This window comes from Salvelinus alpinus, chromosome 2 (assembly GCF_045679555.1).
Source record: "Salvelinus alpinus chromosome 2, SLU_Salpinus.1, whole genome shotgun sequence".
In the NCBI taxonomy this organism is placed as follows: domain Eukaryota; kingdom Metazoa; phylum Chordata; class Actinopteri; order Salmoniformes; family Salmonidae; genus Salvelinus; species Salvelinus alpinus.
Window position 1 is genome coordinate 62,294,419 of NC_092087.1, and position 144,179 is coordinate 62,438,597.

Below are 144,179 nucleotides of genomic sequence, written 5' to 3' on the forward strand. Positions count from 1 at the left end.
GCACTCAAAAGGGGAATCAGCCTCCGTTCTTCCCAAAACAAGAGCAGGAAGTCAACATACCCTCGGCCCAGTTGTTCGTCCACCACTGGCGTACCTGAAGAAGAGCTCGGGATGCGCTTCTTAAGAACAACTCCAGGTATCGTCGACAAGTGGACCGCCGCCGGACTCCGGCTCCTCGCTATCGCATTGGACAGAGGGTATGGCTATCCACATGGGACCTGCCCCTTCAGGTGGACTGCCTTAAACTTTCCCACCGTTTCATTGGTCCTTTCCCCATCTCTAGAGTCCTTAGTTCCAGTGCTGTTCGTCTTTTGTTAGCCCCGTACCCTCCGTATTCATCCTACATTCCATGTGTCTAGGATTAAGCCCGTGTCTCACAGCCCTTTGTCTTCTGTTTCCAGGCCCACCCCTCCTACCCATGTCATCGATGGTCATCCAGCATACACGGTGAGACACCTCCGGAGTGTTCGACCACGGGTCAGGGGTTTCCAGTACCTGGTTGACTGGGAGAGTTATGGCCCGAGGAGAGGTGCTGGGTCCCTGCTAGAGACATCCTGGACCCAGCCCTCATCGCCGACTTCCACCGCCGACACTCCGGTCAACCAAGTATGCACCAAGGTAGAATGCCAGGTAGCGGCCCTAGGGGGGGTACTGTCACACCCTGATCTGTTTCACCTGTCCTTGTGCTTGTCTCCACCCCCCTCCAGGTGTCGCTCATCTTCCCCATTATCCCTTGTGTATTTATACTTTTGTTCTGTTTCTTGCCAGTTCGTCTTGTTGATAAGTCATTGTCTCAACGAAAGCCTTAATGCTGTGAAAGGATCCAGGAATGCAAATGATTTGGGTGGATCCCATCCTCCTTATCATACAAGCTTTGTTCACAGAAGGTACCAAAATTGTCAATAAATGTTACACCCACAGAGCTGCAATAGTCTCGTAGCCAGTTATGGAGGGCTAAAAGTCTGCTGAACCGGTCAATGCCACGATTTAGGGAGGGCAGAGGGACAGATATTATGGGGAGTTTCCCACATGAACCATGACAGTATCAGCCCCCGGTGACTGATGCACAGCCCTGGGAAGCAACCTGGTGATATCCTGAACTTTTGCCCCAGGAAAACACAGGAAGGTCCCATTATGATCCTGTTGGATGTTTTGATAGGGAACATTTAAAGATGCCAATAGTTTCATGAAATCCTTATTCAGTTCAAGGCGCTTGGTCAAATTGTTTATTTCTTCATGAAGAGTAATAATCCTTTCTTTACCTGCATCAAGTTCAATACATTTTTAACAAATGAAGGTATCCATTGGACCTTTCCTTGTGACAACTACAAACATGTCGCAGATTATACACTTAATAGCACGCAAGGCCCCAGCATTTTCAAAGGAGATTTCACTGCTGAACACCAACAGTCCAAGGGAACAAACATTTCCCGGTGCAGCCAGGAACTTAGATGCTCCCTCCATGGCCACGGACGCCGCTACCAGCGCCTCGCACGACTTTGTTGTTGTCTGTCTCTCATTGAATGTGAAGAGAGAGAGAGAAGCGCAGGGGGGTGGGTGATGGCTGGGTCAGTTGTCAGTGGCAGGTCGCTGGCTATTCCTTGCTACGCACTGGCCCGGCTGCGTGTTAACGTTTGGTATAGCCTCTCAGAGCTGTGTTGGGCGTGTCCCCAGTGTCGGGCATATCTTATTCATGGGGGATACAAAACATACAGTTACAGCATGTACTGGCCAACAATTGGAGTCACTGTTAGGCGGAGCAGCACAGGGGAACCCAAGAGCAGACTCAGCACAGGGGAACCCAAGAGCAGACTCAGACCAGGAAATAGGGATGAATGAACCAAGATATTTTTTGCAACACAGGGAGAGAGGAGTGCAGGCCAGACTAAGCTTGGGTGGGTTGTAGGAAACAGCTGTAGAGGCTGAGGTTGGAGTGAGCTGGGTAGAGACAGGGTGAAAAAGTTGAATGAAAAAAGTTGAGCGAGGAAAAAACTAAGACGTTGGTAAATGCAGAGTTTTGATTAAACGGTTATTAAAAGTAAAAACGAAAGGTTTGGCAGGTAGCTTAGTCACAACAAACAGCACAGCACAGCAGCACGACAATGCGGAAGTGTGATGTTTTCCCACGTGAGATAAGAAGGAGGAGCATTGGCCAATGTTCCTGAGTGGCCTAGTTACAGTTTTGACTTAAATCGGCACAAAAATCTATGGCAAGTCTTGAAAATGGCTATCTAGCAATGATCAACAACCATCTTGACAGCGCTTGAAGAATTTAAAAAAGAATAATGTGCAAATATAGTACAGTCCAGGTGTGCAAAGCTCTTAGAGACTTACCCAGAAAGACTCACAGCTGTAATCGCTGCCAAAGGTGATTCTAAAATGTATTGACTTAAGGGGTTGAAAACTTATCTAATCAAGATATATTCCTGTTTTCATTTTCATATTTTTTTTTTTACAAATGTTAGAATTTTTCTCTGACTTTGACAGTACAGAGTATTTTGTTTAGATCGTCGACAAAAAATGACAATTAAATCCATTTTAAACTCACTTCATAACACAACAAAATGTGGATAAAGTCAAGGAGTGTGAATATTTTCTGAAGGTGCTGTAAAAGCCAATTTATGCTTGATCTGAAAATGTGGTCCGAGGCTTCATTTGGAGGGTGTGACACAATTGCAGAGCCTCCGGATGCATGCATAGGCCAAAGCAAGCTCCGTACCGCATCACCGTGCGCATCTAAAATTTTGTAACAATGCAGAGGGCTCCGCATTGACATGATTGGTTGACAGTAGGTGGGGGCGGCACGTCCTGTATAAACACAAATTCACTTTCTTGACAACTTCCTTCACAATAGCTTTCCTCTGAAAAACGTAAGAAGTATGAAAGCCCTGAAGTCTGCAGAAGCTTCATCGTAGTACGGCCACTTCAGACGTCAGATTTACCATGCAGAGCCTTTTAGGCATTGAAGTGGTAAACACAATGGCATAAAAAAGGCAAAAAGCATTAAAAATGAGAAAATACATTTACAATGGTTATCTCTTTATTAGTATTACCCATATCAGCCCATTAAAACACGAAGCTGGAGCAGAGAGGACTTAGAGCATGTGACTTTGAAAGACGCAAGTGTTTCATCTCCACACTGGGATGATTTTAACAGTGCGACGCCACACAGGCCTCATGCCGCTCAGGTAGGAGCGTACCAGAAATGTATTTATAAAAACACAAAAATAATGAAAGAGCACACAGGGCCATAGCACTTCAGGAGCACACAGACACCAAAAATATCCCTGGCATCAATATATTCAACTGGCTCGGCTCGCTATTACAGCACCACCAATTTCCATTTATTAAAGGAGGATAAAATTCCTATTGAGAGGGGTGGCTGGAAACAACTGATGAATCTTCCAAAGTCTGCCAAAAGCTCCAGCACTGTTGGTAAAGTTAAAATCAGGAGATACCGTATTTGTTTGAGCTCCTCTGGAAAAATCTGTTACAGAGTCTAGACTTGTGTAGTGTGGTATTGTCATTGACTCCCTTGTGAAAAGGAAGAATATGAGCACCATGATCATGGTGAAGTAGAGGATGGTAGTGGCCGACGGCCACGCTGATGATCTGCAGCTTGGAGAAGAAGTAGTGCACTTCGTAGACAAACAGGTAGACTACCATGAAGAAACTGGTCAGGAAGGAGTACCAACAACAGTGAGTCCTGTACAAAACACAACACACTTTTTAGGTTCGGAGCAATACAATTTTTGGACACTGTAGTGAGGTCTAGGTGCTTGGATCAATGAGCAGAGATACATTGAGTGATATGAGAAAGAAACATTTGCATAATTTAGAATGTTTTCATAAAACTAAAATATATTTAGTGTTGACATGAAGACTTCACACAAACTGGAAATATTGGAAATCCATTAAAAACATATTACACAATGCTTACATACAAAGAGAAAGAGCACAGTATGCCATTATTGTGATAACCAGATCCATATGACTCCATCCACATCTGCACACAAGTGGAAGTAGCACAGCAGGATGGTGGCCTTGGAGGAGGTGATGAGGAAAATGATGAATACCAGGAACAGATACTCAACAATCAATCAAATTCAGTCTCCTTGCTTAGAGGCTGAGTTGACCTTGGTTCAAAGAAATTATTAGGTATTTACTTATTAGTTAGATTGTAAATGTGTATCACACATAGCTGGATGAAGATGCCCCCATGACGAGGCCGGGCACTGGCTTGGTGAAAAAGGAACGTTCATGGATCTGCCGAGTGATCTTGTTGGTTCGCACTAGTTGCTCAATTGCCTGGAGCACAGAGAGTAGCATAGAAACTCATCAAGACATTGTTAGACCCTTGTTAGTGTGCAAATTGTTATGCCAGTGTGAGAGAGCAAACACACCATTGGGTGCACACTGCCTGCCCTACAGGACACCTACAACACCAGGTGTCACAGGAAGGCAAAGTAGATCATCAGGGTCTCCAACCACCCAAGCCATGCCCTGTTCTCCCCGTTTCAAACACTCAGACGCGGGCAGTACAGGAGCATCATGGCAAAAACTGAAAGACTTGCCAAAAGTTTCTACCCTCAGACCAGACCATCGGGCTGCTGAAAAGCCACCCCCTTTCCCCTGCTACTCCCCTTATGGATCCCCTCCCACCCCACCACCGCCCTGCTACTTGTTGTTAATATGTACTGTATATTATAGATTTTTTTAAAGATAAAAACAAAAATGCTTCTTGTTTTTATTTCACTCAATAGTCATGCTGCTGCTCCCCCTATGGTCAATCCACCATACCCCCTCAGCAATCTGTACTCTGCTTCTACCCCAATGGACATTTATTTATTAATCACTGCCACAGCTGTTATTATGTATACAGTGCATTCTGAAAGTATTCAGACCCCTTGAACTTTCCACATTTTGTTAAGTTACAGCCTTATTTACCCACAATACCCCATAATGACAAAGCAAATCTAATAAACATAAAAACGGAAATATCACATATACATAAGTATTCAGAACCTTAACTCAGTACTTTGTTGAAGCACCTTTGGTAGCGATTACAGCCTCGAGTCTTGGGTATGACGGTACAAGCTTGGCACACCTGTATTTGGGGAGTTTCTCCTATTCTTCTCTACAGATTCTCTTAAGTTCCGTCAGGTTGGATGGGGAGAGTCGCTGCACAGCTATTGTCATGTCTCTCCAGAGATGTTAGATCGGGTTCAAGTCCGGGCTCTGGCTGGGCCACTCAGACATTCAGAGACTTGTCCCGAAGCCACTCCTACGTTGTCTTGGCTGTGTGCTTAGGGTCGTTGTCCTGTTGGAAGGTGAACCTTCTCCCCAGTCTGAGGTCCTGAGCGCTCTGAAGCAGGTTTTCATCAAGGAACTCTCTGTACTTTGCTTCGTTCATCTTTGCTTCGATCCTGACTAGTCTCCCAGACCCTGCCGCTGAAAAACATCTCCATAGCATGATGGTGCCACCCCCATGCCTCACCGTAGGGATGGTGCCAGGTTTCCTCCAGACGTGATGGCCAAAGAGTTCAATCTTGATTTCATCAGACGAGAAAATCTTATTTCTTATGGTCCGAGTGTCACGATCGTCAAAGGGAGAGAGAGATGACCAAGGCGCAGCGTGTGCAAAATACATATTCTTTTATTAGAAGATAGGAAAAACACGAAAACGAACACTATACACAAAACAAACCATACAACAAACGACCGTGAAGCTAAATGACGTAAGTGCATGGACAAGCAACAAACGTTCAACATAGACAATTACCCACAAATACATGATGCCTATGGCTGCCTTAAATATGGCTCCCAATCAGAGACAAATGAAAAACATCTGTCTCTGATTGAGAACCACTCAGGCAACCATAGACATACCTAGACACATTCACTCAACCATAGACATACCTAGACACATTCACTCAACACAAACCCATACACTACACCCAACACCCCCTTTACCATATAACCACCCAAACTAGACAAAACACAAACATTCCCCATGTCACACCCTGACCTAACTAAACTAATCAAGAAAATATATCTAACAAAGGCCAGGGTGTGACACCGAGAGCCCTTTAGGTGCCTTTCGGCAAACTCCAAGCAGGCTGTCATGTGCCTTTTACTGAGGACTGGCTTCTGTCTGGCAGCTCTACCATAAAGGCCTGATTGGTGGAGTGCTGCAGAGATGGTTGTCCTTCTGGAAGGTTCTCCCATCTCCACAGAGGAACTCTGGAGCTCTGTCACAGTGATTATCAGGTTCTTGACCAAGGCCCCGATTGCTCAGTTTGGCAGGGTGGCCAGCTCTAGGAAGAGTTTTGGTGGTTCCAAACTTCTTCCATTTAAGAGTGATGGAGGCCACTGTGTTCTTGGGGACCTTCAATGCGGCAGAATGTTTTTGCCACCCTTCCCTAGATCTTTGCCTCGACACAATCCCGGCTCACCGGACAATTCCTTCGACCTCATGGCTTGGTGTTTGCTCTGACATCCACTGTCAACTGTGGGACCTTATATACACCGGTGTGTGCCTTTCCAAATCATGTCCAATCAATTGAATGTACCACAGGTGGACTCCAATCAAGTTGTAGAAACATCTCACGGATGATCAATGAAAACAGGATGCACCTGAGCTCAATTTTGAGTCTCATAGCAAGGTCTGAATACAGTATTTCTGTTTTTTTATTTGTACATTTGCAAAAATCTCTAAAAACCTGTTTTTCGCTTAGTCATTATGGGGTATTATGTGTAGATTTATGAGGGGGAAAAAGTATTTAATCAATTTTAGAACAAGGCTGTAATGTAACAAAATGTGGAATAAGTAAAGGGGTCTGAATAATTTCCAAAGGCGCTGTATAGTGCTATTTCTATTGTTGTTTATAATTACAATTTTCATTATTTTATTTCACTTAGTCCTGCATGTTGTAGCTCGAAGCCAGATGTTCACTGTACCCTGCAATCATACCTGGAACCCTGTGCATTTGACTATTAAACACTCTGAATCTCTGAAAAAGAGCAAAATCAATAACCTCTGCATAATCAAAACAGTTGCTTTGTGATAAGGTGTTAAACTTCAAAGTTAGCCATTGTTACGTAAATAACAGCTGAAAAGTACCAGTGGCCTGGCTTTGGCCCCAAGTGAATGCAGGTCTGAGACAGGGGTTTGGGAGACACTGTGGCCCTGTCCAATGTCACTCCTGGACAGGGACAGACAGGAAGGAGCTTACCCAACCACTCTGAGGCAGTGGATGTGTGGCTAATTAGACAGAGGTGTGCTTACAGATCTGAAAGATAGGCACAGCATTATTTGAATCAGAAGTCAGTTCACTTGATAATTCAGCAGAATTCAGTATTCTTCATACTAATGATTTGTACAACTTGAGACATATAGCAATACAGTACAAATATATTAAAACATAATATGTAATGTAACACATATAGGTGATGTGCATGTGGTGGTTTCAAATAATAATGTTACTACAGATAGCTAGCTCTACCCATGTGTCTATCTGATATTATAGCTAGCTAGTTGATGTTGTTCTAGCTAGCTCACCCAAGGCAGGCTTTTCTCCTCCTCGCTGGTCTGCAGATACATGACTACATGATCATGATATTGTGGATGAAACATTTAACAGACACTAGAACAACAACAACTAGCTAGCTATATCAGTTAGACATTTACAGGAAAAGCAGCTCATATAGCAAGCCAATAAAATGAATATAATTGCATTGGTTCGACATTGACATCAAGCTAGCTAATCAAGATAGCTCTCACCTTTTATCTCTGTAGCAGTTAGCTCTCATCTCGTCTGGGCACTGCATCAACCAGACGATGCAACTGCACATCTAATCTTCCTCCCCATCCCCTCTTGTCCTGATTCTACAGGGAGCTAGCATGTTCTCCTCAAAACATTATTAGCCAGCTAGCTAACGTTAGCCAACATAGACAGAGATCTCAGCTTGCTAACTATAACTAGCAAAGCCAACCAACTACACACCACATATACACGGAGCAAACAATTATTTTCTAAACTAATGTTAGTCTCAACCAAATGACAAGTACATAGCTAGACCTATTGCTCTGTTACACAATGTAATTAAGTAATAATGCCCTCGAAGCTGGTGTTTGGAGGATATATAGGCACGGTTGTTGTTAGGCCCGAGACAAAGTATATATATCCTCCAAACACCGGCTTCGAGGGCATGATCACTTTTATACAATGGGTTGCCAACATATTCAAATAACGATTTTCATAAAAAAACATATTTTGATGAATTTATTTATACTATTTCATCCTTCCACAAGATATAGTCCCGACATGTTCATTTTTTATAGCTGTTTTCTAGAGACTTATTTGGTGACATCCACAACAATGAGCTAATGAGCTAATGAGGCGCGATTTCGCCTGGCATAGAAAATGTGCTCACTTGTCAGGACACTGTTGTTCAGAGGAGCTAGCCAACAACACAGCATACACAATCACTTCAAACTGAAGTTGGAAAGACTGCAAACTAGCTGCACTTCGTTTCGTTTGACCTTTTTTCAATTGACATTTCTTTGTATATATTCATAAAAATGATGCCAGCTGATTCATGATTTCGACTGGTTGAGAAAGGCTGCCTGCCTGTCTCTGTCTCGTCCTGACTGCTGACACGTTCTTTAATATGGGAGAGCTGGAGATCAAATTTGAATACTGAAACAATGTTGCAAATGTCGGAGAGACAGACAGCAAGGTTAATACAAATATCCGCTGTTGAAAACTAAATGTTAGTCTAAAAGAAATGTGAGATAATGTCTAGATGCTTTTTATAGTGGAAATGAAGTTTATAAATTGCTTGGTTGGGCTGATGAGACAGTGGATTGAGCAGTCAGATGGAATAGAGTAAATAGCATATTAACGTCATATTAACGTCATATTAACGTCATAGATTTAGCCGGTGGTAACTTATGGAATAGACATTGGCTGGAATGCGGTTTCAATCAATCAGTATTCAGGATTAGACCCACCCGTTGTATAAGAACCACTAGATACAGGCTAGCAAGAAGGCTCTAATGCTAGCTAGCTAGCAACCAGCCATGTAATTTCAATAAAAAAAGAGGCTAGCTATCATCAGCTTTGTAGCAGTTATGCTATGTGGAAACACTAGTTATAATTCTTTCCATCATTTTCCTCACCAACGCCTTGCTGCAGCTTGGCATGTCCAGCCCATCCAATCATGGCTAGCGGGAAGGTTCCTGGCTTTTTCCGTGGCTAAACCATCTAGGCTCGTAATTTTTCTATTTTATTCCTATTTACTGATGGCATACAACTGTGTTATTACGGCAAATGAAAGTTCATATATTCCAGAAGGCATTTCTGCCCAAAAATGTATGTTCATGTTCAAATGCCTCTCCTGTGAAGTAGTGACGTGCGACATAAGCCTAGATTGCTGAAACGAGTCACAATTAGTGACAAAAATCAGAACTGATTATACAGGTGCAACTCATATTTTACATGTGCAAATCATACTTTACATGCTTATGTCTCTATTTTACCTCTATACAATCCACACAGGTCCACTAGGTCCACAACAATTTGCAATAGTTATTTTTCTTCAGAAACTGTCAGATATGGCAAATGTCACTGTAAAAGTTTAAAACATTCTGCCAACACCTCAAGAGACATTTGATCAAGTTCCCCATTGTTATTTCCTGTTGAAACGGCTTTGGCCTTATTCCAATAGGTCCAAAGTATACAGCAAGGGTGTTATTGTCACCATAAAAGGTGATTCCACTGAATATACCACCTGGTTTTACAGCTGTTACAAATGGACTGTTTCATCATTCATAGGCTTCTAGCCAAGCACAGAGAATACAGCTTAATAGATGTGAGGACGGTGGTCAAAGTCTATAAGAGCACCCAACTGAGCACCAGTATCCAAAATCTCGGTTTAAATTGAGCTTCAAATCAAATTGAATCAAATGTTATTTGTCACATGCGCCGAATACAACAGGTATTACCATGAAATGCTTACTTACAAGCCCTTAACCAACAATGCAGTTCAAGAACTAGAGTTAAGAAAATATTTCCGAAACAAACTAAAGTAAAAAATAAATTAAAAAATAACACAATATATTTACATAACAATAACGAGGCTATATACAGGGGGCACCGGTACCGAGTCAATGTGCGGGGGGGTCAATTGTGCGTTAGTCGAGGTCAAGTGACTATGCATAGATAATAAACAGCGAGTAGCAGCAGTGTAAGAACAAGGGGGGGGGGGGTCAATGTAAATAGTCAGGGTGGCCATTTGATTAATTGTTCAGCAGTCTTATGGCTTGGGGGTAGAAGCTGTTAACTTCTCTAGGGTAGGGGGCAGCATTCGGAATTTTGGATGAAATGCATGCCCAAATTAAACGGCCTGTTTCTCGGGCCCAGAAGACATGATATGCATATAACTGGTAGATATGGATAGAAAACACTCTAAAGTTTCCAAAACTGTTAAAATAGTGTCTGTGAGTTTAACAGAACTGATTTGGCAGGCAAAAACCTGAGAAAAATCCATTCAGGAAGTAGTTTTTTTTTTGGTTTGTAGTTTTCTATTCAATGCCATTTACATATCCCTTGACTTTCTATGCCTTCCACTAGATGTCAACAGTCTTTAGAAAGTGTTTCAGTCTTGTATTCTGAAAAATGAGGAAGTAAGAGCAGTCTGAATGAGTGGACCCTAAAGTTTCAGGGAGCTTTTTCTTGCGCACAACCGAGAGAGTGCGTTTCTTGTTTACATTTTATATTGACAACGTTATTGTACGGTTGAAATAGTATCGATTATTTAGGCTAAAAACAACCTGAGGTTTGAATATAAACATCGTTTGACATGTTTCTATGAACTTTACGGATACAATTTGGATTTTTTTTGTCTTCCTGTTTTGACTGCCTTTGAGCCTGTGGATTACTGAAGAAAACGCGTTTTTTGCGTATAAAGAGACTTTATCGAACAAGAGGAACATTTATTGAGTAAATGAATGTCTGCTGAGTGCAACCATATGAATATCATCAAAGGTAAGGGATTCATTTTATCTCTATTTCTAAATTGTGTAACTGTTCTATCTGGCTGGCTACTGTTTGTAATGATTTGTCTTGTGGGCTATGTTCTCATAATCATAATGTATGCTTTCGCCGTAAAGCATTTATTAAATCTGACACCGTGGTTGGATTCACAAGAAGTTAATCTTTAAACCTATGTAAAATATGTTTTGTTTTCTGAATTTTTACAATGAGTATTTCTGTATTTGAAATTGGCGCCCAGCAATTTCATTGGCTGTTGAAGAGGTGGGACGCTACCGTCTCACGTGCCCAAGAGAGGTTAACGTCCCACCGGACAATAGCCAGGGAAAATACAGCGCGCCATATTCAAATAACATGATATAAAAATCAAACTTTCATTAAATCACACATATAAGATACCAAATTAAAGCTACACTCGTTGTGAATCCAGCCAACATGTCAGATTTCAAAAAAGCTTTTCGGGGGAAAGGATAAGATGCTATTATCTGATGATAGCACAAAAGTAAACAAAGAGAGAAGCATATTTCATCACTGCAAGCACGACGCAAAACACAGAAATAAAATATAAATCATGCCTTACCTTTGACGAAATTATTTTGTTGGCACTCCAATATGTCCCATAAACATCACAAATGGTCCTTTTGTTCGATTAATTCCGTCGATATATATCCAAAATGTAAATTTATTTGGACCGTTTCATCCAGAAAAACACAGCTTCCAACTTTCGCCAAGTCACTACATAATATATCAAAAGTTACATGTAAACTTTACCAAAACATTTCAAACTACTTTGGTAATACAACGTTAGGTATTTTAAAACGTTAATAATCGATCAATTTAAAGACGGGATGATCTGTGTTCAATACAAAAAGAAAGCAATCTGACGCAACTTTTTTCGTAACGTGACTCTCTCAAAATATTTACTTCATGTGACCCTCATTTACGATAGCCCTACTTCTTCACTACACAAAGGAATAACCTCAACCGATTTCCAAGGACTGGTGACATCCAGTGGAAGCGGTAGAAACTGCAAGCAAGTCCATTAGAAATCTGGTGTCTTTAAAAAATTAATTGAAAAGACAGTAACATAAAAAATAAAAAAATCTGAAAGGTTTGTCCTCAGGGTTTTGCCTGCTACATAAGTTCTGTTATTCTCACAGACATGATTCAAACAGTTTTAGAAACTTCAGAGTGTTTTCTATCCAAATCTACTAATAATATGCATATCTTATATTCTGGGGATGAGTAGCAAGCAGTTGAATTCTGGCATGCTATTTTTCCCGAAAGTGAAAATGCTGCCCCCTGCCCTCAAGAAGTTAAGGAACCTTTTGGTCCTAGACTTGGCGCTCCGGTACCGTTTGCAGTGCAGTAGCAGAGAGAACAGCCTATGACTTGGGTGACTGGAGGCTTTGACAATTATTTGGGCCTTCCTCTGAGGCCTAATATATAGTGGTGATGTGGACACCAAGGAACTTGAAACTCTCGACCCACTCCACTTCAGCCCTGTCGATGTTAATGGGGGCCTGTTCGGCCCTCCTTTTCCTATAGTCCACGATCAGCTCCTTTGTTTTGCTCACATTGAGTGAGAGGTTGTTGTCCTGGCACCACACTGCAGGTATCTGACCTCCACCCTACAGGCTGTCTCATCGTTGTTGGTGATCAGACCTACCACTGTTGTGTTGTCAGCAAACTTAACAATGGTTTTGGAGTCATGCTTGGCCACGCAGTCGTGGTTGAACAGGGAGTACAGGAGGTGGCTAAGCACACACCCCTGAGAGGCCAAAGTGTTGAGGATCAGCGTGGCAGATGTGTTGTTGCCTTCCCCTACCACATAGGGTCCGGTCTGTCAGGAAGTCCAGGATCCAGTTGCAGAGGGAGGTGTTTAGTCCCAGGGTTCTTAGCTTAGTGATGAGCTTTGTGGGCACTATGGTGTTCAATGCTGAGCTGTAGTCAATGAACAGCATTCTCACATAGTTGTTCTTTTTGTCCAGATGGGAAAGGGCAGTGTGGAGTACAATTGAGATTGCGTCCACTGTGGATCTGTTGGGGCGGTATTCGAATTGGAGTGGATCTAGGATTTCCGGCATGATGGTGTTGATGTGAACATGACCATCCTTTCAAAGCACTTCATGGCTACTGAGGTGAGTGCTACGAGGCACTAATCAATTAGGCATGTTACCTTCGCTTTCTTGGGCACAGGGACTATGGTGGTCTGCTTGAAACATGTAGGTTTTACAGACTCGGTCAAGGAGAGGTTGAAAATGTCAGTGAAGACACTTGCCAGTTAGTCCGCTTTTCCTGATTCTAGTGAAAGACATGGATACAATTGCTTACAGTGTGTCCTGAAGTAGCTAACACCCTTGAGAAACCTTTGATCTGACAGAATCATTATGAAACCAATGCTGGAATTCTTTCAGTGAGACCTGGCAAATGGAGCATTTAGAAAATCTGAACCATATTTTATGATAAACAACTTATATATGTCCTCTACCATTAGCAAATGTAATTGCATTTTGTAGGGTAAATTAGTTTAAATTAAATAGACAGAGAACAGAACTACCGCAACGTTACTTTTGTACTTAGGGGCCGGGCGGGAGTAACACAGCCTTGGAAGAGAAGTAACAGCTGGTGAGAAGTGCACAATATCTGTCTTATCTTTATGTTTCTGGTTTGTAATGCTCAGTGTATTTGTTGAAAGTAATATCAGCCATTTCATGTTTATGTTGATGTGAATAATTAATGCTATAGGTTCAAAATTTATGAAAATGAACGATGTGTCAACATTGCAATGTTGCGCAACCACAATAATCAGACTAAAATGGATCACTAATGGCTTTATTAACCATCATTTTCTCATCTCACTTAAATGGGAATGTAGTAGGATATGTTTCTCACCATTTTCAATGACTATTCATGCTTGAAATACCAATTAGGTGTGCTCTTCACAAACTGCAAACTATTTAAAAACTTGAATAACTTTTCTCCGGACTTTTGTGCTTCATCAATGTCATTCAGTATAACAAAGGTAAACATCTATTTTAAAGCATATCACATGATGGTAATCATGTGACAGTATGCGATATCACAAAGAAGACCCTCTATCAATGTGATGAGGTGAGTAAATCTCTCTGAAATATTTGATGATTTCAGCTTTTCACCTTCTTGTAACCTTTGTAACAAAATGCATGTCCTTCAGTACAACACAGAAAACATACTTTTCATGTTATTATTTTATAAAAAGCTATATTAAATATGAAAAGTAAGGATAATCTTTATAGGTCAATGTCATTATTTTATATAGGTGGCCAAGGAACTGCCTGTTAAATATGTTTATGTATGAGATCCGTCCTTCAGTATCACGCTTTTGTCCATCAGCACAACAAAGGTTTCATGTTATACCACAATGTCACCCATTATGCTGAATGACAGTAGCTTTGTTATCCCATGTTTTCACTAGTTTACAACATTTAATCATGCAATTCATATTTACTTGTTGTATGAATACTGAATATTATCATTTTAAACTATCTTATGGCATTTTAAGGTATTTCAAGGCACATTATCTTTATACTGTAGATGTCGTTGTCTCATAAGGAGAGGGCTGCTCAGCACATACAAAAGATTAACACAGATCCAGTTGCTAGGGAGGATAGACAAGCCAGAAGAAAAGCAAAGTATTGTTTTCATGGTTTCATGCTACTGTCAGCAACAGAATAGGATATAATAGGATATAAAGCTGAGTGGATAACACTTAACATCAAGTTGCACTATTGCACTGTAGTTAATGTTTAATTGCACTGCAGTTAAGGTATAATTGATAGATTATATTAGTTAATGTAATATTACACTTACACACACACATTTTTTTATGTTTATGGAATGTTTTTGATGAATGCTTTGTTTGAAATGTTCAATGCTGATTTAATCTTACGTGAATTAAATTGAACCTCGTGTCAGTTAAACTATGTTGCATAGTAAAACCCATGTTCTTTATGTGTGTGGCGTATGGGTCATTTCTCACTCTAGTATGGAAGGTATCTAAGTTCAGCTAGTCTACACATTTTAAACATCTTATCCTGTTTTTTACACAGTTTTATAACTTAAAAAATAGCTAAAAGAAAAATACTATTGCTGCTACTGGTGCACTTCACAAAATAGTGTGCATCATGAGGATGGAAAAGTACATTGAATCAACATCTCAAGACATCAGAAGTTAAAGCTTGGTCGCAAATGGGTCTTCCAAATGGATAATGACCCCAAGCATACTTCCAAAGTTGTGGCAAAATGGCTTAAGGCAACAAAGTCAAGGTATTGGAGTGGCCATCACAAAACCCTGACCTCAATTCTATAGAACATGTATGGCCAGAACTGAAAAAGCGTGTGCGAGCAAGGAGACCTGACTCAGTTACACCAGCTCTGTCAGGAGGAATGGGCCAAAATGCACCGAACTTATTGTGGGAAGCTTGTGGAAGGCTACCCGAAACGTTTGACCCAAGTTAAACAATTTAAAGGCAGTGCTACCAAATACTAATTGAGTGTATGTAAAATTCTGACCCACTGGGAATGTGATGAAAGAAATAAAAGCTGAAATAAATCATTCTCTCTACTATTATTCTGAAATTTCACATTCTTAAAATAAAGTGGTGATCCTAACTGACCTAAAACAGGGAATTTTTGATGGGATTAAATGTCAGGAATTGTTAAAAACTGAGTTTAAATGTATTTGGCTAAGGTGTATGTAAACTTCTGACTTCAACTGTATATACGTATGTCCTTAATATACACTGCTCAAAAAAATAAAGGGAACACTAAAATAACACATCCTAGATCTGAATGAATGAAATATTCTTATTAAATACTTTTTTCTTTACATAGTTGAATGTGCTGACAACCAAATCACATTTATGGAAATCAAATTTATCAACCCATGGAGGTCTGGATTTGGAGTCACACTCAAAATTAAAGTGGAAAACCACACTACAGACTGATCCAACTTTGATGTAATGTCCTTAAAACAAGTCAAAATGAGGCTCAGTAGTGTGTGTGGCCTCCACGTGCCTGTATGACCTCCCTACAACGCCTGGGCATGCTCCTGATGAGGTGGCGGATGGTCTCCTGAGGGATCTCCTCCCAGACCTGGACTAAAGCATCCGCCAACTCCTGGACAGTCTGTGGTGCAACGTGGCGTTGGTGGATGGAGCGAGACATGATGTCCCAGATGTGCTCAATTGGATTCAGGTCTGGGGAACGGGCGGGCCCGTCCATAGCATCAATGCCTTCCTCTTGCAGGAACTGCTGACACACTCCAGCCACATGAGGTCTAGCATTGTCTTGCATTAGGAGGAACCCAGGGCCAACCGCACCAGCATATGGTCTCACAAGGGGTCTGAGGATCTCATCTCGGTACCTAATGGCAGTCAGGCTACCTCTGGCGAGCAAATGGAGGGCTGTGCGGCCCCCCAAAGAAATGCCACCCCAAACCATGACTGACCCACCGCCAAACCGGTCATGATGTAGGATGTTGCAGGCAGCAGAACGTTCTCCACGGCGTCTCCAGACTCTGTCACGTCTGTCACATGTGCTCAGTGTGAACCTGCTTTCATCTGTGAAGAGCACAGGGCGCCAGTGGCAAATTTGCCAATCTTGGTGTTCTCTGGCAAATGTCAAACGTCCTGCACGGTGTTGGGCTGTAAGCACAACCCCCACCTGTGGACGTCGGGCCCTCATACCACCCTCATGGAGTCTGTTTCTGACCGTTTGAGCAGACACATGCACATTTGTGGCCTGCTGGAGGTCATTTTGCAGGGCTCTGGCAGTGCTCCTCCTGCTCCTCCTTGCACAACATCGGAGGTAGCGGTCCTGCTGCTGGGTTGTTGCCCTCCTACGGCCTCCTCCATGTCTCCTGATGTACTGGCCTGTCTCCTGGTAGCGCCTCCATGCTCTGGACACTACGCTGACAGACACAGCAAACCTTCTTGCCACAGCTCGCATTGATGTGCCATCCTGGATGGCACTAGCTGCACTACCTGAGCCACTTGTGTTGGTTGTAGACTCCATCTCATGCTACCACTAGAGTGAAAGCACCGCCAGCATTCAAAAGTGACCAAAACATCAGCCAGGAAGCATAGGAACTGAGAAGTGGTCTGTGGTCACCACCTGCAGAACCACTCCTTTATTGGGGGTGTCTTGCTAATTGCCTATAATTTCCACCTGTTGTCTATTCCATTTGCACAACAGCATGTGAAATTTATTGTCAATCAGTGTTGCTTCCTAAGTGGACAGTTTGATTTCACAGAAGTGTGATTGACTTGGAGTTACATTGTGTTGTTTAAGTGTTCCCTTTATTTTTTTGAGCAGTGTACATATTTTTCAGGTAATACGTTCAGTCCAGTACTAGCCTTATATTTAGCTAATGGATGATGGGTTATGCATAACTTATAGCCTTTGTCTCTTGCGCAATATGCACACACCTGTGCTCCGCTGGAATCTCTCCTTAAAAAAAGATCCTTAGCTCTTGGCGTCCCTCTTGGCGTCCCGTCCCAAGCTAGACTAGAGCCTCTTAAGGATCGGACCCTTTTTTCAATTTCCGCCTAAAATTACATACTCAAATCTAACTGCCTGTAGCTCAGGACCTGAAGCAAGGATGTGCATATTATTGATACCATTTGAAAGGAAAATCTTTGAAGTTTGTGGAAATGTTAAATCAATCTAGGAGAATATAACACCATTTTTTTTCATCATCTTTGAAATGCAACTGAAAGGCCATACATTGAGATAGGATTCTAGGTGTAATTTAGATGTTGTCCACAACATGGTAGCAGTGTGTGTGCAAAGTTTCAGACTGATCCAGTGAAGAATTATATCACTACACAAAATGTTGTATCAAGTCAGCCAGGAGTTTGCCCAAATGTGCCAAATTGGTCAATTTATACATTTTCAAGTACATACCTATAGAGAACATACAAAAATGCTATGGTAATATTTTTTTGTTTGTTTACACACTCCCAGGAATGGCATACATGATGGATCATTACTAACCTTCACACATCTAGATGGCCGGGTGGGGTGGTTGTGGAGCCAGATACAGCAGTTGGGTCAAACTTTAGAACCCAGTTCCTACATTTGAATATAAAATGGATTTTATCAAACAAAACTATGCTACATTTTTATCTCTGGGACCCTCAGGATGACATATCAGAGCAAGATTACTGAATGGAAGGACATTATTTACCTTCAGAGGTGAATGTATTAAACCAGCTGCTGTGATAAAAGTGTTTTGTTATTGTGCACTATCCTCAAACAATAGCATAGTATATTTTTGCTGTAATAGCTCCTGTAAATTGGAAACTGCAGTTACATGAACAAGAATTTAAGCATTCTACCCATATAAGACATGTCTATGTCTAGGAAAGTTGGCTGCTGTTTACAACATCATTCTAGTCACATTTTCGCATATTGAGCAACCACTGTCCTGGTTTAGGGACACTGATCCCGTAGAGGCTAGAATAGCTTGCTGGAATATTTTTTGTTGTTGTTGCATTTATTATACTGATACACTATTCGAAGAGGGATAGAAGCCCTTGTTTTCTGAATGTTAAATACATCAGACTATTGAACTCACGGGTAGATTGAAAGAAGAGCGAACGCGCTATGGTTCAGTTATTTATTTTGATTCAGAGGGGCTGGGTTAAACGCAGAAGACACATTTCAGTTGAATGCATTGTTGTACAACTGACTAGGTATCCCCCTTTCCCTTTCCCTTATTCAGACTCATAACCATTCAATCTTCGTGAATAGAAGTGAAAGCCGTCTGCATCTAATTCTAGTCCTATATTATTCAAACATATCATTAGAATGATGAAGATAACGACAACAAAACATATTTAATTTAACTGTTGAAAGCAAGGGAGGAATGAAGCAACAATAGAGAGCAAAAGAGGAGGTAGGCTAATAACATTAGGGGAAATATTATGAAAGGTATACAGTGCATTCGGAAAGTTTTCAGACCCCTTGACTTTTTCCACATTTTGTTACGTTACAGCCTTATTCTAAAATGGATTAAGTACATATTGTTCCTAATCAATCCACACCCAATACCCTATAATGACAAAGCAAAAAAGTTTTTTTTAATGTGTGCAAATGTATGAAATAAAAAAAAACAGAAATACCTTATTTACATAAGTATTCAGAACCTTTGCTTTGAGACTCGAAATGGAGCTCATCCTGTTTCCATTGATCATCCTTGAGATGTCTCTTCAACTTGACTATAGTCCACCTGTGGTCCCACAGTTGACAATGCATGTCAGAGCAAAAACCAAGCCATGAGGTTGAAGGAATTGTTTGTAGAGCTCCAAGACAGGATTGACTCGAGGCACAGATCTGGGAAAGGGTACCACAACATTTCTGCAGCATTGAAGGTCCCCAAGATCACAGTGGCCTCCATCATTCTTAAATGGAAGAAGTTTGGAACCACCAAGACTCTTCCTAGAGTTGGCCCGCCTGGCCAAACTAAGCAATCTGGGGAAAAGGGCCTTGGTCAGGGAGGTAACCAAAAACCCGATGGTCACTCTGACAGAGCTCCAGAGTTCCTCTGTGGAGATGGGAGAACCTTCCAGAAGGTCAACCATCTCTGCAGCACTCCACCAATCAGGCCTTTATGGTAGACCGGCCAGATGGAAGCCCCTCAGATGGAAGCCCCTCCTCAGTCTGATGAAACCAAGATCGAACTCTTTGGCCTGAATGCCAATCGTCACGTCTGGAGGAAACCTGGCACCATCCCTACGGTGAAGAATGGTGGCGGCAGCATCATGCTGTGGGGATATTTTTCAGCGGCAGGGACTGGGAGACTAGTCAGGATCGAGGGAAAGATGAACGGAACAAAGTACAGAGAGATCCTTGATGAAAACCTGCTCCAGAGCACTCAGGACCTCAGACTGGGGCGAAGGTTCACCTTCCAACAGAACAACGACCCTAAGCACACAACCAAGACATCGCAGGAGTGGATTTGGGACAAATCTCTGAACGTCCTTAAGTGGCTCAGCCAGAGCCCGGACTTGAACCCGATTGAACATCCCTGGAGAGACCTGAAAATAGCTGTGCAGTGACGCTCCCCATCCAACCTGACAGAGCTTGAGAGGATCTGCAGAGAAGAATGGGAGAAACTCCCCAAATACAGGTTTGCCAAGTTTGTAGATTCATACCCAAGGCTGTAATCGCTGCCAAAGGTGCTTCAACAAAGTACTGAGTAAATGGTCTGAATACTTATGTAAATGTGATATTTCAGTTGTTTATTCTTAACAAAAAAAATGTTTATAAACCTGTTTTTGTTTTGTCATTATGGGATATTGTTTGTAGTTTGATGAGGGGAAAAAACAATTTAATACATTTTTATGTAAATGTAGAAAAAGTCATGGGGTCTGAATACTTTCCGAAAGCACTGTATATGCCATTTACGTAGCAGACGCTTTAATCCAAAGCAAGTTCATACATTTTTGTGTGTGATCCCAGTGGTAATTGAACCTAGTACCATGCTCTTACCGTCTGAGCCACTAAAATACATAAGTACAATACTGTAGCATTTTGTGAGTCAACACATTTTCGATGTGACCCCAGTGGTAATTGAACCAAGAACTCTGGTGTTGCTAGTGCCATGCTCTTACCAACTGATCCACACAGGACCACTACAATACATAAGTACAATGGAATACTGTAAAATTCAATACGGCCTGGTTCAGAACCAAGTTAAGCGCGCATAAATGGAACATCATAATTAGCTTTTTTATGGACTTTTCTCTCAATGCGTATTCTGACCATGAACTTAAGCATGAGTATCGCGTGCTCTTCACTTGCTATTCGTTTTGGCTGGAGATCGAATTTTTTATTTATTTTATTTTACCTTTATTTAACTAGGCAAGTCAGTTAATAAGAACAAATTCTTATTTTCAATGACGGCCTAGGAACAGTGGGTTAACTGCCTGTTCAGGGGCAGAACGACAGATTTGTACCTTGTCAGCTCGGGGATTTGAACTTGCAACCTTTCGGTTACTAGTCCAACGCTCTAACCACTAGGCTACCCTGGAGTTGTCTACAGATACGCCTTAGTCTGACCTTGACTTAATTCCCTAATAATTATTCCACCTTTACGGGCAATGAAACTATGATTTAAGGCCTAGTGAATAAGGTCTACCAAACGGAGAAAGCATTTACACTTTTTTTCTGATAGAAATAACACCATTCTCCATGCACTGTAATTTACAACATGATAAGAGCTATTAATAATAGCTATTTAAATGAGTAATCCATTTGGATAAGGGAATTGTAAATATAAATGACACATGTTTTATATATACTTTACCTTATAATTGCTGGAGACAAATGTGAAACCAGTCAAATGGCAGGAAACTGAAGCGTATCAACTTTTCCAAATTAAAGTTTATGAAATGTGTGCCATTATGCAGAATTTAAATTGCAGGGATGGTCACTCTCGAATGTCTTAATTATAGGCTACCCTGACTTTTTCTGTTTTTTATTTCTATCATGTTAAATATTACCCACTAATAGTGTTGACCATCAGTAGTCCTAATAACAGGCCTTTATATCCTACCAATGGGACATAAAAAATATCTTGTAATATCTTATGTTTCAATGAGTCGTGGGTGAACGACGACATTAATAACATACAGCTAGCGGGTTATACAGTCTATCGGCAGGATAGAACACCCGTCTCTGGTAAGACATGGGGCGGCGTTCTATGTATATTTGTAAACAACAGCTTGTGTACGTTATCTAAGGAAGTCTTGAGGTTTTGCTAGCCTGAGCTAGAGTATCTCATGACAAGCTGTAGACCACACTATTTACCTAGAGCGTTTTCATCTGTATTTTTCGTAGCTGTCTACGTACCACCACAGACCAATGCTGGCATTAAAACCACACTCAATGAGCTGTATACCGCCATAAGCAAACAGGAAAACGGTCATCCAGAGGCGGCACTCCTAGTGGCCGAGGACTTTAATGCAGGGAAACTTAAATCAGTTTGACCTAATTTCTCTAGACCACCTTTACTCCACACACAGAGACACGTACAAAGCTCTCCCTCGCCCTCCATTTGGCAAATCTGACCATAATTCTATCCTCCTGATTCCTGCTTAGTAGCAAAAATTAAAGCAGGAAGCACCAGTGACTAGGTTTATAAAAAAGTGGTCAGATGAAGCAGATGCTAAACTACAGGACTGTTCCACTAGCACAGACTGGAATATGTTTGCATTGAGGAGTACACCACATCAGTCACTGACTTCATCAATAAGTGCATCGATGATGCCATCCCCACAGTGACTGTCCGTACATACCCCAACCAGAAGAATGGATTACAGGCAACATTCACACTGAGCTAAAGGGTAGATCTTCTCTAACCCAGAAGCTTATGAGAAATCCTGCTATGCCCAAGTGTCTTCACTGACATTTTTAACCTCTCCCTGTCTGAGTCTGTAATACCAACATGTTTCAAGCAGACCACCATAGTCCCTGTGCCCAAGAACACTAAGGTAACCTGCCTAAATGACTACTGACCGGTAGCACTCACGTATGTAGCTATGGAATGCTTTGAAAGGCTGGTCATGGCTCACATCATTACCATTAACCCAGAAACCCTAGACCTACTCCAATTTGAATACCGCCCCAACAGATGATGCAATCTCTATTGCACTCCACACTGCCCTTTCACACCTGGACAAAAGGAACACCTATGTGAGAATGCTATTCATTGACTACAGCTCAGCGTTCAACACCATAGTGCCCTCAAAGCTCATCACTAAGCTAAGGACCCTGGGACTAAACACCTCCCTCTGCAACTGGATCCTGGACTTCCTTACGGGCCGCCCCCAGGTGGTAAGGGTAGGTAACAACACATCCGCCATGCTGATCCTCAACACGGGGGTCCCTCAGGGGTGCGTGCTCAGTCCCCTCCAGTACTCCCTCTTCATTCATGACTGCACGGCCAGGCATGACTCCAACACCATCATTAAGTTTGCCGATGACACAACAGTGGTAGGCCTGATCACCGACAACGATGAGACAGCCTATAGGGAGGAGGTCAGAGACCTGACCGTGTGGTGCAAGGACAAAAAACCTCTCCCTCAACGTAATCAAGATGGACTACAGGGTAAGGAGCACAGAGCACACCCCCGTTCTCATCGACGGGGCTGTAGTGGCGCAGGTTGAGAGCTTCTAGTTCCTTGGCGTCCACATCACCAACAAACTAACATGGTCCAAGCACACCAAGACAGTCGTGAAGAGGGCACGATAAAACGTATTCCCCCTCAGGAGACTGAAAAGATTTGGCATGGGTCCTCAGATCCTCAAAAGGTTTTACAGCTGCACCATCGAGAGTATCCTGACAGGTTGCATCACTGCCTGGTATGGCAACTGCTCGGCATCCGACCGCAAGGCACTACAGAGGGTAGTGCGTACGGCCCAGTATATCACCGGGTCCATCCAGGACGTCTATACCAGGCGGTGTCAGAGGAAGGCCCTAAAAATTGTCAAAGACTCCAGCCACCCTAGTCATAAACTGTTCTCTCTGCTACAGCATGGCAAGCGGTACTAGAGCGCCAAGTCTAGGTCCAAGAGCTTCTACCCCCAAGCCATAAGACTCCTGAACATCTAATTAAATAGCTACCCAGACCATTTGCATTGCCCCCCCTCTTCTACGCTGCTGCTACTCTCTGTTATTATCTATGCATAGTCACTTTAATAACTCAACCTACATGTACATATTACCTCAATTACCTAAACACCGGTGCCCCCACACATTGACTATGTACCGGTACCCCCTGTATATATTGTTATTTTACTGCTGCTTCTTAATTATTTGTTATTTTTATCTCTTACTTTTTTTTTGTTGGTATTTTCTTAAAACTGCATTGTTTGTTGATTTGATTTGAAAGTCTACACCCATTCTTGATTTATTTTTGTGTTTTTTGTTCATTTCAATTATTTGTGTACTTGTTTGACATTTTACTGCATTGTAGAACTAGTAAAATACGAATTTCTCTGCACCCACTATAACATCTGGTAGCTGTGTACGCAACCAATAAACTTTTATTTTATTTTATTTGGAAAGTGTATGTTGCCCTTTGTGTGTTGTAGTTCTCCTGTATAAATGTGCCAAATCAGTGATGTTGATATGAAAACATAATCTTGCTTTTGCATTCAACCATACACTTAACCCTTTTAAACACTTGCATTCTCCATGCTCAATAAATTGTATTTGTATAGTTTTCTAAAATATCAGGTTGAGCTTGATTTTACAGCTATACATTAGAAGCTATACAATATTTTGTTTTGTTCAGTCAGTTAGAGGTCTAAAGAATATGCATTTAAACCCTAATGGTTTTACTCTTGACTCACAGTATCTTTGCAATTTAAATTACAGATGGATGACTATACACATTCAAAATATTTAGGCCTAATAAACCTTAGAGGTGTAAAGACTTCAGATCCCCTATGCTAAAAACCGTTACAGCAAGTGCTAAAAAGAACCCTCATGTGCGTGCGTTGTGAATGACTCATCACTCAGCAATGCGCAAGATTAAGAGTTTGAAAGGGATTATAAAAACAAAACCGGACAGAACATAACTGGAACAGATTTGTACAGTGTGAATAGTGTTGCTCAAACCCATGCAGTGTGGCTCTGTCACACTCTACAACTGTCTGCAAACTGCGAGACAGTTAAACCACATGCCCGCAGACTGAAACTATAACTAATCATTACTTATTGCCACTTTGAAGATGTTCCGTTTAAAAAACACACACAACAATGATGTATATTCCTATTTCATTGTCAACAGAATCAAGATGTTCCTTTAAACAGTCGTAGCCTACTGAACCCTGTGTATTACACAAACAAAACCATGATTAGCCCAAGCCTCCACAGCTCAGACAAAGTCACCCAAATCCAGATTAGAATTGCCAGGGCTGTTCTGGGGAGTACAATGCAACAGGTTTCTGTGCATAGAGGAGAAAATAGAAAAGTAACGATCCAGGAAATTCCCCACCTGCATCCTTAAGATAACAGGTCCACTATTATCTAACCCGCAATTTAAGTTGTGAACTCTTAATGAATGACGGTCAGATCTGAGACATGACCGGTAGAGATAGAGTTACCCTATAAAGGGCCACTGAACCACTGGTCAATGGTTTCATATCCCACCCAAAAGTAGAGTAATTGCCTGACAGGTAGTGACGGGGTAAGTACTGGATGGGTCGCCAGTTGGTAGGGGCTGTTGAAAATTATGCAAAGGGATGCCAACACAAGCAAATTCCTGGGTAACAAGGACATATACTGTATTATATGTCAGGGCACACAGCTTGGTTAATTGTATTTCTGGCTCATGTCAATGCAGCATCAGAGGGTACCCTATCCAACTCCTAGGCCATTGTGGATGTACAGTGGGTATCATAAGTATTCACCCCCTTGGATTTTTCCACATTTTGTTGCTTGACAAAGTGGGATTGAAATGAAATGGTTCTTGTTCTATGTTTAGTTGCCTGTCTGCACTACTCATATTAGCTTCACGGTTTGTTTTGTTATTTTGTTTGTTTGTTCAGTGTTCATTCTTATAATAAAGAATGTACGCTTACCATGCTGCGCCTTGGTCTCCTCCTTACAACGGCCGTGACAGACTGATTAAATATTTTATTAATCAAATGTTTTTTTTGTGTGTAAAAAATGTAATGTTATTAACACATTATCACATTACACATTTAGTAATGACAGCATTTGCTTTCCAAACTGGACGTTTCTCGCACGATTGTATTTTGAAATTTGCGAAAGGCAAACTGACAGACGCACCCAACCATAGACATATAATCCATAGGCAGTTCCCATTCAAGTCAAGACTGGCAGCCATTTAACAGTTAAATTGCCAGGGTCAGAGGTTCCAAAATCCTTCAATGGATTATATGTATATGGCCACCACGCAACAAGCTGTTCCACAGATAGAAGAAGAAACGATAGGAGTGGGGAAAAAGGTGCATTGATAAGCACACCAAAGATGGCATTAACAACAAGTAATTACATAAAAAAGCCTATTTCACACCATAGCCTGCTGAATTTGCAAAATAACGTTTCTTTCAATTTGATTTCGGCACTAATGAAAATGTGGCATGACTCGCCCATGGATTGATGTTTCAGCATTCAGCCTCAATGAAGAGTTTGGCATTCGACATGCAGTTACAAGCCTGTTAGAGTTAGTGGCAGGTGGAGGAGCAATATCCACCGCCATATTACGGATGAAGCCTGGCCTGGAATGTGAAGCTAACTGAAGATGGCTATCTTTATAAAAGCCTGAGTAGATCTAGCTTGCTTTGTAGTATACCACTCAGGGAGATTTTCGAAAGCCTCATAAATAAGTGATTGGTAGATAGGTAACAATAACAAATCAGACATTGAATATCTCTTCAAGCATGGTCATAATTATGCTGTGTGGCCAGGCCTTATATAATTTCGTTGCTCACTTCACGGCTGAATCCGGATACCTTTATACTTATAAAACTGCCGAATTACACTAATAGCTCTCCCAAGACAATAACCTCGGAAATATTTCAAAGTAAGAGAAATAAACATTTAGTTAGTTTCCAGTTTGCTAAATCCCAATCAGTCCAAACAATTCAAAATCGAAATTCTCACTTGCCAATTAACTTCCTTTAACGTTGTTACCTTCACTAGTCTACATCTCCGTTTCCTTAAACTCAGAAAGCCCTCTACAATCTCTACTATACTCTAACTCTGTCTTTCCACCTAACGTTACTTTACCAGGTGAACAATTTCTATTTGAATTATAGTCAAAACAAACACAACTTCTACTTCTCACAGGGAGGCTTCTTTAATTACCACGTTATCTCGTTTCGCTGGTTGTACTCCCCCGTATGGTTGTACTCCCCCGTACTCCCCCATAGGGGCGGCAGGTAGCCTAGTGGTTAGAGTGTTGGACCAGTATCCGAAAGATTGCTAGATCGAATCCCTGAGCTGACAAGGTAAAAATCTGCCGTTCTGCCCCTGAACAAGGCAGTTAACCCACTGTTCCTAGGCTGTCATTGTAAATAAGAATTTGCCAGGTTAAATAAAAATAATAAATAAAATATGATGCCTTGTCAATGGCTTTGTCACTGTCACCCATTGTAAGATTTTGAAAATAAAATAAACCAAACCATGATAATTACTTCCTTACTAACCTTATCAATGGTGAGAAATTCACGGTGCAATGTAACCCAGTGTGTGACGCAAAACTGTCTCCCTGTTTCCAACAACTACAATCAATTATACTGTAGGTCCCATGCATAGTACCAATCACATGTAATCCCCAATTCACAGAGAATATCTCTTCTAGGACAATATGCACTAAATGAATTGATGTTTTATGCATGTTTTATCCATTTTAACAGTTAGGGCATCGTGAGCAACTCATTCATTGTCACTCCACATTGCTGGCTAATTCACTAGACACGGGAGGCCTGGACATGGATTTAAAATTTATGACAGACATTGCAGCGCCACTATTAGCTAGAAAATGTATTGACTCACCATTGACAAAGAGACAAACCATCGGCTCCTCACGGGGGTTCGAAAAAAATCTTTAAATGCAGTTCAAGGCCGTCAACTGTCTTTACCTCGCATCAGTCAATATGTGGGTTGTAAAGGGTTATTTTAAGTGGAGGACCAGTTTTCCAATTTCCCCCGGCTGTCATCTGTTTGGTAGGTTAGTTTCGACAGGCTCTGGCAAAATGTCCAGTTCTTACCGCAGTTGTAACAAGCCTTGTTCCTACCCTGAAGTGATTGTTGTCCAGCCCGTCCGTCAGGAACTGGCTCGCCGTGCCTTTCCTCTTCCTCTTCCCTTTTGTCCATTGTTTGGAGGAGCTCCCTGAGCCTGCCACTGCTGGCCCCGTCCTTGATAAAAAAAAATTGGCGGTGTACGGAACGGATTTCAACTGGTCATGGGCCTCCTCCTAGCGTTCTGCTGGTACGTAAGTTGTATCAGGTCTTGTTGGGGTAGAGCTGAGGCGGCTGAGCGAGCCGCTGCCGGACAAACAGGGCGGGTGCTAGTGAAGTGGATACAGGGGTATAATAGGGGGGGGGGGGGGGGGGGGGGGGTGGAAGGTTATGTCATCATCATCCCTGTTTCTCCTTCTTTTCTCATCTTCCTCCATCTGTTTCTTCTCGTTACTTTCTTTCACCATTGTTCCTTTAACTTTCCTGTCGGACTGTCTATCAGCTTCCCTCTCCCACTTCTAAACTTACCCCAATCTATTCGACATGTCTTGCCTTTCCTGGTCTCCTCAAACTTCTCTGACTTGTTTCTACATTCCGCTAATAAAATTTAACTCGATGTGCCTTTAAATGGAAAATCTGCTACTTTCGTGTGAGAGCGGTATCTGTTCCAAAATATCCCTTCCCCATTTATCTGCCACTATCTTCACTGGTCCAACAGATTGGGCAGGAAAAATGATTCCTTACTGCTTTTGACTCACATTGTGAAAATCTACTATATTAATTTTATTTTACAAAGTATTATTATTTTAGATTTTCTAAAAACTTTATAACCTGCAGGAATATTTTCTATATTTCTTCTCCTCTTTTAGGCCTTAACTAGTCCTCACAAGGTCTAGTTATACATCCGGTACACATAGATTTGGATGTCATCCGCCCCCCAGGGTTCTTGCTATACATCCGGTACACATAGATTTGGATGCTCACGTTCTAAATCGTTCCCACAGGTGCTTGGATGCTAATGTTAATTGGTCTTAACTAGTTCATCCTAGTCGCCATCCGATACACACAGATTAGGATGTTTATGTCAGATGGCAGCTCCCTCGGAACTCCATTGTATTTCCATTTTTTTCTATCTATTTTTTTACAGTTGTTCCAAGAAATGTCAGTCTCACCCTATTTCTCTGTCTCTGTTCAGTACACCGTGACCACCTGCATGACACCCTCCTTCAGATCTTAGGCAGGTCCCTGGCTTCTCCTTCAGTGGAGTGCGGGTTCCCTTAAGCCCTAGTGGCCCTGTGCACCGTTAAAAACCCAGGCCCTCAGGAGCCGTCAGCAGATGGAGTTTGGGATCCCCAAGTTTTTGAACTCACCACTATCGAATACACAGTGGGATATGGGTTATTTTTCACTTCCTAAGGCTTCCACTAGATGTCAACCGTCTTTAGAATGTGGTTTCAGGTTGCTCATGTGAAGGGGGCCGGATGGGAGCTGTTTTACTAAGGGGTCTGCCAACAGCCTCGTTCTCAGTCATGCGCTTTCACTTGAGAGGTTGCTCTCGTTCCAGTGCATTTCTACAGACAATGGAATTCTCCGGTTGGAACAGTATTGAACTTTTATGATAAAAACATCCTAAAGATTGATTCTATACTTAGTTTGACAAGTTTCTTCGACCTGTAATATAACTTTTTGAACGTTTCGTCCGAATGGACCAGATCGCGCTTTTGGATTGTTTACCAAACGCCCTAACAAAAGAAGCTATTGGACATAAATGGACATAAATGGACATTATCGAACAAAACAAGCATTTATTGTGGAACTGCGATTCCTGGGAGTGCATTCTGATGAAGATCATCAAAGGTAAGTGAATATTTATATATGAATAATATGAATAATGTTGACTACCCAACATGGCGGATATTTGTCTGGCTGGTTTGGGCTCTGAGCGCCGTTCTCAGATTATGCTTTTCCGTAAAGTTTTTTTGAAATCTGACACAGCGGTTGCATTAACCTTTCACGAGCCTCTACCCCGGGTCCGGGATCACCCCCCACCCCCCCCACACACTGATTAGCATAGCTAGCATAGCTTCACAAGTAGATAGTAGCATCTAAATATCATTAAATCACAAGTCCAAGACACCAGATGAAAGATACAGATCTTGTGAATAAAGCCACCATTTCAGATTTTTAAAATGTTTTACAGGGAAGACAAAATATGTAAATCTATTAGCTAAACACGTTAGCAAAATACACAATTTCTTTGTCCACCATTTTTTCTCTCCACCAGTAGCTATCACCAATTCGGCTAAACTAAGATATTGATAGCCAATAACCTATAAAAAACCTCATCAGATGACAGTCTGATAACATATTTATGGTATAGGATAGGTTTTGTTAGAAAAAAGTGCATATTTCAGGTAGAAATCACAGTTTACAATTGCACCGACCATCACAACACGACTAGAATTACTATAGAGAGCAACGTGTATGACCAATTTACTCTTAATAAAACATTTCATAAGAATAGACAAAGCATAGCAATGGAAAGACCCAGATCTTGTGATTCCAGACAATATTTCAGATTTTCTAAGCGTTTTACAGCGAAAACACAATAAATCGATAAGTTAGCATACCACATGTGAAAATGTTACCAGAGCATCGATTCAAGCCAAAGAGAGCTATAACGTAATCATCGCCAAAATATATTAATTTTTTCACTAACCTTCTCAGAATTCTTCCGATGACACTCCTGTAACATCATTTTACAACATACATATACAGTTTGTTCGAAAATGTGCATATTTAGCCATACAAAACCGTGGTTACACAATGAAAATACTAGGAAATCAAGCCTCAAAATGTCGGACGTCATCTTTCAGAGTGATCTAGTTTAATTGAAAGCTAATCATATACTTGACTAAAAAATACAGGGTTGACAGGAATCGAAAGACAAATTAGTTCTTAATGCAATCGCTGATTTACATTTCTAAAATTATCCTTACTTTCTTATACAGCGTTCGCCAAGAGAAGCTATAACAAACAAAATGGCGTAATATGCGTTTAAAATATTTCGACAGAACAACGATTTATCATATAAAATATTCCTTACTATGAGGTGATTTTCCATCAGATTCTTGGGCAATGTATCCTTTCTTGGGTCTAATCTTCTTTTGGTCGATAGATGTCCTCTGTCCTTCGAAATATCCACTAACGATCGAACGGGACCCCGAAACGTGCCCAAAGTTTCAGAGTGCACGACAAAGAAATTCCTCAAAATCGCACTAAACGGATATAAATTGCTATAAAACGGTTCAAATTAACTACATTATGATGTTTTTAACAACTATAACGACTAAAAACATGACCGGAGAAATATCACTGTCTAAACAACCATTTGGAAAGAGGCAAGTCCGATGTTCATCTTGCGTAAAACGCGCGAAGGGAAAGAACGGTACTTCCACGTTTTGTTGTTTTATAGTGGCTCTGATTGCGCAATCGACTCCATTCAAAACGTCATGACGTACTGACACCCAGAGGAAGACGTAGGCAGTGTCGGTTTCTCCATAGCATCTACTGGCACCTTAAAACCGATCCCAGATCAGGGGTAAAAATTTCTGAAATCTGACTCCCTGTCAGGAAAAGTGCTGTAGAAGTAGTTCTCTCAGAGACAAAATTCCAACGGCTATAGAAACTAGAAAGTGTTTTCTATCCAATAATAACAATAATATGCATATTGTACGATCAAGAATTGAGCACGAGGCAGTTTAATTTGGAGACCAAAAAATGCTAATGCGGAACAGCACCCCCTATAGTTGCAAGAAGTTAAAGGAGAAGTGGATCTAAAGTTTCATGTATAATAGCTGTATTTTCATCAACATTTATTATGAGTATTTCTGTGAATTCATGTGGCTCTCTGCAATATCACTGCATGTTTTGGAACTACTGAATCTAACACGCCAATGTAAAATAAGATTTTTGGATATAAATATGAACTTTACCGAACAAAACATACATGTATTGTGTAACATGAAGTCCTATGAGTGTCATCTGATGAAGATCATCAAAGCTTAGTGATTAATTTTATCTCTATTTGTGCTTTTTGTGACTCCTCTCTTTGGCGGGAAAAATGGCTGGGTTTATCTGTGACTTGGTGGTGACCTAACATAATCGTTTGTGGAGCTTTCGCTGTAACGTATTTTTGAAATCAGACACTGTGGCTGGATTAATGAGAATTTTATCTTTAAAATGGTGCCTAATACTTGTATGTTTGAGAAATTTGATTTATGAGATTTCTGTTGATTGTATTTGGCGCCCTGCAATTTTTTGCGGAATTCTTAGCGGAACCCCAGTCCTAGACAGGTTAACATCAGTATTCAAAACACTCTTCCTTAATCACGTCTCAGTAATGACCAACACATCTGGATTGGAGCTCTGAACCCACATTTTCAATTGATCCATTTTAGGTAACAAGCTTCTAGTGTTAACATGCAGAAAATCCAGGCTTTTACAAGAGCAGAAATCAGTGAAGCAGATACCATCTACTGTATGTAGTAATACAAACAAGGCACGGCAGAGGACAGGGAGAGCTTTGCAGTGCTGTTTTGTTATAACACTTGGGATACAGTCAGCAAAGATGAGCAGTTGAGCTGGATAGTGCCTTATAACTCAAATTCTCACCTGATGACCTGTTCGTCCTTTCGCTACCTTTCGCTACCTACCTTTCGCTACTCTCTCACTCTCAATCTCTCTATTGCCTGTCTTTGACCCTTGCCATAATCACATGACCAAATACCATTATCATGTGACAGAAATGGCTGGCCTTAACAACGATGGGGTTAGCTTATTAACATGAATTAGATTCTGCTTTTATTAGCTAAGTTATTTATTTACTGGCTGGCAATATAGCTAGCTAGCTGACTACATATTATGACATGTAGAGTGTAGTAAGCTAGCTAGCTATGTAGCCATTCATTCATTTACTTATAGTCCTCTGCACTCTCAAACACAGTAAAATATTATGTCCTCCTGTACTTTTCTCCTCTTTGCCGTTGGCACCTCCATAAAGGGCACTAGCTACTTTTTCAACTAGGAAGTAGGAAAACCTGCAAAATCGTCAGTGTATCAAATACTTGTTCTCCCCACTGTATATATGCTTCTACAGATTGTAAATGAAATATACATTTCTTTGCTAAAATAATTATTATGTTATTGATTGATTGTCTATGGCTTTTCAAATCACCCAGTATTGCTATCTGCAGCATCAGTTCTAGGCAAATGTTGCAATTCTTCAGCCATTCCTGGACCTGTGACCAAAAACAAGCTACATATGGACAATACCAAAATAAATTATATAATGACTCTGCCTCCTCACAGAAAAATCTGCAGAGCTGTGAAGATTTTATCCCCCATATATATAACATTCTATTGGTTGCAAGAATTTTCTATAGTAATTTAAATTGAAAAATTCTAAGTTTTGAATCTGACGTTGTTTTGCGTGTCAATTCATAAACCATGTGCCATGGAATGGGTACATCGGAAATCTCTTCCCAAATATTTTGCAAAATAGTTTATATGGCACAGCTGTCAATTTTTTTGTCCTTAAATGAAATTGGTATATGTTTTAATTTATCACACTTTTCTTTAACCTTTTATGTTCTTTAATGCAGGGCCGACATACAAGTTCCGACATAGTGCGTGCTGCTTAACTGTTACAGTTTATTTCCACATAACACGATATTTGGATAACCTCATTAGCTTCACCTTCAGAAAGCTAGCAAGCAGGCTAGGTGGTGCTAGGTCTCAACAGCCAATCCAGTAGGGGCTGGAAGATATAGTGAGCTTTGATTGGTCAAAAGTGTTGCGATATTGTGGAGTATTTGCATATTTCAATTGATTGATTTCCTTCTATGAACTGTAACTCAGTAAAATCGCTGAAATGGTTGCGTTTATATTTTAGTTCAGTATATTTTACTGTGATTCTAGTGTTTTACTGTTGAAATTGTAGAAAAGTCTTACAGTGTGCTGTAAAACACATTTACTCTATTTTACTGTGCATTCTAAAGTGTCGAACTTACAGAAATGTCTTACAGTGTAGATAGCGGGCTAAACTTTCTAGCAATCTAAAGAAATTTAGCTGTCATGGGCTAATTGAGTGACTAAGAAGAAAACTGCTGATTCTCTACCAAATTTCGAAATTGCACCTTGAGTATACTACTAATTTGACTCTCAACAGTAAGTTGAGACCCGACAGAGCTCCGAAAATTTTTTATGAATAAAACTAGGCATCCGCTTATGTCACATACTGCTTTAATGTCTACATACAAATGCTAAAAAGGTATCACTAAAACCCAGTGTAGACAGGCTAAATTAGGCACATGCTGTACACCGGGTCAGCCATAGTAGTACAGCACCCCTGGAGCAAATTAGGGTTAAGTGCCTTGCTCAAGGGCACATCGATAGATTGTTCACCTTGTGTCACGCCCTGGCCATAGAGAGGCTTTTATTCTCTATTTTGGTTAGGCCAGGGTGTGACTAGGGCATTTTAGTTTCTTTATTTCTATGTTTTCTATTTCTTTGTGTTTGGCCGGGTGTGGTTTTCAATCAGAGGCAGCTGTCTATCGTTGTCTCTGATTGAGAACCATACTTAGGTATCCCTTTTTTCCACCTGTCTTTTTGGGAAGTTTACTTTGTTTAGGGCACATAGCCTTTGAGCTTCTCAGTTTGTTTTTGTAGTGTTTATTGTTTTGTTCGGCGTCATTTTGATTAAATAAACGGAAATGTACGCTCACCACGCTGCACCTTGGTCCTCTCCTTTCAACAACCGTGACACCTTGGCGTAAAAGCACTTCCACAGTTGGTATTCTTTAACTTAAACTTGCTGTACACCTGCTTGGACTTCATCTTGTTGTAGTGGTTGACCTGGTCCAGTTTGCTGTGGCCTAAGGTCATGCCTTTCTGGTCTTGTCGGTTTATCATGGGGGGTGAAGGTAGGGGAATGTACTTGGTCTCCGGGTCTGTCTGGGAACGGTCTGGCACCCCAAAGACTGTGCTGTGTGGAGGAGACCTCTTGAAGATGTAGGTGTCCTTCTCGGTTGGGGGGAGGTAGTCCTTCTTGGTTGGGGGGAGGACGAGGTCAGTGAGCTTATTGAGGAGGGGGTTGGAGGGAGTCCTCTGCTTGGCAGAGAGTTTGTTATCCAGCACTGGAGACTGGGTCTTGGGACTACTGATGAATAGGCTCGACTTGTGGTCGTACAAACCTAGAGCCGGAAACTTGGATGTGGTTCCGCCAATGTTTGGTTGGAGGAACTCCGTGGGGCTGGACTTGGACCACTCTATCCCGACCAAATGGCCGATCCCAGAGGAAGGGTGCTCTGAAACGAGACTGTGATTGGTCTCGTTGGGGGAGCCTCTCATGCCATGGGTGGTCTGATTCTGAGGGGTGGGAGTTAGTGACCCTCCTCTCCTCTCAGGGCTCAGGTGAAAGTAGTAAAATGGTGCCGACAGAGATGGTCAACTCACTTCAGGTCCTATGCAGTAATTAGATTTGTTATGTATTATTTCTTACATTGTTAGCCCAGAAAATCTCAAGTGTTATTACATACAGCCGGGAAGAACTATTGGATATAAAAGCGATGTCAACATACCAACATTATGACCAGGAATACGCCTTTCACGAAGTGGATCCTTTGTTTCCGACCTCCACCCTGAACATGGGATCTTATCCCAGAGGCCAACCCAAAACAACGTGGTCGCTGCAGGAGAGGCAGACGGAGCGGCCTACTGGTCAGACTCAGAAGGCGAGCACACCATCCACCGCTTCCAAGCATATTACTCGCCAATGTCCAATCTCTAGATAACTGATAAGGGAATTTATATGTTTAAAGTAATGACTAAAGGATTCCACCCTGAAATCATATAATTGTATGAAATGTGTTAGTAGTCATAATTCCATAATATGTGTGACTAGACCATTGTGTTGCTGTGTAGTGGTGTGAGAGTTGAGAGAACAAAGGACAACAGGAAAGAGGCTCCTTCCAAGGTCCCTTTTATCTGGGGAGGGAAAGAACGGCGAGAAACTGCCAAGGCTGTTAGAAAAGTGATAAAACTGTGTGTGTGTGTGTGTGTGTGTGTGTGTGTGTGTGTGTGTGTGTGTGTGTGTGTGTGTGTGTGTGTGTGTGTGTGTGTGTGTGTGTGTGTGTGTGTGTGTGTGTGTGTGTGTGTGTGTGTGTGTGTGTGTGTGTGTGTGTGTGTGTGTGTGCGCGCGGCGTAGAGGGGGTTATAAAGACTGGTTGACTTTAGAACGTTCTCGTGAATAAAGAACCAACCTTTTGCAGAAGCTGAGTCGTTGCCTAATTATTATTAAACCCAGGGTCTTACAAACCTCGGGGATTGGTCAAAGCTTAAATAATTGTTTAGTTATCATTTGTGATTTAAAATTATCATGACAACTTGGTCCTTCGAGCTGGATCTCAATACCTGTTTTACCTGTCTTCCCATGTGAGTGCCGAAAACTGTGCACGGGCGGATCAGAGATCCGTAGATTAACTTCTACTTGCACAGCATCCCGGATCCGGGAGCACCCCCCACAGTAAAAAAGCTGACTAGCATAGCCTAGCATAGCGTCACAAGTAAATACTAGCATCTAAATATCATTAAATCACAAGTCCAAGACACCAGATGAAAGATACACATCTTGTGAATCCAGCCATCATTTCTGATTTTTAAAATGTTTTACAGGGAAGACACAATATGTAAATCTATTAGCTAACCACGATAGCAAAAGACACAACTTTTTTTCCCCACCATTTTTTTCCTGCATGGGTAGCTATCACAATTTCGACCAAATAAAGATATATATAGCCACTAACCAAGAAACAACTTCATAAGATGACAGTCTGATAACATATTTATTGTATAGCATATGTTTTTTTAGAAAAATGTGCATATTTCAGGTATAAATCACAGTTCTACATTGCAGCTGCAATCTGAAATAGTGCCGAAGCTGCCAGAATAATTACAGAGACCAACGTCAAATACCTAATTACTCATCTTAAAACATTTCTGAAAAATACACAGCGTACAGCAAATGAAAGCCCAACATCTTGTGAATCCAGCCAATGTCAGATTTTTTAAGTGTTTTACAGCGAAAACACAATATAGCATTATATTAGCTTACCACAATAGCCAGAAACACAAGCAATTTACCAGCAGCACAGGTTAGCGATCGTAACAATACAGCAAAAGATATATAATTTTTGACTAACCTTGATATACTTCGTCAGATGACAGTCCTGTAACATCATATTACACAATGCATATAGGTTTTGTTCGAAAATGTGCATATTTAGCAGCACAAATCGTGGTTATACAATGTGATCAGTGGCAACAGGTCATGCATTCTGGCCGGCGCCATCTTGGAAAGGCACCTAATCTAATCGATAAATAATCGTAAACTTGACTAAAAAATACAGGTTGGACAGCAAATGAAAGATGCATTAGTTATTAATGCAACCGCTGAGTTAGATTCTAAAAATTAACGTTACTAGACATACAGTGTGCGTTACAGCCAGACTAGTGCCGCAATAATGGCGGACAAATCCGTTTACATTTTTCCACATAAATACGGAATAACATCATAAATAGCTCTTACTTTCGGACGAGCTTCCATCAGAATCTTGGGCAAGGTGTCCTTTGTCCAAAAGAATCGTTGCTTGGTTGTAAAACGTCGTCTTCAACTTCGGAATTAGCAGCTAACAATAGCTGTGTGGCCACAACATGCCCAAATCCTCAAAACGCAATACTAAGGAAATTCCGAAAATAGCAATATACTCGCATAAACTGATATAACTCGGTTTAAAATAACTTCGTTATGATGTTTCTGACACCTATATCGAATTAAATTACAGACGGATATATCTAAGGCCGATAACTGAGCGTTTCAAAATGCCATCCTGAGGTCTTGCTTTGCCTAATGACGAATGTCGAAAAGAGAGCTCCCTTCGTTCCTTGGCCTTTTATAATGTCTGAGAACTACGTAGAAACTCCATTCCACTTCTCATTGGTTACTGACATCCAGGGGAAGGCGGGTGCAGTTCATGTCGACCCATAGGATACATACAGAGCTTTAAACTGATCTGAGAACAGAGCCTCGTTTTCAGACCTTCGCAGTTCCTGTCATGGATTTCGCTGCAGAAAGAGTTCTGGTTCACCCACAGACATAATTCAAACGGTTTTAGAAACTAGAGATTGTTTTCTATCCAATAGAAAACAATAGAAATCCAATAGAAATTACTATCCAATAGTAATAATAATATGCATATTGTACGAGCAAGAATTGAGTATGAGGCAGTTTAATTTGGAGACGATATTTTCCAAAGTGGAAACAGCACCCCCTAGATTGAGAAAAGGTTAAAGACCTGGCCCCATTCTGAGGGTTCTTTACAGGCCGGTGGCGAACTGGTACACGACAGAAACGGTGACGAGGTCCAAGCAAATTGAATCTCAGCTGCAAGGATAAGGTCAGTAATCTTTATTCAGTAGTTTGGCGTTAAATTCTAAACTTACTAAAATTGACTTCATTGTTCAAGATAAATGTGAGGGAGGATTTTAGCTGTAAAACTAACAGTATTGATTTGTATCGTCCATATAATTTAATGTAGAGAAAGTTTAAATACAAAAGTATCTATGTTAGTGTTGGTGACACTGGGTAACAGATCGGGGAAACAAGGGGACGGGTCCAAAATGATTTGTGGTAGTTAACCTGTCTAGGAACCCCTCGCCAACAGCCAGTGAAAGTGCAGGGCGCCAAATTCAATCAACAGAAATCTCAAAATTCAAATTTCTCAAACATACAAGTATTAGACACCATTTTAAAGATAAAATTATCGTTAATCCAACCACAGTGTCCGATTTCAAAAAGGCTTTACGGCGAAAGCAGAACATATGATAATGTTAGGTCAGCAACTAGTCACAGAAAAACACAGCCATTTTTCCAGCAAAAGAGAGGAGTCACAAAAAGCAGAAATAGAGATAAGATTAATCACTAACCTTTGATGATCTTCATCAGATGACACTCATAGGACTTCGTGTTACACAATACATGTATGTTTTGTTCGATAAAGTTCATATTTATATCCAAAAATCTTAGTTTACATTGGCGCGTTATGTTCAGTAATGTTTTGCCTCCAAAACATCCGGTGATTTTGCAGAGAGCCACATCAATTTACAGAAATACTCATAATAAACATTGATAAAAGATGCAAGTGTTATACATGGAACTTTAGAAAAAACTTCTCCTTAATGCAACTGCTGTGTCAGATTTCAAGAAAACTTTACGGGAAAAGCACACCATGCAATAATCTGAGTACGGCGCTCAGACACAAAAACAAGCCATACAGGCACCCACCATGTTGTGGAGTCAACAGAAGTCATAAATAGCATTATAAATATTCACTTACCTTTGATGATCTTCATCAGAATGCACTCCCAGGAATCCCAGTTCCACAATAAATGCTTGTTTTGTTCGATAAAGTCCATAATTTATGTCCAAATACCTCCTTTTTGTTCGTGCGTTTAGTTCAAAAATCCAAATTCATGACGCACAGGCCAGACGAAAAGTAAAAAAATTCCATTACAGTTCGTAGCAACATTTCAAACGATGTATAGAATCAATCTTTAGGATGTTTTTAACATAAATCTTCAATAATGTTTCAACCGGAGAATTCCTTAGAATTCTTTAGAAATGCAATGTCTTTAGAAATGCAATGGAATGCAGCTACCTCTCACGGGAGCACGCCTGAATGAGCTCATGGCCTTCTGGCAGACCCCTTACTCAATCATTCTCTCCTCCTTTACAGTAGAAGACTGAAACAAGGTTCCAAAGACTGTTGACATCTAGTGGAAGCCTTAGGAAGTGCAATCGGACCAAATTTCCACTGTATCTTGGATAGGCAAAGAGTTGAAAAACTACAAACCTCAGATTTCCCACTTCCTCAGGTTTTTGCCTGCCATATGAGTTCTGTTATACTCTCAGACATCATTCAAACAGTTTTAGAAACTTCGGAGTGTTTTCTATCCAAATATATTAATAATATGCATATTCTAGCTTTTAGGACTGAGTAACAGGCAATTTACTCTGGGCACCTTATTCATCCAAGCTACTCAATACTGCCCCCCAGCCATAAGAAGTTAAATGCTTCTCAAAGATGCCATCTGGTGGTCAAACTTGCACTAACTAGCATTAATGGCAACAATTAAATAACGTGCCATAGAATTCTGCTGCAGCCCTCAAGGTGTGCTGCAGTATGACGCAACTTTTACAGGAAGAACCACTGTAGGCCACTAGCTTTGGGATACATTTAATCTGGATCAAAGATAGAGCGATAAATGCAGTGGTTATTCAGCTGTTATAACGGTTAAATAGTGAAAATTACAAAATTTCCCCCGATGCTATCATGATAACGTTTTCCTTATTAACCATTTATCAGTAAAAACTGCTTACAGACAACCATCAAAGTCTGCTCTCTATTTAATGGGATCATAGCTACCCAGCCTTGCCTGACACAACAAACACTTGCAGTACAAGGTGACCTTCATCCTAGAGGACCTGTCCCATCCACTCTCCAAAGAGTTCGACCTATTGGCTTCTGGAAGCCGGTACAAGGTACCAAGGCTCAAGTTTGGGACAGCACAAAGCACTTAGTAATGGGATGTTTACCTAATGACTAAAATTCAAATTGTGTTTGCCTGAGTCACCGTACTAAGAAATTCAGAGTGTCACCCAATGTTGGTGGATAGACAATGTCCAGAGCAGGGCTAGCATTTAGCAGAAGCAGCAATATATTAATTCTCAGTTCCAGCTTATCTTTTGTATTTTATTAGGATCACCATTAGCTGTTGCTGAAGCAGCAGCTATTCTTCCTGGGATCCACAAAATTGCTTTACATTTACTGGTCATGAACAGATAAATAAATGGTATGTATTTTCCCAAGACACAAGGGTACAGTCCTTACCTGTATGACCCAGCAATGACTTCCTCACAGCCTATAATCATAAACTTTTCCTGGTCCTGCCCGGTGAACTTTTTCACACTTTCAGTGCAATACGTATCTCCACACACTCTGCGTATTCTCATGTTCTGAAAAGGCAATGAAAACGAACGATTTAGTGGTGTCACGCCCTGACCATAGTTTGCTTTGTATGTTACTATGTTTTGTTTGGTCAGGGTGTGATCTGAGTGGCCATTCTATGTTGTTTGTCTAGTTTGTCTATTTCTATGTGTTTGGTCTGATATGGTTCTCAATCAGAGGGAGATGTTAGTCGTTGTCTCTGATTGGGAACCATATTTAGGTAGCCTGTTTTGTATTGTGGGTTGTGGGTGATTGTTCCTGTTTCTTTTTGTATGTCACCATACGGGACTGTTGCGTTTTCGTTCGTTTGTCCGTTTATTGTTTTGTAAGTTTATTCAGTGTTATTCGTTAATTAAAAGTAACTATGTATTCCCATCACGCTGCGCATTGGTCCTCCGATCCTTCTTACTACTCCTCCTCCTCGTGGAAATAATAACACCAATAAGATTAACAACATCTTATTGGTGTAACAAAGTCTGTCTATATGAAATTATGTAAATGTTGCAAACATTCATTTTCATCTTTAAGTCTATCATGTTTTTAAGTCTATTATGATGTCCTGTCTCTTATAGTTGTCTCAGTTTTCACACAGTTTCCATACTGCACATTTTATATTGAATGCATGCACATGCACATGCACACACACACAAACACAATGAAAGATAAAGAGAGACAGACATACAGATACAAGTCCTGTTTATACCTTGTGCTGATATGGGTCCTTTGTCCTGATCTTGTCTACATTCTGATTGGGCCCACTTTCCAGAAATGTGTCTACACGGTTTTAAAATGTGGATGTTATCCATCAACTTTGTCTGCATTGTGACCAGATTTCCTGATCCCTTCCTCTATGCAAATAATTTCAAAGCTATTCTTTCAAAATAATATTGATTAAGACACATATTGATGAAATCAGTCAATAGTGCCACCTGCCAGTGATTTTAGAGGGCGGAATAATGATGATTCAAATGGTTTCTCTGTCCAGATCTGTCTACACTTGTAAGATATGCAGACACAATGCGTATCTGACTACCTCCGGAGGTGGGCAGGATGATCAGATCACAATGTGTCTTTTGATGTCTAAACCTGTTTAAAAATATGGGATCAATCAGAATTTTGACAAGATCAGGACAAGTTCGAACCAGGTATAAATGGGGCTAGAGAGAGAAGGAGAGCGTGAGTGGGTGAGAGTGAGGGGGAGAGAGTGAGAGAGTGAGAGAGAGAGACAGAGACAGAGACAGAGAGACAGAGAGAGAAATACACAGTACATTCTATTCAGAAAACCATCCATCAACACCATCAGGAAAATGTATGTACAGTGTAAAACATTTCCTGTAAAATGTACAGTAACTTACTGGCAGCAAATTGGCCAGTAAATTACTGTAATTCATTTTACAGTACAGCTACTGTAATCTATTTGACATTACCAAGTCAGAAACTGTAATCAAATGCACAGTACTAATTACTGCATTATGACTTCAATTACCCAGTGATATCCTACCCAGTGTTCTTTACTCATTTAGTGGGCGCTCTTGTCCTTAGCAACTTACAGTCAGTGCGTTCAACCAAGGTTGATTAAAAAAAAACACATATCACAGTCATTGCAAGTAAAAGGTTTCTGTAACTGTTAGTGAAAATATAATTGTAGTTAAGTTGGTCTTCAAAATAATTGTAATTACAACAAGATATATTATGATATATCTATAATTATCTCTGGATAGTGCCAATACATTTCAGAGATGTTCATGGTAACTTAATGACAGTTTACTGTAAATAACGATAATGTCAAAGCAATTAAACACAGTCCAATACTGTAAAACTGACGAATAAACTGTAAGAAAATTATATTTTACAGTAATAATAAGGGATTGGAGCAAGAAGGTTGGCTGTATATATAGGATTCCTACAGTTTTTTTTGTATATTACAGCTTATAATGAATACTATATGTTTTATATCACTTGCACTTTTAGAGGCCTAAAGAAAGGCTTCCAAACATGGACTCAGTTAAATATTCAACCATTAAAAGGTTTAAGACCTGCGGCCAATCTGATATGTCCCCTATATATATTTAATTAGGGCGGCAGGTAGCTTAGTGGTTAGAGCGTTGGGCCAGTAACCAAAAGGTTGCTGGATCGAATCCTGAGCTGACACGGTAAAAATCTGTTGTTCTGCCCCTGAACAAGGCAGTTAACCCACTGTTCCTAGGCCGTCATTAAAAATAAGAATTTGTTCTTAACTGACTTGCATAGTAAACATTTTTTTTTTATTCTGATCTGTCCCCTACATAAATTCAATTGTTAAGGAACCACTTCCACATATCAGTTAAATTCATACAGCATTCTTATTAACAGGTGCAATAAATAGAGCATCTTAAAATACACACCTCAAAACATGTTAATGAGTCAGAAACAACAATATTTCAAAATATTTTTGGTGCTCTGAATTACAGTAAATTACTGGCAGCAATTGGCCAGTAAATTACTGTATAATTACAGTACAAGGTTTGTAGGATTCCTAAAATACAGTATATGCTGTGGGGGTACAGCATTCTAACTCACGGGTGCAACAAATATAGCCTTTTACAAGGCATGTTTTAAAATATGTAAATGAGCCAGAGACTCTTTCCCCACAAACAACATTTTCCCAAACACATTTACTGTGGTTTACTGTGCATTCTTACAGTGTGCGCCACACGTGTCAAACTCATTCCACGGAGGGCCAAGTGTCTGTGGGTTTTCGCTCCTCCCTTGTACTTGATTGATTAATTAAGGTCACTAATTAGTAAGGCACTCCCCACACCTGGTTGTCTAGGGTTTAACTGAAAAGAAAAACCAAAAACCTGCAGACACTAGGCCCTCCATGGCGTTTGACACCCTTGGTGTAAGCCAACCAGCTGAACCCATGCACCCACCAACATGACTTACACCCAGGTGAGAGTTCAGGATGTCCAGGGCTGCACACGTGTCAACAAAGTAGTTGAGATTCTTCTCGTCCAGGAGAATGTACACAGGGACCTTGCGTTTGTTCGAGGCCTCCATCAAGTCACATAGCAGATCAACATCTGTGAAGAGGTCCATGACCAATGCTATGACCTGCACGCACAAGGAAAAGTTGACAGCAGGGTGCGATGCTGTTATTTTCAGTTTGTTCACTTTATTTATATCCCTATAATAATTGTTGTTCATCACATATGTATTTTGTATGTTTATATGTACCAGCCAGGTATGAACAATAAATACAAATCATTATCACCTTTATTCACTAAGTACATTTATATTTACTTTGTAAAATGGTGCTATAAAATGGTGCTAAGATCATCAAGAGCACCATTTTGGCTAGGATCAATAGCACCATTTTCAATAGCTCATTGGGAAATTTTGACAGCTAGGTGTAATAGTGCTCTTGTGCAGGAGAATAGGAATATGCACCCCCCCTTTTTAGCCTATTGAAAGAAAGAGTAATTTGTCCCTTGATGAGCACAATATAATGCTCTCCTAATGAGCTTAACATTTAGGGCATTACAACACTTTGCTTCATAAGGCATTATAGTCATAGATGATTAAGAGCCGTTTATAGCACCTATGTTGTGCATTATAATGCATTATGCAGAGTGGGCTCATTAGGCGTTATAAATGTGCTTATAATGCATTATGAAGAGGGTATTCATAGAAAATGTTAACAATCGTATCTAACACAGGCCTGTATGGCTTTTTGCCAAGGCAAACATGAGCTGCAGTCCTGTGTGCCTCTGTAAAGACTGTTGTAAAACTTCTTGCTATGTCACTAGGCTACCTTTTCTCACAAGGCTACACATAAAACAGGCTTCAATGAATGTATGAAACTTAGAGGACCTTAAGAAACAAACAAAATAATAGCCTAGGCGTATTGGCTACTGTCCGTATGGTGATGCCTCTTGCTCCAAAACAAAATGTGTATGCCCCCCCCATTTCCTTTCAATTAATGTGACTAGTGACTACACACTGATTTTCCAGATAAGATTGTAAAACATGCATACATGGGCATGTTTAGACATGACGTCAAATAGTTCAACTGTTGGTCAGCAAAATAGGCCATAACTCTAACAATGCCACAGGAGTGGATAGAGGTCGGAAAATAACCCGTGCCTTTTAGGGACCATATTAGTCATTGGCCGTTTAAATGATGGGTCAATTTTTTAAATATATTTAATTCAATGACTTTATTTATTAATGACCGTATGAGGTCTTTCACGTTGTGAGTCTTGTCCCTTCGGAAATAGATCTGTGTTTCTGAGGGTCCGTATCGTTGGGAGTTTTCTAGCCATCCTAGTTCCAGAATAAGTGGCTCCTCGTCGTAGACACTGTGGCTGGATTAACAAGAATTTTATTTTTTAAAATGGTGTAAAATACTTGTATGCTTGAGGAATTTTAATTATGAGATTTTTGTTGTTTTGAATTTGGCGCCCTGCACTTTCACTGGCTGTTGGCGAGGTGGGACGCTACTGTCCCACATATCCCAGAGAGGTTTTAAAAGGGTGGGGGACCTGAAGTCAGAGATTGCTGAGTTTTTGCAAATGAAAGGAAAATATGTGGATTTCCCTCTGCTGCAAGATAAAGAACGGTTGGCTGATTTTGCCTTCACCGTGGACATCATGGCCCTCATGAATTGACTGAATTCCAAACTACAAGGGAAGGCCCTTTTTGCACATCAGATGTACAGCCTTGTCAAAGCCTTCAAGGGAAAATTACTCCTCCTGATCCGCCAAGTAGAAGCCAACAATCTCAACCACCTTCCGACACTACTGGTCTGTTCCCTATCACTGCTGCGTGCTTTGAACGTGACTTTTCTCATTGTTTTGAGGATTTCAAAGTGTTGGAAAATGACATGCTGTTGGTTTCCTCTCCTTTCACCTTCAATGTGGATAACGCTCTCACTGACCTGCATCTTGAGCTTATCGATCTTCAGTCTGATGCAGTGATTGGAGAACTATTCAAAACAATGTCACTGATGAAGTTCCATGCATCTCTCAATGAACAAAACTTTCCAAAGATTAGGAGTCATGCTCAGAAGATGTTTGTACTGTTTGGTTCAACCTATGTATGTGAACAAACATTTTCAGTGATGAAATATAACAAGTCAAGGTACAGATTATCTCTTACTGACTCTCAGCAATCCTGCGCATAGCGACGTCAGAAACTATACCCGACTTCACTGCTCTAGTCAATGCCCATCAGACTTCACTCCTCACACTGATTGAGTAGTTTAAATGTAATGCTGAGCTCTCTTTCGTGTGTTTTTGTGCATACCCTTTACCTTGAGTTCTGTCCGTGGTGCTGAATGCACAGTGTACTTTACCCTGCGTCTAGTTCATTGCATGTTTAATAAAAGGAGAACATGGATGTGGTTTATTTCTGTGCAGGTTAAAAAGTAAAATGAGTAGCATATCTGGATGTGATTTACAGTAGATATCTGTCAATACAGTAATACACATGTATAATCCTGTAATATAATTCTCAAAAATATATTCTAATGTGGCCCCTCCATGGAAAATAATTGCCCAGGTCTGATCTAGAAGGTGGAGACAGTTTAGATGCATCAAACCTGGGACCGAGAAACTGAAAAACAGCTTTATTTCCAGGCCATCAGCCTGTTAGTCACCACTAGCTGGCCTCCGCCCAGTATCCTACCCTGAATTTAGTTACTGTTACTAGCCGGCTACCACCCGGTATTCTACCCTAAACCTTAGAGACTGCTGTCCTATGTACATAGTCATTGAACACTGGTCACTTTAATAATGTTTACATTCTGTTTTACCCACGTCATACTGTACGCATATACTGTATTCTAGCCAAGGCTCATCCTATATAACTTCTGCTGTAAACATCTTTTCTATTCATATACTGTCAATAATGTCTATAACCACCATCATACAGTATACTGTACATACACTGACTATATAAAACACTAGGACACTTTCCTAAAATTTAGTTGCACCCCCTTTTGCCCTCAGAATAGTCTCAATTCATCGGGGCAGGGATTTTGCAAGATGTCGAAAGGATTCCACGGGGATTCTGGCCCATGTTGACTCCAATGCTTCCCACAGTTGGCTGGATGTCCTTTGGGTGGTGGACCATTCTTGATACAGTACACACTGGAAACTGTGGAGCGTGAAAAACCCAGCAGTGTTGCAGTTGACACTCCTGGCACCTACTAATATACCCCATTCAAAGGCACTTAAATCTTTAGTCTTTTGCCCATTCACCCTCTGAATGGCACATATACACAATCCATGTCTCAATTGTTTCAAGGCTTAAAAATCCTTCTTTAACCTTACTCCTACCCTTCACCTGAACTGTTTGAAGTGGATTTAACAGGTGACATCATTAAGTATTCATAGCTTTCACCTGGATTCACCTGTTATGTCTATGTCTTGGAAAGAGCAGGTGTTGATAAAGTTTTGTACACTCAGTGTATATATTTATATTCCATACTCTGACATTACTTGTTCTGATATTTCTTAATTATTTTAGTTTTCTGTTTGGATTTGTGTGTATTGTTTTGCATTGTTAGGTATTACTGCACTTTTGGAGCTAAAAACATAAGCATTTCGCTGCACCTGCGATAACATCTGCAAAATATGTGTACGCAACCAATAACATTTGATTTGACCTCAACTTTTTTTTTTGGCTGATCACTTAAAAATCACAATCAATGATACACAGCAGGATAACCTTGCTGAGTTTGAGTGGGCATAATATATTCTCAGAACTACAAAATCTGACTTTACTAAATTGGTCATATGGAAAACATAATAATAAATGGTCTCCATATTCTTCTTGCCAGCCTTATTTATTAAGGTGTACATAAATATCTCACCAAGACTAATATGCCCCCACCCATTATTCTAGTGAAAAAAAACACTGGAAGTTGGAGAACTGCCATAGTGTTGTTGATCTACCCAGAGAAATCTGACACCTTTGTAACCTTCTCAGGTTTTGGAACCTCTCAGGTATTATGAAGAGCATGTGACCCGATTTGAGCTAGTTCCAGCAAACGCTCAGCTAAAGTGATATAAGTCAAGGATGCCCCACATAGCATAAGGCCAATACCTTCCATCAAGTTTATCTGTATTCAGAGGACACTTAAGTATGCCATTGCCCCACCTGTTGACCAAGCTACAGTTGAAGTCGCAATTTTACATACACTTAGGATGGAGTCATTAAAAGTCGTTTTTCAACCACTCCACAAATTTCTTGTTAACAAACTATAGTTTTGGCAAGTCGGTTAGGACATCTACTTTGTGCACGACACAAGTAAATCTTCCAACAATTGTTTATAATTCACTGTATCACAATTCCAGTGGGTCAGAAGTTTACATACACAAAGTTGACTGTGCATTTAAACAGCTTGGAAAATTCCAGAAAATGATGTCATGGCTTTAGAAGCTTCTGATAGGCTAATTGACATAATTTGAGTCAATTGGAGGTGTACCTGTGGATGTATTTTAAGGCCTACGTTCAAACTCAGTGCCTCTTTGCTTGAAATCATGGGAAAATCAAGTCAGCCAAGACCTCAGAAAAAAATTGTATACCTCCACAAGTCTGGTTCATCCTTGGGAGCAATTTCCAAACGCCTGAAGGGACCACGTTCATCTGTACAAACAATGGTACATAAGTATAAACAGCATGGAACCACGCAGCCGTCATACCGCTCAGGAAGGAGACGCATTCTGTCTCCTAGAGATGAACGTATTTTGGTGCAAAAAGTGCAAATCAATCCCAGAACAACAGCAAAGGACCTTGTGAAGATGCTGGAGGAAACAGGTACAAAAGTATCTATATCCACAGTAAAACGAGTTCTATATCGACATAACCTGAAAGGCCGCTGAGCAAGGAAGAAGCCACTGCTCCAAAACCGCCATAAAAAGCCAGACTATGGTTTGCACATGGGGACAAAGATTGTACGTTTTGGAGAAATGTCCTCTGGTCTGATGAAACAGAAATAGAACTGTTTGGCCATAATAACCATCGTTATGATTGGAGGAAAAAGGGGGAGGTTTGCAAGCCAAAGAACACCATCCCAACCGTGAAGCACGGGGGTGGCAGCATCATCTTGTGGTGCACTTCACCAAATAGATGGCAACATGAGGATGGAAAATTATGTGGATATATTGAAGCAACATCTCAAGACATCAGTCAGGAAGTTAAAGCTTGGTCGCAAATGGGTCTTCAAAATGGACAATGACCCCAAGCCTACTTCCAAAGTTGTGGCAAAATGGCTTAAGGACAACAAAGTCAAGGTATTGGAGTGGCCATCACAAAGCCCTGACCTCAATCCTATAGAGAAATTGTGTGCAGAACTGAAAAAGCGTGTGCGAGCAAGGAGGCCTACAAACCTGACTCAGTTACACCAGCTCTGTCAGGAGGAATGGGCAAAAATTCACCCAACTTATTGTGGGAAGCTTGTGGAAGGCTACCTGAAACATTTGATCAAAGTTCAACAATTTAAAGGCAATGCTACCAAATACTAATTGAGTGTATGTAAACTTCTGACCCACTGGGAATGTGATGAAAAAACATTAAAGCTGAAGAAAATCATTCTCTCCTTTTATTCTGTCATTTCACATTCTTAAAATAAAGTGGTGATCCTAACTGACCTAAGACAGGGAATTTTTACTAGGATTAAATGTCAGGAATTGTGAAAAACTGAGTTTAAATGTATTTGGCAAAGGTGTATGTAAACTTACGACTTCATCAGTATTTATATTGTATTTATTTATTTAAATCGTAGGCCCCCGTCCCCGCAGGAGGCCTTTTGCCTTTTGGTAAGCCGTCATTGTAAATACGAATTTGTTCTTAACTAACTTGCCTAGTTAAATTAAGGTTAAATCAAATCAAAATATTATCCAGATACTGACTGTTAGTTGATTCAGCTGCGGGATCGGGGCACCACCAGTATAGACCTTGCTCAGGAATGGCAATAGGCAGGTGTGAGTGCATCTGCACCTACAGTGAGGCGAAGACTTTTGGAGGATGGCCTGGTGTCAAGAAGGGCAGCAAAGACGCCACTTCTCTCCAGGAAAAACATCAGGGACAGACTGATATTCTGCAAAGGGTACAGGGATTGGACTGCTGAGGACTGGGGTAAAGTGATTTTCTCTGATGAATCCCCTTTCCGATTGTTTGGGGCATCCAGAAAAAAGCTTGTCCGGAGAAGACAAGGTGAGCGCTACCATCAGTCCTGGGTCATGCCAAAAGTAAAGCATCCCGAGACCATTCATGTGTGGGGTTGCTTCTCAGCCAAGGGAGTGGGCAATTTTGCCTAAGAACACACCCATGAATAAAGAATGGTACCAACACATCCTCCGAGAGCAACTTCTCCCAAACATCCAGGAACAGTTTGGTGACAAACAATGCCTTTTGCAGCATGATGGAGCACCTTGCCAAAAGGCAAAAGTGATAACTAAGTGGCTCGGGGAACAAAACATCGATATTTTGGGTCCATGGTCAGGAAACTCCCCAGACCTTAATTATGCAAGAATGGGCAGTCAGGATGTGGCCCAGAAGTTAATTGACGCATGCCAGGGCAGATTGCAGAGGTCTTGAAAAAGAAGGGTCAACACTGCAAATATTGACTCTTTGCAGCAACTTCATGTTATTGTCAATAAAAGCCTTTGACACTTATGAAATGTTTGTAATTATACTTCAGTATTCATAGTAACATCTGACAAAAATATCTAAAGATACTGAAGCAGCAAACTTTGTGGAAATTAATATTTGTGTCATTCTCAAAACTTTTGGCCACGACTGTAGACCGTAACACCGCCTCCGTTGGCATTTCTGTCTTTTCGGTAGATGTTATAACCATATATTGCTAACACTGTATCAAAGGTATTATCTAAGTGAGTTTCAGAGATAGACAGAATATGAATGTCATCTGTTACAAGCAAGTTATTGACTTGACTGTTTATTAGGCTACATATGTTAATATAGGCTATTTGTAGCACTTTTCTGGGTTGTTTGATTGTTTTTAATGCTTTACTGGGAAGCTTATCAGAGGTAGACTTACTCATGTTATTTACATTTGACATATATTGTTGGGGTGAAGAGAGAAAGAGGGTGTGTGTGTGTGTAGATCAAGTGTGAGAGTCCCTGATTGGCTATCCTGCCTATAGTACAGTGTGTTCAGAAACAGAGGAATATAGGTAGATAACAAGGCGGAGCAGGGTGGTAGGGATGGGCATCTCAGAGCCCAGCGTCATTGTAGGTGGAGCTGGGGACCTTTAGGATGCTCTGTGCATTCTCCTCCAGGAGGGGACGCCACTTTACCTCCCCTGTCAGTAACAGGTCCTCCCCGTCCAGAGTATCGATGAACTGCATCTGTGTGGAACAAGCAGACACATAAAGAAAGTACCATTAAGACTGGTCTATTACAGAGGAAGCAAATGATGCTTCATATTTTTCTTATGTGAAGGGGCATACCTAGTGAGTTGTACAACTGAATGGCTTCAAATGAAATGTGTCTTCCACATTTAACCCAACCCCTCTGAATCAGAGAGGTGCTGGAGGCTGCCTTAATTAATCAACATCCAAGTCTTCAGCACCTGGGGAACAGTGTGTTAACTGCCTTGCTCAGGGTCAGAACAACAGATTTTTACCTTGTCAGCTCGGGGATTTGATCCAGCAATCTTTAGGTTACTGGCCCAACGCTCGGACCACTAGGCTACCACTATGTACTGAATAGTCAATGATAAGTGTGTAGAACATTGACAAAAGCAACCTACTAAACACAGTATTTTTCTTAACATGGTATTTTGTGTTGTTCAAAAGCTCAACAACAGCTCTATTACAGAGTTAGCCACCAGAGTGCAGTTATTATAGCTTACACTGGGGACAGTGCAGTGACCATGGTCACGCTACAGTTTGGGAGGCTGCATAGAGATGGATTTATTTCTTAATATGGCAAGGCGAGTTCACCTCGACCCGGTGTCTTAATTAAACCAGTGGCCTGAGCTCATGGAAGGAGCATTTGATGAAAGTAATTAGCGTGAGTAATAATGCCTTGACGGTGCCAGAGCAGCGCGTGACCACTGTACGTGACTTCATCGCAGGGGCTTGCAATTTCCTCTCCTATAGTGTGTCATCAGGCACGGCCAGGTTTTATGTGCTGCACCTGTGATGAAACAGTTCTGGCCCCCTTGACCCCCGCCTTCTTCCAAGAGCTCGACTATGCTCTTGCAATCCCTGCGAGCTCAGAGAAACAGTATCCCATTTGTTTTTCTCTTGAAAAGTCCCCCCTTGTCTCATAAATTCTTGGTGATGCTTGTAATGTGCGCTTGCAGCTGGCTGGAACCTGTGGCAGGGCCATGTCTCAGTGTGCAGTGATGGAGGACACCTTTAATGGAAGCAGGCAGGAGAGTGGGGCAGGCCTTGGACTACGTACACACCAGTAACACACAACAGGGGGTGCCAGTGGAGTGGCCCAGTCACACGTTCCCCAAAGCCACTTTCATTCGTTTTTGTACTAACGTCACAGTTTCACTGTTGCAGCACTGGCTTGGGTCGAGAAAACGGTGAAACACTTGATTGAGTTTGACCGTAAATCCGCCACCTTTAACAGCTATTGCCCAAGCTTGATGCAAGATACTGTGTGCCGGGGAACAGGGAAGGATCAAGAACCTGACTAGCAGACTGATGCATTGTAGCTCGTTTCCCCAATGTGTGCTGCCTTTTGGTTTGTAGGGGGCTATAGATGATAGAGAGAGCAAGCAGTGAGGAGCGCATTCTTAGAGAACATATGGCCCTTGCGGACGCAGCCTGCAGGTGTTTCTCCAAGCAGGCGTGTTTTCAACCACAGAGGGCAGGAAAATATATAGAGGGGGCTTCAATGGTAGCTGTGGCAGAGCCCAAGGGGGCGGGAAGGGAGAGGAGGGTGGGACTGGGTGACTAGCTACTCTCCTCTTATCACTCTAATAACAGGGATGTTGCATAGAGTATGGCCTGAAAAAATGGCAGTGAGAGTCACAATGAGCCAATCTAATATGGAGCCCAACGGCTGACCGTGAGGTGCGCAGTGTTGCAGTGACAAACCAACTAAACCAGTCAAAAGCACCATTCTCCAGCACCTAACCAAGAGCGTGAGAGAGACTATTAAGGCTGTAAGGACACACAAGAATGCAATGTTTAAGTATAGTCGCTTCAAACTTTTGGGCTGCTGACATCTAAAATAATTTGGTTCAAAGCTTGCGTTACACCGCTCAGCTATTCTGGTTCTAAAAATCTTAAGTGTGTAACTAAAAGAACTAGGTGCTCGAGGGTAGAATTTGAAAAAAATTGTTCACAACAAATATGACCCAGGACTGACCTGTTTGAGAGGACACCCTAGAGCAGCTTTGCACTCCTTTATTTAGTATTTATTTTATTTAACCTTAGTCTATTGTTCAGCAATTAGCCCCTCGTTCCTCGCCTTCTTCCACGCGTCATCATTCTGCGCCTGAGTTGCTCGCTAGTGGAAGTGCTGGCAGGATATGGCAGCACCTTCGGTTGTGCATCAAGAATTCTGCATACAGTATCAAGTTTGTATGAAGGTGTGGTTATTCAAAGGCAAATTGTTCTATGCTATGGAGGTACATTTGTGTCTTTTTGTCGAGAGCAAAACTTTTTATTTTCAATAAAAAATAATTCTTCTGAAAGCTACTTTTTTCAGACACAGCGGACACCTACGAAGAAGGACTGTGTGATGATGGCATCTCAGGTAAGCAGCACTGGGCGCTCTTCCATCCACCTTTTACATACTTTTACATAATTCGACTTTTTCAGTTGAATTAATCTAACTTTCTTTCATGGCAACTCATAAGCAGGCCATGTGCTATTTGTTTCAAAGTCAATACAGTATATAATCATATTTCATGACAGTGTAACGGTTACCTTTTGTTTTACAAGCTTCAAGTGGTATTTATGTCTAATAATTACATTAGCTTCTGTTTGTCCTCATGTGTCTGTTTTTCAGCATAAATTACTCTGTAGCAACATAATGTGGACACCAGATGAGACCACACACACACACACACAACAACAGTCTCTCTCCTTCACGTCATCCCTCTCCCCCTTCTCCCTAAATCCTCTAGGTTATATCAGCTGTGTTGGTGAATCTCTCCAGCATCTGAACTGGCTGACACAGAGGGCACAGCATGATCATAGGTGAGAGGTCACTTGGTCGGGTCAACAGGAAGTATTATTAAAGAGATGCTTTACATTGAAATACAGATAGAGATGTAGTAGTCCCAGAGCTAATGATCCAAGGTCAGTTTTGCATTTCACCTCCTGATGATTATGATGACTGACCAAAAAAACAAGGCATAATCATGCTCTCTCTCTATCCATGTCTCTCGTCTGCAGGTATGTTTTGATGAGAGAGGAAGCCAGTGCCGTCATCGCCACCTCACCCGCTCTTAAGATAACCTTCGGGCCAACTGGGGGCCCAAGGCTGGCTAGAGACACTGTAATTGTGATGAACTGAGAGAATATTAGGGTAGCACTGTAATTCATTAATCATAGGCTGTCTGCCTTTGTTCTTACCTCTTTCCCTTTCTGTCTTCTACACCTCTCCCCACCTCGTCTTTCTTCCTCGTTTTATAATGCACACCATATGTGCATTGAAGTACAGATTGAACTTGTATTTATAATATAATATTACAATTATCATAATTATAATGCATGTATTATGTATTTATAACACCTGGATAATGAACTTTCAATAAAGAGTTTCACATTCTCCACTGGTTGAAATTAAGTATCTCATTGAAATGCTATCCTGTGTCCTCAGATTAATGCAGGTGGAGTTAGATAAGCATAGTTTTTTTTCTGTATATATGAATTAAATATCAGCCTTTACTTAAATCATGTTTCTAGTCTATAGCATAGTTATAATGTGTAATCATTGATGTCCCAGGAGCGGTAAACACTGTTGAAGTGTATAATTGTAATACATACATGCAGACACAGCATAATTCAAAGAATGGGGTTTGATACACCTGGTATTGGATATGACTGAAAAATTATGTCTCACAGAGATTCATACCTGAACCGCACCTTTATTTGCTAGGAAGAGTACGTGATCAGTGAATATATTCAATGTACAGGCTACAATGTGGGGAACTCATGCGTGGTAATAACTACAGTACATGTACAGTGGGGAGAACAAGTATTTGATACACTGCCGATTTTGCAGGTTTTCCTACTTACAAAGCATGTAGAGGTCTGTAATTTTTTATCATAGGTACACTTCAACTATGAGAGACGGAATCTAAAACAAAAATCCAGAAAATCACATTGTATGATTTTTAAGTAATTAATTTGCATTTTATTGCATGACATAAGTATTTGATACATCAGAAAAGCAGAACTTAATATTTGGTACAGAAACCTTTGTTTGCAATTACAGAGATCATACGTTTCCTGTAGTTCTTGACTAGGTTTGCACACACTGCAGCAGGGATTTTGGCCCACTCCTCCCTACAGATCTTCTCCAGATCCTTCAGGTTTCGGGGCTGTCGCTGGGCAATACGGACTTTCAGCTCCCTCCAAAGATTTTCTATTGGGTTCAGGTCTGGAGACTGGCTAGGCCACTCCAGGACCTTGAGATGCTTCTTACGGAGCCACTCCTTAGTTGCCATGGCTGTGTGCTTCGTGTCGTTGTCATGCTGGAAGACCCAGCCACGACCCATCTTCAATGCTCTTACTGAGGGAAGGAGGTTGTTGGCCAAGATCTCGCGATACATGGCCCCATCCATCCTCCCCTCAATACGGTGCAGTCGTCCTGTCCCCTTTGCAGAAAAGCATCCCCAAAGAATGATGTTTCCACCTCCATGCTTCACGGTTGGGATGGTGTTCTTGGGGTTGTACTCATACTTCTTCTTCCTCCAAACACGGCGAGTGGAGTTAGACCAAAAAGCTCTATTTTTGTCTCATCAGACCACATGACCTTCTCCCATTCCTCCTCTGGATCATCCAGATGGTCATTGGCAAACTTCAGACAGGCCTGGACATGCACTGGCTTAAGCAGGGGGACCTTGCGTGCGCTGCAGGATTTTAATCCATGACGGCGTAGTGTGTTACTAATGGTTTTCTTTGAGACTGTGGTCCCAGCTCTCTTCAGGTCATTGACCAGGTCCTGCCGTGTAGTTCTGGGCTGATCCCTCACCTTCCTCATGATCATTGATGCCCCACGAGGTGAAATCTTGCATGGAGCCCCAGACCGAGGGTGATTGACCGTCATCTTGAACTTCTTCCATTTTCTAATAATTGCGCCAACAGTTGTTTCCTTCTCACCAAGCTGCTTGCCTATTGTCCTGTAGCCCATCCCAGCCTTGTGCAGGTCTACAATTTTATCCCTGATGTCCTTACACAGCTCTCTGGTCTTGGCCATTGTGGAGAGGTTGGAATCTGTTTGATTGTGTGTGGACAGGTGTCTTTTATACAGGTAACGAGTTCAAACAGGTGCAGTTAATACAGGTAATGAGTGGAGAACAGGAGGGCTTCTTAAAGAAAAACTAACAGGTCTGTGAGAGGTGGAATTCTTACTGGTTGGTAGGTGATCAAATACTTATGTCATGCAATAAAATGCAAATTAATTATTTAAAAATCATACAATGTGATTTTCTGGATTTTTGTTGTAGATTCCGTCTCTCACAGTTGAAGTGTACCTATGATAAAAATTACAGACCTCTACATGCTTTGTAAGTAGGAAAACCTGCAAAATCGGCAGTGTATCAAATACTTGTTCTCCCCACTGTATATAGGACTTGCGTCCTTAGCACAATAAAGTTGTTATATTCTACTCTATCCATAGGCTTCATTAATGCCATTCGGACTTGAAGTTGATACAACAACTATGATAGCTGAGGTTCATAGATTGGTTCAGAACATAGCATTTTAGGGTCCATACAAAGATCGGCTATATATTGTAGCTAGCTACACACCCATAAGCATACAGTTATTTTTATCCTCCACTACACAAAAACCAAGTAAATAGTTAGCTAGCTATGTTACTTCAGCTGCGTTGCAAGGCAAGGCAAGCTTACACAATTGTACATTCAATCTGCAGTAAATGCTTTAGCTAGATAAATTCTTTACATCCACTGTTTCCCAAGACAACAGCCTGGTTTGCTGGATTTCTCAGGAGTCCCTAAAACATTAAACAACATGAATTACAATGTCATACTCATATCATAACGCCAGCTAGCTCGGGGGCGGCAAGTGGTTAGAGCGTTGGGCCAGTAACCGAAAGGTTGCTAGATCGAATCCCCGAGCTGACAAGGTAAAAATCTGTCATTCTGCCCCTTAACAAGGCAGTTAACCCACTGTTCCTAGCCTGTCATTGTCAATAAGAATTTGTTCTTAACTGACATGCCTAGTTAAATAAAGGATAAATAAATAGCTAGCTGGCTAATGTTAGCTAGTCAGTCAACTTGCTAAATCGCGATTTTCATAAATTAACTTTATGACAGAATATACACAATTGTTTGTCTCTCCATTGTACATTTTTATCTTGACTCGTTATGACGTTATAATTACTTACATTTGCTTCCCCCGTAATGTTTTGTTAGCCATCTTTGCTGAAGAAAGTCACCAGGGACGGGTGGCTCACGTCATATTCGTCATTGGAACCACTCGATATGATTGGTCATATAATATCCTTGGGAACCAAATGCATAATGGGTGCTCTAACTCCCCGCTGTGGTGGTCTGGAGCAATGAAGCCGTGACGCTGGGTACCTCTAAAGTCCCGCGGTGTAAGCTCGCAACTTTTAAATGAGGAACCACTGTAGCACATCTGATTTAACGTGTCAACTAACCATAAAGGCCTTGACTAGGTGAATCAAGTGAGCTAGTTCAGAGCTATAACAAAATTGTGAAATGTCCCTCAGGTCTTTCCTCACATGATAAGTCAGGGCTGACTCTTTTTAGGTGCACGCTGAACACTTTGTGGCCAGAAACATTTTTCTTTATTTGGTGATATGGAGTGTTGTCTTCCTCTCTCACCTGTTTGTGGACATAATCCAGCATGAGCTCCAGTTGCCTGGGGTCCTCGCACTGACGGTTGAACATGTTCCTCCACAGGGCGGCCGCCAGCACCCCATCGTCCGACAAGATTCCCTTCAAAAGCAACACAGAGGTGAATCATGAATCACTGCCTAGTCTAATAGCACTAAGGACTGGACCAGAACGAACAAGAGACACTGGTTCCCGACGGACAGTTCCGTCAGCCAGGCCTAGGACAGAACCACGACATGCCAGCTCTTGACCCGTTCCCAAGCAGGCTGGGTCTCTGGGGCCCTTCACTTCCCAGTCATCTTGTCCAGTGTGTGTTGTGTTTTACACTACCTGGCATAGTCGAAGCAAAGATAAGCATAATGGTTATAGCTGGGTCTTACCTCATCATATCCAAAAATAGCAGCGTATAAAGTCTCTGTCATAGCCCTCACGCTTTCCTTCCGGTGAATGGCATCAATCTAGAAGGGTGAAAAGAGGATGGGGGAAGGAGAGAGCAAGGACCCAAGTTGGTTACAACACTATTTTCCCAAAACTTGAGTTAATCATTTTTTCTCTCACATTTACCACATTGAGCGCACACACAAATACAGTGCCTTCAGAAAGTATTTAGACCACTTGACTTTTTCCACATTTTGTTACGTTACAGCCTTATCTTCTACTTGCTACGCATCCTGGATCCGGGAGCACCCCCATCAGTAAAAAAAGCTGACTAGCATAGCCTAGCATAGCGCCACAAGTAAATACTAGCATCTAAATATCATTAAATCACAAGTCCAAGACACCAGATGAAAGATACAGATCTTGTGAATCCAGCCATCATTTCTGATTTTTAAAATGTTTTACAGGGAAGACACAATATGTAAATCTATTAGCTAACCACGATAGCAAAAGACACAACTTTTTTTTCTCCACCATTTTTTTCCTGCATAGGTAGCTATCACAATTTCGACCAAATAAAGATATAAATAGCCAATAACCAAGAAACAACTTCATCAAATGACAGTCTGATAACATATTTATTGTATAGCATATGTTTTGTTAGAAAAATGTGCATATTTCAGGTATAAATCACAGTTCTACATTGCAGCTGCAATCTGAAATAGCGTCGATGCAGCCAGAATAATTACAGAGACCAACGTCAAATACCTAATTACTCATCATAAATCATTTCTGAAAAATACACAGCAAACAGCAAATGAAAGCCCAACATCTTGTGAATCCAGCCAATATGTCCGATTTTTTAAGTGTTTTACAGCGAAAACACAATATAGCATTATATTAGCTTACCACAATAGCCAGAAACACAAGCATTTACCAGCAGCAAATGTTAGCGATCGTAACAATCCAGCAAAAGATATATAATTGGACTAACCTTGATAAACTTCAGATGACAGTCCTGTAACATCATATTACACAATGCATATAGGTTTTGTTCGGAAATGTGCATATTTAGCGGCACAAATCGTGGTTATACAATGTGAACAGTAGCAGCATTTCATGCATTCTGGCCGGCGCCATCTTGGAGAGGCACCTAATCTAATCGATAAATAATCGTAAACTTGACTAAAAAATACAGGTTGGACAGCAATTGAAAGATGCATTAGTTATTAATGCAACCGCTGTGTTAGATTTTTAAAATTAACGTTACTAGACATACAGTGTGCGTTACAGCCAGACCAGTGCCGCAATAATGGCGGACAAATTCTTTTACATTTTTCCACATAAATACGGAATAACATCATAAATAGCTCTTACTTTTGGACGAGCTTCCATCAGAATCTTGGGCAAGTGGTCCTTTGTCCAGAATCATCGTTGCTCGGTTGTAGATTGCCGTCTTCAACTTAGGAATTAGCAGCAAACATTAGCCATGTGGCGAAGACGTGCCCAAATGTTCAAAACGCAATACTAAGGAAATTCCGAAAATTGCAATATACTCGCATAAACTGATATAACTCGGTTTAAAATAACTTCGTTATGATGTTTCTAACACCTATATCGAATTAAATTAGACGGATATATCTAAGGCCGATAACTGAGCGTTTCAAAATGCCATCCTGAGGTCTTGCTTTGCGTCATGACGAACGTCAAAAAGAGAGCTCCCTCCGTTCCTTGTGGCTTTATAAGGTCTGAGATCTACGTAGAAACTCCATTCCAATTCTCATTGGTTACTGACATCCAGGGGAAGGCGCGTGCAGTTCATGTCGACCCATAGGATACATACAGAGCTTTAAACTGATCTGAGAACAGAGCCTCGTTTTCAGACCTTCGCAGTTCCTGTCATGAATTTCGCTGCAGAAAGAGTTCTGTTTCACCCACAGACATAATTCAAACGGTTTTAGAAACTAGAGATTGTTTTCTATCCAATAGTAATAATAATATGCATATTGTACGAGCAAGAATTGAGTACGAGGCAGTTTAATTTGGGAACGATAAATGGTAACGTTGAAACAGCACTCCCTATATTGAGAAAAGGATATTATTCTAAAATGGATTAAATTAAAAAAATCCTCAATCTACACACAATACCCCATAATGACAAAGCAAAAACAGGTTTTTAGAAACATTTGGAAATGTATTACATATAAAAAACAGAAATACCTTATTTACATAAGTATTCAGACCCTTTGCTATGAGACTCGAAAGTGAGCTTAGGTGCATCCTGTTTCCATTGTTCATACTTTGAGATGTTTCTACAACTTGATTAGAGTCCACCTAAGGTAAATTCAATTGATTGGACATGATTTGGAAAGGCACACACACCTGTCGATATAAGGTCCCACCACAGTTGACAGTGCATGTCAGAGCTCCTAAAGACTCTCAGACCACGAGAAAAAGGATTATCTGGTCTGATGAAACAAACCTGAACAAAGCCTGAATGCCAAGCGTCATGTCTGGAAGAAACCTGGCACCATCCCTACGGTGAAGCATGGTTGTGGCAGCATCATGCTGTTGGGATGTTTTTCAGAGGCAGGGACTGGGAGACTAGTCAGGATTGAGGCAAAGATGAACAGAGCAAAGTACAGAGAGATCCTTGATGAAAACCTGCTCCAGAGCACTCAGGACCTCAGACTGGGGACGAAGGTTCACCTTCCAACAGGACAACGACCCTAAGCATACAGCCAAGACAACGCGGGAGTGTCTTCAGGACAAGTCTCATAATATCCTTGAGTGGCCCAGCCAGAGCCTGGACTTGAACCTGATCGAACATCTGTAATCGCTGCCAAAGGTGCTTCAACAAAGTACTGAGTAAAGGGTCTGAATACTTATGTAAATGTGATGTTTCAGGTTTTTATATTTAATACATTTGCAATTTCTAAAAACCTGTTGTTGCTTTGTCATTATGGTGTATTGTGTGTAGATTGATGAGGGGAAAAAACTATTTAATACATTTTAGAATAAGGCTGTAACGTAACAAAATGTGAAAAAAGTCATGGAGTCTGAATTTCTTCCCGAATACACTGTACAATTTCCTTGGGCTGTTGGAGCCAGTTTATAGTACCTGATTAGGCTGAGAGCAGGGGATCTTTAGCCTTGTTCATACTGCAGGCCTGAATGCTCAAATCAGTTTTAGAATACTGACTGTCCAAGTTACAAGTGACCAAATCGGATGTGTGTGTTCAGACAAGTCATTTGCTGACATGGCTACGTTCGTTGCCTTAGTAACAACAGGTGTGTGCGCAGTGGTGAAGCTAAGGTGACAATGCCTGCCAGGGATGTTTCCCAGCTGATTTGAATGTCCATAATCATAGTTTAAGAACACTTTTAAAGCCTCAAAAGGATATGATGGTCCAACTTTCAAAACAATTATTTTTTGGATAGCCACAGCAGTCAACTAGCTAGCTAGGTAGCTGTTTAGCTTTCTAGCACATTTACTAATTTGTTTGTAAACAATTACCAAGCTAGCTATCTAGCACAGTTCTTGGAAAACGGTCAACTGTGTAGCTAGCAAGCAACAAGATATGCAAAATAATAGCCTAAAAACCACTCGAGGGCAAATAAATTAGATTTAACTGTTCAGGCATGTCACATAGCCAGGAATCAAACATCTGATTCCATGTGCTGTTTGGATGTTCAGACTGCAGGAAAAAGAACAGATTCAATTTGGACAGGCACATTTTAAAAATTTGAGTCACTTCAAACTGCCAGTGTGAAGAAGGCTTTAGTGGCCACTCAAAGAGTGTGTCCAGCAGACTGAGTAGACTATCCTTACTTAAATACACAGGTACAGCACTCATACTTAGATACAATACTGTATTACGTATACCAAGGTCAGTAATAAGACTCATGGGGTTTCGATAAGGAATGCCCGATAATAGACTAGGGGGTGTAGAAGCACGGAACAAAATAGGCTACGACAAGAACGAATCAGAGATCGCCTCTTGAGAAATCTTCCATACAAACTCAGCAGCATAAAAATCATGTGACCTGGAAGCTGTTTGAGAACTCATGATGGCAGCCCAATTCTGATATTTGTCCACTAATTGGTATTTTCACATCAGATCTTTTTCAGAGCTGGTCTGATTGGTCAAAATACCAATTTGTGAAAAAAACGAAGAATTGGGCTGCCTGTGTAAACACCACTGATGAGGACCTATGTTTTACCTGTTTAACACACCCCATGTCACATTTCTAGAGTGATGAGACACAAATGCATAGAAAATATGCCAATTTCGAGCAGGGGCGATAGTGAAAAGTAGAACTCCCTCCTAGAACAATAACAAGAGGGCCTTAAAAAATACCAGTCCCTTAAAGCCAGAGACAGTTAGTCCCAAATAAAAATATTCTGGTTAAGTACATCGCAAAACAAAAAATGAGTGATAAAAATGAAGGTTTTACAAATAAGTACAGCAGCTTGTTTACAAATTGCAGGTCAGATTTCTCCAGATAATTGTAGGAATAGGCTTATTGATAATTTCTCTTGTGCACATTCTATCTATTCCTCTGATCCATCCAGGAATACAGCAACACATCAACAATACATATATCTAGCTACAGTGGCAAGAAAAAGTATGTGAACTTAGGCTAATGACTTCTCCAAAAGCTAATTGGAGTCAGCTAACCTGGAGTCCAATCAATGAAACGAGATTGGAGATGTTGGTTAGAGCTGCCTTGCCCTATAAAAAAACCACACAATTTGAGTTTGCTATCCACAAGAAGCATTGCCTTATGTGAACCATGTCTCAAACAAAATAGATCTCAGAAGACCTAACACTGAACCCAAACCAGCTGTGCACGTGCGCCATCGTGCATAAATGTCCTGGGATATAAACATTTAGTTGTTATTTTACCTGAAATGCACAAGGACCTCTACTCCACACATAAAACGGTCAACCGAATTGTTTCTAGTCATCTCTCCTCCCAGGCCTTTTCTTCTCTTGACTTTATATTTCGATTGGCAACTTTCATATATTAGGTACATTAGCGCCACTGACCTCATTCGTCTTTCAGTCACCCACGTGGGTATAACCAATGAGGAGATGGCACGTGGGTACCTCGCTTCTATAAACCAATGAGGAGATGGGAGAGGCAGGACTTGCAGAGCGATCTGTGTCACAAATAGAACTGACTTCTATTTTAGCCCTTGGCAACGCAGACGCTTGTTGGCACATGCGAGCTGTGTGGGTGCAACAATTGAATAATATAGATTTCTATATTCATTTTGCAACACTCGCGCTCGCGACACGGGAGGTGTAGTCAGCCTGTTAGATTAAGAAGTGTTGACTTGCATATGGCTGGAAAGGGTTACAAAAGTATCTCTAAAAGCCTTGATGTTCATCAGTCCACGGTAAGACAAATTGTCTATAAATTGAGAAAGTTCAGCACTATTGCTACTCTCTCTAGGTGTGGCCGTCCTGCAAAGATGACTGCAAGAGCACAGCACAGAATGCTCAATGAGGTTAAGAAGAATCCTAGAGTGTCAGCTAAAGACTTACAGAAATCTCTGGAACATGCTAATATCTCTGTTGACGAGTCTACAATACGTAAAACACTAAACAAGAATGATGTTCATGGGAGAACACCACAGAAGAAGCCACTGCTGTCCAAAAAAAAAATTACTGCAAGTCTGAAGTTTGCAAAAGTGCACCTGGATGCTCCAGCGGTACTGGCAAAATATTCTGTGGACAGATAAAACTACAGTGGAGTTGTTTGGAAGGAACACATAACACTATGTGTGGAGGAAAAAAGGCACAGCACACCAACATCAAAACCTCATCCCAACTGTAAAGTATGGTGGAGGGAGCATCATGGTTTGGGGCTGCTTTGCTGTCTCAGGGCCTTGACAGCTTGCGATCATCGACGGAAAAATGAATTCCCAAGTTCATCAAGACATTTTGCAGAATGTTAGGCCTCAGTGGTTCCTCCTTTAAAAGTTGCGTCATACTACAGCACACCTTGCGGGCTTGCTGCAGAATTCTATAGCTTTTCCATTTTTACCATTAATGCTAGTTTGACCACCAGAGGGCATCTTTGACAAGCATTTGATAGTCCTCGATATTGGCATTACTAGAGAATTTAAAACCTTTTTGTAAGAACATAGTATATGGGATTGATTTTAAGAAATATAGCTTCATTAATTTGATTAATATCTATTCTATTCCAAAAAAAACAAAAAATCAAACCAGGGTTTCCGTTAGGATGGAGCGTAAAATATGGCGCTGTACGTGACGGTCGGGAGTAGGCTACAGTACTAAGAGCATAACAGGATTGGAGGATTCTAAATTAATATCTAAGGGGCATTTTTTGTTAGGGCAAATCTGATCTGTGAGAATATCTAAGGGGCTTTTAGACAATTCTAAATGAATTAATAATAATAATAGCTTTGTTTAAAAAAATATATATTTTGGAGATTATTTCGTTTTCATTTAACCTAGAGTGAGCGAGATAAAGGCCATTCTTGAACATGTGGTGGGACATTCTCACTAATTTGTAAATAAAGCCAGTTTATTATTTATAATGATTCATTTCTGGTTTTAGAGGGAGAGAAACCAAAAGCCGCCTCATGGGTATCCCGGTTGCGGCCAGCACGGGTATCGAACCAGCCTCTGTAGCAAAGCAGTTTGCACTGCGGTGCAGCGTCTTAGATCGATGCACCACTACGTTAGGAAAATATGGCGCTGTACAATGTGACGGTCGGGAGTAGGCTACAGTACTAAGAGCATAACATTTCCACACCCTAATTGTAGTGTAACCAATAGCCCAAATGGAGATTCAGCGAAAATCAAAATCTCATTGATTTATCAAGACCAGTCCCCATGCTCGTCTCAGAGCAGCGCGAAACGATGCTGAAAAAGTTATTGCTTTAAATCCTATTGCTTGTAACTTTAATATGCTTTTTAAATAAATAAGACCTACATCACTTTTAACAGCACATTAATCAACACTAGTGAGACTCATTTCACCTACGGTGGGCCTACAGTATATCTAATAATATTTTTTTTTATAACGTGACTCTCCGCCAATAATTACATTTAGACGATTGGAAGATATTAAATTAATATCTAAAAGGGCAATTTTTCGTTAGGGCAAATCTGAACTGTGAGAATATCTAAGGTGCTTATATATAATTTTTAACTAATAAATAATAATAATAATAATCACTTTGTTTAAAAATGTACGATATTTTGGAGATTATTTCGTTTTCATTTAACCTAGAGTGAGCGAGAAGAAGGCCATTCTTGAACATGGGGTGAGACATTCTCACTAATTTGTAAATAAAGCCAGTTTGTTATTTAGAATTATTTATTTTTGTTTTTAGAGGGAGACACCAAAAGCCGCCACATGGGTCTCCTGGTCGTGGCCGGCACGGGTATTGAACCAGCATCTGTAGCGATGCAGTGTCTTAGACAGTTGCACCACTCCGGAGGCCACATCCACAAAGTTTTTAATGCTGATCAAATGCCTTGCACAAAGTATCAAAATACAGAGAGGTGTTGGTAAGCGTATATTTTCCTGCTAATAGCCATAATTGGCTATTGTAATACTGTACATGGTGTCCAGGTCATCATAACCAAAATATTTCTTTAGAGACTATCAGAAAGAATGTTGGTACATATTTATTTTGATCCAAAGCCATGAATGAGTGAGTCACTCAGCTTTATGTAGGTGCCGAGGCTATATGACTGTGCCATCAACTCGATTATTTAGCAGACATCACTTGCTTATATTCAGTCAACACATATCATAAGAATATCATGGAATATAATTGAACATTTGTTTCTCCATGCTTGTCTCAGAGCAGCACGAAACAGTGCTGAAATAGTTGACCACAGCGGGTAGGCTATATATAACGATATTTTGGAGATTCTTATTTTTTTTAAGGCGAAAGTGTACTATTGTAATCTGAATAAAGGCCAAAATAATATTTATAAAGGCCAAAATATTTATGTTTTTAGAGGGAGAGAAACCAAGGACATCCCGTTCAGCCAAACCCTCCCCTAACCCAGATGACGCTGGGGCAATTGTGCGCCGCCCTATGGTACTCCCAATCATGGACGGATGTGATACAGCCTGGATTGGAACCAGGGACTGTAGTCATGCATCTTGCACTGAGATGTAGTGCCTTAGACCACTGCGCCACTCTGGAGCCATGACCTGCTAAAATCCCGTCCTAGAAACGTTGTTTGCAGAAATCATAGCCTGCAACGCTTGTGAAAAACAGGGTTAATAATAATAATACTTTTTCCCCCATCCACATGTTAAAGGTTCCAATTTATGTTTTTTAATCAATTAGTATATTTAAATTTAACCACAATATTTGTTGTATTATTTGTTCTGTCTTTTCTGGTGGATTAAACTGAAATTGCAACCAATCACGGCCGGTTGTGATACAGCCAACCTAACTAAGAAATACATTTGGCGATAGAATTCTACCCCTACCCTCCTTCTAGGCAAGTCTATTGTCCTGCTAATAGCCCTGCTAATAGCCATAATGGCGCTGTAAAACATGACCGTGTGTGTTAGATGGTATTTTCCAGTCAGCAACAATATATTTAACTTCATTAGCCTACTTTGTTCCAATATTTCTGTTATTCAGTGATATTTATTCCCATAGTAATTCGTTATGGATACATAACTAAATAAACATTGACATTTTGAAAAGAGTACTTTTATCATTATTTTATTAAGGAAAGCATAACGATGCTGATGAAGAAATAGAGTACTGTACAGTATATGCTTTATCTGATTTTTATGCGGTTGCGCCCACGCGTATTTTAAACATTTGGATAACAAAGAATTTAAAGCATTTGAAGATAGTTTATCAGGCTACTGTGCAGTTTGACAAGTAAACATAGCCTACAGTACATACTGTAGTAAACATGGGAAAGTGCCTAATTCCTTACATAAGGGAGAGCAGGCCATGTCCAGACTTTCTCGGTGACGTCAAGTACTCATTAACTCATTCTTTAATGCTTTTTCGGGTTGCATCAGTCATGGACAGAAACACTGAGACACAGTATTAATGATGAACATCCGGAGGTTCACTGTTAAGCCACATTTGCCTCGGGATCCATCCCAGTTGGTATTCTGTGTTCACTCGTGGTATCTCTCTTCGGTTATACATCTTGGAATAGCAGAACAGCATAATGGTCCGGACAGCCCTTGCTATGCCTGGTGAGCAGTTGGTCAAGTTCTGTTGTCAGAAGAGGAATGTAAATGTCAGGGTGAACCGACGACCTGACGAACCCGCCAGGTATGTTGACTCTGCCTGTCAGAGGTGGAGTTCCAGAGCTCACAGGTGGATGGATTTTGACTCCATCTCGATCCTTGCCCTCTTCAACGCATCATTCTCCACCTGACTGCGCCAATGCCACCTGACACTCTGCCAATGTCGAGTGACTCTGGACCAATGCATTAGCTGTCGCCTGTATCTCTACCCTCAGATAATGTTTCTCTTTCTCTGCCTTCAATGACTCAATCTCGGTCTTCAAAGTTTGAATCTGATCTATGTGCACCTTCAATAGATGAGCAGAATGGTACCGCCCTGACCCCCCATCGATTATAGTGGCCTATGATAGAAACAGTAGATCAATTAAGAATTAAATGCGACTCCAACACACAAATGCTGCTTACACATTATAAGAATCTAGCAAAACAAACCGCTTTCTTGGCAACCATGCGTTTTTTTCTTCGGTGTGGCCCGCTGTCCAGCCTTTTGTCCACTGATCTACACAGCTGGTTGTCGACATGGTTGTATGCTCTATAAAAACACCTTCCCGTTTTTAGTACACTTATGTTTTGATTTTTTAAATAAACCTTTATTTAATTATCGATTGTATTACACATTGCAGTCGTGGCCAAAAGTTTTGAGAATGACTCAAATATTAATTTCCACAAAGTTTGCTGCTTCAGTGTCTTTAGATATTTTTGTCAGATGTTACTATGGAATACTGAGGTATAATTACAAGCATTTCATAAGTGTCAAAGGCTTCCATTGACAATTACATGAAGTTGATGCAAAGAGTGAATATTTGCTGTGTTGACCCTTATTTTTCAAGACCTCTGCAATCTGCCCTGGCATGCTGTCAATTAACTTCTGGGCCACATGCTGACTGATGGCAGCCCATTCTTGCATAATAAATGCTTGGAGTTTGTCAGAATTTGTGGGTTTTTGTTTGTTCACCCGCCTCTTGAGGATTGACCACAAGTTCTCAATGGGATTAAGGTCTGGGGAGTTTCCTGGCCATGGACCGAAAATATCAATGTTTTGTTCCCCGAGCCACTTAGTTATCACTTTTGCCTTATGGCAAGGTGCTCCATCATGCTGGAAAAGGCATTGTTCGTCACCAAACTGTTCCTGGATGGTTGGGAGAAGTTGCTCTCGGAGGATGTGTTGGTACCATTCTTTATATTCATGGCTGTGTTCTTAGGCAAAATTGTGAGTGAGCCCACTCCCTTGACTGAGAAGCAGCCCCACACATGAATGGTCTCAGGATGCTTTACTGTTGGCATGACACAGGACTGATGGTAGCGCTCACCTTGTCTTCTCCGGACAAGCTTTTTGCCGGATGCCCCAAACAATCGGAAAGGGGATTCAGAGAAAATTACTTTACCCCAGTCCTCAGCAGTCCAACCCCTGTACCTTTTGCAGAACATCAGTCTGTCCCTGATGTTTTTCCTGGAGAGAAATGGCTTCTTTGCTGCCCTTCTTGACACCAGGCCATCCTCCAAAAGTCTTCGCCTCACTGTGCGTGCAGGTGCAGATGCACTCACACCTGCCTGCTGCCATTCCTGAGCAAGCTCTGAACTGGTGGTGCCCCGATCCTGGCGCTTGCTGGACTTTCTTGGGCGCCCTGAAGCCTTCTTCACAACAATTGAACCGCTCTCCTTGAAGTTCTTGATGATCCGATAAATGGTTGATTTAGGTGCAATCTTACTGGCAGCAATATCCTTGCCTGTGAAGCTGTTTTTGTGCAAAGCAATGATGACGGCACGTGTTTCCTTGCAGGTAGCCATGGTTGACAGAGGAAGAACAATGATTCCAAGCACCACCCTCCTTTTGAAGCTTCCAGTCTGTTATTCGAACTCAGCATGACAGAGTGATCTCCAGCCTTGTCCTCGTCAACACTCACACCTGTGTTAACGAGAGAATCACTGACATGTCACCTGGTCCTTTTTGTGGGAGGGCTGAAATACAGTGGAAATGTTTTTGGGGGATTCAGTTCATTTGCATGGCAAAGAGGGACTTTGCAATTAATTGCAATTCATCTGATCACTCTTCGTAACATTCTGGAGTATATGCAAATTGCCATTATGCAAACTGAGGCAGCAAACTTTGGCCACAACTGTATGCCTACACATTGATAGGCTATATATATTTTTTTTTTAAGAAAATCCACTGAAACCAAAATACCTTAAGTTTTGGTGATCCTCTCAGCTTCGGCTCATTTTCAAGTCCTAACCCTGGAACGTGTAGGTATTGAACCAGCATCTGCAGCAAAGCAGTGTGCACTGCGATGCAGTGTCTTAGAACGCAGCGCCACAAGGGCGCTGTACAATGTGAACGGTCAGGTTTAGGCTACAGTACTACAGTAAGAGCAAAATAATCCTAACGTATCCACACCCTAATTGTAGTCTAAGTTTCTCTTAGAATAAAAATCTTAGTGTAACAACAGTTTTAGTAAGTAATACTGACGAGTAGTAACAAAAGATATGTGCGCTGCAGGACAGAAGAATAGCAATTCTTACACTATTGTTCTAAATTCAATCACCTTCATCTTCATCATTCAGTTAATTGAAATTACATTTTGAAGTCGTGTACAATTATCAGTTTCAATTTGGTTTATGTCACCCATTCATTGTCAGTTAGAGACACAGTAGCGCCTTGGGACCCAAAAGCATAAATCAGTGCTCTAACTCCCCCCTTGCACTGGTCTGGAGCAATGTAGTATTGACCCTACACTGCGAATGTTTACACGGTGTGTTCAATAAAGACATGAAAACGTATAATTGTTGGTGTATTATTAGTTTAAGCAGACTGTATACTGTATTACTGTATTTCTATTGTTTATGCAGAAATCCAGGTATTTCCATAGGGTTCACATACTTTTTCTTGCCACTGTATATCCCTCTCATTACAAACAATACTTGTTATAAATGAGAGTTGCGTTAGAGAATACAATTTTAACTTAGCTGAAAAATGCATGTCGTAAAGGTTAATATATATATTTTTGTCATTTAGCAGACACTCTTATCCAGAGCAACTTACAATTAGTGCATTTATCTTAAAAAGGTCCCGAACAGTAATTCTGATTCCCATGTAAAATAGCCTTTTGAGTGACTAAAATGTCACCCATAATATTTTTGGGGGATAGAAATGCATTGTTGTGGCTGGTTCAGTGTGAGGAAAGGTCATACTCTACGGATATTGTAGAACATGAACCTGCAGGAGCTGCTTTGATGTTTGCAGAGAACGACAGGGTGTTGTCCAGGATCACGTCAAGGTTTTTTGCACTCTGGGAGGGTGACACCATTAAGTAGTCAACCATGATGGAGAGGTATTGGAGCGAGTAAACCTTCTCCGGGAGGAAGAGCAGCTCCGTTTTGTCGAGGTTAAGCTCGACAAAAGGGTGAGATGTTGCCACCTGGGTGTCAGAAACGGTGAAGGAGAAGAGTAGTTGAATGTCATCTGCATAGCAATAATAGGAGAGGATATGACAGAGCCAAGTGACTTGGTGTAAAGAGAAAAGAGGATAGGGCCTAGAACTGAGCCCTGGGGGACACCAGTAGTGAGAGCATGTGGTGCAGACATAGATCCTCTCCACGCCACCTGGTAGGAGCAACCTGCCAGGTAGGATGCAATCTAGGAGTGTGCAGAGCCTGAGACGTCCTGAGAGGGTGGAGAGGAGGATCTGATGGTGTCTAAGGCAGTGGATAGATATAGGAGGATGAAAACAGAGGAGAACGGTCTCAGTTGAGTGAGCCCCCTTGAGGCCTGACTGGTTAAGGTCAAGATTGTTCTGAGAGAGCTAACAAGATAATTGGTCAGACACAGCATGCTCAAGTGGTTTGAAAAAAGAAGGGGGGTAATATTGGCTCCTGTCTGTGCACCAGCCGAAGATGCACAGGAGGGCAGATTTTGAAAACACTGGCGGGTCTGGCGGGTCAAAGTTGTTTTGATGTTGCTATCAAAACTGGAATTGTGGGTGATTTTCATTCAGCAAGTGGTTGAGAATACTTTCTTGCTAGTTGGACCACATTTTAGACTCCTTAGCACGACCAGTACCAGCATGCTGTGCACTATGAATAATAATCACAAATGCCAGCTCTCTACTACTGGTAAGTGAAGCAAGCTAGCTAATCCAGCTGGCTAATAAACAGATGGATCCACATATGCATTGCTTGCAAATGTACAGAGCCTACTGGTGGGTGATTAGCCTACAGCCAAATAAACATTCATATACTTACTTGCAAACTTTGCTGGAGTTGATAATTGTTTTCCTCTTGGACTTTGAGTGTACTATTAAACTTTTGATCGCAAATGTATTTTATAATTCAACCCTATAGTGGCCGAGGGTCGATTGTGTGTGTCTGTATGGCAAGAGATCAAGCAGATAACGTTGCTACCATTGCACAGCAGTAGGTGGCCTATATTGTTGAACTTGTCTATGTACACACGAATGACATTTTACTGAAGTAAAGTTCATAGCCGACTCCAATGAATCCCAATTTAATCCACTTTAAATTCAGGCTGCAACACAAAACAAAATGTGAAAAAGGTCAAGGGGTGTGAATACTTTCTGAAGGCACTGTATAGATTCTACAGACCCTACGGAATTATCCCAACCCCCATTTTACTTTGGCACAGACATTTTCCACATTTTGTTACGTTACAGCCTTCTTCTAAAATTGATTAAATCATTGCCCCCATCAATCTATAAACAATACCCCATAACAACAAAGCAAAAACAGGTTTAGAAATGTCTGCTAATTTATTACAAATAAAAAACTGAAATATCACATTTACATGAGTATTCAGACCCTTTACTCAGTACTTGGTTGAAGCACCTTCGGCAGTGATTACAGCGTCAAGTCTTCTTGGGTATGACGCTACAAGCTTGGCACACATGTATTTGGGGAGTTTCTCCCATTCTTCTCTGCAGATCCTTTCAAGCTGTCAGGTTGGATGGAGGTGTGGCTGCACAGCTATTTTCAGGTCTCTCGAGAAATGTTCGATCGGGTTCAAGCCTCGATCCTGACTAGTCTACCAGTCTCCGCCGTGGAAAAACATCCCCACATCATGATGCTGCCACCACCATGCTTCACCGTAGGGATGGTGCCAGGTTTCCTCCAGACGTGACGCTTGGCATTCAGGCTAAAGAGTTCAATTTTGGTGTCATCAGAACAGAGAATCTTCTTTCTCATGGTCTGAGAGTCTTTAGGTGCCTTTTGGCAAACTCCAAGCGGGCTGTCAGGTGCCTTTTACTCAGGAGTTGCTTCTGTCTGGCCACTCTACCATAAAGGCCTGATTGGTGGAGTGCTGCAGAGATGGTTGTCCTTCTGGAAGGTTCTCCCATCTCCACAGAGGAACTCTAGAGCTCTGTCAGAGTGCCATTACGTTCTTGGTCACCTCCTTGACCAAGGCCCTTCTCCCCAGATTGCTCAGTTTGGCCAGCTCTAGGAAAAGTCTTGGAGGTTCAAAACATCTTCCATATAAGAATGATGGAGGCCACTGTGTTCTTGAAATGTGGTTCCCTTCCCCAGATCTGTGCCTCGACACAATCCTGTCTCGGAGATCAAAGGACAATTCCTTCGACCTCATGGCCTGGTTTTTGCTCTGACATGCTCTGTCAACAGTGGGACCTTATATAGACAGGTGTGTGCCTTTCCAAATCATGTCCAATCAAAATGATTTACCACTGGTGGATCCCAATCATGTTGTAGAAACATCTCAAGGATGATCAATGGAAACAGGATTCACCTGAGCTCAATTTCGGAGTCTCATAGCAAAGGGGCTGAATACTTATTTACATAAGGTATGTCTGTATTTAATTTTTATAAATTTGCAAACATTTCTTAAAACCTGTTTTCGTTTTGTCATTACTGGGTATTGTGTGTAGATTGCTGAGGATTTTTTTTATTTAATCCATTTTAGAAGGCTGTAACGTAACAAAACGTGGAAAAAGTCAATGGGTCTGAATGCTTTCCGAAAGCACTGTACGTCATTTATAGGCCCACAGTGTATTGCATTGGGACCAATGGAGTGGGTGGGGTAGAAAGTGCTGCTGGGTATTTAGACATAAGTCCCCCAATAAATAACACCATATATAGATTCTACAGTCCCTAGTGAGTATTCTCAACATCACTTTTACCTCAGCATATAGAATATTTTTTTCCTCTACAAGCCAATATTTAATTCATATAGTATATTGCAGTGAATATGGTGGGTGTAGTAAGGGGTCACCCGCACTCTGTATCAAACCCGTTAGTCAGCATAAGACACCAATTTAAGTTTTTCAGATTCTATTGAGTAATTCTAATTACATATTTGTTTTTTGATTAAAGGTGTATTTCTTTAAATATAGCTTTCAACATACTAATATGTGTGTAAACTTTCTAAAGAAATGCTGGTATAATACAATATAAAAAAATGTCAAATTATCCATATATTTTCAAAGGTGGTTGCAATTCTGTGAAAAACAGCTGTACTGCACTAGTGTGTTTTATGACAACAACAAAAAACTCCCAGCTCAGAGTAGGTTTTAGGATGGCGTTAAGACACTGCCCAGGAGTAGAATCAACTCATAAAAGTTTTTCAGCTGGTAATCATGACAGTTTGAGGTAACGCAAAGGAAAGATAGTGCTGACGCTCATTGACATTGTTGCAAATAATGGGGAATAACCAAATGTGAAGAGACATCGCCAGCTGTGAACTCTATAGCATGCTTCAGTTAACCATAGTGAATGTGACTGTACATCAATTGTTGCAATGGTAAAACATTTGAGATCATTTTCACCTGACACGATCACTTTGCTTACACTTAATTATTTCCTAATATGTTGGCATGCATAAACTTTTTCTTGAACCAATTCTGATGGTTGTTAAATGTGGATTTGACAATATTACCGTTATATCTACACACACACGTCAACAACTCTAAATCACTTTGGCAGCAGAGTAGGCATGAAGTCACTTGCCGATAATGTTGCATACAACGTTTGAAAGATCTATCATTATAATCGAAACTCATAGATGCCTTAAATTGCCCAACTTATAGACATGCCCAATATAGGCATCTTGTTTAACAACGTGATGTTGCGCTCCAAAGGGATAACTTGAAATAACTTTGTTGGGCTAGTGGGCAGTATTTTGAAATGGATGACAAGCGTGCCCAAAGTAAACTGCCTGTTACTCAAGCCCAGAAGCTAGGATATGCATATAATTGGTGGATTTGGATAGAAAACACTATAACGGTTCTAAAACTGTTAAAATCATGTCTGTGAGTATAACAGAACTGATATGGCAGGTGAAAACCCAAGGACAAACCATCCAGAAAAAAAACAAATTCAGCCCACCTTTGATTCCAATGGCTGTCATTTTTAATATGAAGGGAAAGCCTCCCAGATTGCAGTTCCTAGGGTTTCCACTAGATGTCAACAGTCTTTAGAAAGAGTTTTAGGCTTGTTTTTGGAAAAATGAGCTAGAATTTGTAGTTTTTATAAGTGGCTCCCATTTTTGCATTTTTGAATGTGCGTACTTTGTTGTTTATCTCCTGTAATGACAATAACAATTCTCCGCCTTCATTTTTTATCGTTTATTTACATATTAGGGTACCTGATGTTTGATTATAAACATTGTTGACTTGTTTGGAGAAGTTTATTAGTAACGTTTGGGATTCATTTTGTATGCATTTTGAAAGAGGGAAACCGGTGGATTATTGAATGAAGCGCGCCAGCTAAACTGAGCTTTTGGGGATATAAAGAAGGACATTATCGAACAAAACGACCATTTGTGATGTAGCTGGGACCTTTTGGAGTGCCATCTAGAAGAAAAAGAAACGCACACCTATTTAGGCGAGGTGCTGGCTAGTGGAGTAGAAAACTTAAAAATAAAGGAGAGCCGCACACTCTAGGAGCTCAGATGCAAAAATATTTAATTTACCAACGTTTCGACAGGCAAGCTGTCTTCATCAGGGTACAATCACAGCCACTGCGGGATGACTCGTTTATATATAGTGTCAAGACACACAGGTGTATGTAATCATGGCCAAGAGTGGCCTAATATCATTGGTTAATTTCTCAAATATTAAAATGGCATAGAAAGAGCAGCATACAATAAATACAAATGGATAGCATACGATCATAGACTCACTTAAGACCACACAAGCCTACAAACAACCACAATGGCAAAGTCACAACAATCACAAGAATGGCTTCAGATCAAAGTCCACGTTGAGACCGAAGGGAGCAAGGGTCTTTAAGTTAAAGATCCAAGCAGCCTCACGTTTTAACAATAAATTATCAAGGTCATCCCCTCTCCTAGGGAGGGTGACATGTTCGATGCCAATATAACGCAGAGACGAAATCGAGTGGCCTGCCTCCAAAAAGTGGGCCGCAACTGGGTAGGTCAAGTTTTGGCACCTAATGGTGCTACGATGCTCTGAGATACGTACTTTTAATTCACGCTTTGTTTTACCCACATAATTTTTACCACAAGGACAAGTTATAAGATAAATAACTGCCTTAGTGGAGCACGTAATAATACCTTTGATTGGGATCGATTTCCCTGTTTGTGGGTGTTTGAAGGATCTGCATTTATAAGTGCCATTGCATTGAGCACAGCCATTACACTTATAATTTCCATCCAGTAGGGGCGCAAATAGACGTTGTTCAGGAACATCTTGGGGTGGCAAATCAGAGTGTACCAATTGGTCTCTGAGATTTCTGCCCCGTGAAAACACAACCAAGGGAAGGTCTGAAAACACATTACCGAGACTATCATCGGATTTTAGAATGTGCCAATGTTTGTGAACGATTCCCTTAATTTGTTCAGAGCGCTTTGAATAGCGGGTAGTTAGAATACAAGAATGCGTCTTTTTGCGAGACTGCCCTTGAAAAAGGTCATGTCTCGCTTTGTTTTGAATTTTCTCAATGGCAATATTAATCTGATCATTTTTGTATCCCCTCTCCTTGAACTTACTTTGCGACTCAGCCATATTTCTGTCGAAATCTGATTGTTTTTTGCAAATTCTTTTGATTCGACAGAATTGGCTGTAGGGCAAACTATTTTTCAAGGGAAGTGGGTGACAGCTATCAGCCCTCAACAAACTGTTACGATCAGTAGGTTTCCTGTAAAGATCAGTGTATAGAACATTATTTTCACACAAGATCAGAAGATCAAGAAAACTGATTTGACGTGTATCAGATTGCATAGTAAATCTCAGGTGCTCAGAACAGGAGTTAAGAAAAGCATGGAACGCCTCGAGCTGTTTTGCATCACCCCTCCATAGAACAAAAATATCATCAATATGCAGTTTCCAAATAATGATGTTAGGCAAGAAAACATTTGAGAGGATTGAAAATAGACTGTTTCTCCATGTAACCCACATACAAATTAGCATAGTTAGGAGCCATGGGGGATCCCATAGCAGTACCCTTCGTCTGAATAAAGAAATCATTTAGAAACATGAAATAGTTGTGTGTAAGTACTATTTCAGCCAATGTTATAATGCATTCACTGGAAGGTAGTTTATTAGGGTCACGTTGCAGAAGAAAATGTTCCATAGCTTCAATACCGCCCTCGTGAGGAATATTTGTGTATAACGACTCAACATCAAAAGTAACTAACAAGGTATTCTCAGGGAGAGGATCAAGAGATTCTATGATAGAGATCATACTGCTGGTGTCCTTTACAAATGAGGGGAGCTGTTCTGCGAGTGGTCTAATAAAGTCAACAAAAGTAGATAGAGGGGCCGTTACTGCATCAATGCCCGCTACAATAGGGCGCCCTGGAGGTCTTGTGATTGTTGTGACTTTGCCATTGTGGTTGTTTGTAGGCTTGTGTGGTCTTAAGTGAGTCTATGATCGTATGCTATCCATTTGTATTTATTGTATGCTGCTCTTTCTATGCCATTTTAATATTTGAGAAATTAACCAATGATATTAGGCCACTCTTGGCCATGATTACAGACACCTGTGTGTCTTGACACTATATATAAACGAGTCATCCCGCAGTGTCTGTGATTGTACCCTGATGAAGACAGCTTGCCTGTCGAAACGTTGGTAAATTAAATATTTTTGCATCTGAGCTCCTAGAGTGTGCGGCTCTCCTTTATTTTTAAGTTTTACCTTTTGGAGTGCCAACAGAAGAAGATCTTCAAAGGTAAATTAATAATTTTATTGCTATTTCTGACTTTTGTGGCGCATCTGTCTGGAAAATGTTTTTAATGCTTTTGTGTGCTGGGCGCTGTCCTCAGATAATCGCATTGTGTGCTTTTGCCGTAAAGCCTTTTTGAAATCTGACACAGCGGCTGGATTAACAAGTTAAGCTTTTAACTGATGTATGACATTTTTATTTTCAAGAATGTTAAATATGACTAATTCTGTGATTTGGATTTTGCGCTCTGCAATTTCACCGGAAGTTGTCGAAATGGGACGCTAGCGTCCCACTGATCCGCAAGAAGTTTTTAACATGATGTAGGTAACTAAATAATTTAAAGAAAAACGTGATTATTTATTATCCTCGTAGTTATAAGTATTGAGGTATATCATGTGAAACAGGCCTCATCACTCTCAAAAGCACAAGAGCTAGCGTTGCATGGATTGATCATATAGAAATATCAAAACGTTATTTGAATAACCACTGCATTTTTATATTATTAAAACACCTGCTGGTTACTCTTAATTGGTTAGGACAGCTCATCAGGTCTACTAAATATCTGTCGACTAGGTGGGACTAAATAACTAGAGGATTCATACTGCATAGCTTTAATTCTTACCCAGAAAATGTCTCTATCCTCAGCAATTATAACCAATTTCCTACTCTGAGACACTTACTGGATACGGGCCCTGGTCTTTTTGGAGAATTTTTTGGGAAGTGATCTTTTTTATTAAAAATCAGTTTAAGGGCTTCCACCCATGTCTGTGTTGGCTATCAGCATGGCGTGAGGTCATGCACCTGTGCATAATTGGGGACCTGCGCATAATCACCCACATCTGGCAGCGTTTTTCTACAACCGTTTTGGCTGACGCAGCCCCTTCAAGCAAGATATTTAATATGCTTCACTAATCACCCCAGAGAGCGCAGGGGAAGGCCCTGCCGGTGCCCTTTCGCTTGAAATGAGTGTCATATCTCACTTTGTTATTGCTCAGATATAAATCCCCCAACTCCCGCCTCCAAAACACCAGCCTACCTGAAACTAGCTTTGCTGTGCTATACATATGGTGCTTCACATATGGAGGAGAGCCCGACAAGGGTTTTTCCTTTGTTTTAGTAACATTAGATCTGAAGCAACTGCATGGGTTTTAGCAGTGAGAGGCTGTAATATATCTGGCAGTGTGGATGATTACAAACATATGCAGTAGGCTCATCCCTAAGTCTGAATCCAAAACAAAAAGAAGCTCTGCTTCTACAAAACAGCCTGTGTGTGTCAGCCTTGTACTAGTCTGTAGCTCCATTATCCAGGTAAAGAACAGAATATGCATCGGCAAAGCCATTCGCTCAGTGCCATGTTCCCCACAGTGTTAACAAGGGGTCCCTTCATTCTAGGAACCCTCTCTTCTGGAGTTATATGGGCTTGCCCCCGTGGTGCCCTCAGGCCTGTTGGGTGGAAGACCAGGAAAATGAGGCCAGATTGGGGCACTGCCACGCGGGGCTCGGGCAGCCAGGGCTCAGGAATGGTTAAGCTCTGGGAGAAGGCAAAGGACTGAGCTTCCAGCGAGGGCCCAGCTCCTGCAGTCATCTTCAATCTTTATCGTTTGAGTTCTCATTCCCCCACTGGCGTCAAGAATGAGGTAAAGTCAATGGGCGTCTACATCCTCCACGGAAAACAGGTTTTAACCAGGCATATTTGGGTGACAAAAGCATGGAGCATGGAGATCTTTAACTTAAGGTGTTCCTGGCGTGATATGGAACTTCCATGTACAATAGTGTAGGCCTAAACACAGGTTGCACAAAGCTGCTTCATGTTTCAGGATGGCGCTATGAAGGAAAGGTGTTACCCAGTGCTTAATTTGAGCCGGATCCTGACGGAACTCTCCATTTTGGTCTGTTTCGTTCCAGAACCTATTTGGCCGGATCTGGTACCTCGTGGCATGAAAACTAATTTTCACTTTTTGCAATGTAAAAATTCTAATAAAACGATCAAAGTTAATTCGATAATTGTAATTATGGCCTATTTGTTAATTCCGCTGTACCTCCAAAAAAACGTAATGTGAAAAAGCAGATAATAATGCTAATCTGTCTGCCTTATTTATATATATTTTTTTTCCCACCTTTATTTAACCAGGTAGGCTAGTTGAGAACAAGTTCTCATTTGCAACTGCGACCTGGCCAAGATAAAGCATAGCAATTCAACACATACAACAACACAGAGTTACACATGAAATAAACAAAACATAGTCAATAATACAGTAGAACAAAAGAAAACAAAAAGTATATATACAGTGAGTGCAAATGAGGTAAGATAAGGGAGTTAAGGCAATAAATAGGCCATGGTGGTGAAGTAATTACAATATAGCAATTACACACTGGAATGGTAGATGTGCAGAAGATGAATGTGCAAGTAGAGATACTGGGGTGTAAAGGAGCAAGATAAATAAATAAATACAGTATGGGGATGAGGTAGGTAGATAGATGGGCTGTTTACAGATGGGCTATGTACAGGTGCAGTGATCTGTGAGCTGCTCTGACAGCGGGCGCTTAAAGCTAGTGAGGGAAATATGAGTCTCCAGCTTCAGAGATTTTTGCAGTTCGTTCCAGTCATTGGCAGCAGAGAACTGGAAGGAAAGACGACCAAAGGAGGAATTGGCTTTGGGGGTGACCAGTGAGATATACCTGCTGGAGTGCGTGCTACGAGTGGGTGCTGCTATGGTGACCAGTGAGCTGAGATAAGGCGGGGCTTTACCTAGCAGAGACTTGTAAATAATCTGTAGCCAGTGGGTTTGGCGACGAGTATGAAGCGAGGGCCAACCAACGAGAGCGTACAGGTCGCAATGGTGGGTAGTGTATGGGGCTATGGTGACAAAACGGATGGCACTGTGATAGACTGCATCCAGTTTGTTGAGCAGAGTGTTGGGGGCTATTTTATAGATGACATCACCGCAGTCGAGGATCGGTAGGATGGTCAGTTTTACGAGGGTATGTTTGGCAGCATGAGTGAAGGATGCTTTGTTGCGACATAGGAAGCCAATTCTAGATTTAATTTTGGATTGGAGATGCTTAATGTGAGTCTGGAAGGAGAGTTTACAGTCTAACCAGACACCTAGGTATTTGTAGTTGTCCACGTATTCTAAGTCAGAGCCGTCCAGAGTAGTGATGCTGGACGGGCGAGCAGGTGCGGGCAGTGATCGGTTGAATAGCATGCATTTAGTTTTACTTGCATTTAAGAGCAGTTGGAGGCCACGGAAGGAGAGTTGTATGGCATTGAAGCTCGTCTGGAGGTTTGTTAACAGATTCCTCTCAATTGTACATTTTTTACTTGACTGCTATAATTACTTACATTTTCTTCCACCGTAATGTTTTGTCAGCCATCTTTGCTGAAGAAAGTCACCAGCAACGGGTGGCTCACATCAAATTTGTCATTGGAACCACTCGATATGATTGGTCATATAAAAACCTTGGGACCCAAATGCATAATGGGTGCTCTAACTCCCGCTTGTGGTGGTCTGGAGCAATGAGGGTAGATAGCGTCACGGCTTAAGTCCCACGGTGAAAGCTCACAACTTTTAAAGGAGGAACCACTGTAACAGCAGCACTGTGTAGATAAGATGCCAAATGACAAATTGTAACTTGATACAAACGTGTGACTAGAACTTAAATAAATAATTCATGACATAAGTAGAGGATTTCAACTTCCTAGGTATGGATGTGTATCTCAAGTTGGGATTTGGCCCTTCAGGGCAAGAGTCTGTCCGTCCCTGTCAGGTATAGTGTTAACTCTCTTTGTTTTCTCCTCTGTAGGATGTGTCTGGTGCGGATGAGGCAACAAGGCCGTGAGGGGAAGTACATGTGCTGCTACAGCGTCCACTCAATGTGGGAGGATGTGGAGCAGAGGAGCAAGATCATGGGAGTATGTCCCTTAAACTCCAACCTCATGTCTTTAGCGGTCTAAAATCTGGTTGCGTATCTATCAAGCGACTGAAAGTAGCAGTGCTGCTCTACGATCAGGGCCCCTCTGCCCATGTAATCTTATTCATTATGACCTAAAAGGTTAAACTGATCCTATAATCGGACTGCTGATAATGGCCTCACTTAGCCTTCTGATTGGCTAGATGGAGTTTCCACTATTTTGCTTGCTCAATACTCATGCAGTAATTTCAGATCAAGGCTACATTACATTTTTACTGGCAGAAAACAAATGGGGATTAATTGCATATTGGATATCTCCATTGAATCAGTGTGCCGAAAAGGTACCAATGAGAGGGACAGCGGGTTGGGCGTTATCCAGATTTTCATATCGTCATACCGTCCTTCTCTCATCCCGGGATTTACGGTATTACCGGCTTAGTACACATGGTGCGCAAAAAAACAAAAAGGCCATTGGGCGTCTATTACCAGAATGCTAACACAATTAGCACAAGTAATAGTGAAGTTCCATGGAGACTGCTAGTTAAATATGCTAACGAGTGCAAACGAAAATAAACAAATTGCAAAGACGGGCAATACAGCTCATAAAGTTATACATACACTGCATGACCAAAAGTATGTGGACACTTGCTCGTCGAACATCTCATTCCAAAATCATGCGCAATTAATATGGAGTTGGTACCCCGTTTGCTGCTAAAACAGCCTCCACTATTCTGGGAAGGCTTTCCATTTGCTTCCATTCAGCCACAAGTGCATTAGTGAGGTCGGCCACTGATGTTGGGCGATTAGGCCTGGCTCGCAGTCGGCATTCCAATTCATCCCAAAGGTGTTCGATGGGGTTGAGGTCAGGGCTCTATGCAGTCCAGTCAAGTTTTTCGACACTGATCTCGACAAACCATTTCTTTATGGACCTTACTTTGTGCATGGGGACATTGTCATGCTGAAACAGGAAAGGGCCTTCCCCAAACTGTTGCCACAAAGTTGGGAGCACAGAATCGTCTAGAATGTCATTGTATGCTGTAGCGTTAAGATTTCCCTTCACTGAAACTTAGGGGCCTAGCCGGAACTATGAAAAACAGCCAGAGACCATTATTCCTTCTCCACCAAACTTTACAGTTGGCACTGTGCATAGGGGCAGGTAGCGTTCTCCTGGCATCCGCCAAACCCAGATTCGTCCGTTGGACTGCCAGATAAGCGAGATGTATCACGCCAGAGAACACGTTTCAACTGCTCCAGATTCCAATGGCGGCGAGCTTTACACCACTCCAGCCGTCGCTTGGCATTGCGCACGGTGATCTTAGGCTTGTGTGCGGCTGCTCGGCCATGGAAACCCATTTCATGAAGCTCCCGACAAACAGTTATTGTGCTGACGTTGCTTCCAGAGGTAGTGACGGTGCCACGTTGGAAGTCACAAGGACAGACTCTTTTTACGCGCTTCAGCACTCGGCAGTCCCGTTCTGTGAGCTTGAGTGGCCTACCACTTCACAACTGAGCCGTTGTTGCTCCTAGACGTTTCCACTTCACAATAACAACAGTTACAGTTATCTGGGGCAGCTCTAGCAGAGCAGAAATTTGACGAACTGACTTGTTGGAAAGGTGGCATTCTATGACACTGAGCTCTTCAATAAGGCCATTCTACTGCCAATATTTGTCTATAGAGATTGAATGGCTGTGTTTTAAATTTTATACACCTGTCAGCAACGGGTGTGGCTGAAATGGCCAAATAAAGTGCTGTCCACAATTTTGTATATACAGTGCATTTGGAAAGTATTCAGACCCCTTGACTTTTTCGACATTTTGTTACGTTAGATTTTTTCCCCCTCATCAATCTACACACAATAACCCATAATGACAAAGCAAAAACTGTTTTTAGAAATGTTTTGAAATATCACATTCAGACCCTTTCCTCAGTACTTTTTTTAATCACCTTTGGCAGTGATTACAGCCTCGAGTCTGATTGGGTATGACACTACAAGCTTGGCACACCTGTATTTGGGGAGTTTCTCCCATTCTTCTCTGCAGATCCTCTCAAGCTCCATCAGGTTGGCTGCACAGATATTTTCAGGTCTCTCCAGAGATGTTCGATCGGGTTCAAGCCCGGGTGCTGGCTGGGCCACTCAAGGACATTCAGAGACTTGTCCCGAAGCCACTCCTGCATTATCATGGCTGTGCGCTTAATGAAACGGTACTGTTGGAAGGTGAACCTTCACCCCATTCTGAGGTCCTGAGCGCTCTGGAGCAGGTTCTCATCATTCAGGCCAAAAAGTTAAATCTTGGTTTAATCGGACCAGAGAATCTTGTTTGTGGTCTGAGTCCTTTAGGTGCCTTTTGGCAAACTCCAAGCGGGCTGTCGTGCCTTTTACTGAGGAGTGGCTTCCGTCTGGCCATTCTACCATAAAGGCCTGATTGGTGGAGTGCTGCAGAGATGGTTGTTCTTCTGGAACGTTCTCCCATCTCCACAGAGGAACTCTAGAGCAACCATCGGGTTTTTGGCCACCTCCCTGACCAAGGCCCTTCTCCCACCTTTTGCTCAGTTTTGCCGGACGGCCAACTCTAGGAAGAGTCTTGGTGGTTCCAAACTTCTTCCGTTTAACCTCTAACGAGCCTCTACCCCGGGTCCGGGATCACCCCTCACCCCCCCACACACTGATTAGCATAGCTAGCATAGCTTCACAAGTAGATAGTAGCATCTAAATATCATTAAATCACAAGTCCAAGACACCAGATGAAAGATACAGATCTTGTGAATAAAGCCACCATTTCAGATTTTTAAAATGTTTTACAGGGAAGACAAAATATGTAAATCTATTAGCTAAACACATTAGCAAAATACACCACTTTTCTAACTCCATCAGTTTCTTACTACTTCAGGTGCTATCACCAATTCGGCTAAACTAAGATATTGATAGCCACTAACCAAGAAAAAACCTCTTCAGATGACAGTCTGATAACATATTTATGGTATAGGATAGGTTTTGTTAGAAAAAAGTGCATATTTCAGGTAGAAATCACAGTTTACAATTGCACCTACCATCACAAGACGACTAGAATTACTATAGAGAGCAACGTGTATGACCAATTTACTCTTAATAAAACATTTCATAAGAATAGACAAAGCATAGCAATGGAAAGACCCAGATCTTGTGATTCCAGACAATATTTCAGATTTTCTAAGCGTTTTACAGCGAAAACACAATAAATCGATAAGTTAGCATACCACATGTGAAAACGTTACCAGAGCATCGATTCCAGCCAAAGAGCGCTATAACGTAATCACCGCCAAAATATATTAATTTTTTCACTAACCTTCTCAGAATTCTTCCGATGACACTCCTGTAACATCATTTTACAACATACATATACAGTTTGTTCGAAAATGTGCATATTTAGCCATACAAAACCGTGGTTACACAATGAAAATACTAGGAAATCAAGCCTCAAAATGTCTGACTTCATCTTTCAGAGTGATCTAGTTTAATTGAAAGCTAATCATATACTTGACTAAAAAATACAGGGTTGACAGGAATCGAAAGACAAATTAGTTCTTAATGCAATCGCTGATTTAAATTATCCTTACTTTTCAATACAGGTTGCGCCAAGCGAAGCTATAGCAAACAAGATGGCGACATAAACGTTTAACATTTATCGACAGAAACACGATTTATCATCATAAATTGTTCTTACTGTGAGCTGTTCTTCCATCAGAATCTTGGGCAAAGAATCCTTTCTTGGGTCGAATCTTCTTTTGGTCGATAGATGTCCTCTGTCCTTCGAAATATCCACTAACGATCGAACGGGACCCCGAAACGTGTCCAAAGTTTCAGAGTGCACAACAAAGAAATTCCTCAAAATCGCACTAAACGGATATAAATTGCTATAAAACGGTTCAAATTAACTACATTATGATGTTTTTAACAACTATAACGACTGAAAACATGACCGGAGAAATATCACTCTCTAAACAACGATTTGGAAGGAGGCAGGTCTGATGTCCATTTTGCGCATGACGCATGCAGGAAGAGAGCGGTACTTCTACGTTTTCGTGTTTTATAGTGGCTCTGATTGCGCAATCGAATCCATTCAAAACGTGATGACGTACTGACACCCAGAGGAAGACGTAGGCAGTGTCGGTTTCTCTATAGCATCTACTGGCACCTTAAAACCGATCCCAGATCAGGGGTCAAAATTTCTGAAATCTGACTCCCTGTCAGGAAAAGTGATGTAGAAGTAGTTCTGTACCACTCAGAGACAAAATTCCAACGGCTATAGAAACTAGAAAGTGTTTTCTATCCAATAATAACAATAATATGCATATTGTACGATCAAGAATTGAGCACGAGGCAGTTTAATTTGGAGACCAAAAAATGCTAATGCGGAACAGCACCCCCTATAGTTGCAAGAAGTTTGATGGAGGCCACTGTGTTCTTGGGTACCTTCAATGCTGCATACATTTTTTGGTTCCCTTCCCCAGATCTGTGCCTCGACACAATCTTGTCTCGGAGCTCTATGGACAATTTCTTCGACCTCATGACCTGGTTTTTGCTCTGACATGCACGGTCAGCTGTGGGACCTTTATATAGACAGGTGTGTGCTTTTTCCAAATTATGTCCAATCAATTTAATTTACCACTGGTGGACTCCAATCAAGTTGTAGAAACATCTCAAGGATGATCAATGGAAACAGTATTCACCTGAGCTCAATTTCGAGTCTCGTAGCAAAGGGTCTGAATACTTATGTAAATAAGGTATTTCTGTTTTTTATTTTTAGCACATTTGCAAAAAATTCTGAAAGCCTGTTTTCACTTTGTCATTATGAGGTATTGTGTGTAGATTGATGAGGATTTTTTAAATATATTTAATCCATTTTAAAATAAGGCTGTACATATCAACATTTGGAAAAAGTCAAGGGGTCTGAATACTTTTTGAATGCAAAGTGTAGATAGGTAGGAGCTACCAAATGCCATTTTTGGTGAGTTTAGACATGTACAAGCAAACTTCTTACGGCCTAGATCCCGTTAACGGGATCAATATGACAACAGCCAGTGAAAGTGCAGGGAGCCAAATTCAAACAACAGAAATCTCATAATTAAAATTCCTCAAACATACAAGTATTTTACACCATTTTAAAGATAAACTTGTTGTTCATCCCACCACAGTGTCTGATTTCAAAAAGGCTTTACGACGAAAGCACACCATCTGATTATGTTAGGTCAGTACCTAGTCACAGAAAAACAGCCATTTTTTCAGCAAAAGAGAGGTGTCACAAAAAGCAGAAAGAGATCAAATTAATCACTAACCTTTGATGATCTTCATCAGATGACACTCATAGGACTTCATGTTACACAATACATCTATGTTTTGTTCAATAAAGTTCATATTTATATCCAAAAATCGTAGTTTACATTGGCGCGTTATGTTCAGTAATGTTTAGCCCCCAAAACATCCAGTGATTTTGAGGAGAGCCACATCAATTTACAGAAATACTCATAATAAACATTGATAAAAGATACAGGTGTTATACATGGAACTTTAGATAAACTTCTCTTTAATGTAACCGCTGTGTCAGATTTCAAAAAAACTTTACGGAAAAAGCACACCATGCAATTATCTGAGTACGACGCTCAGACACAAAAACCATACAGGCACCCGCCATGTTGTAGAGTCAACTGAAGTCAGAAATAGCATTATAAATATTCACTTACCTTTGATGATCTTCATCAGAATGCACTCCCAGGAATCCCAGTTCCACAATAAATGTTTGTTTTGTTCGATAAAGTCCATAATTGATGTCCAAATACCTCCTTTTTGTTCGCGCGTTTAGGTCAAAAATCCAAATTCATGATGCGCAGGCCAGACGAAAAGTAAAAAAATTCCATTACAGTTCGTAGAAACATGTCAACGATGTATAGAATCAATCTTTAGAATGTTTTTAACATAAATCTTCAATAATGTTTCAACCGGAGAATTCCTGAATGAGCTCATGGCCTTCTGGCAGACCCCTTAATCAGCTCTTATTCTCTCCTCCTTTACAGTAAAAGCCTGAAACAAGGTTCTAAAGACTGTTGACATCTAGTGGAAGCCTTAGGAAGTGCAATCGGACCAAATTTCCACTGTATATTGGATAGGCAAAGAGTTGAAAAACTACAAACCTCAGATTTCCCACTTCCTGGTTGGATTTTTCTCTCAGGTTTTTGCCTGCCATATGAGTTCTGTTGTACTCACAGACATCATTCAAACAGTTTTAGAAACTTTAGAGTGGTTTCTATCCAAATCGACTAATAATACTACTAATACTATGCATATCTTAGCTTCTGAGCCTGAATAGCAGGCAGTTTACTCTGGGCACCTTATTCATCCAAGCTACTCAATACTGCCCCCCAGCCATAAGAAGTTAATGAGATACATTGTGCAAATGAACTTCATTTTGAAGCATGAAGGAAGAACTGTACTGGCTCTGGAACGGCATGTGTACATGCTGTGTCTGTGTGGAGTCTGGAGTCGCCTGGGTAACGGGCCTGCCTGCTCTGCTCAGAACAGAGGGGTGGGGGGAGCAGACTAGCTGAGAACAGAGAGGAGAAAAAAACGCAAGCAAATCAAGATAGCAGTGGCAGCTGGACAGATTTCTCAAACACGGCAAAAAGTTAACACTATATGATGCCTCTTATTAATTCAGCCACTTACTTAGAAAACTAGCAAGTTAAACTTCTGCCTTAACCCAGAATAATTTTTTTTTCATGCAGATAAAATACTAAATTAACTTTAAGCAAAACATTAGAAAATTATACTGTCTCCATTTTTCTATGATTAACATTAGAAATATGATGACCATGCATAGTTTTTGCATAAAATACCTTGCATTTTCATTGTAAGCATTTACTTGTGTGGTTGCCAGCCAAATAGCGTTCATTGTCATCTGATGAAAATTAAGCTTTTCTCTGCTGAATGTGTTGCACTAATGTATTTTCTGTGAACGAAAACTATAGTTGCACTCCCCTGATCACTCTATTGAAGCAAAAAAACACTGACTTTCAGTATAAAACGCAACCCCTGTCAATAGACATCTGGACTCACCTGTTCCCGCTTTCTCCCAATGTGCTATTTACAAACAAACGTGACTGGCTCAACTGTTCTGGAGAACTACGGTAAGCATCATAATGTAAAATATTGTGACTAGTGAAATGAAGAATGCGATCTGCTTTATCTCCTAACTGCAGTTGACTACAGGTATTTTCTTAAAGAGTAGCTACAAATATGTATATATTTTTTAAACTTCAATGAAATAGTTTTGACGGTATTGAAAAACCATCCCATGGCTATTTCTAAAAGGCAGTAAATTAGTTAAAACTTCTTGGCGCTACGGATCCCGTTACCGGGATCATTTTCCTAAACAACCACTGAATTGCAGAGCGCCAAATTCAAAAATAATCCTTAAAAAATATTTATAATAATGGAATCACAAGTGAAATATACCAAAACACAGCTTAGGCTGTTGTTAATCCACCTATCGTGTCAGATTTTGAAAATATGCTTTACAGCGAAAGCAATCCAAGCGTTTGTGAGTGTATCAGTAAATGCTAGAACTGTTAGCCTTAATTTAGCTTGGTCACGAAAGTCAGAAAAGCAATAAAATAAATCGCTTACCTTTGATAATCTTCGGATGTTTGCACTCACGAGACTCCCAGTTACACAAAAAGGTTATTTTTGTTCGATAAATATTAGTTTTATAACAAAAAAAGCCATTTGGGTTGCGCGTTATGTTCAGAAAACCACAGCCTCGCTCCGTTCCTGAAAGGCAGAAAAATTGCAAAAAGTATCCGTAATGTTCGTAGAAACATGTCAAACGTTTTTTATAATCAATCCTCAGGTTGTTTTTAAACATACATAATCGATAATATTTCAACCGGACGGTAACCTACTCAATAAAAGAGAGAAAGAAAATGTCGAGCTACCCCTCTCTGAACTTTACATTTTAGCCAAAAGCCTGGTTGCCTCTGCCAGGAGGCTGAAACTTTAGTAGGCTATTAGACCCCATCATAGCGCTGAGACTGCACTCGTGAAGATGGTAAATTACCTTTTAATGGCGTCAGACCAAGGCTGCATCTGTCCTCGTGCTCCTAGACCTTAGTGCTGCTTTTGACACTATCGATCACTGCATTCTTTTGAAGAGATTAGAAACCCTAATTGGTCTACACGGACAAGTTCTGGCTTGGTTTATATCTTCTCTGTCAGAAATATGACAGTTCGTCTCTGTGTATGGTTTGTCCTCTGACAAATCAATTGTATTTTTCGGCGTTCCTCAAGGTTCCGTTTTAGCGCCACTATTGTTTTCACTATATATTCTACCTCTTGGTGATGTAATTCGGAAACACAATGTCAACTTTCATTGCTACACGGACAACACACAGCTGTACATTTCGATGAAACATGGTGAATCTCCAAAATTGCCTACCCTGGAAGCCTGTGTTTGATAAGCATTGCATGCATATCATCGCATTTGCATAGAGCAGAAGAGTAGAGGCACTTACAGAAGTTACACACATGGGGATATTCTTTTGTAGCCTAGGGTTCGTTTTTTTTTGGTGCCTTTTTATAAATTCTACATAGTTTTACATGACTGGAGACTTTGGCACAATCGTTTTTAATACTGCACAAATAATCGAAATGACAGGCTACTTTGAAACTGACAAACTGAGAATCTTAGATAAATAAAACAACCTTGTCTTGAATCCATCAATTGTCTAGATGTGTGGAGACTCATATTGTAGGCTACAATATGAAGTGGAAATCATTCTCCTAAAAATGCTTTCCAATTTCACTGAAATGTCATTTCACTAGCCGTTGATGGCCAATGCGGTTGTGCCAAAAGCGGATCTTTCTCTTGTTTTACTTTGTAAAACATTATTTGGAAGTTTATCAAATATTTTGGATCCTAAGATGGCGTAGCAGTCAGATGTCTTTGTCTTGTCTCGTCCCATGTGTATATATATTTTTCTTCGTGATCTTTTTAATATTTTTCCTAAACCTCAACTTCAAAATACTCTCCTGCAACCCACCTCACCCAATGTGGTGTGGATCTTTTTTTTTTTTTTCTAAAGTATTTCTATTTACCTCCGAACTGGAATACCTCAACTGAAGCTAGCTAGCTAACTAGCTACCAACTATCAGTCAGCTAACCACTGCTAGTGGTCATCAACTAACCTTTAGCTCTGAAAGCTCTCACCAGTTCGTACAACGCGTTTCAAACCAGAGCATACCGGACCTATTTTTCTCTCCATATCCCCGAATTCCAACCAAAAACTCTGAACCTTTTCATCTGGATCATCACAGCTAGCTAACCGCAACCCGGGTTGACTATTCCTGGCTAACGTTTCCGTCCCGGAGCTAGCACCAACTAGCCTGGGGCTAGCCCATGCTAGACCCATCTCCCGGCTCACTCCTGGGCTACAATATCCGGACCCCTTCTACTGCCGGTACGGGGCACAGAACCCGCCGATCCTCTACGACTGGAATACCGACATAATCTGCTCGGATTCCAACAGGGCCCTCAGGCGCGACGCCCGCTGAAGGCCCATTCTGTTAACCTGCTAGCTACCTAGAGCTACTTGGAACCCTACTAATTCCACGACTGGTCTATCGACGTCACCGCACGAAGAGGCAAAAACAGACTTACCCCCATCGCGACGTCCCCCATAGGCTAACTTGCTAGCCCCGGTCTGCTAACTGCTAGCTTGCCTGCCCAGGTCTGCAAACTGCTAGCCCCTACTAACTACTTGCTTGCTAACCCGTCTGCTAACTGCTAGCTAGCCTTTTCCGGCCTACTAACTGTTAGCGTGTTAGCATCGGCCTGCTAACTGTCTGAATCGCCGTGTCCCCAGTCAGCCCAACCACTCACTGGACCCATATGTTCACTTGGCAACGCATGCCTCTCTCTAATATCAATATGCCTCGTCCATTACTGTCCTGGTTAGTGATTACTGTCTTATTTCACTGTAGAGCCTCTAGCCCTGCTCAATATGGCTTAATCAACCATGTTGTTCCACCTCCTGCATATGCGATGACATCACCTGGTTTAAACGTCTCTAGAGACTATATCTCTCTCATCACTACTCAATGCCTAGGTTTACCTCCAATGTACTCACATCCTACCTTACCTTTGTCTGTACACTGTGCCTTGAATCTATGCTATCATGCCCAGAAACCTGCTCCTTTTACTCTGTTCCGAATGTGCTAGACGGCCAGTTCGTATAGCATTTAGCCGTACCCTTATCTTACTGTTCCTCTGGTGATGTAGAGGTTAATCCAGGTCTTGCAGTGCCTAGCTCCACTCCCACTCCCCAGGTGCTCTCATTTGTTGACTTCTATAACCGTAAAAGCCTTGATTTCATGCATGTTAACTTCTCTAGGGTAGGGGGCAGCATTCGGAATTGTGGATGAAATGCATGCCCAAATTAAACTGCCTGCTTCTCGGGCCCAGAAGATATGACATGCATATAACTGGTATATTTGGATAGAAAACACTCTAAAGTTTCCAAAACTGTTAAAATAGTGTCTGTGAGTATAACAGAACTGATTTGGTAGGCAGAAACCTGAGAAAAATCCATTCAGGAAGTAGTTTTCTTTGTTGGTTTTGTAGTTTTCTATTCAATGCCATTACAGTATCCATTGACTTAAAACTCAAATTGCAGTTTCTATGCCTTCCACTAGATGTCAACAGTCTTTAGAAATTGTTTCAGGCTTGTATTCTGAAAAATGAGGAAGTAAGATCAGTCTGAATGAGTGGACCCTAAAGTGTCACACAGCTTTTTCATGCGCGAGACCGAGAGAGTGCCTTTCTTGTTTACCTTTTAAGTTGACGACGTTATTGTCCGGTTGAAATATTATCGATTATTTAGGCTAAAAACAACCTGAGGATTGAATATAAACATCGTTTGACATGTTTCTATGAACTTTACGGATACAATTTGGATTTTTTTGTCTTCCTGTTTTGACTGCGTTTGAGCCTGTGGATTACTGAAGAAAACGCGAACAAAACTGAGGTTTTTGGATATAAAGAGACTTTATCGAACAAAAGGACAATTTATTGAGTAAATTAATGTCTGCTGAGTGCAACCATATGAAGATCATCAAAGATAAGGGATTCATTTTATCTCTATTTCTGACTTGTGTAACTGTTCTACTTGGCTGGTTACTGTTTGTAATGATTTGTCTAGTGGGCTATGTTCTCAAATAATCGTAAGGTATGCTTTCATCGTAAAGCATTTTTTAAATCTGACACCGTGGTTGGATTCACAAGAAGTTCATCTTTAAACCTATGTAAAATATGTTTTGTTTTCTGAATTTCTATAATGAGTATTTCTGTATTTGAATTTGGCGCCCAGCAGTTTCACTGGCTGTTGAAGAGGTGGGATGCTAACGTCTCACGTACCCAAGAGAGGTTAACATTAGAAGCCTACTCCCTAAGTTTGTTTTACTCACTGCTTTAGCACACTCTGGCAACCCGGATGTCTTAGCCGTGTCTGAATCCTGGCTAAGGAAAACCACCAAAAACCCTGAAATCTCCATTGCTAACTATAAGATTTTCCGCCAAGATAGAACTGCCAAAGGGGGCGGTGTTGCAATCTACTGCAAAGATAGCCTGCAGAGTTCTGTATTACTATTCAAGTCTGTACCCAAACAATTCGAGCTTCTACTTCTAAAAATTCACCTTTCCAGAAACAAGTCTCTCACTGTTGCCGCTTGCTATAGACCTCCCTCTGCCCCCAGCTGTGCCCTCGATACCATATGTGAATTGATTGCCCCCCATCTATCTTCTGAGCTCGTGCTACTAGGTGACCTAAACTGGGACATGCTTCACACCCCGGCCGTCCTACTATCCAAGCTTGATGCCCTCAATCTCACACAAATGATCAATGAACCTACCAGGTACAACTCCAAATCCGTAAACACGGGCACCCTCATATATGTCATCCTAACTAACTCGCCCTCCAAATACACCTCTGCTGTTTTCAATCAAGATCTCAGCGATCACTGCCTCATTGCCTGCATCCGTAATGAGTCTGCGACCAAACGACCACCCCTCATCGCTGTCAAATGCTCCTTAAAACACTTCTGCGAGCAGGCCTTTCTAATTGACCTGGCCGGGATATCCTGGAATGACATTGACCTCATCCCGTCAGTAGATGATGCCTGGCTTTTCTTGAAATGTGCCTTCCTCGCCATCTTAAATAAGCATGCCCCATTCAAAAAAAAAATGGAACTAGGAATAGATATAGTCCTTGGTTCACTCCTGACCTGCCCTTGACCTGCACAAAAACATCCTGTGGCGTTCTGCATTTGCATCGAATAGCCCCCGTGATATGCAACTTTTCAGGGTAGTTAGAAACAAATATACACAGGCAGTTAGGAAAGCTAAGGCTAGCTTTTTCAAAAAAAAATGTGCATCCTGTAGTACTAACTCAAAAAAGTTCTGTGACACTGTAAAGTCCATGGAGAATAAGAGCACCTCCTCCCAGCTGCCCACTGCTCTGAGGCTAGGAAACACTGTCACCACCGATAAATCCACTATAATTGAGAATTTCAATAAGCATTTCTCTACGGCTGGCCATGCTTTCCACCTGGCTACCCCTACCCCGGTCAACTGCTTGGCACCCTCCGCAGCAATCCGCCAAAGCCCCCACCATTTCTCCTTCACCCAAATCCAGATAGCTGATGTTCTGAAAGAGCTGCAAAATCTGGACCCCTACAAATCAGCCGGGTTAGACAATCTGGACCCTCTTTCTAAAATTATCTGCCGAAATTGTTGCAACCCCTATTACTAGCCTGTTCAACCTCTCTTTCGTATCGTCTGAGATTCCCAAAGATTGGAAAGCTGCCGCGGTCATTCCCCTCTTCAAAGGGGGTGACACTCTAGACCCAAACTGCTACAGACCTATATCTATCCTACCCTGCCTTTCTAAGATCTTCGAAAGCCAAGGTAACAAACAGATTACCGACCATTTCGAATCCCACCGTACCTTCTCCGCTATGCAATCTGGTTTCAGAGCTGGTTATGGGTGCACCTCAGCCACGCTCAAGGTTCTAAACGACATCATAACCGCCATCGATAAGAGACATTACTATGCAGCCGTATTCATCGACCTGGCCAAGGCTTTCGACTCTGTCAATCACCACATTCTTATTGGCTGACTCGACAGCCTTGGTTCCTCAAATGATTGCCTCGCCTGGTTTACCAACTACTTCTCAGACAGAGTTCAGTGTGTTAAATCGAAGGGCCTGTTGTCCAGACCTCTGGCAGTCTCTATGGGGGTGCCACAGGGTTCAATCCTCGGGCTGACTCTCTTCTCTGTATACATCAATGATGTTGCTCTTGCTGCGGGTGATTCTCTGATACACCTCTACGCAGACGACACCATTCTGTATACTTCTGGCCTCTCTTTGGACACTGTGTTACTTAACTTCTACTTCATCACCATCCCGGATCCGGGAGCATCCTCATCAGTAAAAAGCTGACTAGCATAGCCTAGCATAGCGCCACAAGTAAATATTAGCATATAAATATCATGAAATCACAAGTCCAATACAGCAAATGAAAGATACACATCTTGTGAATCCAGCCATCATTTCCGATTTTAAAATGTTTTACAGCGAAAACACTATGTATTTCTATTAGCTAACCACAATAGCAAAAGACTCAACCACTTATTTCCGATTTTTTAAAGTGTTTTACAGCGAAAACACAATATAGCATTATATTAGCTTACCACAATAGCCAAACACACAACCGCATTCATTCACCGCAAAGATAGCATTCGCAAAAACCAGCAATAAATATAAAATAAATCACAAAACCTTGACCAAATTCACCAGATGACAGTCCTATAACATCATGTTACACAAAACATTTATGTTTTGTTCGAAAAATGTGCATATTTAGAGCTGAAAACCGTGGTTATACATTGTGAAAATGTAGCAACTTTTTCCCAGAATGTCCGGATATATTTCTGACACTCAACTAATCTTACCAAATAACTCATCATAAACTTTACTAAAAAATACATGTTGGACAGCAAATGAAAGATACACTATTTCTTAATGCAATTGCCGTGTTAGATTTTTAAAAATAACTTTACCATAACAAACAGCTTACGTTATAGCGAGACAGCGCCCGCAATAAGGGCGGAAAATAGGACTAAACATTTTCCACAGAAATACGAAATAACATCATAAATGGTTCCTACTTTTGCTGAGCTTCCATCAGAATCTTGTACAAGGAGTCCTTGGTCCAGAATAATCGTTGTTTGGTTTTAGAATGTCCTCTTCTCCTGTCGAATTAGCAACCATATCTAGCCATGTGGCGCAAACGTGCCCAACTTCACCTGACGCAAAGAAAAGAGAATTCCAAAACTCGCAATAAACGTTCAATAAACTGATACAACTCGGTTGAAAAAAAAACTACTTTATGATGTTTTTATCACATTATCAAATAAAATCAGAGCCGGAGATATCTACCGTGTATACCGAAAGCTTTTCAGAAGGCAATCTGGGGTTCCTTCTCGCGCCTTCGAAGACAATGAAATTTCCAGACACGTCATTCCAAAAGCTTGTTCGACCTCAGATCAAGCTAGACACCCCATTTCACCTCCCACTGCCTGTTGACATCTAGTGGAAGGCGTATGAAGTGCATGTATATCCATAGATTTCAGGCAAATTAATAGGAAGGCCCTGGAACAGAGCCTCGTTTTCAGATTTTTCACTTCCTGTATGGAAGTTTGCTGCAAAATGAGTTCTGTTTTACTCACAGATATAATTCAAACGGTTTTAGAAACTTGAGTGTTTTCTATCCAATAGTAATAATAATATGCATATTGTACGAGCTAGAATAGAGTACGAGGCAGTTTAATTTGGGCACGATTTTTTCCAAAGTGAACACAGCTCCCCCCTATTGACAAAAGGTTTTAAATGTAGATAAAATTGTGCATATTTTTGTCAAAGTTAATTCATGAAAATCGCTATTTAGCAAGTTAGCTGACTAGCTAGTGTTATGACATGAGTATGAATGAATGTTGTGTTTAATGTTTTAGGGACTCCTGAGAAAACCAGCAAACCAGGCTGTCGTCTTGTGAAACAGTGTATGTAAAGAATCTAGCTAGGTAAAGCATTTACTGCAAATTGAATATACAATTGTGTAAGCTTGCCTTGCTTATATTTGCCATAAATGCAGCTGAAGTTACATAGCTAGCTAACTATTTACTTGCTTATTGTATAGTGGAGGATACATGGATGGATGTGTAGCTAGCTACAGTATGTAGCCGATCTATGTATGGACCCTAAAACATTTGGTATGAATATTAGTTCAGAACCTATGAACCTCAGCTATCATAGCTGTTGTATCAACTTCAAGTCTGAATGGCATTAATGAAGCCTATGGATTGAGTAGAATATAATAAATGTATTATGCCAAGGATGCAAGTCCTAAATACATGTTTTTTTACCACACATGAGATACCCACATTGTAGCATGTACATTGAATATATTCACTGATAATGTACTCTTCCTTGACAAATAAAGGTGCGGTTCCATTCTTTGAAGATGCTGGTGTCTACGTGTATGTATTACAATTATACACTTCAACAGTGTTTACCACTCCTGCTCCTGGAACATCAATGATTACACATTGTAACTATGCAAAAGACAAGAAACATGATTTAAGTAAAGGCTGATTTGTAATTCATATATACAGAAAACAAACAGTACACTACACTTCCTATGCATATCTAACTCCCTTCATCTACATTAATCTGAGGACACAGGATAGGTGTAGTATTTCAATGAGATACTTAATTTCAACCAGTGGAAAATGTGAAACACTTTATTGAAAGTTCATTATCCAGGTGTTATAAATACATAATACTTGCATTATAAATACTATAATATTATAAATACAAGTTCAATCTGTACTTCAATGCACATATGCTGTGCACTATAAAAAAAAAGAGGAACAAAGAGGAGGTGGGGAGAGAGGTGTAGAAGACAAAGACAAAGAGATAAGAACAGAGGAGCAGGGAAGATGTCATATAATTAACGAATTACAGTGCTACCCTAAAATTCTCTCAGTTCATCACAATTACATAGTGTCCATAGCGGTGTCTCCTAAACAGCCTTGGGCCCCCAGTTAGCCTGAAGCTTAGCTTAATTAAGGAGAAGTTTATCTAAAGTTCCATGTATAATAGTTGTATCTATTAGCAATATTTATTATGAGTATTTCTGTGAATTGATGTGGCTCTCTGAAAAATCACCGCATGTTTTGGAACTACTGAACATAACACGCCAATGTAAAATTAGATTTTTGGATATAAATATTCACTTTATCGAACAAAACATACATGTATTGTGTAACATGAAGTCCTATGTGTGTCATCTGATGAAGATCATCAAAGGTTAGTGATTAATTTTATCTATATTTCTGCTTTTTGTGACAACTCTTTGGCTGGAAAAATTGCTGTGTTTTTCTGTGACTTGGTGGTGACCTAACATAATCGTTTGTGGAGCTTTCGCTGTAAAGCCTTTTTGAAATCAGACACTGTGGCTGGATTAACGAGAATTTTGTCTTTAAAATGGTGCCTAATACTTGTATGTGTCATGACGTTGGCCTGTGGGTAGGTTTATGACAGTCATAAATACCTCTTCCCCCCTTTTTCCTCTCTCTACCCTACTGATGTGAAATTTGAAAACCCCTTGGTTAACATAGAGATTTTGTACCAATACCAATACCACAGTCAGACCAGCAACACTCAGTAAGAGGATTAGTAACCACACAAGTTAAATTGCTATTGATAATAGCAACATAGGAGTCACTCAGAGTGCAGGACGCGGAAGGGAATCTCCATTGCACTCTTTCAAAGGTTACACACGCCACTAATAAATAGAACCCTCCGTTCAGGAGAAAAGTTATTAGAAGTCATGAACCACGATCACACCACGTACGACTGGTCTAATACTTAGAGTACTTCCGTCATAAGGTTAACTCCTCTGTGGATAACATAGCTATGAAGTATACTTCTTCATACCTACCGCCACTAAAATAGTGGAAGACAGTGACTGGTAGTAAAACCACTACAGACTCCCTCGACACCAATTCTGACTGACCTCCAGGCATTGACCTGAAAATTACCTGACTACGTCAGACTCATTCTGAACAAGTTGTAGTCTGCCAGGATACTTGGTTTACTTCCCTTGACATGTGCACTTGCGTAAGCATAAACGCACATGCACAACGGAACATCCAATTAGGATTTATGCTAGGATCACTTAAGGGTCCGAGCAAAATACCAGCCTTAGTAAAGTTGAACATTTATTTTGAGGCCTTTAACTCTACAGCTACAGCACTCACCAGTTTTCTCAGAAGTCCATAGGTCATCCCTGTAGACTGCCCAAAACTAGTGCCTTACAGCTGTAGACTTATCATATAGTTATCAACTTAGGATAGTACCCTAAGCAACACCCCGCAAACTAGGAAAGACATGACATTAGCCAAGACCATGGACGTAGATAGAATACAGTCCAATTAGATGGTTAAGGTAGCATAACGCGTGGTCCCATGGTGTTTATACTTGCGTACTATTGTTCGTACAGATGAACGTGGTACCTTCAGGCGTTTGGAAATTGCTCCCAAGGATGAACCGGACTTGGAGGTATACAATTTGTTTCCTGAGGTCTTGGCTGATTTTCCCATGATGTCAAGCAAAGAGGCACTGAGTTTGAAGGTAGGCCTTGAAATACATCCACAGGTACCCCTCCAATTCACTCAAATGATGTCAATTAGCCTATCAGAGGCTTCTAAAGCCATGACATCATTTTCTGGAATTTTCCAAGCTGTTTAAAGGCACAGTCAATTTAGTGTATGTAAACTTCTGACCCACTGGAATTGTGATACAGGGAATTATAAGTGAAATAATCTGTCTGTAAACAATTGTTGGAAAAATTACTTGTGTCATGCACAAAGTAGATGTCCTAACCGACTAGCCAAAACTATAGTTTGTTAAAGACATTTGTGTAGTGGTTGAAAAACGAGTTTAAAAGCATGGTCGCAAATGGGTCTTCCAAATGGACAATGACACCAAGCATACTTCCAAAGTTGTGGCAAAATGGCTTATGGACAACAAAGTCAAGGTATTGGAGTGGCCATCACAAAGCCCTGACCTCAATCCTATAGAACATTTGTGGGCAGAACTGAAAAAGCGTGTGCGAGCAAGGAGGCCTACAAACCTGACTCAGTTACACCAGCTGTCAGGAGGAATGGGCCAAAATTCACCCAACTTATTGTGTTTGACGTTTGACCCAAGTTAAACAATTTAAAGTAGGTGAACAGATGACCTCCGCATGTGTAGTTCCCACTGTAAAGCATGGAGGTGGTGGTGTGATGGTGTTTTGCTGGTGACACTTATTTATTTAGAATTCAAGGCACACTTAACCAGCATGGCCTCCACAGCATTCTGCAACAATACGCCATCCCATCTGGTTTGGGCTATCATTTCCTTTTCAAGAGGATAATGACCCAACACACCTCCAGGCTGTGTAAGGGCTATTTGACCAAGGAGAGTGATGCGTCAGATGACCTGGCCTACACAATCACCCAACCTCAACCCAAATGAGATGGTTTGGGATGAGTTGGAAGGAAAAGCAGCCAACAAGTGCTCAGCAGCCAACTCGGAAAAGCATTCCAGGTGAAGCTGGTTGAGAGAATACCAAGTGTGCAAAGCAGTCAAAGCAAAGGGTGGCTACTTTGAAGAATCTCAAATACAAAATATATTTGTTTAACACTTTAGTTACTACATGATTCCATGTGTTATTTCATAGTTTTGATGCCTTCACCATTATTCTACAATGTAGAAAATCCCTTGAAAGAGTAGGTGTCCAAACTTTTGAGTGTGTGTGTGTGTGTGTGTGTGTGTGTGTGTGTGTGTGTGTGTGTGTGTGTGTGTGTGTGTGTGTGTGTGTGTGTGTGTGTGTGTGTGTGTGTGTGTGTGTGTGTGTGTGTGTAATGTAATTAATTAATTAATTAATATATATAGATAAGTGTTTTTTTTTTGTTGCTTGAATGTTTGGGGGCCAATTAAAATTCACCCGTCAGTTGGGGAATTCCGTTCTACATTTTCAGTCACAAGTTCTTGGGTCCAAATAACCTAAACCAGTGTGAGTAGGAATCTGCATTTGTGTGCCCCCCCCCCAACATGACACCATTTTCATGCAATGTTTAGCTTCCTGAATGTTTAGCTCTGATTGAGTCCAGGCCTGGAGCTTATGTCATCCCCTGCTTCCCAATGTCAACAGAATTAGTGGCAGGAAAGTGGCTTTGACAGGAAGTCAGAGGAGTGGTGGGCACGTTTGATGAAGAGGGCCGTGGCAGCGCAATTCATCACCCAACTCTGATGAGCTCATGCATACCTTTCTTTCCCTGGTCTGGATCAAATACCAAGGCATGTGGTAACTAAAGCCATGTGGCTATATAAATACAATTCTGTATCTCCACACTGTTTAAACAAAGAATTTGACATCACCTCCTTCCTATAAGCCAAATTTAGACTGGTATACAAGAACACTGTCCATATTGTTTATGAGTTATCCCCACATATTTATGAACTGCTGAGCCTGATGTCCTTTGTGGTAAGCTATCTCATGAATTAATATGATGTATCCAGGTGAGCAGACACCTAAGTTAATTGATTCATGAATTGCACTTCATACCCGCTCCCATACCCTATAATTCTGTATTTCTTTGTGACTAACATGTACACAGGTAGACCAGAAAAGCCACATCCCTGATTGGCAGATGAGTAGCAACCCTGATTAGATGTACCTGCTGCTGCTTAAAATAAACGTGTACCTACACACTGAAGAAGGCAGTAAAGCCCTGATGCAGTGAAAATAATAAGAAAAATAAATTAACCTTTATGCAACATCTTTTTAAGTTCAGACCTATTATGCAAACTGGAAACCATACATCCTGAGGCTGTATTTACTGCCGCTGCGGACTTCAAAGCAAATTTGAGGAAAAGGCTACTTAAATTCTATTAGCATATTGACTGTAGTCCTCGTGCTGGAAAAACACTCGACCATTGCCCTCTTTTTGCCAAATCTGACCACGACTCTATTTTGATCCTCCCTTCTTATAGGCAGAAACTCAAACAGGAAGTACCCGTGCTTTCAACACTGGTCTGACCAATCGGAATCCACGCTTCAAGATTGTTTTGACTGGGATATGTTCCGCGTAGCTTCAGTGAATAATACCGATGTACACTACCGTTTAACATTTTTGTGGTCACTTAGAAATGTCCTTGTTTTCCATGAAAGCATATATGTAATGAGTTGCAAAATGAATAGGAAATATAGTCAAGACGTTGACAAGGTTATAAATAAATATTTTAAATTGAAATAATAATTGTGTCCTTCAAACTTTTCTTTCGTCAAAGAATCCTCTGCTTTGGGTCATTGTCCTGTTGTAGAGGAAATTTGCTCCAATTAAGCACCGTCCACAGGGTATGGCATGGTGTTGCAAAATGGAGTGATAGCCATCCTTCTTCAAGATCCCTTTTACCCTGTACAAATCTCCCACTTTACCACCAAAGCACCCCTAGACCATCACATTGCGTCCACCAAGCTTGAGATGGCATCAAGCATCTTTTCATTTTTTCTGCATCTCACGAATGTTCTTGTGTGTGATCCGAACACCTCAAACTTAGATTTGTCTGTCCATAACACGTTAATCCAATCTTCCTCTGTCCAGTGTCTGTGTTCTTTTGCCCATCTTAATATTTTTTGATTGGCCAGTCTGAGATATGGCTTTTTCTTTGCAACTCTTCCTAGAAGGCCAGCATCCCGGAGTCGCCTCTTCACTGTTGACGTTGAGACTGGTGTTTGCGGGTACTATTTAATAAAGCTGCCAGTTGAGGACTTGATGCGTCTGTTTCTCAAACTAGACACTAATGTACTTGTCCTCTTGCTCAGTTGTGCACCAGGGCCTCCCACTCCTCTTTCTATTCTGGTTAGAGACAGTTTGCGCTGTTCTGTGAAGGGAGTAGTACACAGCGTTGTACGAGATCTTCAGTTTCTTGGCAACTTCTCGCATGAAATTGCCTTCATTTCTCAGAACAAAAATAGACTGACGAGCTTCAGAAGAAAGTTATTTGTTTCTGGCCATTTTGAGCCTGCAATTGAACCCACAAATGCTGATTCTCCAGATACTCTAGTCTAACGTTTTATTGCTTCTTTAAAATCAGCGCAGCAGTTTTCAGCTGTGCTAACGTAATTGCAAAAGGGTTTTCTACTGATCAATTAGCCTTTTAAAATGACAAACTTGGATTAGCCAGCACAACGTGCCATTGGAACACAGGAGGGATGGTTGCCGATAATGTGCCTTTGTAGATATATATATTTTTTAAATCTGCCGTTTCCAGGTACAATAGTCATTTACAACATTAACAATGTCTCCACTGTATTTCTGATCAATTTAACGTTATTTTAAAAATGGACAAAAAAATTGCTTTTCTTTCAAAAACACGGACATTTCTAAGTGACCCTGAACTTTTGAACGGTAGTGTATATACCGAGACGGTTACTGAGTTTATCAAGAAGTGTATAGGAGATGTTGTACCCAGTGTGACTATTAAAACCTACCCTAACCAGAAACCGTGGGTAGATGACAGCATTCTCGCAAAACTGAAAGCACGAACCACCGCATTTAACCATGGCAAGGTGACTAGGAATATGGCAGAATACAAACAGAGTAGGCATTCCCTCCGCAATCAAACAGGCAAATCGTCAGTATAGAGACAAAGTGGAGTCGCAATTCAACGGCTCAGAAACGAGACGTATGTGGCAGGGTCTACAGACAATCAAGGACTACAAAAGGAAAACCACCAACGTCGCGGACACCGACGTCTTGCTTCCGGACAAGCTAAACATGTTCTTTGCCCACTTTGAGGATAACACAGTCCCACCGACGCAGCCAGCTACCAAGGACTGTGGGCTCTCCTTCTCCGACATGAGTAAGACATTTACAGTGCCTTGCAAAATGATTAATCCCCCTTGGTGTTTTTCCTATTTTGTTGCGTTACAACCTGTAATTTAAATTGATTTTTATTTTGATATCATGTACATACATACAAAATAGTCCTAATTTGTGAAGTGATTTTTTTTATATATTTTTTTATAAACGTTAAAGTGTTGCGTGCATATGTATTCACCCCCTTTGCTATGAAGCCCCTAAATAAGATCTGGTGCAACCAATTACCTTCAGAAGTCACATAGTTAAATAAAGTCCACCTGTGTACAATCTAAGTGTCACATGATCTCAGTACACACACACACACACACACACACACACACACACACACACACACACACACACACACACACACACACACACACACACACACACACACACACACACACACACACACACACACACACACACACACACACACACACACACACACACACACACACCTGTTCTGAAAGGCCCCAGAGTCTGCAACACCACTAAGCAAGGGGCACCACCAAGGAGCTTGACAAACAGGTCAGGGACAAAGTTGTGGAGAAGTACAGATCAGGGTTGGGTTATAAAAAAATATTCGAAACTTTGAACATCCCACGGAGCACCATTAAATTCATTATTAAAAAATTTAAAGAATATGGCACCACAACAAAACTGCCAAGGGAGGACCACCCACCAAAACTCTCAGACCAGGCAAGGAGGGCAATAATCAGAGAGGCAACAAAGAGACCAAAGATAACCCTGAAGGAGCTGCCAAGCTCCACAGTGGTGATTGGAGTATCTGTCCATAGGACCACTTTAAGCTGTACACTCCAGAGCTGGGCTTTACGGAAGAGTGGTCAGAAAAAGTAATAGTTCAAAGAAAAAATAAGCAAACACATTTGGTCTTTGCCAAAAGGCATGTGGGAGACTCCCCAAACATATGGAAGAAGGTACTCTGGTCAGATGAGACAAAAATTTTGCTTTTTTTGCCATTAAGGAAAACGCTATGTCTGGCGCAAACCCAACACCTCTCATCACCCTGAGAACACCCTCCCCACAGTGAAGCATGGTTGTGGCAGCATCGTGCTGTGGGGATGTTTTTCATCTGCCGGGACTGGGAAACTGGTCAGAATTGAAGGAATGGATGGCGCTAAATGCAGGGAAATTCTTGAGGGAAACATGTTTCAGTCTTCCAGAGATTTGAGTCTGGGACGGAGGTTCACATTCAGCAGGACAACGACCCTAAGCATACTGCTGAAGCAAAACTCGAGTGGTTTAAGGGAAACATTTAAATGTCCTGGAATGGCCTTGTCAAAAACCAGACCTCAATCCAATTGAGAAGCTGTGGTATGACTTAACTTCTCTAGGATATGTGGGACGCTAACGTCCCACTTGGCCAAAAGCCAGTAAAAATGCAGAGCGCCAAGTTCAAATATGACTATAAAAATCTAACTTTCAAGAAATCACACATGAAAGACACCAAATTAAAGCTACACTTGCTGTGAATCCAGCCAGCATGTCTGATTTCAAAAAGGATTTACAGCGAAAGCACACCAAACGATTATGTTAGGTCAGTAGATAGCCACAGAAAACACAGCCATTTTTCCAGCCAAAGAGAGGAGTAACAAAAAGCAGAAACAAAATTAATCACTAACCTTTGATGATCTTCATCAGATGACACTCATAGGACTTCATGTTACACAATACATGTATGTTTTGTTCGGTAAAGTGCATACTGTCTCACTTGGCAAAAAGCCAGAGAAAATGCAGAGCGCCAAATTCAAATTAATTACTATGAAAATTACTATAAAAATCAAACTTTCATTAAATCACACATGAAAGTTACCAAATTAAAGCTACACTGGTTGTGAATCCAGCCAACATGTCAGAATTCAAATAGGCTTTTCGGCGAAAGCATAAGATGCTATTATCTGAGGATAGCACAATAGTAAACAAGGACAGAGAAGCAAGCAGGCGCGACACAAAACGCAGAAATAAAAATATCATTCATGCCTTTCCTTTGACGAGCTTCTGTTGTTGGCACTCTAATATGTCCCATAAACATCACAAATGGTCCTTTTCTTCGATTAATTCCGTCAATATATATCCAAAATGTGCATTTATTTGGCACGTTTGATCCAGAAAAACACCGCTTCCAAATTGCTCAAATGTGACTACAAAATATCTCAAAGGTTACCTGTAAACTTTGCCCAAAAATGTCAAACTTTTTTGTAATACAACTTTAGGTATTTTTTAACGTTAATAATCGATAAAATTGAAGACGGGATGATCTGTGTACAATACAGGATTAAAACCAACTATAGCCAGCTTTCTGCTCACGCGCTTCTATCTAACAGGACACTTAATGTGACTCTCATTCAAGATGGCCGTACTTCTTCATTACACAAAGGAATAACCTCAACCAATTTCTCAAGACTGTTGACATCCAGTGGAAGCGGTAGGAACTGCAAGCAGGTCGATTAGAAATCTGGTTTCCCAAAGAAAACTAATTGAAAAGAGAGTGACCTAAAAAAAACAACATCTGAATGGTTTGTCCTCGGGGTTTCGCCTGCTAAATAAGTTCTGTTATACTCACAGACATGATTCAAACAGCTTGAGAAACTTCAGAGTGTTTTCTATCCAAATATACTAACAATATGCATATCTTATCTTCTGGGGATGAGTAGCTGGCAGTTGAATTTGGGTATGCTTTTCATCCAAACGTGAAAATTCTGCCCCCTATCCTAGAGAAGTTAAAGATTGCTGTACACCAGCAGAACCCATCCAACTTGAAGGAGCTGGAGTAATGGGAAAAAATCCCAGTGGCTAGATGTGCCAAGCTTATAAAGACATACCCCAAGAGACTTGCAGCTGTAATTGCTGCAAAATGTGAATAGTTATGCACGCTCAAGTTCAGTTATTTTTGCATCCTCAAAGTGGTAGGCATGCTGCGTAAATCAAATGATACAAACCCCCCAAAAATCAATTTTAATTCCATGTTGTAAGGCAACAAAATAGGAAAAATGCCAAGGGGGTGAACACTTTCGAAAGCCACTGTAAACGTGTTAACCCTCGCAAGGCTGCCGGCCCAGACGGCATCCCTAGCCGCGTCCTCAGAGCATGCACAGACCAGCTGGCTGGTGTGTTCACGGACATATTCAATCAATCCCTATCCCAGTCTGTTGTCCCCACATGCTTCAAGATGGCCACCATTGATCCTGTACCCAAGAATAAAAAGGTAACGGAACTAAGTGACTATCGCCTCGTAGCACTCACTTCTGTCATCATGAAGTGCTTTGAGTGACGAGTCAAGGATTATATCACCTCCACCTTATCTGTCACAGGTCTACAGACGATGCAGTCGACAAACACTGCACAATCCCATCTGGACAAGGGGAACACCTATGTAAGAATGCTGTTCATTAACTATAGCTCAGCATTCAACACCATAGTACCCTCCAAGTTCATCATTAAGCTTGAGGCCCTTGGTCTGAACTAGAGGTCGACCGATTAAAAATCTGCAAGGCCGAATTAATTAGGGCTGATTTCAAGTCTTCATAACAATCGTAATCGGCATTTTTGGACACCGATTACAATGCATTCCACAAGGAAACCGTGTGGCAGGCTGACCACCTGTTACCCGAGTGCAGCAAGGAGCCAAGGTAAGGTGCTAGCTAGCATTAAAGTTATCTTATAAAAAAACAATCAATCTTCACATAATCACTAGTTAACTACACATGGTTGATGATATTACTAGGTTAACTAGCTTGTCCTGCGTTGCATATAATCAATGCGGTACCTGTTAATTTATCAGCGAATCACAGCCTACTTCCCCAAACGGGGGATGATTTAACAAAAGCGCATTCGCGAAAAAAGCACAATCGTTGCACGAATGTACCCAACCATAAACATCCATGCCTTTCTTAAAATCAATACACAGAACCTTTTAAAACCTGCATATTTAGTTTTTTTAAATTCATGTTAGCAGGCAATAATAACTAGGGAAATTACGTCCCTTCTCTTGCATTCATTGCACGCAGAGTCAGGGTATATGCAACAGTTTGGGCCGCCTGGCTCGTTGCGAACTAATTTGCCAGAATTCTTAATAATTATGACATAACATTGAAGGTTGTGCAATGTAACAGCAATATTTAGACTAAGGGTTGCCACCCGTTCTATAAAATACAGAACGGTTCAGTATTTCACTGAAATAATAAATATTTAGTTTTCGAAATGATAGTTTCCGGATTTGACCATATTAACTTCATTGGGATAGGGGGCAGCATTGGGAAGTTTGGATGAAAAGCGTGCCGAGAGTAAATTGCCTGTTACTCAGGCCCAGAAGCTTGGATATGCATATGGTAGCTTTGGATAGAAAACACTCTAAAGTTTCCAAAACTGTTAAAATAATGTCTGTGAGTATAAAAGAACTCATATGGCAGGCAAAAACCTGAGATAAATCCAACCAGGAAGTGGGAAATCTGAGGTTTGTAGTTTTTTAAAAGTGATTACTGTCACGTTCCTGACCTGTTTTCTGTTTATTTTGTATGTGTTAGTCGGTCAGGGCGTGAGTTTGGGTGGGCAGTCTATGTTATGTGTTTCTATGTTGGTTAATGGGTGACCTGATATGGTTCTCAATTAGAGGCAGGTGGTTTACGTTTCCTCTGATTGAGAGCCATATTAAGGTAGGTGGTTTCACATTGTTGGTTGTGGGTGGTTGTCTCCTGTGTCTGTGTTTGTCGCGCCACACGGGACTGTTTCGGTTTGTTTGTTCGTTCGGTTTTTGTGTAGTCTATTTTCCTGTTCGTGCGTTCTTCGTGTTATGTAAGTTCGTTTGTTCAGGTCTGTTGACTCCGTTTGTTGTTTTGTTTCAATTCAAGTGTTCTTCGTGTTTTTGGTTTCGTTAAATAAATCATTATGTCAGATCACAATGCTGCGCTTTGGTCCAATCCCTACTCCTCCTCTTCAGACAAAGAGGAGGAGAACACCCGTTACAGAACCACCCACCAAACCAGGACCAAGCAGCGTGAGTTCGAGCAGTGGCCTACGAAACAGGAATCCTGGACATGGGAAGAAGTATTGGAGGGAAAAGGACACTGGGCTCATATTGGGGAATATTGCCGCGCTCGTGAGGAGATGGAGGCAGCGAGAGCCCAAGAGCGGTGGTATGAGGAGGCAGCAAGGAGACGTGGCTGGAAGCCCGTGAAGAAACCCCAAAAATGTATTGGGGGGGGGCTAAGAGGTAATGGGCCGAGGGCAGGTAGGAGACCTGCGCCCACTTCCCAGGCTAACCGTGGAGAGCGGGAGTACGGGCAGACACCGTGTTACGCAGTAGAGCGCACGGTGTCTCCTGTACGTGTTCATAGCCCGGTGCGGGTTATTCCACCTCCCCGCACTGGTAGGGCTAGATTGGGCATTGAGCCAGGTGTCATGAAGCCGGCTCAACGCGTCTGGTCTCCAGTGCGTCTCCTCGGGCCGGCATACATGGCACCAGCCTTACGCATGGTGTCCCCGGTTCGCCTACATAGCCCGGTGCGGGTTATTCCACCTCCCCGCACTGGTCGGGCGACGGGGAGCATTCAACCAGGTAAGGTTGGGCAGGCTCGGTGCTCAAGGGAGCCAGTACGCCAGGCTTCCAGTGCGTTTCCAGAGCCCTGTTCCTCCTCCACGCACTCTCCCTATGGTGCGTGTCTACAGCCCAGTGCCTCCAGTTCCGGCACCACGCACTAAGCCACCTGTGCGTCTCCAGAGCCCTGTACACACTGTTCCTTCTCCCCGTACTCGTCCTGATGTGCGTGCCCTCAGCCCGGTACCACCAGTGCCGGTACCACGCACCAGGCCCAAAGTACGCTTTGAGAGTTCAGTGTGCCCTGTGCCTGCTCCCCGCACTAGCCTGAAGGTGCGTGTCCTTAGCCCGGTGCCTCCAGTTTCGGCACCACGCACCAGGCCTACAGTGCGCCTCATCCGGCCAGAGCCATCCGTCTGCCCAGTGCCATCTGAGCCATCCGTCTGCCCAGTGCCACCTGAGCCATCCGTCTGCCCAGTGCCATCTGAGCCATCCGTCTGCCCAGTGCCATCTGAGCCATCCGTCTACCCAGCGCCATCTGAGCCATCCGTCTACCCAGCGCCATCTGAGCCATCCGTCTACCCAGCGCTATCTGAGTCGCCCGTCTGTCCCGAGCCGTCAGAGCCGTTCGTCAGTCAGGAGCCGCTAGAGCCATTCATCAGTCAGGATCTGCCAGAGCCGCCAACCAGACAGGATCTGCCAGAGCCGCCAACCAGACAAGATCTGCCAGAGCCGCCAACCAGACAGGATCTGCCAGAGCCGCCAACCAGACAGGATCTGCCAGAGCCGCCAACCAGACAGGATCTGCCAGAGCCGCCAACCAGACAGGATCTGCAAGAGCCGCCAACCAGACAGGATCTGCCAGAGCCGCCAACCAGACAGGATCTGCCAGAGCCGCCAACCAGACAGGATCTGCCAGAGCCGTCAGCGAGCCAGGATCTGCCAGAGCCGTCAGCGAGCCATGAGCAGCCAGAGCCGTCAGCGAGCCATGAGCAGCCAGAGCCGTCAGCGAGCCATGAGCAGCCAGAGCCGTCAGCGAGCCATGAGCAGCCAGAGCCGTCAGCGAGCCATGAGCAGCCAGAGCCGTCAGCGAGCCATGAGCAGCCAGAGCCGTCAGCGAGCCAGGATCTGCCAGAGCCGTCAGCGAGCCAGGATCTGCCAGAGCCGCCAGCGAGCCATGAGCGTCCAGAGCCGTCAGCCAGCCATGAGCGTCCAGAGCCGTCAGCCAGCCATGAGCATCCAGAGCCGTCAGCCAGCCATGAGCGTCCAGAGCCGTCCGCTAGCCATGAGCGTCCAGAGCCGTCAGCCAGCCATGAGCGTCCAGAGCCGTCAGCCAGCCATGAGCGTTCAGAGCCGTCAGCCAGCCATGAGCGTCCAGAGCCGTCAGCCAGCCATGAGCTGCCCCTCAGCCCAGAGCTGCCATTAATCCTGAACTGCCCCTCAGTCCAGAGCTGTCTCTCTGTCCGGAGCTGCCCTTCAGTCCGGAGTTGCCCCTCTATCCTGAGCTACCTCTCTATCCTGACCTACCTCTCTGTCCTGAGCTACCTCTCTGTCCTGAGCTACCTTATCCCGGTGCTGCCCCTTGTCCCGGTGCTGCCCCTTATCTTGATGTTACCCTGTAAATTAAGTGGGTGTAATAGGAGGGTGGTCAGTCGGAGGGGGAGACGTAAGCTGGGATTGACTATGGTGGGGTGGGGACCTCGCCCAGAGCCTGAGCCACCACCGTGGTCAGATGCCCACCCAGACCCTCCCCTAGACTTTTGGTGGTGCGTTCGGAGTACGCACTTTGAGGGGGGGGTTATGTCACGTTCCTGACCTGTTTTCTGTTTATTTTGTATGTGTTAGTCGGTCAGGGCGTGAGTTTGGGTGGGCAGTCTATGTTATGTGTTTCTATGTTGGTTAATGGGTGACCTGATATGGTTCTCAATTAGAGGCAGGTGGTTTACGTTTCCTCTGATTGAGAGCCATATTAAGGTAGGTGGTTTCACATTGTTGGTTGTGGGTGGTTGTCTCCTGTGTCTGTGTTTGTCGCGCCACACGGGACTGTTTCGGTTTGTTTGTTCGTTCGGTTTTTGTGTAGTCTATTTTCCTGTTCGTGCGTTCTTCGTGTTATGTAAGTTTGTTTGTTCAGGTCTGTTGACTCCGTTTGTTGTTTTGTTTCAATTCAAGTGTTCTTCGTGTTTTTGGTTTCGTTAAATAAATCATTATGTCAGATCACAATGCTGCGCTTTGGTCCAATCCCTACTCCTCCTCTTCAGACGAAGAGGAGGAGAACACCCGTTACAATTACCTACCCAATATCCTGTGTCTATGGGTTCAGATTGCACCTCCTAAGGCTTCCAGTAGATGTCAACAGTCTTTAGAAGTTGTTTCAGGCTTGTATTGTGAAAGGGGATCGAATAAGAGCTTTTTCAACAAGTGGTCAAGCTGAAAGACATTAGTCTTAAAGATTGATTATATACATCGTTTGACATGTTTCTACGAACTTTAATGGAACTTTTTTTGACTTTTCGTCTGGACTTTGTGCCCGCGCTTTGCATTTGGATTACTGGACTAAACGCGCAAACAAAAAGGAGGTATTTGGACATAAAGATTAACTTTATCGAACAAAACAAACATTTGTCGTCTAACATCGAGACCTGGGAGTGCCATCAGATGAAGATCATCAAAGGTAAGTGATTAATTTTAAAGCTATGTCTGACTTTTGTGACACCTCTCCTTGGTTGGAAAATGGCTGTATGGTTTTCTGTGGCTAGGCGCTGACCTAACATAATCGCATGGTGTGCTTTCGCCGTAAAGCATAACAAGACGTTTCTTTAAAATGGTGTATAATACTTGTATGTTTGAGGAATTTTAATTCTGAGATGTCTGTTGTTTGAATTTGGCGCCCTTATTATATTATAATTAAGTCTATGATTTGATATTTGATAGAGCAGACTGACTGAGCGGTGGTAGGCAGCAGCAGACTCGTAAGCATTCATTCAAACAGCACTTTCCTGTGTTTGCCAGCAGCTCTTCGCAATGCTTGAAGCACAGCGCTGTTAATGACTTCAAGCCTGTCAACTCCCGAGATTAGGCTGGCAATACTAGTGCCTATAAGAACATCCAATAGTCAAAGGTAAATTAAATACAAATCGTATAGAGAGAAATAGTCCCATAATTCCTATAATAACTACAACCTAAAACTTCTTAACTGGGAATATTGAAGACTCATGTAAAAGGAACCACCAGCTTTCATATGTTCTCATGTTCTGAGCAAGGAACTTTAAACCTCTACCGCTTCTCTCTCCCGGATCCGGGATCCTCCTCATCAAAAAAGCTGACTAGAATAGCCTAGCCTAACGGGACAGGGATATCATATAATATAATTTTCATGAAATCACAAGTCCAATACAGCAAATGAAAGATAAACAACTTGTGAATCCAGCCATCATTTCTGATTTTTAAAATGTATTACAGCGAAAACACAATATGTATTTCTATTAGCTAACCACAATAGCAAAAGACTCAACCGCATATTTTCACCATTTTTCTACCGCATAGGTAGCTATCACAAAACCGACCAAATAGAGATATAATTAGTCACTAACCAAGAAACAACTTCATCAGATGACAGTCTTATAACATGTTATACAATAAATGTATGTTTTGTTCGAAAATGCCTGAAGTCATCTCAATCATCTCCTTTGTTTTGTTGACGTTGAGCGAGAGGTTATTTTCCTGACACCACACCCCCAGAGCCCTCACCTTCTCCCTGTAGGCCAAATCCTATAGGAAAACCTGGTTCAGTCTGCTTTCTACCAGACACTGGAACCTAAACCACAAGGCTAAATATACACTGGAGTTGCTTACCAAGACGACATTGAAAGTTCCTGAGTGGCCGAGTTACAGTTTTGACTTAAATCTACTTGAAAATGGTTGTCTAACAATGATCAACAACCAATTTGACAGAGCTTGAATAAAAAAAAATTTAAGTGGTGCACAATCCTGGTGTGGAAAGCGCTTAGAGACAAACATATGTAATCCCTGCCAAAGGTGCTTCTACAAAGTATTGACTCAGGGGTGTGAATACTTATGTAATTATCTTCAATAAATGCGTAAAAAAAACAAAAAAAAACATGTTTTCACTGTGTCATTATGGGGTATTGTGTGTAAATGGGTGAGCTTTTTAAAATATAGAATCCATTTTGAATTCTGGCTGTAACACAAAATGTGGAATAAGTCAACGGGTATAAATACTTTGAGTTCCCAGTTTTCTGAACGCGGTATAAATTAGTGAGTCTGGTCACGTTTAAATTCACCTGGGTTGGAATCAATGTTAGCTGATAAAGCCTAACGTTAGATCATGTTTTTATTATGTTTTTGGAACACTCAATAGAGTAAGGCAACTAACGTAAACTCACCCCATTCCATATAAATGTGCGCAACCGCAACATTCAAACGAGGCTACAAAGAAAACTAATGGGACTGTAGCGACTGTGTTGACTTCAAAATCGGGGGTGTGAACTAGGTTTCTATTCAAGCGTTGATCGACATGGTAATGGCTCTATAGTACTGGAGAAAAGTAGAAAAAAACGGACCCTCCGTTACATTGTGACGTGTCATGTCGTAACGTACAGCACGCATAAAGCAACTAGTTCTGTCTTACAATCTCTCTCCACCAGGTGTAGCACGTCTCTCATCGTTTAAAAACATTTAATGGACAGTGACGGGGGATACCTAGTCATTTTTGCGTCATCATTGCATGCGATCATCATTCTCAAAGCCGCTGTTTACTTCTACGATCACTTTTGCGCCGCCCTAAAAACCCGATTCAAATTTGACACAAACCTTCAAATAGGTATGTAATCACACATTATATAAACTCTTTATAGTGTTTTATTTACATTTTAGTGGCGATAAGGTGGACAGATCTAGTGAAAATAAGCAATTTTCCCACACAACATCTCTCCTTCTCACTATCACGCATTAGTTTCGCTTCCCCACCCGCCATTTTTAAAAAGACCCGACGGGGCTCATTGCCTGCTTGAATTATGCAGAAACGTGCAGCGTTTAGGTCATATAATTGATTCTGTTGGAAAGGGGAGAAATTGTGCTTTACAATGGTTTTGACATTACAGTTGATCTGGAAGTATTACGTTTTTGGGGCGCTAAAATAAGGGCAATTATATGGACCAAGTCGAAGTACGAGTTTACGTTATATATTCTTCATGCCCCAATCACAGTGCGAGTGACTTGCTCGCTAGAGTTGTTTAATTTGGCTACCAATAAATGTTGCGACTTGACAGTAAGCTAAAGCCATTAACTAGCTAATGTTAAGCTACACTAGGTAGCTAGTTAGCTAACATTAGCCTTCATGTGAGCAAGCCTTGAAAATTACCTTTCCGAGGGTGGCTCTTGATGCTGACACATGTATAATGTTCCTCACGACGGACTGCAATGGTAGCCGATACATCACTCCTCCAAAAGTTACAATGTTTAAGTATTCCAACTAAGAAGCAGGAATCAGAATGTTTTTTCAATTAAATCTTCACGTTTTGTAACCCTGATACTGACCCTACTCCTCCCACAGGTAACGTTAACAATAAAGGAATCTGTCCTACCACGAATGCTGCCCGGTCTGAAACAGCGTTACCTACAAACATTCTGCCTGATGATAAAAAACACATAAGAAGAACCACATTTTGGATAGTCGACTGGATTACATTGTTTGCCTATTTATATGGGGGACCAAACCTGCCAAAAATTACAATTAAATGAAATGACAAAATAAATAAATCATCATGTTATCTTCTTCTTCGATGGGGTTTAACGGCGGTTGGTATCCAATGTTAATGATGCACTACCGCCACCAGCTGGATGGGGAATTGAATAAGCAACTAAAAAAAACATTTCGGGAAAGGGGGGAAATTACATCATACAAAAGACAAAATTAAACACGTCAACTAAAAAAAAACATTCCACTTCTTCAATCACAGTCCACTCCAAAAGACATCCCTACACAGGCGCCTGTAATGGCGGAACATTCACAGACAGGATTTCTTGCACGGCCTCGGCTGTGAAATCACGAAGAGACAAAAAACATTCAGCTGCATTCACAATGATTCCAATTTTCTTGCACTTCTTCTCCGCTTGTGTTGTACAGTTTATGACCATTGCAATAAATAATACAAAGTCCACCTTTTTACCATGTAGCATTTCACTATCCCTCAGTTCTTCCCCACCACACTTTCCTTCCAATCTTCTCACCGCTTCCAGATAGGATACACGTTGGACACTCCTTACCCTTGCAGCCTCATACTCCTTCACTCTAACAGGGCACTCCAGGAATTCAGGCGCATGTTCACCTCCACAGTTGTAGCATTTCACTTCATCTGGCATATGATACTCTCCCTTTTGCACACACTTGACATATGACCAAATCTTTTACATTTATGACACTGAGGGGCTTGTGTACAAAAGCTCTTACAGAGTATCTCATGAATCCTAACTTTGTATGAGAAAGGAGAGACTCTTCATCAAAGAACAGTAGGTAGCATGGATGAAGTGAATTTCTTTTCTCCATCCACTATACAGGTCAGTCAACGTGCACCAACCTCTTAATCAATGTCTTCAGTTATATCCTCTGCCTTTATTTCTTGCGCTACCCCAGAAATAACCCACTTGATAGGAGCCCTGATATGCAAATCCATACAGGAAACATTCCACTCCAATATCTTTTTGAGTCTTTATGTAACAGGGTTGGTTATGTTTCCACTTGCCTCTAATGAAATGTGTATTTAATGTTCAAGCATTCTTATTGGTTAGTTCAACTCTGATGACAATAAGGTGTGTTGTGATTAGCCCCGCTTGCAGATAGGGGGAGATCGCGAACGTCAGGTCTTCCCAGTATGAAAATGTGATGCAAGGGGTAGATCACGTTCTGAATACTGTTTTCTATTTTCTATTTTACAATATGTACAAGTTTGCTGTACCTTACTGATTTATACATGTGTGGGTATATGGTACCTGTTAGGGATTGAGGGGCTTTCTGGGATGTGCTTTGGCATATGACTACTGTAAATAAGTGTGTTAGCTAGCATACACCGATGTCATGGTCACATATGCCACTGCTAACACAGTTGTCTTCATGCTACAGATTTTGCCATCGACAGCCATCAATACCGTTAAGCCCTGCACAACTAACGTGCTGTTTCCCATTTAACAACAGAAATAAATGATGCTCAACTGGAACCACTGGCCGAAGGGATTTATTTTGAGAAAACACAACGCATGGAGAGTACATATACATCTGTTACATTTACACGTTTCTTCTGCTCCACAGACACAATAAAAGAAAAAAAATAAGACCACTTCTTGTGACTCCGACTCCACACTTTCCTCCAACACATTCTAGATTTTTCTCGAGACGTTAAATGGATTTCCCAAGTAGCATTGATCCAAAACCCTCACTGTGACAAAAAACGAGTCTAGTGGTTTCCTATTTTCCACCACAGCTTTACTTCTCTTGTTTCCCTTTTTCTTCACCAATGTAACCCCCACTCATTTTCACTTTATGTACTATTAGCTACACCCAACTCACTAGCGGTTTCAAACAAAACCTCAGTTTCTGCCATCTTATCCCCCTCTCTTCTTCTTTCTAGGTCAACACTCAACACATCATTAAATAAATGAGCAAGAAAATACAAAAATACTGACAAAAATTCTTACATTTTCTCTACATACAGTGGGGAGAACAAGTATTTGATACACTGTCAATTTTGTAGGTTTTCCTACTTACAAAGCATGTAGAGGTCTGTAATTTTTATCATAGGTACACTTCAACTGTGAGAGATGGAATCTAAAACAAAAATCCAGAAAATCACATTGTATGATTTTTAAGTAATTAATTTGCATTTTATTGCATGACATAAGTATTTGATCACCTACCAACCAGTAAGAATTCCGGCTCTCACAGACCTGTTAGTTTTTCTTTGAGAAGCCCTCCTGTTCTCCACTCATTACCTGTATTAACTCCACCTGTTTGAACTCGTTACCTGTATAAAAGACACCTGTCCACACACACAATCAAACAGACTCCAACCTCTCCACAATGGCCAAGACCAGAGAGCTGTGTAAGGACATCAGGGATAAAATTGTAGACCTGCACAAGGCTGGGATGGGCTACAGGACAATAGAAAAACAGCTTGGTGAGAAGGCAACAACTGTTGGCGCAATTATTAGAAAATGGAAGAAGTTCAAGATGACGGTCAATCACCCTCGGTCTGGGGCTCCATGCAAGATCTCACCTCGTGGGGCATCAATGATCATGAAGAAGGTGAGGGATCAGCCCAGAACTACACGGCAGGACCTGGTCAATGACCTGAAGAGAGCTGGGACCACAGTCTCAAAGAAAACCATTAGTAACACACTACGCCGTCATGGATTAAAATCCTGCAGTGCACGCAAGGTCCCCCTGCTCAAGCCAGTGCATGTCCAGGCCCGTCTGAAGTTTGCCAATGACCATCTGGATGATCCAGAGGAGGAATGGGAGAAGGTCATGTGGTCTGATGAGACAAAAATAGAGCTTTTTGGTCTAAACTCCACTCGCCGTGTTTGGAGGAAGAAGAAGGATGAGTACAACCCCAAGAACACCATCCCAACCGTGAAGCATGGAGGTGGAAACATCATTCTTTGGGGATGCTTTTCTGCAAAGGGGACAGGACGACTGCACTGTATTGAGGGGAGGATGGATGGGGCCATGTATCGCGAGATCTTGGCCAACAACCTCCTTCCCTCAGTAAGAGCATTGAAGATGGGTCGTGGCTGGGTCTTCCAGCATGACAACGACCCGAAACACACAGCCAGGGCAACTAAGGAGTGGCTCCGTAAGAAGCATTTCAAGGTCCTGGAGTGGCCTAGACAGTCTCCAGACCTGAACCCAATAGAAAATCTTTGGAGGGAGCTGAAAGTCCGTATTGCCCAGCGACAGCCCCGAAACCTGAAGGATCTGGAGAAGGTCTGTATGGAGGAGTGGGCCAAAATCCCTGCTGCAGTGTGTGCAAACCTGGTCAAGAACTACAGGAAACGTATGAACGCTGTAATTGCAAACAAAGGTTTCGGTACCAAATATTAAGTTCTGCTTTTCTGATGTATCAAATACTTATGTCATGCAATAAAATGCAAATTAAATACTTAAAAATTATACAATGTGATTTTCTGGATTTTTGTTTTAGATTCTGTCTCTCACAGTTGAAGTGTACCTATGATAAAAATTACAGACCTCTACATGCTTTGTAAGTAGGAAAACCTGCAAAATCGGCGGTGTATCAAATACTTGTTCTCCCCACTGTATCTGTATGTATGTAATTATTTATCTATGTATTATCTAATTATTCATACTTTAATTCATTTATATATTTATTTATTCATTTATTTCTGTATTTCTTCCTCCAAAATGATAATGGGGGGGTGTAAATCAATGGGTGGTATGTCTGTGTGTCGTATCAAACACACCATTTGTTGATCAGTGTCACGATGCATTGCTGGACTGCTTTTTCCTGCTTTGGCACCACTTATGTGAAGCCAGCCAACGGTATAAATTGCAGTTGGCCTTCAAAATAAAAGTGTGCATTGAAACTGAGGCAAACACATACAAATAGTGGAATCATGCCATATTAACAAGTTTAAAATGTTGTTATATAAATTCATCAAAAGACACTAATTTGTTAATTAGACTTTTTTTATCAGTTGAAATCACACTGTGGATGTATTAGACTTCAGAATTTCATTGGGGGGCATGTACAGCCTTGCCTATCTATCTTCGGTCCATGAAATGTTCACAACTGTGAAGAGTTTACACAAATATTAGCATTGTAGCTCTTATTGCAGAACCTTAACTGTGGGTCCATGAAATCCGATCAGTCCAGAACAAAACTGTGAAGAGTTTACACAAAATATTAGCTCTTATTGCAGTACTTTGACACAACTGTGAAATGAGCTTCATTAGCTCACCATTCAACCTACTGTCTATTGAACATGCATATTGCAATGTACAGCCTTACCTATGGATCTTGGGTCCATGAAACGGGGTATCAGACTACTCAGTGACACCCACAGAACAAAACTGTGAAGGGTTTATAAATAGATACATATCTATTCCAAATATGGCATGATTCCACTATTTGTATCCATTTCAATGCTGGACTTTTATATTTAAGGCGAACTGCAAATTCCACTATTGTGGCTCATCTTTATTGTGGCGAGCTTCACATAGGTGGTTCTGGAATAATTTTACGGTTAGATGAAAGGTCAATATGTGTGTGTGTGCAGAGTAGAGGCATAGGGGTGGTGCTTTGAGAAATCTAACTGGAAGATGTTCAAGTACCTGTGTGAGCGAGCAGGACAAAAGTTATCAAGGGAGGGGTCTGTGGATGAGTGCGCTGAGGCAGTAATGTCTGTAATTATATCAGATGCAGATGTGACTGTTCCAGTGGGTATGGGGGAGGACGATGGCAGGTGGTGCTGTGGTGGACAGATGAGTGCTCAAAAGTGGTGTGGGAAAGGGATATAGCACTGCGGGTACTTAAGAATGGCTTGACAGAAAGGAATCTCATGAAGTATCAAAGGAAGAGAGTGATGGCGAGAAGAACGATTAAGACAGCAAAAAAGGGAGGCATGGCAGGAATTTTGCTACACTACTGGTAGAGGGACCAAAATTGGTGTGCTTTGGAAAATGTTATAAAAAATGATAGGGACGGGTAAAACTGCTGGAATTCCAGTGTTGGTAGAAGGAAACATCACAGCTGTATCACGTAAAGAAAAGGCAAACGTCTTAGGTGGTGTGTTTGCAGCAGTTCATTGATGTGAGCACCTGTGTGATGAGAGTAAGAGGAGACGTAGGGAAAACTTAAAGGAGCATGGAGATGTTTTTACAGAGAAAAGGGGAGTCAGGAGAACCTATGGATGCAGAGTTCTCTATGTTTGAGATGACAAGGGCGTTGGAGGGCTGTGGGCAGTCTGCTCCTGGAGAAGATAGTGTGTGTTATGTGATGTTTAAGCATGCACCGGACAGTGTGTTGGAAGCAGTGTTAGGGTTGTATAATAAGGTGTGGAGGACTGGGGTGATACCTGCTAAGTGGAAACTTGCAGTGGTGTTGCCGTTCTTAAAACCAGGTAAATATCCCACTAGGGTGGGCAGTTATATGCCTATCGCACTGACATCCATCATGTGTAAATTGATGGAAAATATGATAGCAAGTAGAATGATGTACAGTGCATTCGAAAAGTATTCAGACCACTTGACTTTTTCCACATTTTGTTACGTTACAGCAGGAGTGGGCAACTCCAGTCCTCGGGAGCCTGATTGGTGTCACAATTTTTCTGCATTTTTCTCCCATCCCTGCGTTACAGCCTTGTTCTAAAATGGATTCAACAGTTTTTTTCCCCTCATCAATCTACACACAATACATCATAATGACAAGGCAAAAACACGTTTTATTTATTTAAGCGAATATTTTTCTAATAAAAAACTGAAATATAACTTTTACTTAAGTATTCAGACCCTTCACTCATTACTTTGTTGAAGCACCTTTGGCAGCGATTACAGCCTCGAGTCTCCTTGTGTACGACGCTATAACCTCTGTCAGGTTGAATGGGGAGCGTCAATGCACAGGTTTTTTCAGGTCTCTCCAGAGATGTTCGATCGGGTTCAAGTCCAGGCTCCGGCTGGGCAACTCAAGGACATTTAGAGACTTGTTCCGAAGCCACTCCTGTGTTGTCTTGGCTGTGTGCTTTTGGTCGTTGTCCTGTTGGAAGTTGAACCTTTGCCCCAGTCTGAGGTCCTGAGCAGGTTATCATCAAGGATCTCTCTGTACTTTGCTCCGTTCATCTTACCCTCAATCCTGACTAGTCTCCCAATCCCTGCCGCTGAAAAACATCCACACAGCATGATGCTGCAACCACCATGCTTCACAGTAGGGATGGTGCCAGGTTTCCTCCAGACATGATGCTTGGCATTCAGGCCAAAGAGTTCAATGTTGGTTTCATCAGACCAGATACTCTTGTTTCTCATGGTCTGAAAGTCCTTTGGGTGCCTTTTGGCAAACTTCAAGTGGGCTCTCTTGTGCCCTTTACTGAGGAGTGGCTTCCGTCTGCCCACTCTACCATACAGGTGTGTTCCTTTCCAAATCGTGTCCAATCAATTGAATTTACCACAGGTGGTTTCAATTCAAGTTGTAGAGACATCTCAAGGATGATCCATGGAAACAGGATGCACCCAAGCTCAATTTTGAGTCTCAAAGCAAAGGGTCTGAATACTTATGTAAATAAGATATCTGTTTTTAATTTTTAAAACATTTGCAAAAAAATATCTAAAAACCGGTTTTCACTTTGTCATTATGAGTTATTGTGTGTAGATTGAGAAAAAAAATATATTTAATCAATTTTAGAATAAGGCTGTAATGTTACAAAATGTGGAATTTGGGAAGGGGTCTGAATACACTGTATCTCTTGGAAGTTAGGAGTTTGATGAGCGTAGTACAGAGTGGGTTCAGGCGAGGGAGGTCTGCCATGGATGCCCTGGTGACAGTTAGTACAGAGATAGCGAAGGCCCTGACAATAAGAGGGGTGATGAGTGTTGTGTATTTTTACACTGAGAGGCTTACGATACCATGTGGAGGGAAGGGTTGTTGATCAAGTTGAGTGCATTGGGCATTGTCGGACATCTGTATAACTGGATCATGGACTTCCTGTTTGATCGAGTAATACGGGTGTGGGTGGGGTCAGAATTGTCAATGGGGTTTGAAGTGGACAATGATACTCCTCAGGGAAGTGTGGTTCGTCCGGTGTTGTTCACCCTTGTAATATGCATATGTGTAAACATACTGAATTGTAATTGGATGCATTTTACTGCCATATCATACTGCACTATGATTGGTTAAGACCACCCAGGTGGTGAGGTCATGGTCAGTTGATCATGGTATGAGACACGTGAACATGCCTGTTATAGCTAGCTAATAAAGAGCTAAGTTTAGAAATATCCTATCGTATTGCATTTTATTATTTTGTACCATGCGTGCAAGACAAGACATGGTGTCAGAGTAAAAGGACTAAAAGATGGATTTTGCTGGAGTTCCTTCAACTCGAATGGACTGTGAGGCTACAAACTTACCCGATGCATGGCATAAGTTCAAACAAAATGTGGAGCTAATGTTCACGGGTCCACTGAATTATAGAGGAGAAGAGGGAAGATGCAGCTACCTGCTCCTGTGTTACAACACATGGACACTAACCGAGGCTGAATCAAAAGGACCTGAAAACATACTACGATCGTTTTGAAGTATATGTTGTTCCAAAGACCAATACGATTTTCGCTAGGTACAAATTCCATGAGAAAGTACAGAAAGCTAGCGAATTGTTTGAACAGTTTGTGACTGAGCTGCGTCTGCTTGTGAAATACTGTGACTTTGCAAACAAGGATGAGATGGTCAGGGACCGTATTGTATTTGGAATACACAACTTTGAATGTTGGGTCTGAGCTAATGCTGGACAAAGCTATCGACAAGCTAGCACATGTTCAGATGAAAACCATTTCGGGCAGCAGCACGAGGGCATCACGTGAACAAGCAGTGCATGCAGTCAGGCAGACATCAAATCACACCTCTGGCGCCCAGAGAGCACGCTCCAAAACAGAGCCACACAGACTCAAAACGCCCCAAAACATGTAGATATTGTGGATACAAAGTGCATGGCGAACAGGGACAAACAGTGTACTAAATATGGGAAATGGAATCACTTTGCAAAAGTGTGCAGAGCGTACTGTGAAAATACAGTACATGCAGTGGAGTGAAGATGAAATGTCAATCAAAGAGTCAAATGCTGATGAACTGTTTATTGATTCAGTGACACAGAAAAATCTAATATCAGAGACAGAGCAAGCCTTTGCTGACATTGAGATAGGAACACAAGGCATAGAGCTAAAGTTCAAACTTGACACAGGTAAACATTATTCCTCTGAATAAGTACCCTTGACATCTGAGTGTGAGCTACAGCCCACCACGCGCAGATTGACTGGTTATGGTGGTGAACAGCTCACAGTAAAAGGCACCTGTCTGAAGAAAGTTGGAGAGCATGGAGCAATTTGACATAGTCACCAAGGTTACAGAACCGACAGATTGGGTAAATGCGTTAGTGATGGTGGAGAAACCAGGCACAGGCAAGTTCAGAGTATATCTCGACCCAAGAGACTTGAACAAGGCTATCAAATGCCCCCATTACCCTTTACCGACACGAGACGGCATCACACATAAGCTAGCGGGAGCACGCTACTTCAGTGTCATGGACGCCAGATCAGGCTATGGGCTATCAAGCTCACAGAAGAGTCATCTAAGCTCACAACGTTCAACACACCGTTTGGACGCTACAGGTTTTGTCACCTGCCTTTTGGGATTATCTCAGCCCAAGACAAGTTTTAGCGAAAGATCGACAAAGTGTACGAGGGCCTCGAGGGAGTTGTGGCAACTGTGGACGACATCCTTGTCAATGGTCGAACCAAAGAGGAACACGAGAGAGGAGTCAGGCTCAATCCAGAGAAGAGCACAGTTGGCGCTACAGAGGTCAGCTACTTCGGACATCTTCTCACAGTGAATGGAATCAAGCCAGATCCACAGAAGATCTCAGCCATAAAAGAAATGGAGCCACCAAAGAACTGTGCAGAGCTGAGAACAGTGCTTGGCATGGTCAACTACTTAGCCAAGTTCGCACCCAGCCTCTCCAATGCTAATGCACCCCTGCGTCAGCTGCAAAAGCAGTCCAGTGAGAAAGCAAGACGACATTGCTTTCCAGAGAGTGAAAGACTTGATCACGAGGGAACCAGGACCAATCCTTGCCTACTACGACCCCAACAAAGAGCTCAGACTCCAATTGGACGCGTCGAAGTATGGACTAGGTGCAGTGCTACTGCAAGGACGAAAGCCCATCGGCTACGCTTCCAAATCTCTCACAGACTGTGAAATCAACTACTCTCAAAACGAAAAGGAGCTGTACGCCATTATGTTCTGATGTGTTTCCATCAGTGCGTACTGTATATGGATGACAAGTCATTGTGGAATCAGACCACAAGTCCCTCGAGTCAATCATGATAAAACCGCTAGCCGGAGCCCCACCAAGGCAACAGAGAATGATCCTTCAACTACAAAAATATAACTTCACAATCACACACCGTCCAGGCAAAGACGTCCCTGTCACAGATACATTCTCCAGGAAGTGTCTTACCTACAAGAACAGCAACCTCAGCGAAGGCATGGACATGCAAGTGCACACTGTGTACAGCAACTTACCAGTTAGTAACACAAAACTGAAGGAGATCCGAGCTAAAACAGAAAAGGACTCACAACACACACAGCTGAGGAAAGTCATACAGGATGGATGGCCTGAGGAGAGGAGAAAATGCCTACAGAGCATTTCAGAGTTCTGGAACCATCGTGATAAACTATCACAGATCAACAGAATAATTTTCAAAGGAGAGAAAATCATCATTCCTGCCAGTCTCAGAGAAGATATTTTGACAAAGATTCATGCTGGAGACATGGGCATGGAAAAGTGCAAACAGAGAGCACGGGACATTTTGTTTTGGCCTGGAATGTGCAAACAAATAGAGGACATTGTTGGTAAATAGGGCACCTGTCTTGAACGACGCCCCTTAAACACCAAAGAGCCAATGTTACCTTACTGTATCCCAGACCGACCTTGGCAGGCCGGGGCAACCGATCCGTTCCCCTGGAACAACGAGGACTACTGTCACGCCCTGACCTTAGAGATCCTTTTTATGTCTCTATTTTGGTTTGGTCAGGGCGTGAGTTGGGGTGGGCATTCTATGTCTGGTGTTCTATGTTTTCTTTTCTGTGTGTTTGGCCGGGTGTGGTTCTCAATCGGAGGCAGCTGTCTATCGTTGTCTCTGATTGAGAACCATACTTAGGTAGCCTCATTCCCACCTGTGGTTTGTGGGTAGTTGTTTTCTGTTTTGTGTTGTTGCACCAGACAGAACTGTTTTGTTTCGTTCACTCTCTTTGTTGTTTTTGTTGTTTCAGTGTTCAGGTTATTTGATTAAATTACAATGAACACTTACCACGCTGCGTTTTGGTCACCTTCTTCAACAGACGGACGGTACAGAACTACCCACCACCAAAGGACCAAGCAGCGTGGTGGAATGAACTCCTGGACATGGGAGGAAATCTTGGACGGCAAGGGACCCTGGGCACAGCCGGGAGAGTATCGCCGTCCTAAAGAGGAGCTGGAGGCAGCTAAAGAGGAGCGGCGACGCTACGAGGAGTTGGCTCCAGGAAACGTGCACGAGAGGCACCCCCAGACATTATTTGGGGGGGCACACGAGGATATTGGCGGAGTCAGGTAGGAGACCTGAGCCAACTCCCCGTGCTTACCGTGGCGAGCTTCGTACTGGTCAGGCACCGTGTTATGCGGTGGAGCGCACGGTGTCTCCAGTACATGTTCTTAGCCCGGTGCGCTATATCCCATCGGCCGGGCTAGAGTGGGCATCGAGCCAGGACGGAGTGTGCCAGCCCTGCTCTCCAGGCCTCCAGTGCGTCTCCTTGGCCCGGGTTATCCTGCGCCAGCCCTACGCACAGTGTCTCCGGTTCGCCAACACAGCCCTCTGCAGCCTGTTCCAGCTCCCCGCACTTGCCGGGCTACAAGGGGGATCCAGCCAGGATGAGTTGTGCTAGCTCTGCGCTCGAGACCGCCAGTGCGCCTCCACGGCCCAGTGTATCCGGTGCCTCGGTCAAGGAAGAGGCGTCCTGCATGTCTCCCCAGCCTGGTGAGTCCTGTGCCTGTGCTAAGCCCTAACCCTCCTGCATGTCTCCCCAGCCTGGTGAGTCCTGTGCCTTCTCCCAGAGCAAAGCCTCCAGTGATGATCCATGGTAAGAAACCTCCAGTGATGATCCATGGCAGGAAACTTCCAGTGATGATCCATGGCACGAAGCCTCCAGTGATGAATCATGGCACGAAGCCTCCAGTGATGATCCATGGCACAAAGCCTCTAGTGATGATCCATGGCACGAAGCCTCCAGTGATGATCCATGGCACGAAGCCTCCAGTGATGATACATGGCACGAAGCCTCCAGTGATGATCCATGGCAAGAAGCCTCCAGTGATGATCCATGGCACAAAGCCTCCAGTGATGATCCATGGCACGAAGCCTCCAGTACTGTGCCTCCAGCGCGCCCTGCAGTCCGACGCCTCCAGCGACGCCCTGCAGTCCGGAGCCTCCAGCGACGCCCTGCAGTCCGGAGCCTCCAGCGACGCCCTCTAGTCCGGCGCCTCCAGCGACGCCCTCTAGTCCGGAGCCTCCAGCGTCGCCCTGCAGTCCGGAGCCTCCAGCGTCGCCCTTCAGTCCGGAGCCTCCAGCGTCGCGCTACAGTCCGGAGCTTCCAACGTCGCCCTTCAGTCCGGAGCCTTCAGCGTCGCCCTTCAGTCCGGAGCCTCCAGCGACGCCCTTCAGTCCGGAGCCTCCAGCAACGCCCTTCAGTCCGGAGCCTCCAGCGACGCCCTCTAGTCCGGAGCCTCCAGCGTTGCCCTTCAGTCCGGAGCCTCCAGCGACGCCCTCTAGTCCGGAGCATCCAGCGTCGCCATTCAGTCCGGTGCCTCCAGCAATGCCCTTTAGTCCGGAGTCCCCAGCGACGCCCTTCAGTCCGGAGCCGCCAGAGTCGCCCTCCTGTCCGGAGCCGCCAGAGTCGCCCTCCTGTCCGGAGCCGCCAGAGTCGCCCTCCTGTCCGGAGCCACCAGAGTCGCCCTCTTGTCCGGAGCCGCCAGAGTCGCCCTCCTGTCCGGAGCTGCCAGAGTCGCCCTCCTGTCCGGAGCTGCCAGAATCGCCCTCCTTTCCGGGGCTTCCAGCGACGATCCCCAGTCCGGAGCCTCCAGCGCCGATCCCCAGTCCGGGGCCTTCAGCGACGATCCCCAGTCCGGGGCCTCCAGCGACAATCCCCAGCCCGGGGCCTCCAGCGACGATCTCCAGCCCGGGGCCTCCAGCGACGGTCCCCAGCAGCGAGGGTCCCCAGCGATGATCCATGCAGCGAGGGTCCCCAGCCCGGGGCCTACGGCGAGGATCCACGGGTCAGTGCTACAATTGAGGACTCAGTGTAAAGAAGGGGGGCGGCGTCCAGATCCAGAGCCGCCACCGAGGGTAAATGCCCACCCAGACCCTCCCCTATAAGTTCAGGTTTGCGGTCGGAATTCCGCACCTTTGGGGGGGGGGGGGGGGGGGGTGGTACTGTCACGCCCTGACCTTAGTATTCTATGTTTTCTGTATTATTTTGGTCAGGTCAGGGTGTGACGAGGGTGGATATGATTGTTTTGTATTGTCTAGGGTTTTTGTATGTCTAGGTGTGTGTGTGTTGTCTAGGCATATGTAGGTCTATGGTGGCCTAGATTGGTTCCCAATCAGAGGCAGCAGTTTATCGTTGTCTCCGATTGGGGATCCTATTTAGGTTGCCATTTTCCAGTTTGGTTTGTGGGTTATTGTCTATGTGAGGTTGCTTGTCTGCACTCAGTGTTCATAGCGTTCACGTTTGTTTGTTATTTTGTATAGTTTGTTCAGTGTTATTTCTTTATTAAAAGAAGATGGATTATCATCACGCTGCGCCTTGGTCTCCTCTATACGACGAACGTGACAATGGAAGACTTATTTGTGGAGATGATGGTGCTGTTAATGGGACTGGAGAGGATTGGAGTGGTGGTAAGCTTTGCTGGGTTTCCGCCCTTGTGGGTCTGGAGGGTAATGAGAAGGCCGATGTTGTGGCTAAGAGTGCTGTGAGGAGAGATTGGAGATCAGGTCCCACTGGGCCACAGGGGTGTCAAGTCCTTGATCCGGGTAAAAGGGCTTGATCATTGGTAAAGGGAGTTGGGATGCTTTTAGTAAGGGGAGGTGGGGAGTATGGGATGTAGGACAGAAAATTGTGTGGACTCCTTCTTGCCTACTCCCGTCTCTTGGTCTTTTCTAAGTCACCCAGTAAAATACTAACGTTACTTGAGTAAAATACAAAAGGTATTTGGTTTTAAATATACTTAAGTATCAAAAGTAAATGTAATTGCTAAAATATACTTAAGTATCAAAAGTAAATGTAATTGCTAAAATATACTTAAGTATCAAAAGTAAAAGTAAAAATAATTTCAAATTCCTTATATTAAGCAAACCAGATGGCACAATTTTTTAAAATTTTTTATATATATATTTTTACAGATAGCCGGTGTGCCAAAACTCAGACATCATTTATAGATGAAGCATTTGTGATTAGTGAGTCCACCAGATCAGCGGCAATGATCAGGGATGTTCTTTTACCATTTCTTTTACCATTTTTTTTACCATTTTCCTGTCCTGCTAAGCATTCAAAATGTAACAAGTAGTTTTGGGTGTAAGGGAAAAATGTATGGAGTAAAAAGTACATTATTTTCTTTCGGAATGTAGTGAAATAAAAGTAAAAGTAGAAAAACATATAAATAGTAAAGTACAGACCCCAAAAAACTACTTAAGTGGTACTTTAAAGTATTTTCACACAAGTACTTTACACCACTGGTGAAATATAATGGTACATTTTAGATGAACTCCAGACCAGCCATTGCACTGACAGCCACTATTGCATTAGCTATCTGTCCTCTGATATTCATCCTAGCTTTACTAGGAGCTGGCTAGCTTTATCAGGCAGTAGTGATGGGAAACCAAGGTTTTCTGAAGGCTTTGGAGCTTCCACCAAATTGTGCCAAAAACAGTTAATTACTCGGAGCTTCGTTAGTGACATCTGTTGGTCAGCAATAAATAGCAAATAATATACTTTTTTATTTATTTATGTATTTTCATCAAAACTCAGTGGTGCAGCTATAGCCTATAATCTGTTTTAATACCAGGTTTGCATCTTACATCATGCTCCCCTTTTTTGCCTTTAAGTTTACTATTTTTCTAAAAAAGACACTATGGCATTTAAGGATGCTTAAGACAAGCTTATACTATACTAAATAAAACGAATCATTTGAACAACAGTGCAGAAAGTATGGTTTAACATTAAAAAAATTCTCAATATTGTGCCTTCAACAGGATTTGACCTCACACTCTCAAGTCCCTGATTGTTCTATAGTTCAAAGTCCTAACTATATTTGTAAGTACGGTGTACAATAGAGGTTGGTGTTTGAAAGCAGCTTGAAATCGAAGAAAACACCGGAACCACGGCAAATCAGTGGGATCCAATGATGTATATAAACCCTGGAAGACTGACGGGGCACTGTATTGAAACCCCCTCGCAGCCATCTTGGTACTCCTCCTCAATTGTAAAAAAAGATTTTGGAAGCTATAGAAAAGCATTTATTAATGTCTACATTTGTATTTATTTTTTACCCCTTTATCTCCCAAATTGGTAGTTACAGTCTTGTTCCATCGCTGCAACTCCCGTGCAGACTCGGGAGAAGGCAAAGGTCTAGAGCCATGCGTCTTCTGAAACACGTCCCTGCCAAGCAGCACTGTTTCTTGACACACTGCTCGCTTAACCCGGAAGCCAGCCACACCACTGTGTCGGAGGAAACACCGTACAGCTCGGTACCGGTACCCCCTCTATACAGCCTCGTTATTGTTATGTAATTTTCTTGTGTAACTTTTTTTACATTTTTTTATAAAATAAAAAAATCTTTTTACTTTAGTTTATTGAGTAAATATTTTCTTAACTATATTTCTTGTACTGCATTGTTGGTTAAGGACCTGTAAGTAAGAATTTTACTGTAAGATGTACACCTGTTGTATTTGGTGCATGTGACAAATAAAATTTGATTTGATTGACAGCCGGTGACCGAAGTCTGTGTCCATGCGCCCGGCCCGCCACAATGACTTGCTAGAGCGCATTGGGATAACGACATCCTGGCCAGCCAAACCCTCCCCTATTAGGACAACGCGGGGCCAATTGCGCGCCGCCTCATGGGTCTCCCGGTCGTAGCCGGCTGCGACACAGCCTGGGGTCAAACCAGGTTCTGTAGTGATGCCTCTAGCACTGCGATGCAGTGCCTTAGACCGCTGCACCACTTTTGGGAGGTGTCTACATTTGTTTTTGACACATTTATTCTATTACAGACACCTTTGCATACTTTTAAATTATATTACAGTGGTTTGTCCTTTAAAAGTTGCAGTGTACTGCAGCACAGCTTGCATGATGCCGCAGAAATCTATGGCACGTTATTTAATTGTCAACCACTGCTCCCATTAAACCTCTACCGACCCCCCCTACCGGATCCGGGATCATCCTCATCAAAAAAGCTGACTAGCATAGCCTAGCCCAGCGCCACAGGGATATCATATAATATAATTTCATGAAATCACAAGTCCAATACATCAAATGAAAGATAAACATCTTGTGAATCCAGCCAACATTTCCGATTTTTTAAATGTTTTACAGCGAAAACACAATATATATTTATGTTAGCTCACCACAATAGCCAAACACACAACGCCATTTTTTCATCGCAAACATAGCTTTCACAAAACCCACAAATAGAGATAAAATTAATCACTAACCTTTGAACAACTTCATCAGATGACAGTCTTATAACATCATGTTATACAATACATTTATGTTTTGTTCGAAAATGTGCATATTTATAGCTACAAATCCTGGTTTTACATTGTGAATATGGCGCCAAAATGCACCAAATTGTCCGGAGAAATTTTGGACAGTCACGTAATCTAACCAAAAAACTCATCATAAACTTTGCTAAAAAATACATGTTGTACAGCAAATGAAAGATACACTGGTTTTTAATGCAACCGTTGTGTTAGATTTAAAAAAAAATAGCTTTAGTACAAAGTACAGCATGCAATAATCTGAGACAGCGCCCAGCCATTCTCCGCCATGTTGGAGCCAACATATTGCACAAAAATACGAAATAACATCATAAATATTCTCTTACCTTTGATGATCTTCCATCAGAATGCAGTGCAAGGAGTCCTAGTTACACAATAAATCGTTGTTTTGTTTTAGAATGTCCATTTCTTCTGTCGAATTAGCAACTTTGGCTAGCATGATGGAGCGCACATGTCCATGAACTCTTGGCACATGGAACAAAAAATTCCAAAAGTCATAATAAACGTTGAATAAACTGGTCAAACTCAGTTGAAAATCCATCTTTATGATGTTTTTCTCATATGTATCCAATAACGTCCAAGACGGAGCATTTCGTTGTGTCTACCTAACGCATTTCAGAAAATAATATTGTGCTCTCTAGTGCGCAGCAAAATACTGCCAATATGGCGGACCTGTCACTCCAAAAGCTCTCATTCGGTCTCACATCAAGCTAGACACCCCATTCAACATTCTACTGCCTGTTGACATCTAGTGGAAGGTGTATGAAGTGCATACAGATCCATAAATATAAGGCAATTGAATAGGCAAGGCCTTACACAGACACCCATTTTCAGAATTTTCACTTCCTGTTTGGAAGTTTGCTGCCAAATGAGTTCTGTTTTACTCACATATATAATTCAAACAGTTTTAGAAACTTCAGAGTGTTTTCTATCCAATAGTAATAATAATATGCATATCGTATGATCTAGAACAGAGTACGAGGCCGTTTAATTTGGGCACGATTTTTCCCCAAAGTGAAAACAGCGCCCCCTATTAAGAAGAAGTTATTAATGCTAGTTAGTGCTAGTTTGACCACCAGAAGGCATCTTTGAGAAGTATTTGATAGCCTTCAATAGTGGCTGTACTAGATAATATAAAACCTTTTTTTGTAGAACAAAGTATATGGGACTGATTTTAAGAAATTTTACTTAGTTCATTTGAATAATATTATAGTGTTTCTATTCCAAGAAAAATTGAAAAACTCTGGGTTTCCGTTAGGATGGAAGGTCGGGAGTAGGCTACAGTACTGGGCTATTTTGTTAAAGAATCCCTGTGTCGTGTGGGCACGCGGGAGACTGGGGTTCAATTCCCTGATGGGGAGGAAGGAGTAGGCTGTCCTTGTAAATAAGAATTTGTTCTTAACAACATTCTAAAGATTGATTCAGTACATCATTTGACATGTTTCTACTGACTGTTATGGAACTTTATAGTGGACGCGCTTTGTGACTTTGGAATTGTTTACCAAAGGCGCTAACCAAAGTAGCTAATTGGACATAAATAACGGACATTATCGAACAAATCAAGCATTTATTGTGGACCTGGGATTCCTAGGACTGCATTCTGATGAAGTTCATCAAAGGTAAGGAAACATTTATCATGTATTTTCTGGTTTCTGTCTCCAACATGGCGGCTAATTTTATTATATTTCTGAGCGCCTTCTCAGATTATTGCATGGGTTGCTTTTTCCGTAAAGTCTTTTTGAAATCTGACACAGCGGTTGCATTAAGGACAGGTATATCTATAATTCCATGTGTATAACTTGTATTATCATCTACATTTATGATGAGTATTTCTGTTGAAACGATGTGGCTATGCAAAATCACTTGACGTTTTTGGAACTAGTGAATGTAACGCGCCAATGTAAACTCAGGTTTTTGATATAAATATTAACTTTATCAAACAAAACATACATGTATTGTGTAACATGAAGTCCTATGAGTGTTATCTGATGAAGATAATCAAAGGTTAGTGATTAATTTTATCTCTATTTCTGCTTTCTGTGACTGCTATATTTCACTGGAAAAATGGCTGTGCTTATTGTGGTTTGGTGGTGACCTAACCTAATCGTTTGTAGTGCTTTCGCTGAAAAGCATATTTGAAATCGGATACTTTGGTGGGATTAACAACAAGATTACCTTTAAAATGATATAAGACACATGTATGTTTGAGGAATTTTAATTATGAGATTTCTGTTGTTTGAATTTGGCGCCCTGCACTTTCACTGGCTGTTGTCATATCGATCCCGGTAGCGGGATTGCAGCCATATGAAGTTAACCTCTTGACGCTAGGGGTCAGATTATTATTTAATTTTTTAAAATAACGTTCCCAAGGTAAACTGACTATTTCTCAGGTCCAGATCGTAGAATATGCATATCATTTATAGATTAGGATAGAAAACACTCCAAAGTTTCCAAAACTGTCAAAATATTGTCTGTGAGTATAACAAAACTGATTCTGCAGGCGAAAACCTGAGGAAATATAGCCCGGAAGTGATGTTTTTTTTAAATCTGTGTTTCCTGGCCCGTCTTTCTTCCATTTAAAAGGGTATCAACCATATTCATTTTCCAATGGCTTCCTCAGGCTGTGACCAGGCTTTAGACATAGTTTCAGGCTTTTATTTTGAAAAATGAGCCAGATTTTTCAAAACGAGTCAGGAGTCCTTTGATTAGTTCCTGCGCGCGAGAGGGGTAGCTCTCCATTTTCTATCTCTCTTTTATTGAATAGGTTACGTTCCGGTTGAAATGTTATCGATTATGTTTGTTAAAAATAACGCGAGGATTGATTATAAAAAACATTTGACATGTTTCTACGAACATTACGGATACTTTTTGGAATTTTCGTCGAACGGAACGAGGCTTTGGTTTTCTGAACATAACGCGCAACCCAAATGGCATTTTTTTGTTATAAAAGTAATATTTATCGAACAAAAAGAACATTTGTTGTGTAACTGGGAGTCTCGTGAGTGCAAACATCCGAAGATTATCAAAGGTAAGCGATTCATTTTATTGCTTTTCTGACTTTCGTGACCATGCTAATTTGGGGCTAGCTGTTGTAGCATTGATTGATACACTCACAAAAGCTTGGATTGCTTTCGCTGCAAAGTATATTTTCAAAATCTGACACGATAGGTGGATTAACAACAAGCTAAACTGTGTTTTGGTATATTTCACTTGTGATTGCATGATTATAAATATTTTTTGGATTATTTTTGCATATAAATTCAGCGGTTGTTTAGGAAAATGATCCCGCTAAAGGGATCTGTAGCGCAGAGAAGTTAACATACATCTTGAATAACGTCCCAACCGGAGAATGGAATGGAACGGAACTGCCTATCACATGAACGCGCGTGGTCAAAGCATGGTCAGCTCGTGGCAGTGGTGACTAATTCCTGTCTCCTTCGGCCCCCCTTCACATTAGAGTCATCAGACAAAGTTCTATTGACTGTTGCCATCTAGTGGAAGCCGTAGGAAGTGAAAACTCATCCATATCTCGCTGTAATTTCAATGAGAGCTTGGTTGAAAATCTGCCACCCTCAGAAAAAGGAAGTGGAACTTCTCAGGTTTTTGCCTGCCATATGAGTTATGTTATACTCACAGACATAATTCAAACAGTTTTAGAAAGTTCAGAGTGTTTTCTATCCAATACTAATAATAATATGCAAATATTAGCAACTATGACTGAGGAGTAGGCCGTTTACTCTGGGCACCTCTGTGCACCTTTCATCCAAGCTACTCAATTACTGCCCCTGCAGCCATAAGAAGTTAACTGACTTGCCTAGTTAAATAAAGGTTACACTAAGAGCATAACATTTCTACACCCTAATTGTGTAATTGTAGTTTAACCAATACCCAAATGGAGATTCAGTGAAAATAAAAATCTCATTGATTTATCAAGACCAGTTCCCATGCTTGTCTCAGAGCAGTGCGAAACAGTGCTAAAATAGTTGTAGCCTATTGCTTCAAATCCTATTGCTTCTAACTTCAATATGCTCTTTAAATAAATAAGACCTACACCACTTTTAACAGCACATTACTCAACACTAGTGAGATTCATGTCGCCTACTGTAGGCCTACAGTATATCGAAAAATATGACGTGACTCTCCGTCAATAATTGCATATATAGGATTGGAGGATCCTAAATTAATTCCAAAAGCCACCTCATGGGTCTTCCAGTGGCGGCCGGCATGGGTATCGAACCTGCATCTGTAGCAACGCATTTTGCACTGCGCCACTCGGGAGGCCCCATCCACAAAGTATCAAAAACACAGAGGCGTTGGTAAAGGTATATTGTCCTGCTATTATAATACTGTCCATGGTGTCCAGGTCAGGATAACCAAAACATTTCTTTATTATTAATTATTTATTTTGATCCTAAGCCATGAATGAGTGAGTCACTCAGCTTTATGTAGGTGCCGAGGCTATATGACTATGCCATCAACTTGATAATATTTAATTATATTTTGGATGTTATTTCATTTTCAAAAAAACGAAAGTGAGCGATTGTAATCTGAATAAAGGCTAAAGAATATTTGTAAAGGCCAAAACATTTATTTCTGTTTTTAGAGGAAGAGAAACGCTGGGCCAATTATGCGCCACCCTATGGGACTCCCAATCACGGTCGGATGTGATACATAATAATAATACTTTTTGTTGTATTTTTTTCATTTGTCTTTTCTGCTGGATTAAACTGAAATTGCAACCAATCACGGCCGGTTGTGATATAGTCAACCTAACTAAGAAATACATTTGGCAATAGAATTCTCCTCTTACCCGCCTTCTAGGCAAGTCTATTGTCCAGCTACCTGCTAATAGCCATAATCGCATTGTACAAAGTGCCGTGTGTGTTTGAAAGAGTATTTTCCAGTAAGCAACAATTTGTTAATGTAACGATTGTCTGTTGAATTAGGTGTGGACCAAAGCGCAGCGTGGTAAGTGTTCATGTTTTTTTTATTTAAACAGAACAGTAAACAAAATAACAAAGAGAATGAACGAAAACAAAACAGTCCTGTCAGGTGCAGCAACACAAAACAACTACCCACAAAACACAGGTGGGAAAAGGCTACCTAAGTATGGTTCTCAATCAGAGACAACGATCGACAGCTGCCTCTGATTGAGAACCACACCCGGCCAAACACACAGAAATAGAAAACATAGAACACAAAACATAGAATGCCCACCCCAACTCACACCCTGACCAAACCAAAATAGAGACATAAAAAGGATCTCTAAGGTCAGGGCGTGACAGTTAACCTTCATTAGACAACTTTGTTCCAATATTTCTGTCATTCAGTGATATTTATTCCCATAGTAATTCGTTATGGATCCATAACTAAATAGACATGGGCATTTTCAAAGAGTATTTTTATCATTATTTTATTAACGAAAGCATAAAGATGCTGATGAAGAAATACAGTACTGTTCAGTATATGCTTTTTAATTTGGATAATAAAGCATTTAAAGCATTTTGAAGATAAACGCCACCTGCATTTGTTTATTAGGCTATAGCAGAACAGCATAGCGGGCCGGACGGCCCTTGCTGTGCCTGGTGAGCAGTTGGTCAAGTTCTGTTGTCAGAAGAGGAATGGAAATGTCAGGGTGAACCGATGACCTGATGAACCCGCCAGGTATGTTGACTCTGCCTGTCGGAGGTGGAGTTCCAGAGCTCACAAGTGTGCCTGGCATGGATCGTGACTCCATCTCATTCCTCACCCTCTTCAACGCGTCATTCTCTGCCTGACTCTCCGCCAATGCCGCCTGGCTCTGGACCAATGCATCAGCTGTCGCCCGTACTGTATCTCTACCCTCCAATAATGTTTCTCTTTCTGATGGTCTGGCTTCAATGACCCAATGCACCTTCATCAGAAGAGCAGAATGGTACCGCCCTGAGCCCCCATCGATTACAGTGGCCTATGATAGAAACAGTAGATCAGTTAAAACCTCTTATGGCTGCAGGGGCAGTATTGAGTAGCTTGGATGAAAGGTGCCCATATCAAACGGCCTGCTCCTCAGTCATAGTTGCTAATATTTGCATATTATTATTAGTATTGGATAGAAAACACTCTGACGTGTCTAAAACTGTTTGAATGATGTCTGTGAGTATAGCAGAACTCATATTGGCAGGCAAAATCCTGAGTTGAAATCAAAACAGGAAGTCAGAAATCTGAGCTTGTATGTATTGACCAGAGTCCCCAATGAAATCCCCTTGAGATATGAATGATTTTGCACTGCCCAGGGGTTCCACTAGATGTCAACCATCAATAGAAATTATAATGAGGCTTCTATGTTGTGGGAGTGAATGAGAGCAGAATATATCAGATGTCCATCAAGCAGCCATTTCGTGATCACACTTTTTCCTCATGTTAGTCACTTGCGTTCCATTGCTCACAAAGACAAGAAGGAGTACTCCGGTTGGAACTTTATTGAAGCTATATGTTAAAAACATCTTAATGATGTCACGAACGTCGTAAGAAGCGGACCAAAGCGCAGTGTGGTTTGAATACAATCTTCTATATTTAACGAAGAACACTTAATTAAACAAAAACAACAAAACGAATAAGACGAACGTAACTGCTATATAACCACTGTGCTAACATGACATAGACAATAACCCACAACCCACAATACAAAACAGACTACCTAAATATGGTTCCCAATCAGAGACAACGCAAAACACCTGTCTCTGATTGAGAACCATATCAGGCCAAACACATAGAAATATACAAACCAGACATACAACATAGAATGCCCACACAGATCACACCCTGACCAACCAAAACATAAAACATACAAAGCAAACTATGGTCAGGGCGTGACAAATGATTGATTCTGTACTTAGTTTGAAATGTTTCTTCGACCGGTAATATCACTTTTTGAAGTTTTTGTCCGATATAACGCTGACCAGAATTAGAGTTTGGATATGTATACCAAACGCGCTAACAAAAGAAGGTATTTGGACATAAATAACGTATACTTTCGAACAAAACAAACATTTATTGTGGACCTGGGATTCCTGGTGTGCTTTCTGATGTAGATCATCAAAGGTAAAGGGCCTTTTCCGTAAAGTTTTTTTGAAATCTGACACAGCGGTTGCATTAAGGAGAGGTATATCTATAATTCCATGTGTATAACTTGTATTATCATCTATATTTATGATGAGTATTTCTGTTGAAACGATGTGGCTATGCAAAGTCACTTGATGTTTTTGCAACTAGTGAATCTAACGCCTCAATGTAAACTCAGATTTTTTTATATAAATATGAATTTAATCAAACAAAACATGCATGTATTGTGTAACATGAAGTCCTATGAGTGTCATCTGACGAAAATAATCGAAGGTTAGTGATTCATTTTATCTCTATTCTGGTTTTTGTGAAGCTATCTTTAGCTGGAAAAAATGGCTGTGGTTATTGTGGTTTTGTGGTGACCTAACGTAATCGTTTGTAGTGCTTTTGCTGAAAAGCCTATTTGAAATCGAACACTTTGGTGGGATTAACAACAAGATTACCTTTAAAATGATATAAGACACATGAATGTCTGAGGAATTTTAATTATGAGATTTCTGTTTTTTGAATTTGGCGCCCTGCACTTCGACTGGCTGTTGTCATATCGATCCCGTTAACGGGACTGCAGCCATAAAAGGTTATTAAGAATTAAAAATGACTCCAACACACAAATGCTGCGTACACAATTTAAGAATCAAGCAAAACTAAACACTTTCTTGGCAACCATGCGTTTTTTCGTTGCGGCCCTTTGTCCACTGATCTCCACAGATGGTTGTCGGCATGGTTGTATGCTCTGCAAAAACACATTCACGTTTTTAGTACACAATCCTTTTTATTTTTATTTAACCTTTATTTAATTATTGATTTTATTACACAGTATGCCTACAGATTGATAGGCTATGTACGTTTTGAGCCTTGATTAGATATCAACTAATCTAAAGAAGGACAGTTTTATTGCTTCTTTAATCAGGACAACAGTTTTCAGCTGTGCTAACATAATTGCAAAAGGGTTTTCTAATGATCAATTAGCCTTTAAAATTATAAACTTGGATTAGCTAACACAACGCCTATGTAGATATTCCATAAAAAATCTGCTGTTTCCAGCTACAATAGTCATTTACAACATTAACAGTGTCTACACTGTCATTTCTGATCAATTTTATGTTATTTTAATGGACACAAAAATGTGCTTTTCTTTCAAAAACAAGGATATTTCTAAGTGACCCCAAACTTTTGAACGGTAGTGTATATTGTCCTGCTAATAACAGGGTTAATAATAATAAGGGGCTTTTTATATCATTCTAAATTAGTAATAATAATAATAACAATAATCACTTTCTTTTAAAAATAACAATATTTTGGAGTTTATTTTGTTTTCAAATAACGTAAAATGAGCAAGAAAAATGACATTCTAGAACATGGGGTGAGACATTGTTACTAATTTGTAAATAAAGCCAGTTTGTTATTTAGAATTATTTATTAATGTTTTTTAGAGGGAGAGAAACCGAAAAGCTACTGTCATCTCATGAATCTCCCAGTCAAGGCCAGCACGGGTATTGAACCAGCATCTATAGCAACACAGCGATGCAGTGTCGTAGACCACTGCGCCACTAAGGCACTGTACAACATAACTGGTCAGGAGTAGGCTACAGTACTACAGAGACACAGTAGCACCTTGGGACCCAAAAGTTAAATCAGTGCTCTAACTCCCCCTTGCGCTGGTCTGGAGCAATGAAGTAGTGACGCAGGGTACCGTACTAAACTACAAATGACCTCTAAGTCCTGCAGCATAGTCACAAAACTTTTAGTTGTGCAACCACTGTATGTGAGCTAAACATAACAATGTAAAAATATTTTCCTTAAAGTATATTTTTTACAGTGTACTAATGGAACTGTCCCCACTACAACAACAAAAAATATTTAAATACATGTAATTTTGTCTTTGAAACATTTAATTGAAATACTGTAGAATTCCATTCATTCCTATGGAGGACTGTTCCTACTGGGGAGTGCCAAAATGACCGACCGGTGGCTTCAAAGTCTCTCAATCGTCAATGCATCGCATCAGCAATCCAGGGTTTAATACATCATTCGTGGGATCTTGCATTTTACAAGAAACGGTTTGAAAAAGCACATAATCAAACAAAACTTTGGAAGCTATTGATGACATACTCTGATAAAGTGATACACTCATCGGCACATTACTTCAAAGTTAGCTGCTTAGCGATTTCGACGCATGCCTCGGTGCTCCTGTATCAAACAAAACATCACCATCAGGCAGCTTTAGATGCGAGGGGAAAACAAATATATTTGCTAGTTTACCATCTGATTGATAAACTTGATATAAATGCCAATGATATAAATGCTAGCTATCTAGCTTAATTTAAACTGCTGGGGGAAAGCTGGCTAGCTAGCTATCTCCAACCATCATCCTTTCAGTGTAGCTAATATTAGTTAGGTTGCTAGAAAATAAAACTACATTTGCTAGCTATAATTTTAAAGACTTATTACAGACTTTTGTACACTTGTCAGACAACTTCATTCCGCTGCATGTTTATTGACTCATTGATGACTGAAAAAGTTGGCAATGAAAATGCCCCTCACGATTTCACTGTAAATAGACTACTAGGCCATATTGGTTGTGTATAATTTGGCTGATGTGCACATTTCCATGAGTGTTGAATTCGCAAGTTACTGACTGACTAGGCTTATTGTTGTTATCAAATTTCATATGGAGAGGGAGTACGATCACTAGAAAGCAACATTCTGCCAGACCACCACAGGACCCTAGAGGTATTATAGTCCATGCTTATGTAATGGACGTCACGCTGCTTGCTTAGCTAGTACCAATTCCTCCCGATTCGGCCTATACCTGGTGCAAACTCGGGACCTCTGCCTTGCTAGCACACGTGACCGCCCTCCTGTAGTGTCTTACCAGTCGGCGCCACAAGGAAATCTAGCTATTCGCTGGTGCAAATGGGGACACTTCAGGCTGTGGAGTACGTTTCACACATCCCCATGTGCTACATTCACCCCTCAAACTTACTCAACAGCAATCCCAGCGCAACTGTGGCTCCGGGTCACGGCTGAGGAGGGTGAGGATTACACACATCCCCATGTGCTACACTTATGAACTGGATATTGTATGTGAAATTTCCATTTATATCAATGACACTAACAAAATGGTTTTATTGTTCAGCAACATGTGCAGTACATGCTAACATGGCTTTGGTGATGAAAGGTACATAATGTATTTATTGTCATATCCCTATCAGGCCACTGTATGCTGTGACAAGACCCTGAATACTGGGGCCTTCAGTGGTACCTTCTTTATCTCTGTTGCCTTATCTCTGTCTCGTAGACTTTTAACATGTACTGTACAGTATGTAACCATTCAAATTCATACAAACTGCTACGAACACAAGTGCTAACTTATATTAACTTGTCCCTGGCTACGTTTAGACAGGTGCCTTTTTGTTGTTTAGTCTCTTTACTCCAGCACGTTTGATTTGTAATGAAACCGTGACTATGAGGTTAAAGTGCAGACTGACAGCTTTAATTTAAAAGTATTTTCATCCATATCGGTTTGGTCATCCAAGTATTTGGTCCCATATTCACAGCACGCAATGACTACATCAAGCTTGTGCGTCACACCCTGATCTGTTTCACCTGTCTTGTGCTTGTCTCCACCCCCCACAAGGTGTCTCCCATTTTCCCCCATTGTCCCCTGTATACTTATACCTGTGTTTTCTGTTGGTCTGTTGACAGTTTGTCTTGTCGTGTCAAGTCTTACCAGCGTGTTTTCCCGTTTTCCAGTTTCTCTAGTTTCTGTTTTCTAGTCCTCCCAGTTCTGACCATTCTGCCTGCCCTGACCCTGAGCCTGCCTGCCGATCTGTCCCTGATTGATGCTGCCTTGGATTATTGACCTCTGTCTGCCCTTGACCTGCTGTTTGCCTGCCCCCTGTTTTGTAATAAAGATCTGAGATTCGATCTGTCTGCCTCCTGTGTCTGCATCTGGGTCTTATCCTGAGTCGTGTAAATGTGACTACAAATTTGTTGAATGCATTTTCTGTTTGTTTTGGTTTTGTTTCAGATCAGTTTGTGCCCAATAGAAATTAATGGTAAATAAAGTATTGTGTCATTTGAGTCACTTTTATTGTAAATAAGAATATAATATGTTTCTAAACACTTCTACATTCATGTGAATGGTACCATGATTACAGATAATCCTGAAATAATAATCATTATTTACGATTCAAAAACAGTTCATGGATGAAAATACCCTCACTTTTAAGATGACAATCTACACTTTAACCACATAGTCACTGTATAATTTCAAATCCAAAGTGGAGTACAGAACCAAAACAACCAAACATTTGTCACTGTCCAAATACTCACAGTATATTATAATTGAAATCAAACTGCATAATCATCCTAAAAAAACATTCAAGTTCATTGTCTTATATCCTTGATATATGCATGACACTAACACAGTTGAAAGATATGGTAACACTTTACTTAACACCCAATGTCATAACATGTTATGACATGGTCATAACTATGTCATAATACTGTATGTCATAACAGCTGACATTAACTTGTCATAATCTGTCATGACCATAAATTTACGCCTGTTCTGATGTACTGTATATTGTGTTATTTTATGGCTGGTCATGACACCTACATAAGAGTGTCAAAACCCACAATTATTCCCCCTAAAAATGATGTGCCAAGAAGTTTCCTTTCGCTTGACAGTTTGTTTCTTAAATCCTTTTGTTGTTGTTGTAATGAATTCTTTAGTCATGTTTTTTTCATCATATTTTAAATAACTTGTAGAAAATACACTTTATGACACTGTCATGAAGAATTATGACCATCCTGTATCACTTTACTTGGACTATGAAAATACACTTTATGAAACTGCCAAGAAGCATTATGACCATCATAATCATATGCCAGAAAGGCCTGTCACATACATGCTCTTATATCAGCCAGAAAGGCCTATCACATCCATCAGTCAAAAAGAGGGTGTCTTGTCCTGCTCCTGAAATCTGCTCCTGCATTCATCCGAGTCATCAGCAACATATCATTGGGGTAGGTGCACGTCTGACATCAACATATGCGCAATTATAATTATAATTGAATATGGTAAATGTAAAATATATATTCAGTACAAGTCAAATGTTTGGACACACCTACTCATTCAAGGGTTTTTCTTTATTTTTTACTCTTTACTACATTGTAGAATAATAGTGAAGACATCAACACTATGAAATAACACATATGGAATCATGTAGTTAACAAAAAGGTGTTAAACAAATCAAAATAGATTTTAGATTTTAGATTCTTCAAAGTAGCCACCCTTTGCCTTGATGACAGCTTTTTACACTATTGGCATTCTCTCAACCAACTTCATGAGGTAGTCACCTGGAATGCATTTCAATTAACAGGTGTGCCTTGTTAAAAGTATTATTTGACTCAAAGGATGCACTGCATTATATGTAAGAGCAATGTATTTACAATGGATATTTATTTATAGGGGACAATGTACATTAATAAACATCACGTCGGCACCAACGATGTTAGGATGAAACAATCAAAGGTCACCAAGCGCAACATAGCTTCAGCGTGTAAATCAGCTAGAAAGATGTGTCGGCATCGAGTAATTGTCTCTGGCCCCCTCCCAGTTAGGGGAGGGATGAGCTCTACAGCAGAGTCTCACAACTCAATCGCTGGTTGAAAACTGTTTTCTGCCGCTCCCAAAAGATAGAATTTGAAGATAATTGGCCCTCTTTCTGGGACTCACCCACAAACAGGACCAAGCCTGGCCTGTTGAGGAGTGACGGACTCCATCCTAGCTGGAGGGGTGCTCTCATCTTATCTATCTGGACCTACTCACTGCCACAGTCATACTCTGGACCTAGTCTTGTCCCATGGAATAAATGTTGTGGATCTTAATGTTTTTCCTCATAATCCTGGACTATCGGACCACCATTTTATTACGTTTGCAATCGCAACAAATAATCTGCTCAGACCACAACCAAGGAGCATCAAAAGTCGTGCTATAAATTCTCAGACAACACAAAGATTCCTTGATGCCCTTCCAGACTCCTTCTGCCTACCCAAGGACGTCAGAGGACAAAAATCAGTTAACCACCTAACTGAGGAACTCAATTTAACCTTGCGCAATACCCTAGATGCAGTTGCACC

General features: G+C 41.5%; 2 protein-coding genes across 2 annotated transcripts; both read right to left on the minus strand.

The window, feature by feature from the left end:
- Positions 1–4,191: 4,191 nt before the first annotated feature.
- On the minus strand, positions 4,192–44,024 carry LOC139541102 (uncharacterized). Its single transcript, XM_071345338.1, has 4 exons — positions 43,872–44,024; positions 34,649–35,298; positions 7,124–7,205; positions 4,192–4,308 (listed from the first exon to the last, which is right to left on the minus strand). The coding sequence occupies exons 1-4, from the start codon at positions 44,022–44,024 to the stop codon at positions 4,192–4,194; spliced, it is 1,002 nt and encodes a 333-aa protein (XP_071201439.1).
- A 6,837-nt stretch (positions 44,025–50,861) lies between these two features.
- On the minus strand, positions 50,862–114,910 carry LOC139566225 (ubiquinol-cytochrome-c reductase complex assembly factor 1-like). Its single transcript, XM_071387264.1, has 4 exons — positions 114,702–114,910; positions 58,360–58,437; positions 57,968–58,081; positions 50,862–51,305 (listed from the first exon to the last, which is right to left on the minus strand). The coding sequence occupies exons 1-4, from the start codon at positions 114,774–114,776 to the stop codon at positions 51,171–51,173; spliced, it is 402 nt and encodes a 133-aa protein (XP_071243365.1). The 5' UTR covers positions 114,777–114,910; the 3' UTR covers positions 50,862–51,170.
- Between the last annotated feature and the right edge of the window lie 29,269 nt (positions 114,911–144,179).

What these genes read in the sequence shown, in the direction of transcription:
- LOC139541102 (XM_071345338.1), bottom strand. Translation starts at nt 44,024, where the DNA reads ATGGACCTCTTCACAGATGTTGATCTGCTATGTGACTTGATGGAGGCC. An exon ending in TCCTGAACTCTCACCTGGGT is followed by an intron (nt 35,299 to 43,871) that starts GTAAGTCATGTT and finishes TTTTACTACTTT; the next exon opens with CACCTGAGCCCTGAGAGGAG. An exon ending in GGAAGTGCTTTTACGCCAAG is followed by an intron (nt 7,206 to 34,648) that starts GTGTCACGGTTG and finishes GTCCCTGTCCAG; the next exon opens with GAGTGACATTGGACAGGGCC.
- LOC139566225 (XM_071387264.1), bottom strand. Translation starts at nt 114,776, where the DNA reads ATGTATCGGCTACCATTGCAGTCCGTCGTGAGGAACATTATACATGTG. An exon ending in CAAGAGCCACCCTCGGAAAG is followed by an intron (nt 58,438 to 114,701) that starts GTAATTTTCAAG and finishes TCACCCTTCTAG; the next exon opens with ATTGATGCCATTCACCGGAA. An exon ending in TGGATTATGTCCACAAACAG is followed by an intron (nt 51,306 to 57,967) that starts GTGAGAGAGGAA and finishes TGTTCCACACAG; the next exon opens with ATGCAGTTCATCGATACTCT.